The sequence below is a fragment of the Trachurus trachurus genome (genome assembly GCF_905171665.1).
Source record: "Trachurus trachurus genome assembly, chromosome: 23".
NCBI classification, from domain to species: domain Eukaryota; kingdom Metazoa; phylum Chordata; class Actinopteri; order Carangiformes; family Carangidae; genus Trachurus; species Trachurus trachurus.
Genome location: NC_139912.1, coordinates 22,061,091 through 22,205,269, shown reverse-complemented (window position 1 = coordinate 22,205,269; position 144,179 = coordinate 22,061,091). Strand labels below are relative to the sequence as shown.

The window sequence follows — 144,179 nt, the reverse complement described above, 5'->3', positions numbered from 1 at the left end:
TGGTATGCTCTAAAAATGGCTCAGAGTAATGACCTGTTATTCAGCATGATTTGCCAGCATTCAGCTCAAGCAGCCTACCTGTTCTGACTAAACACAATTAGTTTTATCTAAAAGTGGATGTGCAGAAATTGTAAAGGGTTAAACCGTCTTTTTTGTTCCCCTGGTGTCACGTTTCATGTGGTCCATGTGTGACTGAGAGATCTCTATTTATTTTTGGTATCACTTCCTCATTGCAGAGAGTTAGTTAGAGGTGGCGGTGACCTGTGAGCTATTGTAACCTGCTGCTGGGGCCATTTCACCTGAGTCATGCTGACACACAGAGTCAGGACAGCATGAGGGGTTGGGAACGGAAGAACAAAGACTGAGGAATGGAGCGAAAGTAAAAAAAAAAAACTGGCACATGAACACAAACATCAACATTATTAGTCAAATGGAAAGATACATTTGCAACGTGATAAGCTCTGTGTTATCCTTTCCCTTGACGTGATTGGCCTTTCCCGAACCGGCCTCCTCCGACTGGTCTGCATCTACAGGTTTTTTTTGTTTTTGTTTTGTTTTTTCTCCGTGACTCAGTACACTTCAAAAAGCACTGCCTCTTATGGCACGTTTCCATGGCAACCGCAAGGGGGAGGGGTGGGGTCAGTCGATGGTGAAGCACGCAGGAGCCATTTCCTAATAAACCCACTTTTATTGTCTCTCTGTTTTCTCCTGTGCCAAATGTAAACATGCCTCAACGGATGAGAGAAAAAGAAACAGGAGAGACGGAACACGACACTGAGCGCGTTCGGAGGGAGGGGGGGTTTATATTGGCTTTCTCTTTTACGGGTGTTGCATTCACTGTCACGTAGTTTATGAGAGTTCGCCCGTCCTTGACCCCTTTGTCCGCAGACAGTGTATACATGCAAAGAGACTGTATGTACGTGGCAAAAACAACTCTGTACGAGCTCATTGGGCTCTGCCAAGAACTAACCCTTTAAAACATTTAAGTCACAAGTTTATTTTTTTTTACACCAGCAGTGTCTGATTTTTTTGGCCACTTGGGGGCAGTGGAAACAAGTAGTTGTATAGCAAATGTGTATGGTGAACTTGCAGCTATGTGTTGCTTGTCCAAATCAAAGACAGATGGATCTTCTGTTTGAGTTTTTCATCTTCACTATTGCCAAGTGCCTGGCCCAGTAGAGGACCACTGGGGCGCTCTCTATGATAATGTGAGATCTTGAAGCTATATTAAGAAAATTAACAACATTAAATTGAATTCAGCCTCGAGAGAGACCGGCAGCCCGTCCAGGATAACCTCCAGCTAAAATGATTAATGGAAAATGATTGAATGTATTAACGTATGAATGAACGATTTGAACTAAATTAAGACATTCAGGTTACAGAATATTATTAAAAATTGTGTTTTTGGAGTGAAGTGTGTGTTTGCGTCCACCTGATTACTCCCGGTCCAATATTATAAAACAGATTGGTCTTTGATGAGGAATGGCTGAACCATGTTCAAAGCCCTTATAAAATACTCAAAAAAAATAACCATTGTGTACCAAGTAAATCATCAAGGTTTGTTTCTTTATTCTACTCAATTAGCTCAGGGGTAGGAGAGGGTGAGGGGGCAGCAACTGCAGGAGAAGTAGGAGAGCAGGCATCACTCTGCAGAGTAGGACTCCTAATTGTTGTATTTTCTTTATTGTACAATGAAAAAAACATGTGAAATTAAATTTTCAGATGTCTTACATGTTTTTGAAGCCAAAATTAAAACGGATAAATCACTGTTTTTCTTGAGAGACTCTCTTTCACAAAAATGCATTTTTCTCAGCTTTCTAGAAAAAAAGTTGTCTTTTTGGTGCAACCAGGCTCTATTCAACTTAAGCTCAATCAAGAATGGAACAAGGTACAATACATGTATTTTTCCCTACTTAAATAGAGAGTCACCTCTTTCCTTTGAGCTATTTGATATTTTCAGAGTCATAGTACAAAATATTCTCTGGGTCTTGAAATATTACTCAAAATGCCCTGAAACGCTGGCACATGGCACTGACCATTTTATAAAAGGGCTGGCACTCAATGAGTTAAGATCACACCGTCAAAAGACTCAAAGTGAAACCTTAACAGGCACCACATAGTCTACAACCAAGAGACCAGGAGGAGACACAGTAATAGTAAAAGTTTTCAATGAGACGTAATGACTAATCTTTTGACAAACTCGCCACGTGTGGGTGCAAGAGTTGATGCACAAGAGTTTGTTCACAGAGGATGAAATTCAAAATTCAGTCATTTATCAACTACAATAGCACTCGCATCATTTACATAATCAAATCTCCCCATGTCTGTTATATGTCAGCCAAACCAAATGCTCTCCAAAACAGTTCTGCAGAACATGAGGCTTGACTACATGATGACACGACGTCGCCATGTGAACACTAGTCACTGATTGGCCTCTGCTTTGAAATCCATGGAGAGGATTGTCCCCTGAAGGAGGCGGGAGCATGGACGCAATTTTCAAGGTGTCATGTTTAGTTTTAGTTTAGTTTAGTTTAAGTTTAAGTTTATGTCGGACATGTTCAAAGAAATAAAACATAATACAGAAATGGACAGACATAACAAATAAAAACTTTGCAAAGACAACATATGAACAAAAAAATAAAATAAAATAAAATAAATTGAAAATAAAGGTAATTTGATTTTTTTTTTTTCATATCCGAAAAGGAGTGAGAAGTAGTCAAACTTATTTACTCCCACCCCTTATTCATAAATTATCTATCAAGTTATCTCGTCATTATGGTCTATACAATAAATTACTTCATGAGTTATTTAACTGGATTTATTCTAATATATATTTATATACATATAGATGTATTCTAACATATGATACTAATCTTTATCTCTCTATATAGTCATATACATATAAAAACATACAAACACATTCATACATACAAAGACAAACTGAAAGTAACACGAACAGAGCAACAAATAAACTAAGTCATGTATTGAGTCTAACAAATAAATACAGAATAAAGAAGTTTAGATAGATAGAAAATAGCTGCTATTATGTAACTCCAGTACCATGCCATGACAAGGCTTGACACAATGAGGCCCTGGACATAGAAAGGCCACCATCCCCTACATTTTTGTGTCTCTTTGTGGTGGTTTTGCATCAACCACACAAACTCGACTTTTTACAATCTGAAATTTATAGCCCCTTCTTATTTGTAAAGAATTAAATAACGTCTTGAAAGGTCAGAACCTGCACCTGAAGCAGGTTCGGTCCACTCGTTTGTCGGGAAAACTATTTGAGCAATCCATTGATAAAACCAGCAACCAAATACATTTAGATGTGCAGTCATTACAAGAACAGACTGTCTTGTTTCAACACACAACTTCCTCATTCAGTGGAAGCACAGCTCAAAGGTTAATATATTCGGTACAGTATAGATTCATTGTGGAGGCTGCAAGAGATTCATAAAGTGGAGGGAAATATCAGGTGTGTCAAGGCAACAGTTCCTATGCATTAGTCCAAGAGGATGGCCTTATGTGACACAGCCTTTTCACTGTTTCTCACTTCATGAAATTACAAGCTGTGTGAAAAAAGCAACCTCTGTTTTTGACGTGTGCTTCAGGTCAAGTCACGGGGTTGTTGCTTTGCGGTTAATATCACATTCATAGTGTTTCTTTCGGTTTCAAGATGTAAGCCTACGTGGATAAAGGAATATTAATTTACTGTAACAGGAACACAAGACAATGTTCTTCTAAAACAATTCTCTGCTTATGAGTCATGAACAGAGCAGACTCGTGTGGCCGGGATGCCTTTCTTCACCAAAGCTGATTTGCAAATAATAGGTGCTGTGTTGTTGGTGCAGGGTGTTTCCCCACGCATCACATGTTGTCCTGGCCATTTCTCTCACCAGTCCATCCTACAACTTCCTGCCAAAGATAATGACAGTCACTTTGACGTTTGCAAGGCTGGGAGGTTTCCTATGAATTGCCCAATGGATTCCTTGGAAGATCTACACCACATAACCACGTTTGTGGGAGTTACTCACAGGCTGAGTCCGGAGGGAATGTCAGGAAATTCACTTGAAAATGTCTGTTGGAAATGCTGGGAATGTGACACATTGTTTTTGTATACAAGTTAGATTCCTTGTTAATTTAGTCAGGATTGGAAACATGTGATCACATTGACCCTTTTCATTGTATCTTCCAGGACAAACCTTTGATTGGGCACAGATCTCCTTTTGACATCCTGTTTTTATTCCTTTATCCTTTAAAAAAAAATCATTTTCAATTTGTTTTGTTTTGTAATAAGACCAGTATTCAACTGTGACATTTAAGTGGAACTGTTGAGATTAGTAAATGTGCTCACTGGGGTGAACTAAATCTAAATAATCTTAGGTAAAAGGTTTAACTTTGGTGAACCCTGTCCTGCAATTAACATTTAATCAGACAGTGCTGACATTTAATTGAATGGTGAAAAAAAACAAAAACACTTTTATACAACCTGCTGTCTGAACACAAAGATTTGTAGCCTATTGTTTCTGTGTCACCTTTTATACAATAAGGAACTTAGCTAACTAGACTAAATAGCACTATACAGTAGCTGTTGTGGCTACCAAGTACTACTAGCAGTCCACCAGCTAGCGAGCAAGTCAGCTTGCCAGACACAGTCGCTCTGCTTAAAAATAGCTTTAAAAAGCTATTGCTAGGTCACACATTGGAGATATCTTTTCATTTGATCTCTAACAGTGTCCGATGTTATCAAAGATATTTCAGCCTGATGTAGACAACTAGCATTAGCATACACTGAAAAAATGTAATTACTGTAGTTGACTTTACTTTTTTTTTTAAATGAGGAAACTGATTGCCTCAACATTTCCAAGTAAAGTAGATCATTCATTCTAAGTTGTTAAGCTGAAAATAACTGGGTTTAGACAACTTATGTCAGCCATTAAATTTAATTCAAATTCAAAGACTTTATTGTCATTGTGCAGCACACAACAAAATGTATTTGTGCAGCCTCTAAAAACAATACTCTAGAGTCTAAAATACGGTTTCTGTTAAGTTTCTATGGAGGATGGTTCTTCTTATTCTTCTCCTTCTTTTTTTTCTGTGGCAACCATAGAGCCATGGTGGCAACCAGCTTTAAAGGCGCATTACCGCCATCTTTCTCTGAGCATGGTTAATCCTCAAATAAAGGTTACTTTAGCCTGATGACCTCAATTACTTTCCTCACCAGAAAGTTGTATTAACTATATGTAAACTAGGAGGGTCAACAAATTAACCAGATATCAGTTAAGATCACTTTTTATTTTAAGTAAAGTTCAAAATGACATTTTACAGTGTAGGATTCTGGCAGGAGCCTGCAAAACTAGTGCAGCAAAGATGACGTCCACCTTCTGAGGCTTCGTTTGACACATCAGGACTGCTGAGGTTGCAGTTGGGGCTTGGTCTCATTGTGCATTTATGCAACATATGACACAGTTCACAGACCTAGCCCCAACCATATGACACAGTTCACTACACATGAAATCACATCCCTCAGGAACTCTGAGTAAATGCTGGGAAATTGGCAGATTAAATTGGTCAGATGTGGACCCATGTGTGACCAGCATAGAGCCCTCTGGGACTCCACACATGAATTCATTTATTGTGTGATTTTATACCAAACTCAACTTCCCAGAATTCCTCAGGTTTCACATCTATACCTGAACCCACAAGCTCAACAAATACTGGCCAATGTGGCCCAGAACCCACGATGTCAACAGGTCAACAAAACCCCTGTGCTTCTCTTTCTCAGCTGCTGCACCCAACTCTCTCTCAGCAACACGACGGCCTGTTTAAGATTAACCAACAGTGAACAAAGCTAATGTGATGCCAGTGACTTTGACACAAAGTCAGCCGGCTGATTTTACAAGCAACAGGAGCCACAAAGCAGAGTGAGTGCTGCGTTAGCGAACACTGTAAAGAGAGCAAAGCAGCTAGCAGTGACCTCCTCAGCTGCACAGTCAGACAATCCTGCAGCTCACTGAGCTTTACAAGGCACTGGAAAGGAGCTCTCCCCCTCTGCGGACCTGGTAATGTTAACTGGGCCTGGCATAGCAGACTGCAGCTGTTCAGCTTTTGCAGAGTTATATTGATTTAGGTGAACATTTTCAGCCAGTTTTATTACTAAGTAAGTGTATTGTAAGGTCATTGCATTGGATACCCAAAGGCCTAACTGCTAATTTGATGTCAGTGTGTTTCACACACATTAGACTGAAGGGACATTCACAAGCTCGTCCATTTAACTAACCAACTTCTTATATCCTGGTACCTTTATCCAACATGGACTGGCCCTTAAAGGGATAGTTCAACATTTTGGCACATTGGCCCAATGCCATAATCCCTACAGTCTTAGGAGTAGGTTCATTATTTGTCGGTGCAAGCTATTTTTAGAATGGCGGAGCAGAGCCGCGAGCTGCTCAGAGCTACGCTACGGAGGCTAATGGGATTTCTCAGTTTCCCTCATCAAACTCAACAAATACACAATCCAACAACTCCAAAACGCTCTGGTGGACAAGTTGTGACCTGCACATTCACCACGCTATGAGATAATAACAGAACGTAACAAGACAGAGTTGTTTTCGAGGTAAATACAGAGACTGCTTGCCGAAAAACTGCCCTCGATAGGAACGCGCATCAGCGGTTTTGCATGAATTTTCCTCAAAAACAACTCCGTCTTGTAACGTTCTGTTATTATCTCATAGCGTGGTGAATATGCAGGTCACAACTTGTCCACCAGAGCGTTGTGGAGTTGTTGGATTGTGTATTTGATGAGTTTGATGAGGGAAACCAAGAAATCCCATTTGCCTCTGTAGCGTAGCTCTGAGCAGCTCGCGGCTCTGCTCCACCGTTCTAAAAATAGCTTGCACCGACAATTAAAGGTAACAAACCTACTGCTATGACTAAAGGGATTATTCTTTGCAATTTTAACCATTTTATCTGTTGTTCTTATTTATTGTTTAAATGAATGGCACTGATCTCCAAGTGGTAGACGTGTGAAACACAATAGAATGTCGCATAAGAATGGCAAATAAATCTAATCTAAGCTAAATCCTGGTTTTATTGTTCAGATTCTCATATGAACCGTTGCATCAAGCTCCTCTGTTTCCATCAGGACATTGTGACATCGAAGCTTGTTGTTTCAAAATAAAATAAAAGCCTGTGGAGAAATGACTTACAGAACAGTATGTCTTTGTTTAACGATGTTTTGATTGGAACGTGTGCCTCTCTTTGCAGTCAGTCAGAAACTTGTTCGCAGAACATTTCTAACGGTCCAGCGAGCTTACATCCGCCTCACCGGACTGGTAATTACTGGTTAACCACACCAGCAGCTTGTTTGTTTCACTGCTGAAGAAGAAGAAGCGCCTCCACACGTTATGTGTCAATGATAAACATTCATTAATGACTCTAGGGGTCTTTCTCTCTTGCTTAATGTGTCATCAACCAGCTTTTAATGTTAATGCACCCGCTCAACATGTAAGCGCTCTGGTTTCTAATCGGAATGCAGTCTGGTGTCGCTTATACAGTTGACGTTTTTGCCCTCTATTTTATTCTGTAAAACAATGGCTTGTTAACTCGCTTGAAAAGACCAAATGCAGTGTAGCCGATGCATTCAGACCAGCTGGTGCAGCAGTCTGTCGGCCAATGGATTTCTACACTGTGGAAAAAGCAGTTAAATAGTCCTTGCATGAATTTTTACAACTGACTCAAACATTTAAAAAAACAAATGACACCAGTCAGACAGGGTATGACGTTGTCTAGTTCCACTGTCTCTTTATCATCGTCATCAAAGTGAAATAAAATCCAGTTTTATTTCATGAATGTTTACTGTCACCATGGAAACAAATGCTGGTTTAGTAGCTTAGCCATTAACAGCAAACAATAAAAATAAATATGAACAGCCATGCTATCAAATGCCTTCAGCAGGTCCATCACTTCCTGTTATACTGCTAATAAAACACACAGGCTAATATTTTTCAAAAGATAGTTTGGACTAATACTTTGAAAAGAAAAGTGATCTGCCTCAAAACAGAGTTCAAACTCTGAGACAAATTTTTAAGACAGATTTGAGAGGATTTGGAGAAAAATGTCAGTAGATATTTTTGCACCGTTTTTCATTTATTTGTACATTAAATAATGTATTCACAAATGTGTAAATACATTCTGTGTTAGATATTTTTTTGTAGCCTATTTGTGGAAGCTACAGTATTTCCTACACACAGATAGCCTAATGCTCATTGTCAACCTGTTCACACAGTTAATATTGAGTCGACTTCCTGTTGGCGTAAATGATCAGAGAAACTAAACCTACATTAGTCATAAAGCAATCAAGATATGACGCTTTGACGTGGACTGTTAGGGCGGTTATGATGCGGCTCTCAGCTTGTGGTGTGGTTCAGTTAAGATGCTGAACGCGCCCTCGGTGACCGTTGATGCAGCTAATGTGGCACCAACGTCATCTGCTGCTTCAGGCTGACACGCCATAAAGGAAAAAGCCTTGGTTTCGAAGGTCCCTGTTGCAGGATATTCTCAGGGATAACCTTTATTTCTCTTCTTTCAAATGTAGATTAATAAATTGTCTTTACATTAAGCTTCATTAAGATCTCATAGGTAGCCCATATTCTTTCAAAAGCAGACATTTAGTAAAGTGTTGTTTTTAGTGGATTGTGAGTGAACTTTGTGTGAGGCAGAAGTGTCAGCACAGAAATAATGAAGACATGCAATTTAGATATTGTATAACCATCTCTATAGTTTGTTCACAAGAAATCTTAGTGCTGCACACACTGGTCTGTATTCTGTGACTCAGGATCTTGATGTATGAGAAAGTAACTCTGATGATGTCATAAGTCAATTAAAGGTTGGGTTGGAGATCTTATTCTGGAGCATTTTTTTTTTTTACTAATCTGCTAGAAATCCTCTTAACAACCGATTGCAACTGAGTAAATAAAGGCTTTTTCACAAAAAAAAAAAAAAATCCCATGACCGGGGAACGAACAAGCCTCAAAAAACACCATCCAATCACGTACAATGTCACGTTGTATAGTCAATTGGATCGTGATGTGTCCATCAAGCTGCCGTCTCTCTCCCTCCTCTGGCGTGTGCGATCAGAGTCTTCACCGACATCCGTGGAAAAGCCACACTCCAGTCTGGTGGGTGGCATGATAGCTCTGGCAACGTACGTTAAGAGTTTTCACCCACGTCCACGGAAAGGTGAAGGCGTGAGTGGCTTCAGACAAAGTTTGAGGAAAGGGGCTGGGACTTTTGACTATATTCACCACAATGACAATGGCAGTGAAAGATTTCCCACCGGGTTTCACTTCCGTGCAGGGGAAAAATCCATTTATGTTAATATTGCATAAAAACATTGCAAAGAGTTAAAGGGATACTTCACCCAAAATCGATAATTCACCAATTTTCTACTCACTGTCATGCCAAGGAAGGGTTTGGGTTAGGAGGTTTGGAGTTCCATGGGGGTCCGGCTGGCAACGGATTTTCTTGTAATGGCAGCAGATAGAGTTCACTTTTGAATCATCCAAAACACACACTATGAAACATCCAGATACCTCCATACTGCTTGTCCGTACTGACCCAAGTGTCAATTTGCTGTGAGATGTTCTTCCGTGTCATCAAACATCCAAACGCCTCTCAGCAAATCTCGCACAAACATCAACAGTATCATGTAAGTAGCATGTAAATTGGTGAATTGTTGATTTTGGGTGAAGTATCCCTTTAATAAAACATTTGAGGCAGAAAGCTGTTAGAAAGAGATGGTACATCTGAATCCGAGATAAAGAAGCTGAGTATAATTTCTGTATTCACATGTATATCAAAGAAGAAGGTATGTGCAGCTTGTGTGTCTGTGGAACAGGTACTCAGTGGTGTCCTGAGTGGGTTAAGGTGATGACACAGCAGAATGGGCACCTAGCACCTGTAACAAGGGAAATCCGATCTTGCATTCATTTTATCAAGAACGTTTTGGGGCAGAGCTTTAGAGAGAGTGTGTGTCAATCCTTGATCCATCAATCCAAAAGTGATGGAGGATTCTCTCTCATTGATATTCCTCTGTATGTATTTCTGTGGTGCTGCACCCCCCTGCTGCTTGAGTGGCCTTTGCAATCTCCAATGTGTCTCTCCAGGGCCATTATTTTAATCTGGCTTCATCTCTGCTTCCTCTTAAAAGGTCTTTGATTTATCTTTTTTCATTAATGTAAACACCAGGTCTGGTTTGGTACCTGGTCCTCGACTGCACACAGCTGTGGGAATGGCCCCTGTCCAATTGGCATTTAAAGAGGAACGAAGCAGGATTTCTCCCGTGGCTTTGCTACATTTTTACCTTCATTAAAAAGCTCCGGAGTAATTGTGATAGTTAACTTGTGACTTGTTACAAGTGAGAATGGAGGCTCTCTGTCTTCACCTGCATCTCATGGCTGAAAACCAACCTTACAACACCAGTGTAGTACCTGGTCGCCGCCCCAGTGTCCCAGCTCTCGTCTCAGCACACCGCAACACAAACGTGTTATGTAGCCCCTAATCTTTTGTTCATGACGGTTAAGACTACACAAACACACGTCGTAACATCGTATATGTTATGTAACGTTTTCCACCGTTCCATTTATTGATTTTTCGCCGGCTTTGTTGTAAACAAATGCACATGGGTGAGAGGAGCGTAACCAAAACAGCGGTAAAGCGAGCGGACTTGCATAGTTCCCCTTTAAAGGGATAGTTCAACATTTTGGCAAATTGGCCCATTGCCATAATCGCTATAGTCTTAGCAGTAGGTTCGTTACCTTTAATTGTCGGTGTAAGCTATTTTTAGAACGGCGGAGCAGAGCCGCAGGCTGCTCAGAGCTATGCTATGGAGGCTAATGGGATTTCTTGGTTTCCCTCATCAAACTCATCAAATACACAATCCAACAACTCCAAAACGCTCTGGTGGACAAGTTGTGACCTGCACATTCACCACGCTATGAGATAATAACACAACGTTACCACACAGAGTTGTTTAAGAGGTAAATTCATGCAAAACCCCTGATGCGCGTTGCATTCAGGGACAGTTTTTCAGCAAGCAGACTCTGTATTTACCTCGAAAACAGCTCCGTTTCGCAACGTTCCATTATTATCTCATAGCGTGGTGATTTTGCAGGTCACAACTTGTCCACCAGAGCGTTTTGGAGTTTTGGGATTTTGTATTTGATGAGTTTGTTGGGGGAAACCAAGAAATTCCTTTAGCTTGCACCGACAAATAAAGTTATGTTTTTGTAGATGAAGATGTAATTCAAATTCATATCTTTGCGTTACATATTTGATGTAGTTTGTTATATTTGGCTAAACTATAGACAGGAAGCTCCTCCACAGCCGCTCTGAGGCTGCAGTATCTTTTCCCTGAGCTCAGCACTGAGAACAGGATGTAGTACAGGTCACTGGAGTCCGTAACTATCCTACTTTCCCCGGTTCTAAACCGCTGCGTGTAAATGTCCTGTGCTGTGCAGCTGAGTGCACCACCCCGGACAGCGCTTTGTGGTCCTGTTCCACGGCCTCTTGAACCCTGCTGGAGATGGGGACTGCAGCCCCCGGCCTCCCTGGAAGGAAGACTGTCAATCCACAAAAAACATTGAAATGTAGTTTCCCCTCTGGACTGAGTCGGGGTCCAGGGACAAGTGTGATGAGCAGATAGGGTTCCAAATAATGTACCTTTATTAACAACATTAAAGTTTCCAAAATGTCAGGTAAAGAGACCCCGAGAAGTTTGCTTTTGGTTATAAAAGAGTCTCATATTAATGTGGATGAATCTACGTTACCCACACTTGTTAAGGAGTCCATTTTCGATAAATATATTGTTTTGATATTATTGTTTAGTGGTCGACTCGCCCAGCATTTCCTAGTTTCAGTTTCCCGTACGCTGCCCGGTGGTGTTATTCCCATGACCCACCAGATTGTTTATAGTCAGAACTACGACGGTATCTGATCGTCTTCTAACCTCCGACTTTCACTCTTGATTAATGAAAACGTTTCTTGGCAAATGCTTTCGTTCTCGTCCGTCTTGCGCCGGTCCAAGAAATTCACCATGTGCGCGGAGGCTCATGGGAAATGTAGTGTGAAAACTCTTCGCTTTCCGAAACTCCTCGTTGTCCGTTTAAATAGTGAGTGGTTCATTATCTTTAAAATAAAATAACAATATTATTATTGGACTCTAAAACATGAATTTTAGGGAAATTCATTAAACTTGAAATGTCTGATTTCATTTTCAGACTTACAGACACATTTGAACTTATTGGGAGTTCACTCAACTCATGAAATTATTATTATTTTTAAATGAACCTATTAACAGCCTTCCCAGCTTGCATTGCTTGAGAACTAAACCTCCTTTGTTGTAGTTTGAAGAAAACAGTCATAAGTGAACTTGCTGTGTCTTACAAGGGGAGATTACGCTATGTCATGATCTTTTCTTTGCATAATAATGAAAACAGAACTGACCACATGCAAAAATGAGTAGCTCCTGAATTCAGTTCCTTTCCCCTGAGTAAAACAACGCTTCTTGTCTTTGTACTGATTCTGGTACTTCTCTTGCTTCTAAGATCATGTTGACTCAACTAGAGCTTCTACAGCAAGTTCATTGTGACACAGTCAAGTAAACTAAGAGGATTGAGTCCAACCAGACTAACATCAAGTTCATTTGAATAGAAAAGTATTTTCATTTTTAATCATTATCAAGTTACGTAACGTCTATCTCAACCATCTCAACCATCTGAGGCAGCCCAGACAACACAGCCTTACATGCGAGCATCTGTTGTAACTCTGCTGTTATGCAAAACTTGAAATGACCACATTCTTCCCTCTATGATACCCACAATAGGCCACTGCTGCTTTTTGTCTTTGTCTGATTTCCCGACAAAGCTGATGCTATTTTGTTAGCCGTTGCAAAGCCGGTGTCTGTGAGCTTCGTTAAATTGAAGTTCTCTAAATGGTCCCTGCAGACAACCACTTCATTAGAGGATGATGGTTTCACAAAAATAGCTATGAGAAGATGTCGGTCATGTATTGCAAAATCTGCAGAAAATCTCTATGTTGGGATTTGATGCTTCCTGTCCTGAGCAGGTTTTTGCAGCGTAGCGAAATAAAGATGTTTGATTTTGTATCTACAGCAGGTATTATCCATAATCCTTTCATAAACAAATGTGCACGTTGCATGAAGCGTAGCTGTGCTTGTTTTGGCTGACCAGCAGATTCCAGTATGCCTTACAGTGATGATGGACTCTGCAACCTCCAATCGTGTCCATGCAGGTCCACAGCATGGAAATTATAACCCAAATGTTTACTTGGCAACACAAGTCTTCATCACTGCCTAGATTCATTGAAACCTTCCTTTTTACATTACCCATATAACCATTTGCCCAAAACACTATAAAACCTTATTTTAGTTCCCCTCCATTGGTTTCCAGTGTCTTTTAGAACAGTTGTTAATGTGCTTTTACTTATACGAGCCTCCTAATGGTTTAAGATCGGCTTACATCGCAGATTCTGTGTTGTTGTTGTGATCCTCCATGAGCTCTTAGATTTTCTACAACCAAGGTTTTAAATACACATAGTCTTTTTCTCAGATAATAGGCATTACAGCTTATTGTGCTCTGGAGCAGCCTGCCAAGAGCTAGAGGAGATGTGGGCTCAACATTTTAAAACAGCAGCTAACCTACTTATTAAATCAGGCTTTTAATTAATCCTCTCATATTTTTTTGATTCTCATTTTCTTTCATTTTCATTTCCTTCATCATCTACTGTCTTTCTATAGATTCATTTCATTGTCCTTCTACCCTTATTAATTAAACAATCCTTATTGTGCTCCTATATTCTATACAGTATATTCTTATTATAAATGACATTGTTTTTCAGAAAAGTACTACAGTATGTTGATGCCATTAGAAATTATTAATGATAATAAATACAATAATCATGATCATGATTATGAAATGTTCCATTTTTTGACCATTTATAGCCATAAAAAAGTGACTGTTGCTAGAGCAACAGTGCAAACACACCACACACTCCACATTCATCTCGCTCATCGCCGGTCATCCGTCATGAGTTGTACATGTAGCGACAGGTGTGTCACAGCAGTGCCTCTGTTTTCTCTGTGACCTGCCTGTTTTACTGCTATGATGTTGGGTAACATGACATGATTGACAGGATGCTGAGGCTCCGCCCTGCCTGTCATTCATTGGTACTTCAGAATGAGATGTGCACCAATGAGATCTCCCACCACGTCTGATAACATTTGGTGTTTTCAGAGGATGCTCTCAGTAGTTACTCTGTGTAGAAAACCTTGTTTAAATATGGAGCTTTTCTCATCTGGAGTTCAGATGTTGTTTATGGGGTTGATTTCCTTCCAATCACAAACTCAGTTTCATTTTATAATTACTGTAATACGTATTTTGCTTATATTTGATGGAGTTTCATCCAGCACAGTGCAGGTAATTACATGCTCTCTCCTTCTGCTTTTCTATTCTCTACATCTGACTGTTTTTCTGTGAGTGTGTGTATGTGTATGTGTATGTGTATGTGTATGTGTATGTGTATGTGTATGTGTATGTGTATGTGTGTGCGTTCAAGTGAGGGTCAGGCCATCTTCTTGTGTTGTTGCTATATGATTCATCAAGTCACGCAGGTGAACGCAGCGCTTCAAAGGAATATGCGCGCACATACGCACGAACACACCCACATACATATACATAAGAACACTGCATTACTTAGAAATCTTTGTGTGTGTGTGTCTGTGGTCTGTGAGTGGGACTGCGAACTGTGAGTCATGTTCCTCTTTTCATTCATGATCGCACGAGGCAGAGCCAGTGATACTGTGAAGGCGACAGCAGCGAGGAGAGGAGACTAAAACAGAGGAGAAGAGGGAGAACATCACAGCCTCATGGAGTATTTATTCCCACTGCCTCTCTTGCCTGTCTGTGTTGCATGCTGGGTAAAAACAAACAAACCGTGAGTATACTCTTAGATCAAGCAGCTTGTTTTATCTTGTGGACTTTCAGGATGTTATTTAAAGATCAAAGTGTCATGTGTCTGCTGCCGGAGTGTGTCTCCTGTCCTGTCCATGTCAGGCACTGGTGATTGGTGAGGGAGGCAGAGCTTTGAGGTCAAAGTGCATTCAAATTTGGAGGATTCATCCTCGTAGATCAGTTTGCAGAAGCATATTTTTTATGGATTTTTACACCTGATCTCAGACTGGCTTTCAATTCCTCTCACTGCGCAATGTCGCAGCATCTTTTGCTTTTTAGTCTGCGTATCCTGCATTTCCGGAGCAATTGTTCTCATTAATGTACTTCTGTGTAACGCTATAAACTGCAACATGGAGGAAGTCGCTGTGTAAAGTGACGAACAGAAGTCAACATTAAGAAGATCTGCAGAGAAAGAAAGTTGCGTTGCATTGTTGTGTTCATGCACATGGTTAAATTACGTAATTATTGCAAGTGACAGAACGTCACTATTTCTGAACGTTTGCGGAGCTCGAGTGCCCCCTGTATGTAGCAAGATCTATTTCACGTCTGCCCATCCTGGGTGAGGGATCCCTCCTCTGTTGCTCACCCTGAGGTTTCTCCGATTTTTCCCTGTTAAAAGGGTTTTCCATGGAGTTTTTCCTCAGTCGATGTGAGGGTCTAAGGACAGAGGATGTTGTTGTGATGCCGTGTAAAGCCCTTTGAGACAAATAGTTTGTAAAAACGGGCTATACAAATAAAATTGCCTTGCCTTGCCTTGCCTTGCCCCTGTGCTGTAAGTTGGAATTACACTACAGTATGTGCAGTTCTGAAAGATAGATAGACTGAGAGAAAAACAAGAAGTTAAAAAAAGGGATTAAAGGGGTTAATGGGTTAAAAAAAAAAGATTACTCCTCATTAGACTATTTCACTTGTATCGAGAGTTTCATGATACTTGAGGGGGAAAAAAACGGTTATACAGCGAGTCATCTCACCACCTCTAAAGCTGCATACGGCGGGAAGAAAACCCCATCACACATAATACATTCACATCACCATAACAGGACATTGTCACCTCAAAAGCACTCTCAGTGTTGGTTGAGGCTCTTTCAGTTGTACCAAAAGTGAGAGTGAAAAAGTGCTTGATGGAGATATCCCCAGAAGTCTTCACACCAGGCCAATCACTGCATGACATGACTGTCGGATTGTTGGTTTCACTAACTTACCTAAATCTCCGGTCGCAGCCTTCCGTTCTGACACTGTGGACAAAGGGGTTTTCCGGTGTACACATCAAGCACTTTATGTGCAGCACACTGACACCTTAAGGCTGAAAAACCCTTGGTTTCTGAACAGAGGTGGTGGGAGAGCTCTAAGAAGCAGCAAACAGTGTCAAAAATAAAATTTGGAAAGTCCGTTTTAAAATCTCATTGCATCCCCTCTAGCAGTTTAACAGCGAACAGTGGGAGTAACATTTGTAAGCACTCAGACAGCCAACACTAATGAGTGGTCATCTGTCGTGGTATGATTCAACGTGTTGGTGTGTAGTTGGTTGTGCTGTGTGTCAGTGTGGTAACTGATCAACATGCTGAGGGTTTTCACCTCAGCTTAGACACACAACCATACTCTGATCAGCCTTAAAGGGATAGTTCAACATTTTTGGCAAATTGGCCCATTGCCATAATCCCTAATAGTTATAGCAGTAGGTTCGTTACCTGTAATTGTCGGTGCAAGCTTTCTTGGTTTCCCTCATCAAACTCATCAAATACACAATCCAACAACTCCAAAACGCTCTGGTGGACTGGTTGTGACCTGCACATTCACCACGCTATGAGATAATAATGGAACGTTACCAGACAGAGTTGTTTTCGAGGCAAATGCAGATGAGGTTTGATGAGGGAAACCAAGAAATCCTATGAGCCTCCGTAGCGTAGCTCTGAGTAGCTCGCGGCTCTGCTCCGCCATTCTAAAAATAATTTACACCGACAATTAAAGGTAACAAACGTACTGCTAAGACTATAGGGATTATGGCAATGGGCCAATTTGCCAAAAATGTTGAACTATCCCTTTAACCTACAGTATGACCACCTGGCTGATATTGTGTAGGTTTGCCGCCAACACAGCTGTCAAGGTGTGGACTCCCTCAGACCTGCTGTGGTATCTGGCACCAAGACGTCAGCAGCAGATCCGTGGAAGTCCCAGAATCAAACTTGTTTGTCTACAGATTCTCAACTGGATTGAGATCCGGGGAATCTTGAGACCAAGTAAACATCTTGATCTTGTTGTTGTGTTCCTCAAACCATTCCTGAACCATTTTTGCAGTAGTGCCAGCACACATTATCCTGGAAAACGAAACGAGTTTCCATGAGGGTGTGGTATATACGTGTCTTCTTATTTTCAGTTAGAGCTTTTTGCTTCTTTTAAACAGACAAAGCCATCAGTGGTGGTCTTATCAGCTGATAGTTTCCAGACGGCAAGGACATGGTCAACCTGTCCCATCTGTCAGATCGGTCGGATCCGACAGGTTGGCCACGTCTGGAAACATCAACTGATAAGACCACCACGTCACAGCTGACTTTTGAGGAAGACTGCGCATAGCAGTTGAAACATGTCATGGTAAATTTTTCTTTTTTTTCTTTTGTCTATTTAAAAGAAGCAAAAAAAAAAAACCTCCAGCTGATTTCCCATTAGAACATTCCCCAAAGCATCACGCTGCCTCTGCCGGCCTGCGTAATTCCCACAGTGCAATCTGGCGCCATCTCATCACCATGGGAGCAACACATAGTCCACATACAGCAATCTAAAAGATATTGTGATTCATCATCGGACCAGGCCATGTTCTTCTCAGGTCTGTGGTCCAGTTCTGTATGTTGTGACACCGTTGTATCAGAACCAGCTAAAACTTGATCAGTAATTTGTGCTACAGCATCTTTCCTGTGGGATCAACCAACATGGGCTATCCTTCACTTTCCGACACATGTCACTGAGTCTTATGTACCTTAGATCCTACCACTAGGTTGGTTCTCCTTCTTCCGGGTCAAGGAAGGAAGGATGAAGGGAAAGAAGGAAGGAAGGAAGGCCAAAGGGAAAATGGGAGGAAAGAAGGAAGGGGAAAAGGAAGGAAAGATAGAAGATGAGAGGGAACAGATTGGGTCAAAAAGGAAGTAAGGACGAAGGGAAAGAAGGACGGAAGGGAGGGAGGGAAAAAGGAAGGAAAGAAAGGTGGAGGGAGTGAACAGATTCTTTCAAGGAAGAAAGAAGGAAGAAGGGAAGGAAGGAAGGAAGAGGAAAAGGATTGTGGAAAGAAGGAAGGGAAAACAGGCAAACAGCACACCATGTGGAGATAGAGAGAAACAGGAGGATTAACACAGAGAGGGACTGTACTACTGTGTCAGTTGACCAAATATCAAACTGTGGCGTGACGGTTTAATGGAAACATCTCTATCTTTCTAAATCTTCTCTCTATTCTCAAATTACACATTTGGCCAAGAAATTCCCCCAACAGAGGGACTTTTATCTGCTAGATTCAAGTCTTAGTCATCGGGTTTTGATTTACGACAATCAGATTATTTAAAGGAAAACTCATCCTAAAAATAGTCGTATCGGTACTGGATGTCGCTTCTAGTGGGTTTAGTTTTTGAAATTTGTATTTTTCTATCTGTATACCTCACTTTAGATATGTGAGGGGAAGATTTGGAGCAGATTGTGGCAGTAGGATGGATGGAGCTGTGCAGGGATAAGCAGTGTCACAGGCAGAGGGACCTTTCAAACAAGGTGAATCAGCACCCTAACAAACCCTCTCATTAAAATTCATACGCCGATTACGACCAAATTTCACACAATCTTGTCTAATAAGATAAAACATCAAAGATGACACTTTATATCTAAAAAGTCAAAGGTCAGTGTCACTGCGACACCACAATGTGCCATAACTCCGGAACCCATTGGCTTTTTATCATTTATTCATTAGATTTTTTGCTTTTTTACCCTTTCATTCAAGTGAAAACATAATGCTGAATTCACTCCAGATGTTCCTCCTCTGGATAGATTTGCGTGCGGGGCTTTCCAATTGGTCAGTATTAGGTTGTTTTGGCAGATGACCAACCCATTGTCATCTATTGTCTCTGGAAAACCAGTAACAGATTTCCGGGACACACCCTTTTGACTCCTCTAAGGTATTTTCCTTCTATCCTCACCCTCAGCCCATCAGCGTTCTGTGTGCTTATTGTGTTAAGAATGTTTACAGCTAATATCCGTAACGCTCTATTTCCTGCAACTCGACTGGTTGGCAGAGGCGCACAAACCCCGAGGCGGCCATTCTTGCGTTTTATAAAAGAGGATGGCTGTGGAGTCATTTATTAATTTCCCTCTGCATGTCTAACAATGTGGAGGAGGGAGGGGGTGGTGAGGACTTGTGCACAGCTCCATATCTCTCTGCAACTAATATCATCCCGTGTTTGTTCGGCTCTGCTCACGTTTCTGAGGAATTCAATCAAATATATTGGCGTCATGCTGTCATTTCACCCGTCCTTATTAAAGCACTAATGTTCTTTCATGTTCTGTATATTTCATATCAACATTTAAAGGGATACTTCGCCCCAAAATCGATAATTCACCATCTACTCACCATCATGCCAAGGAAGGGTTTGGAGCTCCCAGTGGCTCTGTTGATGTTTGTGCACATGTGCGAGGTTTGCTGCGAGATGTTCGTTCGTCGTTGTAAACCATTGGATGTCAGATGTAAACATGGAAGAACATCTCGCAGCAAACCTCGCACATCTCGCCCAGCCAATGGGAACTACTGCTACAACAAGGCTAAAAACAGAAATCAAATTAAATTTTCCAAACAACTTTTTCATGTGGCGGCTTCATAGTGTGTGTTTTGGATGATTCAAACGTGAACTCTATCCGCCGCCATTATATGAAAATCGGTTGCCAGCTTGACCCCCCCTGGAACTCCAAAAGTAGTATCCCTTTAAGATACATAGATTTCAAACAGCTACTTGTGGAAAAAGTATTTTGACTCTAGGACTGAATGACTGTTTCCAATGCTCTTCACAAAAATTGAAGTATTTCTGAAGTCAACACCATGGATGTATTAGGTCAACACCTAGAGGCCATTAGAGGAACTGCATGTAAATTGATGGGGCTCCAACACTCAGTCAGTCACTCAGAAGAGAGAGCGTATAAGCTTTCTAATGTGTTCTGGGAAGTAAGGAAACTCATTAAGGAGAATGATGACGCAGGTTCAGAGGAATTGACGACATTAATAAAGCAAGTAATAAGAAATACAGAGACACACTCAACATCATGAATGGGCGAAGACAGAAAACAGATGAGCTTTAGGGAGGATTGTTTGGTTTGAATGTGTCCATGTGTGTGTGTGTATGTGTGTGTGTACTTGTAAATGCAAAATAGTAACGCTGCTCTTGGCATTTAGTTGCGATGGTTAAGGTTATGGAGAGGAGCTATAGGAGGCGCATTATGTCAAAGAGTGTCCTCGTAAAGATAGAAGCAGTATGTATGTGTGTGTGTGTGTGTGTGTGTGTGTGTGTGTGTGTGTGTGTGTGTGTGTGTGTGTGTGTGTGTGTGTGTATGTGTGTGTGTGTTTGCCTCTGTGTGTGCAGGGCAGTCAGATGTTCAGGCCGTTGCCAGGAGCGACATTCTTTTGCAGCAGAGCAGAGCTGCTGTCAGACGCCACTCAGGGACAAGATGTACGGCACTGTGGACGTAGCAAAGCCAGCACCTTGAGATTAATCCACACACACACACACACACACACTTTGCTGAGGTGGCTGGCAGAAAAGGAGCATTGTCATTGTGCTGCAGTTACATCATTAACAAAAGTGCACTGCCTTATTTGGCATTGGCGGTGATTGACGTTCCCCTCCAGCCAGTGGGATGCTGACTCTCCCTCCCCGCCCGCGGCCATGTTAAGACTGCAGCTGCTTATTAGTGCGTTAGAGTCACTGGAGATGTGACAGTTCCCACAGCCAGTGGGTTCACGTCTCTTTATCTCTCTCTCTGGTTCTGGTCTCTGTCTGTCAAACCCCGGCTGAATAAATGTCTCAGAGCCCAAGGGCAACAGCAACAACAGTGCCACTGTGTTGCCCTCTGCAGACCTGTGTACGCCCTGCTTCACTCTGCACCCGCCCCTCCCTCAGTGTGGAAAAACCACCAGAGAGTGGTGGGGAGAGATGGCTGATCACACTGACTTCAATCCCATTTATCATTAGAGACAGATGTATGTTAATTAGACGAAGGAAGAAGGCAAAACTGGCATTTTCTTGACTTTCATGTTTACTAGAATATTAAAGCAGAAGTAAGCGATCCGGTCGTTTTGGCTAACTTCCTATCAGCAGATGGAGTTAGCAGTCCCCGCCCTCGTCCCTACGTCACCACATTCAGGCGCATCCCTTGGCTGCACACACAGAGAGGACCGCCCCTTTATGCCGTTCTCTCTCCTCATTGGTTAAAGGTTGTAGGATACAAGGAAAGTTTTCTCCTCGGCTTACAGCAGAGTGACTGACAGACCCGTGTTAGAGACCAAAAACTCTATGTAAGTGATTGCCGTCGGAAGATAGAACTATTTAAGACTTAGTAATATTAACACAAACATTCCGCTTACTTCTGCTTTAAGGCAAGGCAAGGCAAGGCATCTTTATTCATATAGCGCATTTCATACCAAGGCAACTCAATGTGCTTTACATAAAGACAAAACATTAAAAAAAAGAAAAAGAAAAGAGAAGCATAAAACAGAATAAAAACAAACACTAAAAACAATCAGTTATTCATAATACCTGAATGCCAAGTTATCTTGTTTAAAATTGAGTTAGCAATTTCATTCTAATCATGACAAAGATCAATAAGCCTGGTTTGCATTTGACTCAATCAAGATCCAGAGTCCTAGATTGCCTGATTTCTAATGAACCAATAACATAAATAATAGAAATGTTTATTGTTTCTAGCTGTGTTTTCCTCTGGGTATGTAAGGTTTTTATCAGTCTTAAAGACATCGCTTGTTCACCAAATTGCCCCTGTTAGGTTCATTATGAGATGGGGTGATTTTGGAAACAGCTGGAATGTTTTCTGTTGTGGGAAATTATCTTCTTCTCTTCCTCTTTAATCATAGGGTTTTATGTTTTTGATTTTAGTAATGACATGCAAGCGAGCCTGACCACAGCACTGACTGCTTTTGAAATCAAAATGTCAAATTTTCGCTGCACACCAAAAAAAAGAAAAGAGTTTCTGACAAATACATATTTCTAATGCGGTAACAGCTGCACACATCAGTCACAGATGTGGTCATTTTGCTCCTGCGCGCACCACTCTCTGTCGTTTCCTGTTGAAAACCCATTTGATGGTAAATTGATAAACCATTTTTACTGTTAAAGTGCTGACTGTGTGATCACCTCATTCCGGTTTGATATTGCAAAAAAAAAAAATCAGTGTTTTTGAACAACATCAACGGATATGAAGCAACTGAAATTTAATCAGAACAATGAAAACTTTATAAAAAGTTGATTCATCTTGTCATCAGAGGACGATGAATTGGAAGCGATTTTCTGTCATTCTGATTGTCACTGTCGCACTGATTGGCTCGATGTTTTTCGTGAAGGATTCAAATTTCATCTTTCATTACTGTACTGTATGGTGCCAGGTTTCATGACTCTAGCTCATTCCAGCTCACGGTAAATTGAGCAGTGGTAAGCAGGGCCGTTGCTAGGAATTCTGGGGCCCCTGAAAGAATACTAAAGTGGGCCCCTGACTTTTCCACTTTTTTCTTAGACTATATTATCATTTTTTATTTAGCCTACTTTGTTTTGATGCTAATGCAGCATTACTATGAGTATTATGGAGGGTCTTATGCAGAATAATTCAGTCATACAAAGATTAGACTACTGGGGTTTTTTGTGGGCCCTACTGGTCGCTGGGCCCCTAGAATTATCATCACCTTTCTCCCCTATACGGCCCTGGTGGTACGACATCAGATACAGTACAGTAGTGATCAGTCGGCCATTGCAGATTTGGTGAGGTTCTGTTTTGCTTGTACATGATCAGTTGCTCATAATGCTTTGTAGGTCTGTTCCTAGATACAGACTGAGGCTTTGTACTTAGGCTTATCCTGATTGGAAAAATAGTATCAATATTTGTGAAGCCCTGTACCATTTCTGAAGATATTTTGGTCAATGGTGGCTGTTTTTTTTAGCTTCTTTTTTGTTTCATGAACAACATTTGTGTCTCTGTGTTGATATAGTCAAAATCCATTCATTTCTGCAGTTTTCACATTTCCAAAGTCCATTAAATCCATCATGATGGACTTATAAGATCCAAGAGGGCTTCTGAAGAGTATATTGAGCTTCACTCGTGAGTCATATTTCAAGTCATTTGCACTGTAGTGTGACGCTAATGGAGTGTCTAAAATTGCATTTTGGGTCTTAAACATGGTGCCAGTGTGTGGCTGATTGGGATCATGTTTCCTGCACATCATTTCTAGTTATTAGGTCAAGTTTCATGTCTGTAACTCCTTCCAGCTTGAGGCAACAGCAGCCGCAGCACAAGATGACATAGAGCAGCAACACTTTTGCATTTGACAGTTGGAAGAGGATCAATTGAGTTCCTTTAAAGCTGCGGACACCAGTGGGTGATAGATAACGTATCAGAGATTTTTGTATCATTTTGTTCGGACGTTGAGCTTCAGCCATCATTGGGTCAGCTTTTTCATTTGTCCAATAGTTTGTATGCAGCAAAAAATAAAAAAGACACGTCTCGGCATCAGAACCAACCAGTAATTATCTTCAGATCCATTTTCCGACACAGTCTGGTGACCTGACCTGATGGAATCGGCTGCTGGGTCACCTCAAGCTAAAACTTGGTGACGTGTGCAGATGACGCAGGCAGAGGCACTCTACACAATTTCAGTGAATTATGCCCATTTGTGTTTCCTCTCGCTCAGGCCAACAGACGCTCGATCCTCTCCAACAACATGAGTAATATTACACACAGCTGGCACTGCGTCAGCACCTTCATTAGTTATACAGTCCTTTTCAGAAGAGCAGCAGAATCTGATTTGGTTTTAAGATTTAAGGACTGGTGAGGCCTTTGTTCATCTGGGTAAAGAAAGATATTACGTTTTTCAAATACGTAGCAGGGGAATAGGAGATCAGAGTACTGAATGCATTATTTAAGAGTATTAAAACACCTACAATACCTGCTGGGCTGTGGTTATGCTGCTTCTAAACATGCTGGGCCCATCGGTGGGTTTTAAGGGGTTAACTGTACAGTTTGCTAAAAAAAAAAACACTCCACTCCAAGTATCCATGCTGCAGCTATGTGCATCTTTCAGTAAAGTCAAAGAGGAACCTCTTGAAGTAAAAAATAAATAAATAAAATAAGCAAACATGGAATACAAAAAACCTGCAGTTCCTCCAGTGGCCACTTGAGGCAGAGCAGCTTCAAAACGGCTCTACAGAAACCCATGGGTGATGCTGCAGCTTTATGCAGTCTATGATCAAAGCACATGTTACATTTAGCTTTCAGTGAGACTGTCTTATAGTTTCAACACTATTTTCAGACCTGGCCCCTTGCATAAAAATACAACATGAGGCTGAAAAGTTGTGTTTTAATGCGATCAAACAGATTCTCAGAAGACATAAATAGATTATAACCTGCTAACATGTTGGTCTGTGCCTCCAGGCCATAAAAGGTCCCCATCTACAACATACTGCTCTCTGACTAATGGTTTACCTCATCACATTTCCATTTTCACTACCCTAAGCACCTTGCATCAGTTCCTTTATGAGCAACATAAACAGCAGCAGGAAGGGGGTCAAAGGTCAGAGCTGATGATCACAGCGCTGTGCTCTGAGACGGCGTGCTGTGGGAGCAGAGATCTGGTGAGGGATGAATTATTCTGACAAAGCAGGTGTGTGTATGTGTTTTTGTGTGTAATTCATGGCTTCATATCTTTCCTGATGTGTGTTTATTTATGATGAATGGCGTTTATGTAACTCTATTTGTCCCGTGGGACCGGCTGGTCGCTGATCACAGAGGGCGAGCGGCATAAAGACACGCTGTCCATCTCACAGGAACTTCTTATGTAACCGTGCGGTCTCTCTCTGTCTCCACAGATGTCACTGGAAGTTAATGTATGCTGCAGACGCCTATGGGCTTCACATTTGCAAACAGGATGGAACGACACACAGGTCTGAACCTTTCTCTCTATGTATGTGTGTGTTTGTGTGTTTCATGAGGGAGCAAGTAATGATTTGTCAAGGAATTGTTTATGATCATATTTCCAATTTCCTTGTGATCATAAATCCAGATCACATACACAAAGTGTATTGTGTGTGCGTGTGCGTTTATCATGTGCACACTTGTGGTTAATACCTCTTTATGCTTTTGCCCTCTGGACCAAATTGTTTACCTGGCTGTGGAACGAGAGGAATGTCTGAGTGGGCGAATAGTGTGATCCTACCTGTTGTGAAAGACTCTCTGTGTGCGTGTGTGTGTGTGTTCCCCTGGCCCTTAAACAGTGCCACTCCTCTGTGTGAACTTTGCCTCCTAACCACACTGCGTGGCGTTTACAGCTCCATCTGGGTGTGTGTAGATGTGTGTTTTGACAGTGATGTGTACTGGCAGTCACACAAACAGGATGAGAGGACAAAAACAGAGGTTGAGAGAAAGATTGGGGGGGGGGGGGGGGGGGGGTAAATAGAGGAAGCGAGGCCACGGAAGCTGATTGTGCTTTATTTGATGTGTGGATTCTAGTGGTGCTTTCTTTTATCTGAACAGACAATGGACATGTAAGAGGGTCAGAAGTCATCGACAGCTCCTGGTAGATCATTTACTCTGCTACATCATGCTAACACGTTAGCATGTAGCATATTTTTTTAAATAAAACTAGAGAGATATTAAATAAAAGGCACAACCTTTTTTTATCATAATAAAATATTTGATAGGCTACATCTAACATTTTTTGCCAAAAACTTAAATGGGATTGTTCAACATTTTGGCAAATTTGCCTATTGCCATATTCCCTAATGGGGTAGGTACAATCTCGTGGACAAGTTGTGACCTGCACATTCACCACGCTATGAAACAATAACGTATAATTATGTAACATATGACACATGAAGCAAATACTCACGCTTTTGAAATCACTCCGCCCAGCAGCCGTGTCTAGAACATATAGTTCCGGTTGCATTTGCCTCGAAAACAACTCAGTCTCGTGTTACATTATTAATTCACAATGTGGTGAATGTGCAGGTCACAACTTCTCCACAATAGTGTTTTGGACTTGTTGGGTTGTGTTTTTGATGAGTTTTGTGGGACAGGGGACCTGTACCATTCACCTCCATTGTGTTCACTGAGCTGCTCACGTCTCTGCCCCGCTGATCTCAAAACAACATGCACAGATAATTAAAGGTAATGAACCTACTTCTATGACTATAGGGATTATGGCAATAGGCAAATTTGTCAAAATATTGAACTGTCCCTTTAAAATAATCCTATAGTGCTCATTCCGCTCTGTCCTGCTGTTATTACACACCTACACGCTAATCACACACAATCAACTGACGTCAACTAACCACATGGCTCCACTTTCCAGCTGTTATCACAGACACATCAGATCTATAACCACAGACGCTCGACTTTCTCACAACTTATGTGAACCAACTACAGATAGTCAACGGTCTGAGCCAGGGGCGTGTGTTGACTCAAGGTGGCAGAGCAAGAACGCAACTAGTATTTACCATGAAATGGGTTCATGTGTGATTTTCAGTTTCCAAATGCATCTGCAATAATGAGAATCGATCTTGAAACAGTGGTACAGTCGCCTCGCGGTTAGAAGATTCTGGATTTGAAGCCTTGGCCTCATGGGGCCTGGAGTTTGCATGTTCTCCCTGAGCCTCTGGGTTCTCTCTAGGGACTCCTAATGATATGACATGGAGAAGTGACATAGCCAATGGATGGATTTAGCTTTATGATTTTCCATATTTCCTCATTATCATTACTCAATCAAAATTATTTAGTTCTGCCCTGTTGAATTGGAGTTAGCCTAACTTGCCTATATTGTTTCAAAGTGAAGTTGACAGTGCTTTAAAGTTAATGTGATTTGTTGTAGATATAGGCGATACATTAGATAAAAACACCCAGATACACATTAATCTAATATTCACACATAAGAATGTGGTACTATTCAAAATAATTGTCCTAATTTAGGCCTTGATACAGCTTAGGAATGTGAGACACTTTAAGCAGCAATTTCAGCACCAGAAGCTTCCGGGTGGAAAATATTGGCCTAAAATGGTCAGATTACTTTGGGTTTGGTATATCCATGTTCAGGGAAACAAATGGTTCCAATTAGTCCAAATACATTGTATGTAACACACCTAGAGCACGAGTTGTGACAGAATAGTTTTTGAAGAATCTGCAGTAACTGCAATAGGGGTAAAAACATCAAATCAAATATGAGAATTAATATGTACAAATAATAAGTTGATACAAAGTAACAAAACTGCCTCATGTCCAATAATCTACCTACAACTAAGGCTGGACAACAGGATAACTTTAAAGTCATTTTTCTGAGTTCGGAACTCTGCGTAGTTACTGCCTTTTTGCTTTGTAGGGCAGTATAGCTAGGTAAACATTGCAGGATTATCCACTATGTGCATGTGCAAACATTAAAAAAAAAAGATGCTGATCTCCGCTCTGCTTTACAAGCCACAGCTTTTGTCAGTGAGCCATGGCCCTGCCCAAAAAAAATGACGGACAGCTGGTCAACTCGGATTACGCCCCACTGCGCACCACTAATAAGAACAAGCCTAAAAGTTATTAAAGGGATAGTTCACCCTAGAATGATATTTCGCTCATTATCTACTCACCCTCATGTTGACTAAGGGCTGGAAGAATTATCAGAGTCCACCGTCCCTTCTCTGAGTTACAGGGGGTCTCGGCGTAGCAGTGCATTTCAATGCAACGGTTGCAAAGGGACACCAGAGCTCTTCGTAAAAAAACACACACAAAAAAACATCCAAATACCTCCATGATGCTCGTATGTAATGTCCGTCTTGTGCTGAAGCCCCAAATTGCGTAATTGTCCCGAAAAAAATTAAATAAGTCTATATTTTAAGCTTGTTTGTAGCGGAAGCTTCTCGAAGCTCCTCTTCCTGGTCCGTCCAAATCTCGCGTGATTCGCAGTAACCGCACTGACGCCGGCGCAAATCACGCGAGATTTGGACCGACCAGGAAGAGGAGCTTCGAGAAGCTTCCGCTACAAACAAGCTTAAAATATAGACTTATTTAATTTTTTTCGGGACAATTAAGCAATTTGGGGCTTCAGCACAAGACGGACATTACATACGAGCATCATGGAGGTATTTGGATGTTTTTTTGTGTGTGTTTTTTTACGAAGAGCTCTGGTGTCCCTTTGCAACCGTTGCATTGAAATGCACTGCTACGCCGAGACCCCCTGTAACTCAGAGAAGGGACGGTGGACTCTGATAATTCTTCCAGCCCTTAGTCAACATGAGGGTGAGTAGATAATGAGCGAAATATCATTCTAGGGTGAACTATCCCTTTAAAGACATATGAACGGAACCAGGCACTCAAATGTCCCACTGTTGTAAACGTACCCGAACTAACCGCACAGCCCTGACTGTCCCATTGTTATGGCAGGCATGTGAACCAACCACTGACACTCCTGCCGTCCTGCTGTCATTACGAGCGTGTACCTATAAAGACACTCGACTGCCCGGAGCTCTGCTGCTGTTACAGAGACGTCTGAACCTCGGAGCAAAGCCACAGACATTTGAGTATTTTTTGCCAGTGAACTGACCACAGATGCTCAACGTTCTTGCTGGTTATTACGCACATGTCTACTCTGAATGCCCCCCGCCCCCCCTTCCCCACCTCCTGACTCATTCATGGACTTGCCTCTTGTGACGTTTACTCTATGAATAACCAGGGTTTACTGGAAATAGTGCTTACAGGCAGCTAGTGGATTAAATATTCAACAAACAATGATGTCTGATTAGTTTCCCATAAAAAAATGCTACCCTTATCTAAACACATGAAGGCAGCTCAGGTGGGAGCTTTAAAGACAGAGAAGCTTCCTGCGTTTAAGGGACCAAAAAAACAAAAACTTTCTGTTAGTGTTCTTGAACACCACATCTGACATGAGAAATGGAAACAGAAAACAAAACATTGTGAAAGGGCAGCAAGGGATTGTGGATAAATGAGTCGAGAATTAGGTGAAAGTTCATGATGAGCAGGGGGAAGGTAAACGTGTGTGTGTGTGTGTGTGTGAGTTGTGACGCATAATGAATAAGTTGTGTGGTGTGTCCGTGCATGTGGGTGTGTGGGTGTTCAGGCAAATTCCCCTTTCCCGCCATCGAAACCGAAGGGTACCTCTCTGAATTCCTGATCACTAACTCACTTCCGCAACCTGTTAAAAAAAACACACACACAAACCCACTCATAAGCACACAAACATACACTCCCACACACACACACACACACACACACACATACACATACACAGTGTGTGAGGTTAAACCACAGTCAGGCATTTAATGTTTTGTATTTGTTCTCGAGTTCTGTGGTTTGAGACAGAAGCAGTGAAGTTTGTGAAGTTGTAACACTTTAGAGTTTTCTCACAAACACACACACAACTACAGTACACAACTACTACTGAAAGCTTCCTTTCTTCCTAAAATGCACAGATAGAAACAGTAGATTAGATGGATGGGGGGGGGGGGGGGGGGGGGTGTTGAGTCAGAGCTGGTATGGTGACACTTCTAATGACATTGCAGTGAACACAATCACACAATCACACACTCACACACACTAGACTGTAAGGGCTGCATGGTGATTCACAGATTTCCCACATTGAAGGAAAGAGGACAGACTGAATGAGCCTTGATCTAGACTTCTTCCTCTCCTTCCCCTTCTCCTTCTCCTTCTTCTCCTTCTCCTCCTCTCCCTGAGTGGAAGACTGACACAGTAGGCAAATCCAACTTCTCTTCTCACTGTGGTGTGTGTTGTAAGTGTGAATGTGACTTATTGCTCTGTCTGTAATTTGATTTTTTTTTTTTTATAGCTTGTGGTATGTGTGGAATTCAAATTAGCCTTAATTTGCATCTATGTCAGCACTAACGCAACAGCAAGTGTATATGACACATAAACATGTTTTGCAAAGGCGCCTGTTGTTACGTAAGGCTTTAAAGGGATAGTTCACCCAAAATTGAAATTGCACTCATTATCTACTCACCCTCATGTGGACTAAGGGCTGGGAGAAGTTTCAGAGTCCTCCGTGGCTTCTCTGAGTTACAGGGGGTCTCGGCGTAGCAGTGCATGTCCATATAACGGTTGCAAATGGATACCAACTGTCTTCGTAACAAAAAGACACACCAAAAAACATCCAAATACCTCCATGCTGCTCGTATGTAATGTCCGTCTTGTATTGAAGCCCCGAAATGCGCCACAAACAAGCTTGAAAAATAGACTTATTTAATTTTTTTCGGGATAACTCTGAAACTTCTCCCAGCCCTTAGTCGACATGAGGGTGAGTAGATGAGAGTGTGAGAGTGAAATTTCAATTTTGGGTGAACTATCCCTTTAAGCTTCATACTTGTACTTGGATTCATCAGGAAGCTGTGACTATTGACGTTATGGAAAAAACCATTTCCGATTCTGGACCGGTCTAATTATTAACACCTTACTAAGAAGTTATTTACAACTGTGTGCTGGTTACTTCACGTCTATTAATCTTATAGGCTAATTCTATTAATCATATCTATTATCATCTGACTTGATGGATTAATATGTAACTGCAAATGAGCTATTAACTTTTTCTATTTGATTATTAGAATCATCTCATAAACTGTTATCAAAGCCAATAGAAAGACAAATAATATTAGCTGGAGAGGAAATGAATATGTACTAAATGTATGAATTTTGCTATAGAGGCACAATGGATGAAATAACAGATGGTGACCTGTTGAGTGGCAAACCGCTAATCTGGGAACATGCTACTGTAGTGGCGCTCTGTCGCACAATAGGATTGTGGTGGTGCTGTGGTTAGTTCAGATGTGTTTTTAGATATCCTGAATATTACAAAACACATGGCTTTTCCCAGATAATGTAACATTCTTACAGACCTGTGCTGCGGCCACTGGTCTGAATCATTTCCACTTTGCTTCTGAGAAGTCGTGTTTTTTGGTTTTCTGTCATTTGAATGGTGAACGGTTATAAATAACCTTAACCACCATCGCTATGGAGGAGGAAGCCACCAAAAGGCTCAAATCAGAGCAGCGGTGCAGAGTTTTGTGCTTCTTGAGCTTCTGTTTGCTGTTGAAATGTCTGCATCTACGCTCCCCAACTCACCGGTCTGCTCCTCTGTTCATTTGTTGATGGTGGCCAACCCCATGATGAGATCCTGGTTCTCCTCAAAACTCCACGATCGCTGCCTGCATGAGATCCGCGGTCTGCCATCCGATCGCTACTCTCCTCACTGATGCATTGGCCCACACATAGCAGTTCACTAGATAGTCTACTCCCCTCACAGCCGTGGCGTTCAGGGGGTGTGGCCTCACGGCGGCTGGTGCCTTGGCCCACACATAGAAGCGCTCACATTGGTCGTCAGGCTCCCAATCCACGCAGTTTTGGGGGGGTTAAAGCAGAAGTAAGCGATCCGGTCATTTTGGCTAATGCTGCGTTCCAGGCAGGCTTTTGAAACCGTAAATTACAGCTTCAAGTCACAACTTACGATTTTGTAGCGTTCCAGGCAACCCACTCGTGTTTCTCCGACCTGTTTTACCTGTGAAAGTCACTATAACGGCCACTCGTAACTTCTGACCCGTGAACTCGTACCAGATCGAACTGGTACGAGTTCACAGGTCGGAAAAACACGAGTTACGGGCTGCCTTGAACGCACCATAACAGTCCTCGTCCCTACGTCACCACATTCACGCGCATCCCTTGGCTGCACACACAGCCCTTCATGCCGTTCTCTCTCCTCATTGGATAAAAACTGTAGGATACGAGAAAGGTTTTCTCCTCGGCTCAGAGCAGAGCAGAGTGACTGACAGACCCGTGTTTCAGTCCAAACACTCTATGTAAGTGATTGCTGTCGGAAGATATAACTATTTAAGACTTATATTAACACAAATATATCGCTTACTTCTGCTTTAAGATAGTCGCTCATCACTCCCATATACTTAATATTCTCAATCTCAGGGAGTGATGAAGTCGGCGCCTTGACGCCAAACTCAAATGCGTAATAAAGCTGCTTTAAACATTTTTAATCGTGAGTTGTCTGACTGAAATGGATTTAGTTCATGCAGCTAACTTGAGCTGTGCTGAGTCACTCACAGGACATCATGCACACCATCCCAATTTAAGAAGGGTGACTTACGCATCGTCTCTCAGCTCTAGCCTATTTTCTGCCCCACCGCCACCTGTAGGCTCCGGGTTAAGATAGTCGCTCATCACTCATATACTGTACTTTAATGCAGTGTTTTTCAACCTTGGGGTCGGGACCCCACGTGGAGTCGCCTGGAATTCAAATGGGGTCGTCTGAAATGTCTAGTAATTGAAAAATTACTGATAAAAATATTCTTTTAACTAATAATTATTGATTAATGATTAAAAACACCATACACAATCTTAAACAACTGTATTCTATACTTAAACTTTCTCAAATAAAGTTTGCAGCATATAAAAATATCTGAGCCGACGCATGATTGACAGCTGCGATCACACGATCGGGGGGTCGCCAGAAATTTGTGATGTCAAAATGGGGTCACAAGCCAAAAAAGGTTGGGAACCACTGCCTTAATGAAATCCTATGAAGTCAGAGCCTTGACGTCAAACTCAAATACATAAAGAAGCTGCTATGAATATTTGTAATTGTGAGTTGTCTGACTGAACTGAATTCATGAGCATATGAGTTTTGTGCTTCTTGAGCTTCTGTTTGCAGAAGGTTTGGTGGTAACACAGTTTTACGTGGACAGTATATAACAGGATATATAAGGACGCCCTGTGACCGGTGTTTTTTCTTAACAGGAAACATCTATTAAAGCTCCCACTAGATATATTTCCATCATCTACTGACTGTTTTTACATGGTTTTTGCTTCATTGAGCAGTTTCCGCTCCAATAGAAAGGTTCAAATCAAGTGCATGGCGCAAGGTGCTTGGCTCACTGTCACTGCTATTAGGCAATCCATGTGAACGATCCCACTAATTGTGATTACACACTCTGTCTTTGTCTCCTGACATTTTCACATATTCTTCAAGTTCAAACTCATCTTCCGTCGCCTACCCTCTTTTATTCAAATATAAACATCCATGCATAGACACTGTTTCGTTGTTACCGTCTCTACACACACACACACACACACACACACACCCGCATACACACACACGTACAGTAGAGTTGACTCAGCACGTTAGCTACCCATGTCTTGCTGGTGTTCCTGGAACCTGACCAGTGTTTGTGAATGGCTGGGAGGGCTGGGGCGTGGCAGTGATGTACCTTTGTTCAACACTGCAACAACATCACATTCATAAACGCTTTATCTGTCCACATGCACACACTTGCACCAACACACACACATGCTGTTCACTTCGTCTTCTACTCAAGGGGGGAGTTGTGGGTTCTACAAGTGAAGACCACTTCCACGTTCAAAAAGCTGCAGTTCTCCGGCGGCCACTGGGGGCTGGGACCGGAAGTGAGCAACTCTCCATTGACCCCCATGTTAAAATAGCCGATTTTACAGCTTAAAAAAACATATTTACAGCCTGGTTCATTTATTTTTTTGGTTTCTACTGATAGTTTCCACCTCTGTGAACACTGTGGGAGGGGGGGGGGGGTTTGTACCACAACAGTTTTAGTGTTGTTTAGGCTTCAAATTCGTACATAAATGGGAGCGTGGTTACGTTGAGTGACAGGTTCGCAGACAGTTACTTAAAGTTCAGTGGGCGGGTTCTCAGCCGGCTGACCCCCGCATCTCTCCAAATATGGAAAGTAGACTCCCACTAAAATCCAAGATGGCGCAGTTCAAATGTCCGTAGTAGGATCAAAGATGTTCAATATACGGAAAGATACTCCATGAGAGGCTGGCTCCAATGATAGAAATGGTATACACTTCCTGTCTCTCTAAATGGGCGTGGCCAACCGTCACCCCACCTCGTCTGTGATCGTATGTGTGGATTTATAAAATTCGTAGGTAGATGAAAGTGAGATGTTTATATTTTCTTATGATAACATTAAATAATTACACTACTAACAGTCATATTTAGCATGACAAAAATAATTTATATCATTTTCACGGGAGTTCGCAGCCGTTTGTTTGACGTTGCCTAGGAGATCCGTGCCAAATCTCGTGAGAGTGTGTCGTAGAGACAGAGACAGGTCTGGAACAAAGTGGATTTTCTCCTGATGTGTCCATCTGAAGATTGCCATTTTGGTGTCAAACTGTTCAGAAGAGATGTGGCTTGTGAAAAATGAGTCCAAAATTTTTCAAAAGAATCGACCATAATCGGTGTTCATGTTAAATTGTCCCATTGGAGTCAATACACTCCAGGCTGCCTCTGGTCTCCCTAAAGGGGCGTGGCCGTGCAGAAGCCCACATGACATCATACAGGAAGCTGACTCGTCATGGAAGGTCTTGGTTTATAAACCGTCTTTGGTAGGATCACAAAACAGACTCCCTCAAACCAATGGGTGACGTCACAGGTGCTACATCCATTCTTTTTACAGTCTATGCTTCTACTACATCTTTGGTCAACAGGTTGTATAGTTAGTCTTGTCAGTGTACTGCTCACCTGTGTGCGCACATACACATGTACTGGTGTGTGTGTGTGTGTGTGTGTGTGTGTGTGTGTGTGTGTGTGTGTGTGTGTGTGTGTGTGTGTGTGTGTGTGTGTGTGTGTGTGTGTGTGTGTGTGTGTGTGTACGGAGATAGAGCCCTCATTCCGTCAAAACGTGATTCTCTGCTGGGGGTAAACTAGACTTCGGCCTCATTAGTGAGAAACCTGATCATCGCTCAGGTCACACGTGTCCTCTCCCTTTCTCTCTCTCTCTCTTCCACGTACACGCTTGTAAACCTCGCCACCCAAGTGTGTGTGTGTGTGTGTGTGTGTTAATGTCAGTGTGACTATGGACCACACACTCTAATTGGAGACACAGCTCCTGCTCTCCTGCTCTCACCTTCTCTGAGCAGCTGTATTTCTGTTTACTGCTGTGACCCAGATAACTCTGACAGATCACTGCAGTTGGTTAAAGGGACAGGTCACCCCCAAAAGCAGCTGAAACGCAGTTTTCCCCGGAGCGCCATGGAGTTTTGGTGCGATTCGCAAAGGGATGGAGATATCAGCTGATTCCCTCCCCTCAGTGCACTAACAGCTCAGTGGCATCTGTTTAGGATGGGCGTTTTTTTCTACTAAAAGCCTAACTAGGGACAGGAGTTGGAAACTAGCATTAGCTATAATCTCTGTATGCAGAACATCAGTCACATTGACTTGTTTGTAACGAGTGGAGGTGTTACTATAAACTGAATTAATAAAAAAAAAAAAAAAAGAAGAAATACCTGATCTGAGTCTATGATGAAGAAAACAAGCTGCTATTACCGCCTTGCGTCTCAATTGTCAACTCACCCATTAATACTATTATGTAAAGTGCTATTACCAAGATGTAGGTCCAGGAAGATCAATTAAAACCATTTCCATGAAATTCTGCTGAAGTATTATTGGATGAATGCTCCAGCCAAGACACTTGCCTGCGTTAGACTTCCTGGCACCGTGAGAAGTGAATTTCATTTTTGCTATTTCAAAAGTTCCATAGCTGACATTCGTCAATGGTTCATTTTATTTAAAGGTCCAGTTTGTAAAATAAAACATAGCAATCAGATTCCGTTATTTATCTATTAAATATTCTTCTATTGTTTATTTATGAACGTGAAACTCTAGAAACGTGCTCTCTGGTTGGCTGGATTTTCCATTTCCGTACAAACATGGCGTCGCAAGATGGCGACACTCTCTAAGCAAGACCCTTGCTATATAAAATAAGAATTATAAGGCTATGAAAACAGATTTTATTTTATAGCGATTATACAAATATATTAATTGGTAGTATATTCAGATTTTGCCAATAAACAAATATTACACACTGGACCATTAAATACAATGTAGGAAATCATGATGCTTTTAGGAGCTAGTACAGAAGCTAGCCAATGTGTTGGATGGATGGATGGATTGATACAGTACATGGATGGTGCAATAGTCTGAAGGGTAGTTCCTCACCACTGTAAACAAGTGTATAGTGCACTTGTCCTTTGACCTCAGTGTGGGAGGGGTCCATATGCAGAGGGAGGAGATGTTTCTTTATCACTGTGACTTTTAGTGACCTCCTTAGTGCGAAGAAGACGAGTGCGACTGCGAACAAACGACACCAGACAGGGAGTGCATGTGAACTGTGTCCGGTTTTTTTCACAATGCCCTGTGTGTCCAGAGAGAGGGAGGAGGAGGAGGAGGAGGAGGAGGAGGAGGAGGAGGACGGTGGCAGGGATGGGTAGTGGGGGGTGGGCAGCTTAGCAGGAAGTGCACCCACTTGGACATTTGGCTGTGGCATCGCCATGGTGACGAGGGGGAGCTCGGTCGCTGTACAGAGTCTTGCTCTCATTCTCCTGCATGCGGTTGACCATTCACTTCACATGTTGGTGGCACAATTTACTGTAGAGCCCGAAGAAGTGTTTATCTTGTGTTTTTCCTCGGTATCGTTTGATGGTGTGTGTGTGTGGTCTTGTTGTGTAGCTCAACACTAACCGCATCAGGGTTGTTGGTTCCAATGTCAAGTTGTGCGAAATTATTTTGTGTCCTTCTTCCAGCTGGATCCACACACATACAGTTACCTTTGGATACTAAAGTGTTTATGCACACTGGAATCAAGGAAATGCTGACAGAGAAACAGAGCGAGGGAGAGGGAAAGTGGAGCATGGACAAGAAAACACACACACACACACACACACACACACACACTCACATTCGCTCCCACACACACCCAGCGCAGTTACACCTACTTTCTGTACACACGTGCAACAGAGCAGATCCATCGTTCCTGCCCGTCTGTGGGTGTGTCCTCCTTCCTCTTTACTCACATTTTTTGGCTTGTTTGACAGAGACACACCCACTCTGTTTTGTAGGACTAGGGCACACACACACACACACACAGAGAGCGAGAGAGGAGTGTGTTACTCTGTCACCGTCACTGGAAGTACTATAGCTGCTCAGTTAGATGATGGTGTAAGATGTCACGAAGAAACAACGAGGGTGGAAATAACTGAATTGTTCGGATGGAAGGAGCTCTATGGGGAGAAAGGGAAGGTGTGTGTTCACATGTGTTTCTCATGAGGAAGGCAGGAGGAGGAAGAAGGCGAACACACACTCACCTACACACTCCACGGCACAGGAGATGGTGAGTGAAATACTGTCGGCTTCAGCAGCAACTCTTATTTTATGGGTTTATAAAGTGCAGATCTGATGCTGGGTTCTGGATTTTGGCTTGTAACAGCACAGCACAGGAGAGAGAGAGAGTGTGTGTTTGTGTGTGTGTTTTGGTCTAAGTATGATTATACTTTTCCTCAAACTGGGTGATTCAAACTTCTTTGGAAATCGGGAACAATGGATTAGTTTTTCTCACCACAAGTGCCTCCCAGCGCTTCTCCCATCAGACACCGGTGGAGACAGCTCGAGCCTCAGGGTCTGTGTGGATTACCTTACTGCCATGTATGAAAGACACATGGATACAGAAGCAAGGATGCTGCTTCTGTGTTCCTCCAAGGCTGAGAGGAGCCGCTATCCACTATCCAAGCTCCTCTTTGCCAACAGCAGGTTGTTTTAAAAAAAAAATTAAAGGATGAGCTGGGACTTGGTTTATTATCAGGACACCTACTCAGGATTACTGCTTGTTACTGAAACATGGCTAAATCCTGGGGGCCTCCGCTCCGGGGCAGCTATCGAGCAGCTGAACCCACCACGGCGACAGAAACCAGGATTCCGGTAAGAGCCATGGAGGTGGCCTGTGTATTTATGTAAACAAGAGCTGCTGCACAAACACTGTCATCATCAGGAAACATGTGCTCACCTGCTCTGGAGTCTGCGGCATCAGAGTGCAGCCCCTCAGCCCGTTGCAGGAATTCTTATTGTTATAACAGTGTTATTCTAACCAAGAGCTTCTGATACAACCCATCGCTGTTTTTATCTACGTTTTTATTCATTCCCAATCAATTGTTATTGTGTCGGTGTGTGTGTATAATGTTGAATGACATAGAAACATTTTAGAAGTCGCAAAGTCAATTTTGTAAAACAACACTATTTGAAGGTGGAATGGACTTAAAACAGTACAAACACTTTTATTTTAATGCAGCTGTACATCATGATGTGGTTTTGTGTAGATAATGTGTAATATAGTCAAAGAACAAATGAGATGAGTGTAAAACGTATTTAGTTTAGGCCACATACAGAAACCAGTTCAGGACCAGCCCTAATGACGAATGTTCCTGACTTAGTAACTGGCTGACTGGTAGAGCTGAGCGATCATAATTCCACCATTGGTCACCAAATACCACATGACTGATCTGGAGTTCCCCCGCATGGCTGTGACCCCTTTCAAAATGAAGTGGCATGAACTGTTTTTTTCTTCTGGAGGCGTTAACGGCTTGTAGTGTTGCAAAGTTAGTGTATTAGATGTACAGTATATATTTTCCTTAAAGGGATAGTTCAACACAAATTGGCCCATTGCCATAATCCCTATAGTTTTAGGAGTAGGTTCGTTACCTTTAATTGTCAGTGCAAGCTATTTTTTAGAACGGTGGAGCAGAGCCGCGAGCTGCTCAGAGCTACGCTACGGATGTCTTGGTTTCCCTCATCAAACTCAACAAATACACCATCCAAGAACTCCAAAACGCTCGCGTGCGTGAGATAATGAGATAATAATGGAATGTTATAAGACGGCGTTGTTTTCTAGGGAAATTCATGCAAAACCGCTGATGTTCCCGTTGGGGGCAGATTATTGGCAAGCAGTCTGCATTTGCCTGGAAAACAACTCTGTCTGGTAACGTTCTGTTATTATCTCATAGTGTGGTGAATGTGCAGGTCACAACTTGTCCACAAGAGCATTTTGGAGTTGTTGGATTGTGTATTTGATGAGGGAAACCAAGAAATCCCATTAGCCTCCATAGCGTAGCTCTGAGCAGCTCGCGGCTCTAAAAATAGCTTGCACCGACAATTAAAGGTAACAAACCTACTCCTAAAACTATAGGGATTGTGGCAATGGGCCAATTTGCTAAAATGTTGAACTATCCCTTAATAAAAAGCAACAAACTTAGTGACTTTTTTGACAAATCATAGCGACATGGCTAAAATCAGAGTTACCAATTCCCAATTTTATTTCAATCAACCTAATTATATTTACCTTTAGATATATCATTTACCTGTACAGTTATGTACCATTTGCTGTCTGCACAGATTTTCCACCTTTAGAAAGGTTCAAAGGTTCATTTTCACACCTTACAGGGTACTTTTCTGGCGTAGGCACCTTTGGATACAGAAATGATACCCCTGTTTCTCTGAGTGAATGTGCAATCACAATAAAGGCATTCTAGTCTATTCTATTCAGTACCTGCCTGGGTCTGTTTACCTGCCTGCGTGCTTTCCCACATGAACTCACGTCAGTGGAAGGTAAGAGGATCCCTGGGCTGCGATCCATCCTTCCAGTCAGAAACAATTACCCCACCGTGTCTCAATAATGCTCTGCTGTCGTCAGACAAACACTGTGTTGGCTGCACAGAGAGACAGGCTGTCAGACAGGCAGAGGGTATATTTGTGGATGTTGAGAGGTGATGGGAGTAATGATGAAATGCCAAATGCTTTGGGGGGAGTGAAACAAACAGCAATTGCACACTGTGTTTATGTGACCTGTAACAGACATAATGTCAGTCATATTTATACAACAGATAGCAATGCACCGTCCTAATGCTGCATGTACAGAGCTGTCAAACTGGGTGACACATGGCAGCCTTCAATTCACTTTGATTTGAGTAGTTCTATTGTAACCAAACTGATATTAGACAACCTTTAATACAGGTTATACAAGTGACACTTGTTTTACATGAACTAACATTTCAACATGTTACAATTTGACTTTTTCTTTTATTCAACGCTACTAACAAGTGATGGATAACACTTAAGACCTTGGAGGAAGCACTAAGTGCTCCATCTGTCCAATAAGACGGAGTGCTAGGAAAGGAGTGGAATACATTAAGTGTGAATAAGAGGTGTTGGAAAAGGAGATGCTCTTGGAAGATAGGAGTCTTTAAGAGACTCTAAAAGACAGAGAGGGATGTCAGTGTTTGGTAGCTCATTGTAGATGTAAATGGGCATCAATAATTGGATTTGGTGGAAAGCCAGTAGTTGATCAGAAATTGAATGACAAGTCCCGTTGGTTGATCAAATACCAGATGCTTGGCTGCATTCTAGACCATTTTTTTAAGGGTTTCACTGTGCACGCTGGGTGTCAGTTTTAGCTAAGGCCTGATTTTGCTTATGTTGTATCACAACCAGGAGACAGATGCAGTATGACCAGAAAAACTGGTAAACAAACAAATATGTCACACTGATTTCTTGCAAAATTGGTTGCAATAAGAGATGAAGAGTATGAATCTGTGTTTATATCGTGATATGGGACATATTGATTGGTTTGGATGAGAGAGAGAGGTTTAGTTGAGTGGTAGCACCCTTCATCCATGTCTCAGACAGACAAGCCGAGATCTGCACCGACACCTTGGGGTTATTTTGCAGGAAGGACAGATACAGTTGTGTATCATCGGCGTAGCGGTGATATGAGAAGCCATGTGAGTGGATAATCAAATACAAGGAGATGTTGTATACTGCAAAGGGAATGTTTCTTAAATGTCTTCTCAAATATTTGGGCCTGAGATGATCTGAACTAAAATGGACTGATCATCTAACCGACGGACAAGGATTTAGGATGAGCATCCACATTCTTCAAGTCTTCATGCCCTCTACTTCCTTGTACCTTGCAGGCGCTTTAATCTAAAGCATTGTCAAAGAATGAGCGATTAGATTACCCTTGATTGTATGGGGTTGATTTTGGGTTTGTATTTAGATCATCTTGGAACTTTTGCGTGGCTTATGTTATTATCAGATACAACATGGTGGGCATGCATGGACCTGAGTTGAAAGGATTATCTAGCACCCACCATGACCCTATCGCCACGAGTGTAGGATGACAAATGTGTCTTTATCTGTCCAAGGGATATACCCTGATCATAGTTCCTTTCATAGAACAAGTCACTTCCTGCATTTTTTTTTTTGCATCATTTCCCTCTACATTCTTATGTAGCCCATCGATAGATCTGTGGGGGGTTTTTTAGGTGGTGAGTGAAGTTCCTTCTTTATACCAAAACTTGCATCACATCTATTTAATTTTAGATCTCTTGCGACTATTTGAAGAGTTTTTGCTTGCACAAGAAAGTGTCAATTTTACTTTGAAATCTGTAGAATAACACCGCTGCTGAGAGTTTGTGAATTTGCTGTAAGAAGCAGAAACCCTTCCGACAGGCTCTGGAAAATATGAAATGTGTCTAAGCTACTTCCTCCTGGTTCTTAAGGCAATTTAAATCAAGCTGAATGCAATAATGCACCCTGACATATTCCAGCCTACAGAATATTCCCCACATGGCGGGGTAATTTACGTAAGAGCACCAGTGTCAGATGGAATTCTAGCCTATATAAATACTGTATGTCTACATATCTAGGCTACCGTTGCAATGCATTCTTCATTCATTACAATTTGATGCAAAGTTTAGCATCACAGCTCTCAAAGACGACACAATAAATCCATCAGTTTGGGACATTATCTCCAGACAACCGCTTAATCTCTCAGGTCTGGTGTCAAATGACCAGACTGACCAGTTATATTGTTCTTTTATTTACCAACCAGTGAGGGAATTTCCACTGGTAATTGATTGAGCTCATCGCTGAACCCTGACGCATTTGTCTAACTGCCCATCCCTAATTCCCCCCTATACCTGCTCAGCCTGCGACACGAGCCTGCCTTACGTCATTTCCTACTGGGCTGGGATGTTGCAGCAGCCACACCAAGCACTTTTTTGTTTGAGTTGGAAGTAGCAATGGAGACAGTGTATTTATGTGCTGTGGTGGGTGTTGACATGCTGTGAGAGAACCTCTGACTCTGCAGCTCTCAGCAGAATGCAAACACTCAAACAACTTAGGAGCAGGAGCCCGTGACCTCATCCTGGTGCCCGGTGTGTGTGTGTGTGTGTGTGTGTGTGTGTGTGTGTGTGTGTGTGTGTGTGTGTGTGTGTGTGTGTGTGTGTGTGTGTGTGTGGTCATAGTGGTGCTGGTTTTGATCAAAATGCCCTTAGATTCTTGATGAGGTCACAGGAGGGGCATCATCGGAAACTCGTTTATTGCAGTGTTAATACGAGCAACAACTGTTCCAGTGCCGCTGGTGCCCAGTTCCATGTTTGTTTACAGGCCAGTTTACCGAGGGGCTAGGAGCGCCCCCTGACATCAGATGGGTTTATGAGAGGAGTGGTGTGGGCAGAGCAGGAAATATGGGGTAGAGTTGTGCCAGCATCAGTTAGCAAGTTAGCTTTAGCATTCCAGTGGGTGATCATGATACAAAAGGTCAATATATGAATCAGAGGGCGCAGCCTCACTCTGTCTGTCTGGTCGGTGGGATATTATTGACTCATGGGTTGGGCGGGTTGAGCAAAATGAACAAGGTTGGATTTATTGGTAATTTGTAATAATTAGCCTACAGTAGGTCTCAGCCTGGAGATCCTAAGACTGATTCAGATGTGAAGATATACTGCAACCAGGCCACTAACAACAACAATTAATTACTCAGTACTTTGACATTTGAAAAACAAAAAAAAATTCCCTAACTTTTTTAACTTTACTGTAGAAAACTGAAATGTTGTGCTCTCTTTTCAGAGCAAACTGAAAAACCTTTACTGAGTGTGACAAGAAACAACAGGTTTGATGGGAAAAGTAGGCCGTGCTTAAATTCCTATGTTAATGACACCTCTTTCCACTGCTGGTCTTGCTTGTTTGGAGTAAATATTTTCTTATTACTAACTGTACATATGGTGGCTCTACTGTATATGTGGCCTTTGGCACAGTAGGCTATGTTCAAGTAATTATTTCTTTCTTTCTTTCTTTCTTTCTTTCTTTCTTTCTTTCTTTCTTTCTTTCTTTCAAACTCTTTTGTTTGTAGATGCCATAAATTAATCTGTCTTTGTAAATTGCTCCATTGAATGAATTGTGGCCATACTGACAGTAGGCCGTTCATTCTGTCCCTCAGCGCCTGTTACTCTGTCATCACAGCCATGTTGCCATTGTTGTCTCTGAACCCTGGCAGAGTGGTGGAGGTCATGACATGACATGACATGGCTTAATAAAACCACAGTTCCTGTTTCAGTGCAACAAGAGAAGCCCCTTTTGTTTTGCTCACACACCCTTCCTATCTTAAAGCAGTTGCAGAGCTGTCATGTCTGACAATGGCTGACTGACAGCCCCAGTGCATGACATTAGTGTGACACACTTCAGTGGGTGTGTGTGTGTGCTGCCGATTGTTAGCCAAAGGGCTCAGTAACGTACAGTAAGTTTGTTTCTAGCATTATCCCTACAGAGTTTTCCTAGATCAACAGTTGATAATTGTGTACAATTGGGATTAATCGACTGGTTATTGGTATAAATTTGTGTTTGTTTATGTGTTTACTGGCCTAAGCTACTATCCTGACCTTTTTTTGGTGTAGGGGGGGGGGGGGTTCCAAACCAACAATCAAGTGAACTCCACTCAGTGATTAGTCAGGTATGTGAAGGAGGCTTGAACTCCTCTTTCAGCTCTCTCTTTGTGTGTAAAAACTAAATGCAACAGGATAAAAGCCTGTTCAAAGCCCTGTTCATGTGACTCACTGCGGTCCAGCAACATTTTATCAAATGAGCCCCGGAGGTGCATCTCCATCTCATCACAACCTGTGTGTTACACTGCCGGCATGTTCACAGTCCAATCCCGAGTCATTCACGCTCTGTTTGAAGTTTGCTCGCAATATTTTTTTATGGTTGTTTTGCCAGACTGAGCATGTAAGGGGGAACCTGCCAATTGTCATTTGCTTACTGTTTTGCTGCATTGTAGTTTCTAGGCCACAGAAGAAAAAAGAAAAACTGCATTTGGGAGTTGTGACAAAGTTGGTGGTGAGATAATACAAAAGAGGTCAAATAATCTTTTCATACTGCATCATGTGTTAATAAAAGCAAGCTAATGGAGCTATAGAGAGGTCATTCATTTATTGGACCTTTTACTGTCTTTATGTTCAGTGCCAAAACTTGAACAAAACACAAGTACTTTCTGTGCAGAATGGGTTTTACACTAACTAATGTGCCCCTGTGCGACCTCAGTTGATGATTGATGGGTTTCTGCTCAAATTTGCTTTGTGTTTGCTCACTGATCCCATCTTTAATAAACTCATATTTTGACTTCCAGTGGGGCGATCACTCAACCATGTTTGTAATGTTTGCTTTGGCTTTATATCTTTGACAGTGAAGAGGAAATGCAGTGATGTATACTTCCTTCAGTGGAGTTTTAGTATCTTTCAGATTCCGCATGGTTGAGATTGTTTTTGACACGATGGATCTCTGGTGGTTTCGAAAACTCAGCGACTGCTTGTTGATGTTAATTATTAATGAAGATGTATAGAACGCGTTCCCACATGAGGCTGTTTTTCTCAAGCTGTGGAGGTCTCTGAGGCCTGACTAATATCTTTTCTTTCCATGGATATATAGCCTAGTATTGCGTCCTGGTGTGATGGGAATGACACATCATGACACAGACGAGCAGGACATCCTGTCGTTATAGATTTTTCTGAGAGGCTCCGCACATTGCTCGCCCATCGATTAGAAGGCAGACGCTGGTGTTCAAGGGAGACGTTTGGTTTTACTGAACAAACGTTGCTCAATTTAGATGGAAACTGCTGCTTTTGAGGAGAATGAGAGGAATAGAAAGGAGGTGATGCGCAGGCCTTATGTATTAATGCTGCAGGGCTCAGCAGTGCAGTGAGTGTTGCTTTAATAAATCAGGTTGCTTTTGTATCCTGGGTAGGGGGACGGTATAAAAGCCGGTGAGAGACAGATGCATCATTTGAGTGAAAGTGAAGGTGACAAGTTAGGAGACATGACTCTGGCTCATAGAGTGTGCAGGAAGAGACACGTTGCAAAATATTATCTGGCATCGAATCAATAGGAACTTTTTAAAACCACACTTGGGTCTGTTTGGTTTTTATGGACCCAAAGAGTGGTTAATACCTAAATCCTAGATCCCGTTTAAGTGACTGAACAAATAAAGTAATTATATAAAGCACTATGAGACACAAAAGCTAATATTAACCAAAGCAAACACAGGGATAGAGGTTTATAAAACGCTCTGCCTGTAAAGATGGTTTTTTTCGAAGACGCTTAGACCAATCCAAAGATTCAGCAAACCTGAAGATAATTCCAGAGAGTTGGTTAAACAGCAAAGGCTTATATGCTATTTATAAAGCTAATTGAGGAACAGTGGTTACCTTGGACCAAGTTTTAATTAATAGCCTAGCAGCTTGAAGCAACAGATTTAGAAGCAGCTTGGCTGAGGCGCATATTACTGGATGAGTTTGGTGAACCAGTGGTCAAAGTTCATCTGCTGGTCAAAGATGAAGAGCCTTAGCAGTGGTTTGAGCAAAATGCTCGGATATATTGACCAACTGCTGCAGCAATGTTATCAGAGGGAACTCAGTTTTATCAAGGAAGACATTTAGAGACATCCAGGCTTCAGTGGTGGCCAAAATAATCATGGAGGGAGGACAGTTGCGTCAGCTCATTGGGGTTTAGCCAAGAAAATGAAGTCTTTAACATAGGAATAACAGAGATGTTGTCCTCAAAACAGTGGAACAGGAGGAACCCGATACAAAGAGAAAAAGGGCTGGTCCAAGAACTGAACCCTGAGGGACTCCACTGTCAACTGTTCATGCGGACATTAAAACGTCTATAAGTCAATAACCACTTTAAGGCTATAAGAGTAATGGAAACTGCCAAGTAAAATGATGACTGCACGAAACGAAGCAGTCGAACTAAGCCCTTAGGTCAATTTAGGCCAGTAGTGTTTAAGGATTTAGGATAGAATTGATAACTTGGAGAATGGTCTAGAATTATGCAGTTAGGCCGGGTGTAAGAGTGACTGAATGCTGGCAGTGGTCAGGTAGTCACATTCTTCAGTTTAAGTGGTGTAGTTGACATTAATCAGGAATGACATGCTGTAGAAAGTTTGTGGGAACTGTATCAACAAGACGAAGTCTTCAGAACCATCTCCCAGGTGTCCAGCAGATTGTCGATGAAATCCTCTCTGAGAATCTCGGACTGTTGTTTTCCGAAGTCGTTGGCACTGTCGTGAAGAACGACTGTGGAGGCAGAGTTATGAGTTTTAATCAGCTGCAGAGAGGTCTTCTTTGAAAAAGACCCTTTATTCCATTCTTACTATTTTTTAGCCATTCCAATATGGTAAGATTTATCACTTAAATAGATAATAACTAAAGTAAATGAGTCCAATGTGCTAAGCTACAGAAGATGACATCCAACGGCCTGCAGGTCCTCCTTCATGAAAAGCTTTTGTTAAGATGTTTTTTTCTCTTTTGGCATAATATCCCTTAACCCTGTATGGATATGCAGTATAACTAATGGATGGGTTGGTAAAGGCAAGGCAAGGCAATTTTGATTGTATAGCCCATTTTTACAAACAGTTTGTCTCAAAGGGCTTTACATATCATCATTATCCTCTGCCCTTAGGCCCTCACATCGACTTGTCCCAAGACAACCCTTCTAACAGGGAAACATTTGGAGAAGGATCACCCGCAGGACGGGCAGACATGCAATAGATGTTGTTGAAGAATGCAGTTTAAACGCTGAATATGCAAAAACATGGAAATTCTGAACGAAGGCGGTGAAGGCAGCTTCTGGTGGGAGGGAGGCAGGGAGAGCAGGCAGGCTTAATGGGGGTAGTTAATGGCAGAGACAGGAAACAAGAAGGGCGGAGAGAGGAGAATGACGTAGAACAAGGGTTCCCTGGCCAGGAATCAAACCATGGACACTGCAGTTGTTTGATTGTCGTGTGAACCAACTGGTAACTGGATACTGATGTATGAAAAACCTGACTTGACTTAGTGTATCAAAACAAGTCTTCACATGGGAAATAAACACATTGAGAGAACTTAAACTTAAACCTGACCCAACTTGTTCACAACTGTTGGTTGAGTTTGAAAACAGCACCACTGAATGACATTTAAAGGGACAACGAGGAGTTTCTCCAGCGGCAGAACGAAAAATTCTGCGACAATAAAAAAGTCTCATATTAATGTGGATTAATCTACGTTACCCACACTTGTTAATGGGCCCATTTTCGATAAATATATTGTTTTGTCTCTATCGTTATTTTGTTATTATTAGTGGTGGTGGAAACGCTGGGCGAGCCGACCAGTGTTTCCTTACTTTCGGTTTCGCGGACGCTGCCCGGCGAATCACCGTTTATGGTCGGAACTACGACGGTATCTGATCGTCTTCGAACCTCTGACTTTAATTCTTGATGAATGAAAACATGAGTCTGTCTTGCGCTGGTCAAAGAATTTCACGGTGCGCGGAGGCTCATAAATGTAGTGTGAAAACACTTCGCTTTTACAAAACTCCTCGTTGTCCCTTTAATTTACCTCCTAACCAGCTTTTGTTGTTTTTTGGAGACAAATGATACATTCACAGATCAGACTTTTCCTCTCTTTCTTTCTCTCTCACTCTGTGTGAACTAGGAATCGAACACCAAATCAGCTGCCAACACATTTTCAAACAGAGCTCTTCATTTGCACGCAGACTGTTTACACAGTTGCCAGCAGACCTTGACGTGATTCGTTCACTTGCAGTCAGCCTGCCTACACTTTTCTCACAAAACGCCCACAGTGCCTGCAGCACAATCAGATATCAGGTGGTGAAATTTGGGGGATATTAGGCTTCAAAAGCAGGACATTTTTGTGTAGTCACTGAGGCAATGCGTCAGCAGACAGGAGGTTTCCCGGAACGACTCTCACTGTCAATTTTTGGGAAGCTGCTGTGGCACGAGGCCAAGAGGGAAGCAGAGGGGAAGTTAAAGATTTACAACTTGGCATGGCGGCGAGTGCTTTTACTGACTAACTCTCTCTCTCCTTCTGTGTGTGTGTGTGTGTGTGTGAGAGACAGAGAAAGAGAGTAAGGGAAAGTGTGTGGTTGGTTGTGTGCGCATGGGCATAAGCTGGAGGATGACTAAAGATCTTTGGTTTACTGTAAGTCTGTGATGTGTCAAGATTATGTCACGACCTGCCCCCATCCTGACTCTCTTACACAGAAACACACAGACACACACAGACAGAGACAAAAAAAGCATCATCTAAACACTGATGTCAGCCTCTATTCTGATCTGGCTTGTTGGCATGATGACATGGCACAGGGTGACCCTACATCACACCACCCCATCCATCCATCCATCCATCCATCCATCCATCCATCCATCCATCCATCCATCCATCCATCCATCCACAGACACACAATAGATAAGATGTGATAAAAACCATTCAACAAGTGATGTTAACAATTCTATGAGATAGATCACCAATGTAAAAACATTAACAACATTGTTTAACAACAAACAGGCTGAGAATCATGAAAAGGTTAAGACCAGATGAACCCCCCCCCACTTGGATAGATACACTTGGCAGGAGCAAAGATTACGTAATTACGTATGTAACTCAGAGAGATTGATGCATCAATCGTTCTTCAACATCTGGCCGCATTGGACGTCAGTGTCGAAGGTTTTATTGTTGCATTCGCACTTGGATCTTGTGATGTGAGAGTGCTGATTTGATCCACCCAGGACGGAACTAAACACAGATGGCATTACAGTTTGTTTGTTCAGAGTAATACTTTAGAAACTGTTGTTGGGATAGTGAACATTGTGACCTGGAGTTCATTGGATGCAGCTGTGTCATGTCCCAGGTCCCGTGTCATCATGTCTTTTTCAATCCCAATCACCGTTCGGACGTCACGGCTGGTTCACAGTCCTCCGGGTCATGACGGCTCTTAGACGTCAGATTTTCTAGGATATTTTTCTCTCATGCAGAAAGCATCTCCAGACCTGAGGGGGCAAAACATCCTCGGGGATCTAAAGCATGTCCAGTAGTCTTATAGTGGAATGAAACTGCCTTTTAAATGTAGGTTTAAATTGCTCATCCTGTGTTTGTTGTGTTATTTGAGCATAATAAATAATGTCATAGCAGCTCATATATTATCAGCGTGGAAATAGAAACTACTTTGTGTATCTTGTATGCAGCATGCCATGAATATATACATATACCTGTTGTGTCACACAGTGGGTACAAACATGGGCAGAGCAGATAGAGTGACAGCAAATTGCTCCACAGAGACACACTAACCTGTCATCTCATCACAATGTCATTTGGGATGACTTTGTTTACCATGACAACCGTGAATTCTAAGCTGCAGTCGATCTGAAACCTAAAAAACCCTAAACCTGAAATGTGAATTTGCCAAAATGAATCACAGTGTGAAAATGTATTATTGACAAAATAGACAGTAAACTGTAAAATCCACTTTTGTTCTGCTTTGGTGTATCTCTGTCAGCTGTGCCAGCTGTGTCGAGTGTGTGTGTGTGTGTGGCGCTGTGAGGCACAGCCGCTGACTTTAACTATCATCATGCTCCTTAGTGGAGATTGATGCTCTCTCCTGCCACCATCGGTCGTGCCTCCATTAACATAACTCTGCCCACTGCGGCTCGTAGCCAGCGCCACCACCCCTGGGCTTTCACTCAGCAGGGACCTCCGCCTGAACCACGCCACTGACGCACATTAACACACACTATCCCCAGGCTACACAGACTACTGCAGAACGAGCTGCTTTATGGTAATGTCACTGATGAGCTCACCAGCAGTGGCCTGTCTCACTGTCTGACATTTATCCATAGATCCCAACACGGGTTAGTCATAATCAACGGCCCTGCTGCAAAACACAAAGTGGGATTATAACCTGTGAACAAGACAAGCTGTGCAAGTCAGGCCCAGAGGTTGTCGTTGTTTGATATACAGTAGAAGGCTGTCAACCCAAAACATGTTACTTTACATTGTACTACTGGTCTGATTTCCCATTGTAAGACTTATAAATACACATTTATTTTTGACTTAGATTGGAATTATACATTGTTATTAGCTTGGAGGAGTTGTTTTTGAGGCAAATTCAGAGACTGCTTGCTGAAAAACTGCCCCGACAGTAATGCGCATCAGCGGTTTTGCATGAATTTACATCAAAGACAAGTAAATCTTGTAATGTTCCATTATTATCTCATAGCGTGGTGAATGTGCAGGTCACAACTTGTTCACCAGAGCATTTTGGAGTTGTTGGATTATGTATTTGATGAGTTTGATGAGGGAAAACAAGAAATCCCATGAGCCTCTGTAGCCGATGTCATATCTGGCCCTCTGCGTTGTGTTTCTCACGGCCTGCCCTAGGTGGGGTTCGATCCCACGTCCTCCCGCACCGGAGGCGACGATGCTAACCTCTTCGCCAAGAGGTTGACAACCACTTGGCGGGTTGGTTAGCACGTCTTTTATGGGTGGAGTGAGTGCACATCCGTTACACTCACCCCCGCTGAACTCACTCCACCCAGGGCATCCGGGTCACGGCACCACTGTAGCCGATGTCATATCTGGCCCTCTGCGTTGTGTTTCTCACGGCCTGCCCTAGGTGGGGTTCGATCCCACGACCTCCCGCACCGGAGGCGACGATGCTAACCTCTTCGCCAAGAGGTTGACAACCACTTGGCGGGTTGGTTAGCACGTCTTTTATGGGTGGAGTGAGTGCACATCCGTTACACCTCCGTAGTGTAGCTCTGAGCAGCTTGCGGCTCTGCTCTGCCGTTCTAAAAATAGCTTGCACTGACAATTAAAGGTAACAAACCTACTGCTAAGACTATAGGGATTATGGAAATGTGCCAATTTGCCAAAATGTTCAACTATCCCTTTAAGGTTAAACATAAAGAAGTGACAGGACTTATACTGCAAAAAAAAAGGTTGAATTTGGAAGAATGATGGAAATTCAAAATATCTTAACGCGCCCCTGTATCTTTTTTTTTTTTTTTTTTTTTTTTACAGCAGTATCGTAAAAAGATATTTTTTAGGTAGATTTTATAAATTTTACTTTGTCACTTGCGAGCAGTAAGAAGCTGCAACAAGGGAGGAAGGGAAAGAGGAAGAAAAACAAGCAGAAGAAAACATCAGAGATAAAGAGTCTCTAAAGGAGGAAAGAATCTGTGCGTGTGCTTCTACCTTGAAGTCAGTTTTGCAATTCTTTCCACTTGTTAAGCGCACAAAACCTGAGACCTGTTCTGCCAAGGTCACAGGTGACGTAAGGGAAATCTGAGGGTTAGGTAGTCACGATTATTTGTTTTTACTGGCGAGGAAGCCCCTCCCACCTCTTGACGAGGAGAGAGCGGTGATGAGCGTGAAATTCGTCATCAGTGAAAATATGTAAAGCAGTGTGGTGAACAGGATTCAGTTTGCGGATGTAATGTATACGGTACACCTCCGTAATCAAATACAGTCACCTTATACAGTCAAACAAATTGGATGGATGGATGGATGGATGGATGGATGGATGGATGGATGGATGGATGGATGGATGGATGGATGGATGGATGGATGGATGGATGGATGGATGGATGGATGGATGGATGGATGGATGGATGGATGGATAGATAGATAGATAGATAGATAGATAGATAGATAGATAGATAGATAGATAGATAGATAGATAGATAGATAGATAGATAGATAGATAGATAGATAGATAGAAAGAGAGAGAGATAGAAAACCAGATTTTATTTAAATATAGCAAAGTAAAAAGAAGCATAAAAATCTTGAAACTTAAATCCAGACCATGATAGATAGATAGATAGATAGATAGATAGATAGATAGATAGATAGATAGATAGATAGATAGATAGATAGATAGATAGATAGATAGATAGATAGATAGATAGATAGATTTTGTTATGATATATGATATGTTAGATATTAAATAAGGCGTAACAGAAAGTTGCCGTGGCTGTTTCAAAACATCCCATACTACCACAGTTGTGAGGTTAGATTTGCTTTTCAGTGAAACTCTCCTTGTTTGGACATAACAGAATATCATTTGTCATCAGCGGCTCACCTACACACATTCTCTCATCTGCAGATTGCTCGCTTTTATTTCGCTCTCATTTTCAGACAGCGGTGCCGCAGGATGACTAATAGTCGCTGCTAAGCGCTGCGAACATCCTGTGCATCTCCTCCACCTTTGCATCCATCCATCCGTTCACCCTCCCCATCCTTCAAGGTTAACTAACAGCGTGCACGAAAAACCTATAGCGTATAGGTTAAAACTGTGACTCAGAGGGGTGGGGGAGAAAAAAAACAACAACCTGACACCAAAAAATAGACTGGTTATGAAAGATGCGCGATGATGGCAGCAGCGGAGTAATGCACCACAAAAACAAAACGTTACATAAACTGGCAGTCGTCATCTTTTAACATCATTTTCTACCTCTCTTGCTTCCAGGCGGCGCAGAGGCAGCGTGGACAGACGGACGGACGGAGGATGACATCACCATCACCGTTGGAGCCAGGGCCTGCCATTCATGCCAGCGGTGTGTGTCTGTGTTTCTGTGTGTGTCTGTGTTTCTGTGTGTGTGTGTGTGTGTTGTGTGAGAGCCTCTGTTTCGACATGTCACTTCCTTGGGGAGAATAGAGCAGGAAGCCGGAGTGAGAGCCGACAACAAGCGCTCGCCTCACCCCCACAAGGAAGCCTTTCTCCCCCAAGAGAGAAAAAGGAGGGATGTGTGTGTGAGTGTATGTCCCCAACTAACTCCCTGCATTCACACTACAAAGGGCTGGTTTGCGTAAGCCTCTGCTGTTTCCATCTTCTCTTTGGTTTCTTTTAGCTCAGGTCTGACCATCACAGAACCTCCCAACACACTGCCATCACACACTCAAAATAAATTCAGTTTTATTCTTTATTGAGGATCCCCATTAGCCGACGCACAAACGACAGACTAGTCTTCTTGGGGTCCTCTTTAAAAGGACATTGTGTAACGTCTCCTTTTATCTATTCACGAAAATCAATTATTTGGTTCAAAAGTCTGTTTTTCATTAATCAGTGAAAAAAAAACCCATCAACAAAGTGAAGTGTTCCTTTCAGCTCTGAATGAGCCGTTCATATCATTCATATCTCCATGGAGCGGGTAAGCTCGGTGCTGCTGCCATGTGGTGTCTCCATGTTTTTACGTTCAGTGGCAGCGTGACGGTAGGAAACCACGGAAACTCAGCGGAGACAGGCGGCGTCTGTGAAAAGTCACCGCGGTAACGCAGTGAGGAGGAATGGAGCGTTACACTGATGCTGCATTCACCTGCAGTCGGGCAGACGGCCGTCGCTAACAAACCAGATGTCATTTTAGTCACAGAAGTCCAGAGAAAGCCGGTAAAACAATACCACATCGCCATGACAACATATTGTCACGTGTATTGTTTTGCCTCGTGCTGACGGACCACTTGTTTACATAGAGGCTTGTTTATGCCGTTACGTGCAGCGGCTGTCGTCCGTCTGCCGTCTGCCCAATTTCACGTGAATGCAGCATGAAAAATACGATTGAGTTGCTTGCAATATACAACCGCAATGCTAGATGGGAGGAATTCCTACACAATGTACCTTTAAAAAGTTCAAGATATAAATTAGAACAATACACAGATCCAGATAAAAGAAAATAAAAAGGATGGAAAAGAAGAAGAAGAAGAAGAAGAAAAAGAAAAAGAAAATTCCCAAAATAATTACATAACAATCTGCAGATATTGAGAAGTGTTTTCCATGGAAAAGACAGTAAGATGCACAAACTAAGTTGCCTACAAGTGTCATTATAATTAACAGAAATAAGCAACAACACATGTTCATGTTCATGTTTATCCATTGGCTCTACCACTTATCTGTGCAGCAGCCAATCCCAGGACAGGACAGGGCCAGGTCGCCAGCCAATCATGGGACCTACAATTTACAAACAGAAAACTCACATTGGCACCGATTAGAAGTTTAGAGTTCAAACCCGGAGCCTTCTTGTTGTGAGGCGATAGGGCTTTAACCACTGCACCAGCACGCCGCCGACCTTGTTTGTTCATTTTATCATTTATTTGCCTACGCCAACACAAATAGCTCAGTAACAGGTCAGCCACTCTCTGCTTGTTTTCCCTGGCGCAGGTCTTATTGCTAAGTAACACACAAACATCCCTCTGACCTGCACATCAGCTGCTACTTCGTAACCGCGTGTGACCTCAGGTGTTCACAGGGGCTTCTTTTCCTTTCGCTCATCCTGCTTTCACAACCAAACTGTCATTTCATTTCATTTCACCTGTGATCGGTAAAAAGGAGACAGGTTGTTTCATCACATGCTGTTCTCAGGTGAAAACCATTTGCGTCCACTCTGAGTAAGCAGAGACGTCTGTCCACAGAGAAACGCCTGAACAAAAGAAAAAAGCTGCTCCATCTCTTCTTCTTCCTCTTCTTTCTTTTGTTTGAGGTGGCACAGCGTCCTGGCACGCAGCCCCCTGACCCTCACTGGCCAGCTTACGTCATCCATTTGCAAAAAAGCTCTGTTTACTCTGTACACACCGGAGCACCAAGCTGGCTTCTTAAGATTTGTGGGAACTGTGTTTTTTTCTGGAAAAAGCTGGATGGGAGCTTTTTAAACCAAGAGAAAACCATGAGTCCTACAGTACATTTGTAAACAGTCTTTCTTTCTTTTTTTTTTACAGTATGACTAACATGGCAACACAATTAACATTCATTTCCTTTTGTCTGTTTAAAGGGATAGTTCACCCAAAATTCAAATTTCATTCAATCTCATTGTCTACTCACCCTCATGTCAACTAAGAGCTGTGAGAATTTTCAGAGTCCTCCGTGCCTTCTTTGAGTTACGGGGGGGGTCCGTGCAGCAGTATTTGTCCATATAATGGTTGTGAATGGATACCACTTTTCTTTGTCCAAAAAGACACACCAAAAAACATCCAAATACCTCCATACTGCTCGTCTGTAATGTCCATCTTGTATTGAAGCCCTGACATGAGAATGACTTGTTTGTAGCGGAAGCTCCCAGTGTCTCGGTTCACTGCTCTTCGTGTGTCAGTGCAAATCTTGCGTGATTTGCACTGACCGGCGGAACAATTTCTCATGTCGAGGTTTCAATACAAGAGAGACATTACAGACTAGCAGTATGGAGGTATTTGGATGTTTTTTGGTGTGTCTTTTTGGACAAAGAAAAGTGGTATCCATTCACAACCATGGACAAATACTGCTACACCGAGACCCCCCGTAACTCCAAGAAGGCACGGAGGACTCTGAAAATTCTCACAGCTCTTAGTTGACATGAGGGTGAGTAGATAATGAGTGAAATTTGAATTTTGGGTGAACTATCTCTTTAATTGTTTTTATCTTCTCGCATGTTGAACACAGATGTCTGATATGAACACTACTGCAGTTATTATTATTATTTTTAATCATCGATTTGGCTTCTTTTCACCATTTCCTCTAATCCAATACACAAGATGCTGCTGTAGCTCAAAAGACTGTTTTAATCAGGTTAACTGGGTTTGGTTGAATGACTGATTGCTTTTATTTTGAAGCTTAGAATCACGATTCATTAATTAATAAGGGAAAAAGGTAATAGCTTGTCTGTGCTGGTAAAATAGCAGGAATATTTGAGGTTGTGATAACCCAGAGTGAAGCTTTGTGATGTGATCCATTTATTAGGAACAAGCAGTGCAATACAGATGTGGGGGCTTTAGGTAAATTCAATAGCACAGGGAAATAAGCAGGCAGGTTGGAGCTGACAGAAGCTACAGTAACCACTCTTTATAACCACATCATGTTCTCCTCTCCTCCTGTCGTCACCAGCCTGTAGCTGTGGGCTTGAAGGCACCATGCTGGATTACATTACACGGCACAAACACTTGTCACGTCGCAGTCATCCGGCTGCTGTGTTGTGCCACTTATTCCCCGGCGAGCAGCGGCAGCAGGCTGCGTATGTGACAGCACCGCTGCCGCACAGCTGACCTTTGACCTCCCCAAAACTAGGGACAAGGGAGATGAGAACGTAAACAAGACAAGTCAGCCACATCACCATAGTACACTGCAAAAACTCATCATCTTTCCAAGAATATTTGTCTTATTTCTAGCCAAAATGTAATTTCTAGTCAAAACTAATCTCATTCTACTTAAAATAAGACTCATCACATTAAAAAGTAGCTTGTTTTTAGACACTTTTTTACTTCTTTCAAGCATATTTTCACTTGAAATAATCTGATATTGGGGCAAGTTTTTCTTTTTTATTACAAGCACAAAAAACCTGCTTTCACTGGCAGATTTTTCTACTTATTTCAAGTGAAAATTTGTTGGAAACAAGTGAAAATTATCTAAAAACAAGTTGATTGAATCTTATTTTTAATGGAAAGAGATAGGTTTTGACCATAAATGAGACATTTTGACAAGAAATAAGATAAATACTCTTGGAAAGATTTTGAGTTTTTGCAGTGTAACTGTTGAACAGAGTGGCAGAGTGGCTGCTAGATGTCACGTCGCCCTCTTGTGCCTGCAAACAGAATTACAGGACTCTGAATCATGTGCAATCGGATGATAAAATACTGTCTTGAATTTCATAATGAGGTCATTTCTGCTTCATTAATTCAGCTAAGAGACACCCCCCCCCCCCCTCCCCAGCAGGTGGGTGAGGGGCAGACCCCCCCACCACCACCACTCCTTCTACCTCAGTCACTGCGATTCATCTTGACTCCCATCATTCAGACACCTGTAACAACCGCTGTCACAATGCAGCACTTACTGTAGCCCCGTTGTCATGGCAATCCGGACGGTTATGTAAGTGCCGGGTGCCGGTTCCCACAAATGGTGAGAACAGAGGTCTTTGTGCTGTGACACGAGACACCACACACACACACACACACGCGCGCGCGTAGTCAGTGTTTCCTCCAGCTGGACGTGGTCGTCTGCTCGTCACACAGGAAGCAGAGGTGTGTGTCCAGCCAAACAACAACAACAACAACAACACAGCCTCTATGAGACGCTTCATCTAATGCTGAGCTTTTAAAATCTGATTTTTCATCAAGTGTGTGTGCGTGTTTGTGTGCACAATTCCACATCTGTGGAAACAGACAAAACATTTTCCTGATTCACCACAGGAGAATCTGACATTTTAATGTTTTTAATGCTTTCTCAATGAAACTTAATGTGACAGTTGGCATCATTTCACCGTTTTCTAAATGATTAATCCCCTGTTGTGAAAAGCAGTTGTCAAATCAGCTATAATGAGTGAGTTAAATCTCTAAACACAATCTTTTTTTCTCATTGTTTGAACAATGTTTCATCATTTTCCTCTATAATCACATACTAGATGGTGATATATATAGTTGATACAGTGGAAATCCTGGACTCTGCGAGGCCTCAGGCAATGAAGCTCATCAAAGAAAACAATTTAAAAGTATTCCCTGAACGCCTCACACGCAGGAAATGTGTAGACATCACATTATTAGGGGCCGTTCTTTGCTGCAGTGCACTGGGTAATGTATTTATGCCAGGTTTAAAAGTGTTGTGGTTGCAGAACGTGTTCATATGCAGGGTCATCATGGGGACCAGTGAGCCTCACCAGATGTTGGCTGGGATGCAGAGTGCTGTAATTTGTATGAATAATGAAAGGACGAACAATAGGGATCTGTCTAATCCTCCACATAGGTGTAAATAGTGTGTGTGGATGTTGAGCAAAAGCTGTGGTTATCAGGATGTATAATTAGATTAATAAAACGACTTAATTATCATTAAAGGGATAGTTCAACATTTTGGCAAATTGGCCCATTGCCATAATCCCTATGTTTTAGGAGTAGGTTCGTCACCTTTAATTGTCGGTGCAAGCTATTTTTAGAACGGCGGAGCAGAGCCGCAAGCTGCTCAGAGCTACGCTATGGAGGCTAATGGGATTTCTTGGTTTCCCTCATCAAACTCATCAAATACACAATCTAACAACTCTCGTGGACAAGTTGGGACCTGCACATTCACCATGCTATGAGATAATAACGGAATGTCACGAGGGAGTTGTTTTCGAGGCAAATTCAGAGACTGCTTGCCGAAAAACTGCGCATCAGCAGTTTTGCATGAATTTACATTTACCTTTAACAACTCCGTGCAGGTCACAACTTGTCCACAAGAGCATTTTGGAATTGTTGGATTGTGTATTTGATGAGTTTGATGAGGGAAACCAAGAAATTCAATGAGCTTCCGTGGCTCTGCTCCGCTGTTCTAGAAATAGCTTGCACCGACAATTAAATGTAAGGAACCTACTCCTAACACTATAGGGATTATGACAGTGGGCCAAGTCGCCAAATGTTGAACTATCCCTTTAAATCATTTGGCCTTACAATAGGACACAATGGCCAATTAACTGATGAAGTCTCAGAAAATATACTGTACCTTCAATTTGGAACTCTCTGGGGTGTTGAGTTAGATTTTAAATTACTCAATGAACAGATTGATCTATTTGATGATCCACAGGTGGATATTGGAGCGTTGAGCTCAGTGCGACGCTGCAGGAGCTCATGGGAAGTTAGATGAGCTCCTGTTGGACTAAAGGCTTGTGTACAGAACAGTCACGAATCCTGAGTGAACACACTCACAGGCACTTTACCGTCACTCTACCGTCATGTGATTGTTCTTCCCTCACATGACCAATGGCAGCGAACACCAGGCTGTAAACAAAGTAAGTACGTGTGATAATGTACAGTGGGACTGGAGCGACACCATGCTGACAACGTCTGGTATGAGTTTCTCCTCCTGATAGAGACACAACTGTCAGCAGACCTGCGGTGTCTGCGAAGTGTCAGTGTTTTTCTCTGCCGCCGGGGGCGACGGTTCACCACATCCATGTTGAAGACAGAGTCACACTTCAGATAAATGAAAAACACTGTCACTGTCTCCTCCCCTGACAGGAAGGAACACTCATCTACTGACAGACACATGGATCAACGCAAGAGGGATCTATCTATCTATCTATCTATCTATCTATCTATCTATCTATCTATCTATCTATCTATCTATCTATCTATCTATCTATCTATCTATCTATCTATCTATCGTTCTATCTATCGTTCTATCTATCTATCGTTCTATCTATCTATCTATGTATCTATCGTTCTATCTATCGTTCTATCTATCGTTCTATCTATCGTTCTATCTATCTATCGTTCTATCTATCTATCGTTCTATCTATCTATCGTTCTATCGTTCTATCTATCGTTCTATCTATCGTTCTATCTATCTATCGTTCTATCGTTCTATCTATCGTTCTATCTATCTATCGTTCTATCTATCTATCGTTCTATCTATCTATCTATCGTTCTATCTATCTATCGTTCTATCGTTCTATCTATCGTTCTATCTATCGTTCTATCTATCTATCTATCTATCTATCGTTCTATCGTTCTATCTATCGTTCTATCTATCTATCTATCTATCTATCTATCTATCTATCTATCGTTCTATCTATCGTTCTATCTATCTATCTATCTATCTATCTATCTATCTATCTATCTATCTATCTATCTATCTATCTATCTATCTATCTATCTATCTATCTATCTATCTATCTATCCATCCATCCATCCATCCATCCATCCATCCATCCACCCACCCACCCACCCATCCATCTATCCATCCATCCATCTATCACCCACCCATCCATCCACCCACCCATCCGTCTATCCATCCATCCATCCATCCATCCATCCATCCATCCATCTATCTATCCATCTATCCATCCATCCATCTGCCCATCCATCTATCCATCTATCCATCCATCTATCTATCGATCTATCTATATCTTCTTTTTATGCTTTTTTTCTTTGCTATATTTCCTTTTTTTCCTAGTCTATATACAGTATATACATATATGTCTCTATATACATATATACTTAATTTTTTTTTTACTACTGTTTTGTCATGAGTTATGAGCTTTGTGCCGTCAGATGAAGTTCACTCTCTCAAGGTTGAGTAAGAAGTCCATCATATTTCATCCTAACAAAGACAGACTGACACAACCCTCCTCCTGCTTGTGCTCACGTTCTTGCTTGTTAAATGTACAAGAACATTAAATAATACTGATAAAAAAAATTTTTTTTTAAATAATAATAATAGCCATAACACATAAGTGTCACTCCCTGCCGATGGCTCATCTCACCGCTGCAGCTGTGGTCCGACACCCCAAACATCTTCCCCCAGAAGCTGGTTTCACGTGGTGGTTTAGATGTGTGTTTCTGTTGTCTAGCACCATTTGAAATCAGTGTTCTTGGGGACAGGAGGACAGCTCCGGCAGTGAGTGAGCCTCACGAGGACGAGCTCAGGACAGCCCTCCCTCCCTCCCTCCCTCCATCCTTCCCTCTCCTCCTCACACCCCCTCCCTCACCTCTTTTTCTCCACCAACAGATAACTGATTTCTTCTGATGCTTAGAGCCTGCTGCGGCCGTCTAGCACCATTTGAAATCGGTTATAAAACCGTGGATCACTACATCTGTGAGTCTTTAACCAAACTACCAGAAGAAAGTAAACACTGTCTCCTGCTGGAAGAAGAGTTTGTGGGACACTCTGATGAGTCAAGGACAAACTACTTGATCTCAACTTTAATAAACCTTTTTATCCATATTCATTGTAAGGGTGAGTATTTGTGTCAATTATGTTGCTGCACTGACCTGATCTGCACCACTGGGGGATCATAGAAGTCCCAGATTATTTAGCAGTTCTTAAACATGAAAAAGAATGTCTTCTTCTTTGTAAAATACACTTCATACTGCAGCTCAGTGTCCTCATGACTTTATTTCTCTGAGACTGAACGTGAAGCAAAAGAGATCCCGTCCAGTTCACTTTGAAGGAAAACTACAGGTCATGATCTCTGACCTCGGACCTCTCTTATGTCACTAGTTATATTCCTGCCAGTACAGAGCTTTTTCATTCAAAACACATGTTAGATTTCTTTCTATAATGTATGATCTTGACGTTATCCTGTAAAGTGCTTATAGATTACATACAGTATGTTAAGATTTGGAATATACAAATAAAATTGAATTGTAATAACAGACCATGTCGTGTGTTATATTTTTATTCAGTGTTGTCATGTTCTCCAACTCATATGTGCATACATAACATACAGTATGTTTTGTGAGGATTAAAAAAAAACATTGGGGGATGACCCAAACAGAAATAAGTGAAACAATATTACCAACAGCAGAGGTACATGTACAGTCTATCATGACAAAAGATCATACATTCATTTTTTATTTTTAAGTTATAGCTAATAAAAAATAACTCATTTTCTGAACATTACCGTTTGTCTTCATAACGGTTGACAAAAATAAAATAAAAAAGAATAGAAATGTGTTCACACAACTAGTAAATTAGTAAAAACAACTAATTTACACCTAGAAAACTAATGTGCTAACTCCTCACTTGATGTGGGGACTTCGGACGTGTCTTTTTGAGACATAACTGAAAGAGCCCACCCTGCAGGTGTCACAGTAAATACATACAGTAATAACTGTCTTTAGGTCTTATACAGTACAAACACTGCAAAATAACTCTCACTTTTATTAAATGTCAGTTGTTCATTCAGGACAAAGGCTGATTTCAGAATCTTTCCACAATTAAATTAACAGGCCATGGGACAGGTCACGTTGCCATTTGGACCGATTCAGAATGTTGATAAAACTGATGTAACTTCTTCATCATTAAGTTCCAGAACTTCACATTCATGAAAACTCAGGAATTGGCAACAATATAAAAACATATATCAATGAATCTATGAAGTGAAGTTTGAAACATCTTATAATATTCATGGCAGACATTTTTGTTTGTGGGAGAAAAATACAAGTATGTTTTGGTCCCAGGTCAGATTTGTGTCCAATCTCTCCAAGGTCAAACCTACAGTAGCTTCTTTATGTGGAGACAGTGGTTAACAGAGTCAGTGTGTGTCCTCCAGCTGCTATATCAGCGGTGGATCAGTTTCTGCCTGCTGCTCACTCGTGTCCACAGGCTGCGAGCTGTCTGGGCGATGGTCACCCCGCGGGGAAGACGGAGACTCCTCAGAGGCTCCCTGATGCACGCCAGCACTCCTGGCTCGGCGGGCTGCCCCAGGTATTCGTGGGAAATGTGGTTTATCCTCCGGAGCTGTCTGCTGTAGTAGTTCCTCAGCTCGCACAGCTCCTCGGCAGCGGTGTCGGAGATGCCCGAGGTCTGGGATGGAGAGCCGGGCACGCTGTAGGCGAGGGCGACGCCTTCCGGACGCAGAGCGGCAACGTCCTCCGCCTCTACGTTAGCACGGGGTTTCCTCCTCGATCTCTGAGGGGTGGTGGATTTCCTCTTGGAGCAGGGTTTACCTGGACGTGATGGCGTTTTCTGATCATCACCAACATTGTTATCTATTATGTTAATTTCAACATCAACAACTACATGTTGAGTCCTAATGTCTTTGTCTTCCTCGCCGTGTCTGTGTGGGGCTTGTTTTGGTTCCTCTGTCTGGCCGACCGGCCTCAAGTCCTGTTTCCTGGACAGGTTCCTCTGTTCTTTAAATAGTTTCTGTTTGGGTTGTGGGGGGCAGCTGTTGTCCATGACAACGGGGTCAAAGGTTATCTCACCCTCCTTCTCACTGACGTCAACAGCTGATGATTCCTGTGAATGTGAAAACCAGTGTTAGTGAACAACAGTAGAAACAACAGTAGCATTTAAACATGAATCCACTGCAGGCAGCCATATTTATATTTTCTTTAAAGGTATGGTTCAACATTTTGGCAAATTGGCCCATTGCCATAGTCCCTATAGTCATAGCAGGTTTTTTACCTTTAACGGTGCAAGCTGTTTTTAGAACGGCGGAGCAGAGCCGTGAGCTGCTCAGAGCTACGCTAAGGAGGCTAATGGGATTTCTTGGTTTCCCAAAAAATCAAATACACAATCCAACAACTCCAAAACGCTCTGGTGGACAAGTTGTGACCTGCACATTCACCACGCTATGAGATAATAACTGAACGTTATGAGACAGAGTTGTTTTGGAGGTAAATGCAGATACTGGTTGCTAAAAAACTCTCCCCGACGGGAACGCGCATCAGTGGTTTTGCATGAATTTACCTCAAAAACAACTCTGTCTCGTAACGTTTCATTATTATCTCATAGCGTGGTGAATGTGCAGGTCACAACTTGTCCACCAGAGCGTTTTGGAGTTGTTGGATTGTGTATTTGATAAGTTTGATGAGGGAAACCAAGAAATTCCATTAGCCTCTGTAGTGTTGCTCTGAGCAGCTCGCGGCTCTGCTCCGCCGTTCTAAAAACAGCTTGCACCGACAATTAAAGGTAACGAACCTATACTCCTAAATCTATAGGGATTACAGCAATGGGCCAATTTGCAAAAATGTTTAACTATCCCTTTAAGTTTCTTTGAGGCAACATGGAGCCAGTCTGTGCAGTCAGTGAGAATAAACTGACCATGTGTAATGAAATGTTAGTGAAAGTTAGCAAAAGCATGCACCTGAGTCTGAACACTGGCACTAAGAAACATGAGGGATGGGCTTGGGCAATAATAAAGTCAGTCAAATAAACTACTGTTTTATTTGCCAACACAAAATACAGCAAAACTGTGAACCATGCAACAATCATGACACCACATTATTAGCCTTACTGTTGTTTCTGATATTTTCTGTTTGCTGTCTTGATTTTCCAGCTAGGTGGCAGCCCTATAGAGGCTATGCTACTATAATCACATTTAAATTTAGCTTGAACCAATGAGCAGTGAACATAAGCAGTTAAAAATGAATGTACAGGCAGTATAGTTAGTATTAGTTAGTATAGTTCCTAACCCATGCAACAACAATTGGAGGTTGTGTTGCCAATAATTTCTTCATCACCCATTATTAATGATTAGTCGATATCATGCTTATTATGATACAAGTTATAAAGCTTTTTGTTGATTACCAATTCATTAAAAGCAGACTCTGTTCAATCCTCTAACACCCAGATAGTCTGATCCAAATGTAAACAAAGGGAAGTGCAGGTCTGGACAGCGCCATGCCAAAAGAAGCAGCAGTGAACAGAACAAAAGAATGAAGGACTGTACTTTGTCAGCTTGTCCTCTCAGTGGGGTGGGATGGGGGGGGACTAGGGGCGTGTCTTGTTTTTCTTGGACGCAGGGGCGTCTCCAGCACTCTGATTTGATCTCTTTCCCTCTTTGGCTTTGCCCTGGTCACTCGCAGCTTTTACCTGCAGGTCATTGACAACAGGCTTTTACTTGAGAGGGTTCACAGTCACACCTATGTGGAGTGGACGAGGGGACGCTAAAGAGGACAACACTGGACACTTAAGACTGGACAAGGATGTACAGGACAGTATCTTCCACTCCGACACCATCCAGCCTGGGCTTTGAAGAACCATGTCTTATTTCTTTTGCTATTGCTACATGGCTAACGTTAGCATCAGCAGCTGTTACTTGTAGCTCCAGAACGAACGGTGGAGTTCATCATCTCTTTAGAGTTGCTGTCTCCAGCAGTGAGCAGCATCCCTTTCAGTTTGCTTCTATTTCAATCACTTCTTCATCAACTGAAGTTAGCATGCTATCCAGCTAGCTGCAGCCTGGTGGGCCAGTGTCATTACTTCAGTAACATCCAGGCTGCGGCTGACAGCTCTTTCTATGAGCTCTTGTCTTGTAAACACAGTGATGGCTCAAGTTCTCTGCAAGACTGGTTGCTGATGCTAACGTTGGCTACGTAGCATGAGCAAAACACTTTAATGCGGCTCATTTGAATTACATCATCATCTGAGTTTTTACTTAGAAAAGAATATATTACTTTCAAGTCTTTGCCAAATGAGTTTAAACAACACTGGTCAAACCAATCAGTGGCAGGAAACTCAACATTTCCCATGCTAGTGCTCCACAGCAACACATTATACTTGGACATACAGTATAATAATAGATAATAGGACTGGGTCACACTCTTGGTTCTGGCTGGTTGGTGTACTGTATGTGGTTAATGTAAAACACTGATGACATTGCTGAAGACTGCTGAGGGTTCCAACCAACTAGCTTCAATTGGGAAAAACCAAATTGTAAAGTCGCTAAATGTTGCTTGATGATGTCATATGTTAATTATGATATAGATACCACTTTCAAACCTTTATTGAGTAGTTTTTATTTATTCAGGTAGTCAAAGGTGATTTGCCTTCCTGAGGCTGATCTCAGTGTTACAGTCCTGCAACTGATTGGTTTGCCAGAGTTGAAGATTTATATTTACTCTGGCTAAGTAACTGATTATTGCCTTGGAACTGTGTTAATGTGTCTATATTTAAAACTATTTCACAATCACTTTTCACAAACACAGTCCCGGGACCTTCCAGGGTTCACAATGTCCCTGGCATGTGTCAGTGTTTGTGTTGTTACTGTCAATGCCAGAAGGGGGAGACAGTTCTGCACTGCACTAAATGAATGAATATATCAAAAGCGGCAGTGATACTACAGTGTATTCTCCTCTACACCGGTTGTATTTTTGCCTCACATTTAAAACTCATGGGGCCAAAATTGCAAAACAAAAAAAGAAAATGTGTATTTTAGATTAGAAGTGTAATCTACGTGAACTACGATGATTTAATCTACAATTAATCAAGTTAGAGTACTAATGATCATTATCAGCAGCTGTGTGGTGAAGGTTTTTGTTTTTACATTGTCAAGTCCAAACACAAAACTCTTGAATATCAGTGTACACAGAGTCAAACTGACATTTAACTTAGATTCAAGTGACTTACCTTTGTGGACTTTTAGAGACAATTAGAAAACATGTGAAAGGATTTTATATGACCGATTGACACATCAGGCACACATTGGAAGAAGAAGAAACTGATTAGACAGACTTCACAAAAACAGAGAGGAGAAACTGGAAGAAAAAAACACATCACTGAACAAAACACAGGAGAAATAGAGAAATAGTTTAGTAGAGCACTGAAGAGAAGAGCCCCACATCTACTGGAGTGAGAGGAAGTTATTATATATGAGCCAATATTGTGCACTCATCAAAAGCAGGATTCACTGCTGCCAGAACCATTACTGTGATTCTTACTCTAACCCAAACTTCTTTTTTTGTGAATGTTTACCCCCCAAAAACAGCATTTATTTTAAAACTCCAGTTTCAGTTTGGACCCATCTCAAGATATCACATCACTTTACGGAACTAATCACAGAGTGAACTCAACATTTCAGAAATCATATCTACATGTATGCATCAAGAAGGAAAAAATTGAAACATCACACTGACATTCTTCACAGCCTTTGCGATGATTTCCTATAATTTAGTTCAGATGCCTCTCATTTTCCTTTGAGATGTTTCTGCACCTTGACTGAAGGATGACTAATACTGAACATCCTGTCTGGTTTCCCCTAAACTTTCACTGGGGAGAGGCTTCGTCTGGCCACTCTGCAGTGCTGCAGTCGGGTTCTTACTCATCTCTCAAGATGATCTTACCAAGGCCACGTTCCTCTGATTTCTCTGTTTGGCCTGCAGCCAGAACTGGTTGTTCCAAACCTGTTATTTAAGAGTTGTGGAGGCCACTGTGCTCTTGGGAGCCTTGGATGCAGGAGTAGAGCATTTCTTCTGTATCTGTGCCTCAACCCAGTCCCGTCTCTGAATCCTGTATGCAGTTGAATGCTGAAGCCAATCAGCTGAATTCACCACAAGTGGGCTCTGATCAAGGTGTAGAAACATCTCAAAAATGATCATGATGAACTGGAAAAGAACTGAGCTACAATACTGTCATAGTAATTGTGATATTTCAGTTTCTCCTGTTTGATATCCTTGCAAAAAAAAAAAGTTAAAGGGATAGTAGCATTTTTTTAAAGTGGGGTTGTATGATCTACAAATAGCCCCTAAGTACTTTAATTGCAGTAGAAGACTCTCCGCACTCCTCCCGTTAGCAACGCCAGCCCATAGCCCTGCCCAGAGATTTACAACATACAGTGTTGTGAACAGACCCAAAGAAACGGCCTATTTTCGCGGCCTAAAAGAGGTTTTACCTGGAAAAAATACACAGTTCCATTGTTTGCTATAATATTTTTTTTTCCAGCCCTTCAAAGTGCAGGAAAAACGCAGTTTTTATTTGGACCTAACCAACTCATGTATCCCTCCGCCCAGGGTTAGCGCCCGCCAATCAGCAGTTGGTTAGGTCCAAATAAAAACTGCGTTTTTCCTGCTCTTTGAAGGGCTGGAAAAAATTATATTATAGTGAACAATGAAACTGTGTATTTTTTTTCAGGTAAAACCTCTTTTAGGCCGCGAAAATAGGCCGTTTCTTTGGGTCTGTTCACAACACTGTATGTTGTAAATCTCTGGGCAGGGCTATGGGCTGGCGTTGCTAACGGGGGGAGTGCAGAGAGTCTTCTACTGCAATTAAAGTACTTAGGGGCTATTCGTAGATCATACAACCCCACTTTAAAAAAAATGCTACTATCTCTTTAACATGTCAATATATTTTAAAAAAGATAATATTGGAGTGAGAGAATTTGGGGAATAAAATAATATTTCAATATTGTCTTTGTGTTTTTTACATATTATGCAGAGTGTGCTACAGATAGAGATTGACATGCAGGAACATCTTGAAGTGTTTAATGATGCATCACTGTGACACAGAACAGGTGTACTCACGTCAGGGAATGAAGACAGTGTTTTACTGATGGTCATGCTGAAGGTGTGAGTCTGGCTCTTCAGCAGAGGAGCCTTCCTGCCCAGCTTCATGTAGAAGTAGGTGGTGTACGGAGTGAAGCTGAAATCCTCTCTGAGGTCCACACACAGACAGGGGGGAGTCACACACTTGCGTCAGACTCAGAGCTGTTCAGAGTGTCTTACACTACATCAACCAGACCATATCTGAGCGCTTATCTTGTAATTTGGCTAATCCTCTGGTAATTAACAGTAATTATCTACTCCTGAGAAAATTAGCTTGTCGATTAATTCATCAGTGATTGCCAACTAACCATCCACCTCCTAGAAATTATTAAAGGGATACTACCACATTTTGGAAAATTTGCCTATTGCCATAATCCCTATAGTCATAGAAGTAGGTTCTTTACCTTTAATTATTGGTGCATGTTGTTTTGAGATCAGCAGGGCAGAGACGTGAGCTGCTCAGCTAATGCTATGGAGGTGAATGGTACAGGTCGCCTGTCCCTCAAAACACATGAAGCATATACTCTGAACTATTTGCGCTTTTGAAATCACTCCGCCCAGCAGCCATGTATGGAATGTAGTTATGCATTTGTTTCGAAAACAACTCGGTCTCATAATGTTACATTCTTATCTCACAGCGTGGTGAATGTGCAGGTCACAACTTGTCCACGAGAGCGTTTTGGAGTTGTTGGATTGTGTATTTGATGAGTTTGATTAGGGGCAAGGGACCTGTACCATTCACCTCCATTGTGTTCGCTGAGCAGCTCACGTCTCTGCCCCACTGATCTCAAAACAACATGCACCGATAATTAAAGGTAATGAACCTACTTATATGACTATAAAGATTATGGCAATATGCGAATTTGCCAAAATGTTAAACTATCCCTTTAAAAGCCAGAAAATAAGTAGGTTCTCAATAAAAATGTAGCTACTAATAATATTAAGTACCGTAATATACCAATAACACTGGCCTTAAAATCAATATATAGGTCAATCTGTTTGGAAAAAGGCACACAATGTCAAGCCAGAGTGTCCAAATAATATGATGACAATGTCTAAATCCTGACAAAATGAACAGAAACAACGGAGCATGACGTTACTTGAGGTATCCCTGCACCAGCATCTGCACGATCACGGCCTCGGCCTGCAGCCGGGACAGCGTGGTGACCTGCATCATCTTCCTGTGCTTGACGGGGCCTTTCCCCATCCACGCCTCCATCAGCTTCAGAGGGGTCAGCTTCTCATCCGAAGATGCTGCCAGCTCCAGGATCTCCACCACCTGCCTGGCATGCTGGGTAATGTTCACAGTAGTGCAGCCTGGAGGAGCGGAGATTAGATTTGTGGCTAAAGATTTGTCTTTTCAACAAGAAACAAAGATTTTTTTCAAGTCAGAAAACATATCCCGTACACACACCTTTTGCATCGCGGCAGTTATCACACATCTGGTTGCATCCTTCATCGTCCCACACCTCGTCAAAATGGGCAGCCATGAGAGAGCGCCTACACCTTCATGGGGCAAACATGAGATTCAACAGATATTCAAGTCATGCTGTGAAAGCACTCATCCATCATAGTATGAGTGTGTGTGAGTGTGTGTGTATTACTTGTCAGCATTCTGGCAGTAGTTAACCATCTGCAGCAGCTTCTGTTGACCCACGTTCTCCATGACCACCATGGTGCTGATCCTGAAGATATCAGAGTAGCCATAGTAGACGATGCAGTCTGCTGGACTGTCATTTCGCCCTGGAGAGACAAATTGTTAAAGGGATACGCCAACATTTTTTTTTTCGTGTCTCGCCTCCCCCCCGAGTCCATGACAAGCAGATAGACACCATCCTTTCGACTGTGCGTGCAGTAACGAGGGAGAGCCCGTATCGCCCGTAATTAGCTTAGCTCAAATGCTGCAAGTGTATAGGTAGTGTTAGCCTGCCTCCACCTAAAGTCATCAGAGAAACTCTTCAGCAACTTTAAACGGACCGATCTTCGTCTCAGTGCTGACAGAACTCTCCAGTAAGGCATCTTGAGCGGTCAAAACGGAGGGTTCAAGCAAAGACGGTTTATTTTGGTTCAAGCTAGCTACATCGAGGGTAGGTTAGCTTCCTATTTCAAAGTAAAAGCACAAATTCTATCGTCATGGTTTTCTGTATGTAAAGGGCAACGGGTGTTTTATTTTGTGAAAGTAACCAGAAGTGCGTTGGTCACAACGGCTAGCTTGAGTAGCGCCAAATTTGTCCAAACAAAATTGTAAACAGCTGATATTTAGACAAATTAACGACACACTGCTGATCTAAACGGATACTTTCTCACCTAAAAATGTTTGAAATGTCGATAAAGTGATATTACAGAGTTTAGAGCTAAAATGAAATCAGCTTCTGACTGCTGATTTCGGCTCGGGTAGGAGGCAGGCTAACGCTACCTATACACTTCCAGCGTTTGAGCTAAGCTAATTACAGGCGATACGGCTCTATCTCCCTTGTTACTGCACGCACAGTTGAAAGGATGGTGTCTATCTGCTGGTCATGGACTCTGGAGTGAGGCAAGACACGAAAAAAAAATTTGGCGTATCACTTTAAATGAGGGTATATTAGAAATAATACTCCTGTTGTGTCCTGATGGAAATAAAGAGCCGACTCTACCTGCACGTCCACTCTCTTGGTAGTAGTTCTCCATGGACTTGCTGATGGTGTGGTGGATGACAAACTTGACGTCAGGCTTGTCGATGCCCATGCCGAACGCCACAGTGGCGACGACCACCTGGAGGACACACGGTCACATAATGACATCTTCAAATATAACAACAATAGCAGTGTTTCCCCCTTTCCTCTTCCTTCCTTCTTTCAGTTTTTTTTATTTTGTAAGAATAAGAAGAATTTCATTGATCCCCAAAGGGAAATTAATCAGCTCATCTACCATTTGTTCCAAGTTACCTGATTCAGTTTTAGTTTTTACACTGAATGTTAATATAAATGGAAAGTGTAAAAATCACATCAGAAATCACATCATATCACACCCATTTACCAGAATTTTGTTGGAGTTCCACTGGCGGTGAACCTGGGTCTTGTCAGCAGGCTCCATGTTAGCGTGGTAAGCAGCAGCCAGGATGTTCCTCTTCTGGAGCTCAGAGGCCACAGACTCCGCATCCTTCTGAGAGAACACGTACACAATCCCTGCAACAAATAAAACACACACACACACACCAGGAAGTGAGCAGTGAATACATACAGTTCAAATGATCCATTTAGTCACACATCTAAAACTGCATTAGAGCTGCTTTTAATTTTATAGTTTGATACCGTACCTGACTGGTTCTTGTATTTTTTGTTGATCAGAGCAGCCATGTCACCCATTGATACATCGTTGTCCGAATCTTTCATACGAACCTGAGAGAAATCAGACTGTTAGTGCCACTGTTCTATTTTCTAGGGTTAGGGTGAAAGGAGTGAAAATAACTTGTTTCATGTGTTCACTTTGACAGTTGAGAGCAAAAATCCGATTTGCTTTTAATAGTGAACATTTTTTTACCCACTCACGAATACAACACGAGAGGGAAACAACTTATAAAGGGAAAAGAGACAGAAACTGAAATGTACAAGTCGTGGAATGAGGTTGAGAGTACAATAAAAGAGTCTGCATCACTGTGTATTTTTAAAAAGAGATTAAAACAAAAACTGCTGCTGAAATATGTTTAAATCAAGCTCGGTTTGCTGTTTTTCTGTTTCATGTACCTGTGCCTCATGAGTTGTTATTGTGTTATTATTGTGTTAAACCATGGAATTACTTTAGATGATTAGGTAGAAATAGGAATTGTTTTTCATAATATATTGTATTGTTGTTTTGATGTCTCTGGGCCCCCGTTCATAAGCAACAGATAGCTTCTGGGGTTACCCTTTTTACAAGATCATGTCTGCTGTATATTATGAAATAAAATTGTATTTTGGATTTTAAAATGATTTGTAAAATAAAAACGGACCTTGAACCTTGAACTGGAATACCCTGAAGCTGAAGGATATGATACAGCTTCAGAATCAATCTCAAGTTTGTGAAAACCCTAATAATGGCTCAACATGTGGCTCCAGCTGTCCTGTCATGTAAGCAGCTGCTAAACAGCACACATGGTTTTTAAAAGGTCAGACACGTGTTAGCAGGTGTGTGCAGAGCAGGTGGGAGGATGTTCAGAGAGGCATCTGTGTGTGTTTGTGAGTGTGTTTGTCCGTTACGCAGGTGGCTGAGGTGTGCGAGTGAGTGTATAGTTGCCATGGAGACCACCTCGTAGTAGAGATTGGTTCGGTTGAAGGACGAGGTGAGCGTGATTGGCTGAGACAGACACAGGATCTTCTCGCAGTCCTTGAGGACGCTGCTGGTTGCCGTGGCGGTGAGGCCGATGAGGGGCACTTTGGGGAACTGCCTCTTCAGGATGCCCAGCAGTTTGTAATCTACACAACAACAAACACACAAAATAATTAAAATCTCTTCTAGACCTTTCAATTTCATCTGAAGGAGAAAACCAAGACCATCTAAGGAGAGAGGACCCCCCCATTAAATTCAGATCCCGTCCCACCTGGTCTGAAGTCGTGTCCCCACTGGCTGCAGCAGTGCACCTCGTCCAGAGCGATGCGACTCAGCAGATTTGCATTGTGGGCTTTCTCCAGACGAGACATGAACATTTTGCTCTTGGCGATCTTCTCAGGAGTCACGTACACCAGCTTGAAAGGGCTGTTTGGATCGATCATTCCAGCCATCACTGTCTTGTTATGCTCCTAAAAAAAGTTTAAATAAGAAATAAAAATGTGAATAAAAATATAATGTATATACACATCTGGTTTAACATATTCAACTGGTTTTCCAGGCAGTAAGGTATCTGTATTCCTCCTGAATGCACCATGGCACTTGTTGGATGTTCTGAAAGGACAAAGACTTTTCCCATCTATCAGAGGCAAGCCCTCACGATAGGCATGGTGGCTGGCTGGTGGTTGGAAATCCCCAGCCATGTTTCAATAGGTGGCTCAATGAGATGTGTTCTGTTGCTAGAATGGAGCAGATTCGCTACAACACAAATAACTCTCAAATGCTCTTCCAGAGGATCTGGAGGATCTGGAAGCCATTTTTGGCAATGCTAGATGGGATCTCTTAATTAATTTCTCCATCTAGAAGTGTTGTTACTATGTTAAACCTATGTTTACACGTAGTTGGGACTATGTTGATGGACTGCCCCCCTATAATTTATTTTCCTTCTTTCTTTGTTTTTCTGTTTTATTTTGTTCCGTTTCGTTTTGTAACCATTAATTACTCTCTTAGCAGGTAAAGACACCCTTAGTTGTTGTCTTTTTTCTTTAAGGTTTTTGGAACTTTACATTTTGATTTTGATGTTATGGTCTCTAGTTGACTCATACCTGCTAAAATGGGCAATTTGTTTCTTGTTTGTTTGTTGGTTGGTTGGTTTGCTTGTTTGTTTTGTCTTTTTCTGTGTGTGATTTGTCTGTTTGTTAAAAAAGAGGAAAAAAATAGCTCACGAATAAAATATATAAAAAATGAAATAAAATAAAAAGTGAAAATTCATGTGAAAATATTTCACAGCTGGTCACAGTTTTGAAAAAGTAAATTTGATGAAAGATTGATTAAAAGAGACAACGTTAACAATGTGACTGTAGAGGACATGGAGATAGGCTACTGAAGGAGGAGGGCAGACACCAGTGGTTTTGGTTTCTGTTTAAATCTAATGGCTGATTGAATTAATTTTGAAATGATTCAATGATTTCTGGCAACATGTTTTTCCGTGGACCAGATGGTTTTGGGTTCTGGTATGGATCACTGTCGAGTCCTTCTGTTTTGATACATGTTTCACCCGGTTTCTCTGTGTCCACCGGTCCTTCACCACGTTGAGGGAGGTTTGTTTTGCCACTCAGTTTGAACTAAAGGGGCGTGTCCGGGGGCAACGTGATGTACCCTCTATACACACCCCTATAGCATATTCTAAATTAGAATATAGAATATTAGTCAAACAGCCACATACAGCATCTTTCCAGGAAATGTGTTCATTTTAAACTGCATTTTCCACAATCCTAGATCTTAACATATTTTTAAAGAAGTCATTTCTACCTACTGTTGTCACCGGCAATGTGTTTTTGTGGATTGTGAGGTTTGTGAGCAGTATGGTTAGTGTTAGAGTTAGGGAGGAGAACAAAAGTGAAAGTAAATGTTGAGCTGATGTCGTTACCTTGCTGCTGGAAGCGTTCAGCATGACTGCTGGCACATTCATCGACTTCAAGTACATGATCTGGTCCTCCATCAGGGACACCAGGGGAGTCACCACCAGAGTAAAGCCTGAGACACACACACGAGTCAGTGACACAGAACAAACTGAATTACCTCACAAACTGTGAAAGTGGTGTGTGTGAGTATGAGCAGCGTAAGGTCTGGGGGGGTTTAGCTCCGTCACTGCGTGTGTGTGTATATCAGTGTGTGTACCCTTGGAGCAGAGAGCTGGCAGCTGGTAGCAGAGACTTTTTCCTCCTCCTGTCGGCATAACCAGGAAGAGATCTTTGCCCGACAGGGTCAGATTGATGGCCCTCAGCTGCAGCCGTCTGAACTTGGAGAGGCGGAATGAGCTCTTCAGGCACTGATCCACTTCTTTAGACCACGGAAAGTCTGAAGAGACAAAGAATAATTAACACACAAAGCTATTCACTCTTTACAGTGTAATCATGTGTGCACTGTACCTGTTCCATCATAGCGTTTCAACTCCTTCTGGCTCATCGCAGGCTCAGGTTTAGACTTGGAGGAGGATGAGGATGATGAGGACTGTGCAGCGTCACAGGCCTCCCCCAGCGACTGCAGCAGCGCATTCTTACGGGAGGTGAGCTCAGCCTGCTTCTGCAGCAGCTCCGTGATCTCCAGCTCCACCAGCTCCAGCTCGGCCTCCACTGAGTCCAACTCAGCCTGCGCATCTGAGGACAAAAGACACACCAAAGATCAGCAGGTTCAACTTAAAGGGATAGTTCAACATTTTGGCCAATTGGCCCATTGCCGTAATCCCTATAGTTTTAGGAGTAGGTTCATTACCTTTAATTGTCGGTGCAAGCTATTTTTAGAACGGCAGAGCAGAGCCATGAGCTGCTCAGAGCTATGCTACGGAGGCTCATGGGATTTATTTTCCCTTTTCCCTCATCAAACTCATCAAATACACAATCCAACGACTCCAAAACACTCTCGTGGACAAGTTGTGACCTGAACATTCACCACGTTATGAGTTACAAGATGGAGTTGTTTTCAAATGCAGAGACTGCTTGCTGAAAAACTGTCCCAGGAACATGCATCAGTGGTTTTGCATGAATTCACCTCGAAAACAACTCTGTCTCTAACATTACATTATTATCTAGTGTGGTGAATGTGCAGGTCACAACTTGTCCACCAGAGCGTTTTGGAGTTGTTGGATTGTGTATTTGATGAGTTTGATGAGGGAAACCAAGAAATCCCATTAGCCTCCGTAGCGTAGCTCTGTGCAGCTCACGGCTCTGCTCCGCCGTTCTAAAAACAGCTTGCACAGACAATTAAAGGTAACAAACCTACTCCTAAAAGTATTGGGATTATGTCAATGGACCAATTTGCCAAAATGTTAAACTATCCCAGTTATCAGTTTGCTGTTGATATTATTCTTATTATTAAAAAAACAAACAAAACTGTTGTATTTGCCCAAATATCCATTATTTACATAAAGTTGTACATCAGGGAACAGTAGTGGATTTTGGCTGAGTACATTTGCAGCAGGTGGACTCATATGACTGATGTTGACAGTGTGAACATGGATGACACTAACAGGTCTCACACATGCACAGGTAAGTAATCCACTGAGACTCACAGCTCTGTGACTAATGATGACTTTCTCTCCACACCACCACCACACTATTTCCCTCTGGGGATACGGAAGAGCCATCCCAATTACGTCAAACCTCTCCAAGTATAAACAACGGCAGAATTACCACAGAGGGCCCTGTGACTGTTTATATCTAGCACTGCTGCAGCATTTGGTCTCATGTAAATAAAACCAGTGTAAAGCAGTTCAGTTGGGTTGAGGATCAGACTTACCATTATTATGAGCCATGCTTCTCCAGACTGGTTTCCTCTGAAAGGAGTTTGAATTCACACTCTCAGAGTTGTTGGTGTGATTCTCTATAAGAAGATAGAAAAAAACGTGTTCAACAAGTTCAGTTTTATCCACCACCCATGTACAAGTATTATGAAAATAAGGGCTGAACAGTTTATCAAAATAGTCAAGTGCAACAACCAAATCACAGGGGTTTTGATTGACTTTTGACAGAGGTAAAATGTGTCAACGTATCATTATGAAACACCGTGGTGTTAGGCATTCCTCTGTCTGCAAATTACAGGACATTCAGAAAATTCACCTTTCATTTTCAATTTCATAAAAATTAATCTTTATCATTTTTATGCATTTTTTTCAATAACATGTGGGTATTTTAACAATACCCACTAAATTCTTGACTCATATCACAATTAAAGTATCAGTCAAAATATAGACACTATATAAATTGTCTTTACTGCATCAGTCCACCCTTATGATAAGATAAGATTATGATCCTGACCTGTTATCACTATGATAAGACATCAAAGGCTTCTTACTTGACTCTACTTTTATCACTGGAGCTTTTGCTGTTACTTGTACCAATACCAAACTTCTACTTTTCAATCATATTTCCAAGATGTTAGAATGTTACAGAGGCCATGCATTGCAACAACCTAAAAGAAGTGAAATGATTGAAATTATTATTATTGAGAATGTTATTTTCAACCAGCACATCTTCACCTATAAACTAACAGTCTGTCAGATCAAATGTAGAAAAGAAAAGTCACCTAACCTCTATCAGGCAATGTAAAATGAGGTTCTGAACTGACATTAGATTCACTTTCTGTTTCAGTGAGCTACGCAGCCACATGGAGAGCATCAAATCCGAACACTATACATTTTATTAACTGCATCACTCTGCCCTTATGATAAAATATAGGATTATGATCTTGTTATCACTGTGATAAAACATCAAAGGCTTCTTACCTGACTCTACTTTTATCACTGAAGCTTTTGCTGTTACTTGTACTAATACCAAACTTTCACTTTTTAATCATATTTTACATACAATAAGTTGGAATGTTACAGAGGCCATGCATTGCAACAAGCTGAAAGAAGTGAAATGATTGAAATTATCATTATTATTGAGAGGGGTATTTTCAACCAGCACCTCTTCACCTACAAATGACCAGTCTGTCAGACCAAAAAGAAAAGGCAACTCACCTCTATCAGGCGATGTAAAATGAGGTTCTGAACTGACATTAGATTCACTTTCTGTTTCAGTGAGCTACGCAGCCACATGGAGAGCATCGTATCGAAACCTGACTGCAGGGCTGCACCCATCCCATGAAGCAGGGTCAATTACCGTTAGCTGTTAGCTAGTTTGTTTGACTTAGCCAGAGACTAACGTTAAGGACTTTTGACTTAACCAAACCGGATACAATAGCATTGTATTAAAACAGTCTCCCTCCCATGTCTCTTCCATTCTTCCTGGTCAACAAGGTTGTCTGTGGTCCACTGAAGAACCAGCCCTATTATCCTGTTGTCTGAATTAAAGTAAACTTCTGCGACAAAACTTTGAAAATAGCTCAATTTCAACTAACTCACCATTTAGCAGCTCAGTCAGTCCAGGCCGCTGTCTTGTTGTACGACTCCTTCACGGTTGCTATAACAGACCGCGCCGGCCAATATAAACACTCCTGATAAGAAGAGAAAAGTGTTCCTGCCCTGAGTGAGGCCTGGCAGGCTGCCTGTAAATCTAGCCTCTCACGCTAGCATTGACACACCTTTATCCCCCATGGTCCGCCAATGGACTGTGTAATTGGTTAAACTTCTACAATCATAATGTTTACTACAGGACCGCGGGACCTGGATCAGAGAAAAAAGATCCCGCTGTCTCGGCTCCTGGGCTGCGCAGCCTGACAGACTAAACTCAGGACTAATTATTGAAATAACATGATTTTGAGGCATTCAAGAAACATGTATGTTAGAAATTAGCAACACGTTTAGAAAGTAAAAGTTCCACTAATAGCTTTTTTTTTCTTTTTTTTTTTTAATTCACTCTTTTAGATATATAACACTACAGAACAGTAAATGTAGGAGGTCCATGCTCTTTTTTTTCCACAAATATGTACTAATTCATGACATGACTTCATGACTTTTTTAACAACTCACAAAAGGAGCAGGTGCATATTATGAGAACCCATGGGAAATAAAGAAAAAAAACACACACACACACACACACACACACACACACACAAACACACACACACACACACACACACACACACACACACACACACACACACACACACACACACACACACACACACATAGGCTATACGAACGAAATATACAAAGGCTAAAGCTTCTTTCGTAAATTGTATTTATTATCAATAATAATTAATTTCCATAAGATTGAAGGCTTTTATTATGTCCATGCTCAATTACAGATGGTACGAACATTAATTTTAACTGAACGTAACAGGAAGTTGGAGTTGTTGCAGTGAACGCAGCGCAGGTCTATCCCGGAAGACGACATCGCGAGAAGATGTGTTTCCGGAAGACGTGGCTGTTGCTGCAGTGGCAGCTGTCATCCAAATTATTTTAAGAGAGAAGCACTCGAATTAGCTTCTATAACATTTTGTCTACTTGTACTCCACCTTTCGCCGCCTATCCAGCGTCAAGATGATTTCGCTAACGGACTCCCAGAGTAAGAGCCGTGTTGTTCGGACACATCTGTCGGCTGCTGCTGCTGCTTCTCTGTCACACCGGCTCCACCTGAGCTGCAGCAGCTGGCTAACTAGCAAGTAGCAGTCAGTGCTAGGAAAAGTTAGCTTTCTTTTTTTTTCTGTCATGAAACAGCCAACAGCTAACTCTCACTAGATATTTGTGTTGTTTGGCCACTGGTGCCTGTACATTACTAAGTTGGCTGTAATGTTGTTATTCCAACACCTCAGAAGCTTTTACTAGCTTCAACTACAGTCTGACCAACGAAGTCCATGTGGACACTTATAAGAAAGGGTTATTTTCATTTCCTCTCAGGTTCTTTCTAGAAATGGTGATGTGTAACGTTATTTGTTAACTTTAATGGTTTCATGTTAATGAATGAAATATCTTGTAAACTTCTTGCCTTCTTAACACAGTGAGTGCCCTTTATCAAATATCTAATTACTGTAGATGGAACAGATTGCCTGAAATCAACCTGTGTGTGTCAACTTGTATTGGTTGACCTGGTTACATATTTATGAAGATCTGACTTTCTAGTTATTTTTCAGTGTGTTTCACAATTACACAGTCAGTCAAATCAGATACAGTGCACCATATGGTGGTCTCTCAGTCACATTTTAAGAAACCATACCCACTACTACCCAACAGTACTTTTGCAGTGAAGTGATTGAACCTTTCTGTGGTTTGTGTGTGTGTGTGTGTCCTGCAGAGATTGGAATGGGATTAACAGGCTTCGGCGTGTTTTTCCTCTTCTTTGGGATGATCCTGTTCTTTGACAAAGCACTCCTGGCTATTGGAAACGTGAGTGTTGCTGCTTTCGTTTGACTGATGTTATCTTGTGTGTGTGTGTGTGTGTGTGTGTGTAACTGGGTGCTGGCGCTGCAGCTCTGTCCAGGCTTTCAGGTCTTTTGTACAGTATCTGTAGAATGCAATGACATATTCAGCTGGTGAGCAGCCTGTCATATCTCACCTCTACAGCGCTGATAAAGTCACTCAAAATAAGAGCACAAGAAACATGTCTGACAACATTTTTTTTGAAAGTGTCTGCAATGAGACGGATCAGTAGCAGATTTAGTCAAATAGCATGTTCTCTCCTCGCCTCAACTAAGATAACCTTTATATCTCAGAACTTGTCAGGGAAGTTATTGAGCAGTCAGCACTAGGAGAGCACAACATTGGATGTTATATGAAAATCCTAAACTGCAGCAGGGTTATTCTTGCTTTGTGTAGTTCAGTGTAAACAAGTATGCAGTATAGCAGGATCTCTGTTTATTAAGGGTTCAAGTTTATTTTATTTATTTAACCTTTATTTTACCAGGCAAATTGCTTGAGATAAAAAAAATCTCTTTTACGAGCATGGCCTGGCCAAGAAAGCAGCAACAAGATAATATACACACAAAGAAGTGAGGACGAATATGAGAGAGAGAGAAAAGAGAGAGAGAGAGAGAGAGAGAGAAAAGATGAATGACGTCCAGAGTTCTACAGTCCGGGAGGGATAAAGTTAAATCTTATTTTCTGTGATTTTCTCTCCCTCATCCATTCTTAGCTCTTCTCCTTCCTGATTGTTTAAATGGCTGGCTTCACAACTGTAATTAATTATTAGCAGATGTTGAATGTTGATAATTAATTTAATTTAATTTATTGGTTTATTTGAGAGGGACACTGATCAACAGAAAAACTGCAAGTGAGCCAGAGTTAGCTAGCCAGGCTAGTTTTCATCTGTTGTCCCTGGCCAGATGTTACAGGCAACCTAAGAACCAAAAGAAACAATTAAGCAATGCATTAAAATACATATGAAATTACACATCAATTTACCTAAAAGCTCATACTAACAAATAGGACATGTACATAACAGAAGGCAGGCGACACATAGCAACGCTGGCATGCAGACATAACATGCAGACAGAAAAAGAAAAGTAGATTACATATAGTACAGATAATACATATATAGCTATGACATAAGCACAAACAGTAACAGACATTAAAAAGCAGAACATGCAATGGCGAACATAGGGAAACAGCACGAACAATAACAAGCATTGGAAAACAGGACATGTATACATAAGACAGTGACAGACATGACAAAGCATAATGTGGTTCATTAGTGGGTACATGATTGATTATTGATTAACCACTGCCTTAACTGCCTTTTATGCATATGCCAGGAGTGCAGCCAGCCAGCACACCTGACGTACTAGCACCAAGCAGTGCATATGGTGATGCGGGAAAAGGGATCTATCTAATACTGTACCACTCTTTGCTGTTGTTGTTGTTGTAGATCCTGTTTGTTGCTGGACTGGCCTTCGTCATCGGGCTGGAGAGGACCTTCCGTTTCTTCTTCCAGAAACACAAGATGAAGGCCACCAGCTTCTTCCTGGGAGGCGTGTTGGTGGTGTTGATTGGCTGGCCCATCATCGGAGTCGTACTGGAGATCTATGGCTTTTTTCTGTTGTTCAGGTGAGAGGAAACAAAAGACGCACAAGCTGAAGAACACAACAAACGGACTGTTAATCCACTTCCAGTAGTGAAATGTTGAGTTATATAGTTTTTTTTCATATTGCTTAACATATTTTCTCTTGAAAGAGGGATATGGGTGTGTTTTTGGCAAAATACTGTAGCTGTCAGGTGCTGATATGAACATTGGTGTCTTAAAATGTATTATTAAAAGGTTAGTTGCATACATGTACATATTGCAGCGTGTAACGCCTGGTTTATGTCACATCCAGGAACAAAAATTAGTGATTGTGAAGACTTGGCTGTCATTATTTGTCCATGTGAAAGGGATAGTTAAACATTTAGGCAAATTGGCCCATCGCCATAATCCCTATAGTTTTAGGAGTAGGTTTGTTACCTTTAGTTGTTGGTGCAAGCTATTTTTAGAACGGCGGAGCAGAGCCGCGAGCTGCTCAGAGCTACGCTATGGAGGCTAATGAAATTTCTTGGTTTCTCTCATCAAACTCATCAAATACACAATCCAACAACTCCAAAACGCTCTCGTGGACAAGTTGTGACCTGTACGCTATGAGATTATAACAGAACGTTACGAAACAGAGTTGTTTTCGAGGTAAATTCATGCAAAACCGCTGATGCACGCTCCCGTCGAATGTGCAGGTCACAACTTGTCCACCAGAGCGTTTTGGAGTTGTTGGATTGTGTATTTGATGAGTTTGATGAGGGAAACCAAGAAATTCCATTAGCCTCTCTAGCGTAGCTCTGAGCAGCTCGCGGCTCTGCTCCGCCGTTCTAAAAATAGCTTGCACCAACAATTAAAGGTAACAAACCTACTCCTAAAACTATAGGGATTACGGCAATGGGCCAATTTGCCAAAATGTTGAACTATCCCTTTAAATGACTGTTGTAGGGAGTTACAACAGCCCCTGACTCTATCTTTCACTATCCTTACATGCAGGGGTTTCTTCCCAGTCGTAGTAGGCTTCATCAGGAGAATACCTGTCCTGGGCTCCATCCTAAACCTGCCGTTCATCAGCGCAGTGAGTATGAGCTAACGCTGCAGCAACCGCTGCAGCTCTGCTATGTTTACACGCAGCATGGCTCATTTTCTTGTTCATTAATCACCGTGTTCAAACACCACAACACATTAACTCAAGTGCCCCCCCCACCCCCGATCAAACGGCAGCTCTGCCCCTGCACATCGCAGCTGCTCCATTGGGCTAATAAGAGACTGTCTGCACACATAGCTCCTGAGCAGGTGAACTGGGTCAGTAGAAAAGTGGTGGGATTCAACCATGAAGTCAGTTTTAGATTATGCAATAATGTCAAAGGTCATCTGCGCTTTATGAGATGTCCATTGGGGCCTGATATTGTTAAATCTAGACCCACTATTACATTAACAGACACACATTTAGGTTTGTGGCTAATGAACATGCTCCTACCATGCTGTTGTGTGGGAAGCTTTGTTTTGAGGTAAATGTTTCTCTGTCTGTGTGTTTTTTTTTCTTTTCTTTTTTTTTTCCTTTTTAAAGCCTTCGTAAGGCTCTGAGGACAATCAGCAGTCGTGGTCAGTCACTGCCGATTTTCCCTTGCATGCTAACATATCTAACACGCTGTTCAATATCCAGAAGACAACTGTGCCATGAATCATAGGGAAAGCAATCATTTTCGTTAAGGGAGCCATACCTTTAAATATTTTATCATAATCCATCTATTTGACTTCAAAGGCACACACCACAGATAATATGTTGATGTTTGAATTGATCAGTATTGAGACAGTTATACTTCTATTTCATAAAAAATCCAAAACATGTGATGCTTCTACTGCTAGTAGTTTCTGGAGTAGATTATGAACCTCTCTGACATAGATATAGTAACATATAGTAGTATTTCTTATCAACATAAAACAACATTTCTTTTCCTGGAAAGCAATTCTTTTTCACAAGTCTTAAAGGGATACGCCAAAAAATTTTTTACGTGTCTTGCCTAACTCTCGAGTCCATGACACCAGATAGACACCACTGTGCGTGCAGTAACAAAGGAGATAGAGCCGTATCGCCTGTAATTAGCTTAGCTCAAACACTGGAAGTGTATCGGTAGTGTTAGCCTGCCTCCACCTAAAGTCATCAGAGAAACTCTTCAGCAACTCTAAACGGAAACCGGCGGGCCGATCTTCATCTCAGAGCTGACAGAACTCTCCGGTAAGGCATCTTGAGCGGTCAAATGCCGGTAACGGGACGAGATCGGTCAAAACGGAGGGTTCAAGCAAAGACGCTTTATTTTGGTTCAAGCTAGCTACATCGAGGGTAGGTTAGCTTCCTATTTCAAAGTAAAAGCACAAATTCTATCGTCATGGTTTTCTGTATGTAAAGGGCAACGGGTGTTTTATTTTGTGAAAGTAACCGGAAGTGCGTTGGTCACAACGGCTAGCTTGAGTAGCGCCGAATTCATCCGAACAGCTGGTATTTAGACAAATGAACGACACACTGCTGATCTAAACGGCTACTTTCTCGCCTAAACATGTTTGAAATGTTGATAAAGTGATATATTTACAGAGTTTAGAGCTAAAATGAAATCAGCTTCTGACTGCGGATTTCGGCTCGGGTAGGAGGCAGGCTAACACTACCTATACACTTCCAGCGTTTGAGCTAAGCTAATTACGGGCGATACGGGCTCTATCTCCCTTGTTACTGCACGCACAGTCGAAAGGATGGTGTCTATCTGCTGGTCATGGACTCGGGAGTGAGGCAAGACACAAAAAAAAATGTTGGCGTATCCCTTTAAACAGGAAGTTGTAGTGTGCAGACACTCTGCCATCATAGAGTAGTGACAAAGATTTCATTTCAGGTAAATAGCAAAATCACTAATTGGAGGACCCTGGACCAGATAATGTTCTATCCAGACCCAGACAAAACCTCTATATTGATACTGAGAATCATTACATTTTGACAGAATGTTTCTGTTTTTAACTGGAGCAGCTTTTATGGCCTTCACAGCCATGGTCACTTGATGCTGCTCGGCCAATCGGCAGTTTTAAATTCATTTTCCATATGCTGTCGGTTATGAAAAGTGAAAACAGTAAGCAAACTGGCTGATAACTGTTTGAACATTTGTATTGGAATGATTCCATCGCAAGCTTTTTGGTCCATAAAAAACACGGTCCTCTGGGGAAGGAAAAAAAAATTAAGAAGAAAAAGAGTGCTTGTGGCTCAGGATTAATCTGAGCAATGCCATGCATCAATATCAGCATCATATCACAGATCTATACAGCTGTTCCAGTTGCCAAATATGCAAAATCAGGTATCAGTATCATTAACAAAAGAACTAGGATCATAACATCGTCAGTAGCAAACTAACTCACAGGAAGAAAACTAGCTACTGTAGCTTAGTTGCTAACCAGACAAAAATATGAAGCAGTTTACTCAAGAGGCTACAACCAATAACAACTGACACTGAATCACATCTCATTGTGAATTAGTTTATACTCTGCATCACACCACATGTAAAATGGGAAAAATTACCTCATCAAAAATTACTTTGACAAAATTCTTCTGTAATTGTGCACGATTACACCAGGAAACCTCTGGTTACTACGGTAATCTGTTTGTCTTGTTCACCTGTGGTGTGTCTCTTGAAGTCGTGCATGCTTTCCTTTAGAAGTGTTTGTGGATCCTGGCTATACACTGCAGCCCAGCCTGCAGTTTAAAGGGATAGTTCAACATTTTGGCAAATTGGCCCATTGCCATAACCGCTATAGTCATAGCAGTAGGTTCGATACCTTTATTTGTCGGTGCAAGCTATTTTTAGAATGGCGGAGCAGAGCGGCAGGCTGCTCAGAGCTACGCTACGGAGGCTAAAGGAATTTCTTGGATTCCCTCATCAAACTCATCAAATACACAATCCAACAACTCCAAAACGCTCTGGTGGACAAGTTGTGACCTGCACATTCACCACGCTGTGAGATAATAACAGAACATTACCAGACAGAGTTGTTTTCGAGGTAAATTCATGCAAAACCGCTGATGCGCGTTGGGTTCAGGGACAGTTTTTCAACAAGCAGTCTCTGTATTCACCTCAAAAACGGCTCTGTTTCGTAACGTTCCATTATTATCTGATTGCGTGGTGAATGTGCAGGTCACAACTTGTGTTTTTGGATTGTGTATTTGATGAGTTTGATGAGGGAAACCAAGAAATCCCATTAGCCTCCGTAGCGTAGCTCTGAGCAGCTCGTGGCTCTGCTCCACCGTTCTAAAAACAGCTTGCACCGACAATTACAAGGTAACGAACCTACTGCTATGACTATAGGGATTATGGCAATGGGCCAATTTGCCAACATGTTGAACTATCCCTTTTAATGACAAAAAAAAAACACACTCACACTTTACATCTCATTTAAAGTCCTCCAGGTCTGTGTCAGATCACGCTTCAGGCCTGAAAACCAACCGGACGACGGCTAACGCAGTCTCTCTCTTTTCTTTCAGTACGTGGACAAAGTGGGCGAGAGCAACACCATGGTATAACAGTGACTTTTTGTACAGCTCGCTGTTTGACTACAGCAGGTTTTATAAAGCAACACAATCTCTCATTGGGCTGATTCAAAGCAGCTAAGGTTATATGTTCAGATTCCTCCCTCCTCCTCCTCCTCCTCCTCCTCCGCCTGCAGCAGGCAAAGACTGCTCTCCGTCTTATCTGTAATTTAACTGGTCAGCGCGCTAATCAATCAAAGGTTCACGAGCGCTTCGCACCACCAGTCTGTTACCACAGGACGGAGTTACTAAGGTCACTACGATAAATATTTCAAATGCTATTGATCCCTTCGCCGTCGAGTGCATCTGGCATGATGGTGGAGGATGGAAGACTCCCTCGAAGCCTCATCGACTACGACCGTCTACGTGACTTTCTCGCTCTGCGGAGCAAACGGAGAAAACGACGCCCCTCCCCCCACCCCCCCACCCGGCCCTCCACGTGGATGAGAAGCGGACCGACGGCTCGCCATGTGGTCATGTTTCTGTGCCTGTGCTTTAAACTTTATTTGGACAAGAGCTCTTAGGTCCAGCGTTTTGTCTCCTTGCAGTTACTCTGTGATACTTTGTTTCTTGTCTGTTTCTTGCAGTTATTTGAATACCAAAATGTGGCTATTGTAAAAAAAAAAAAAAAAAAAAAAATCCCCACTGTTACATTTCTGTTAATGCTTGGCTACAGTAATGATGACTTCGGTATAAATTATTTTTTAAAAGATAAGTGCTTGACTTCCTGTACAGTGAGGTGCTATGGGATCATATGACTGTTTGTTAATGGTTTTCCCTCCACAAACAAGTTAATGTGTGTAATGTAGCCTGGTCACGCCGGAAAGCTAACGCCTAATTCATGTTGCAGTTTACCCTTTATATAGGCTACAGTCTATGGGTTTACCCAGTTGGCGCTACAAGCTAGGTCATGTCGCCTACTCTACTGACTACTCACAAAGCTGTAGCTGCTGACCTCACAGCTTTAACATGAAAACCAACCAAGAATTTGTTACTGCTAATCAGAAGAAAAAGCTCTCCAAGCTAGCTGGTTTGGTAGCTGCTACGAGTAACGGAGTTAGCTTAGCTGCTAACTAGAAAATACATTAGGATCTCATTAAAGGAGACTCCGCTATTTTTGAGAGGCCAAAGAAGTCAAAAGAGGTCAACTATAGAAAAGTAACTGGTTGAAGTAAAGAATTGGCATTTTAATTTAATATAACGTACATTTTTATTTTTTCCTTTTTTTCATAATTTCTAATCTGTCATTCTCTAAAATTAAAAAAAAACAATCAACGACAAGAATACGATATTGTGTTGGTCCAATGATAATTCTCTACCACTGTATTGTATATGGGTGAAACTAACTGGTGGTAAAGTGAGTCCAAAGTGTTTTTTTGAGATACAGGCCCCTTTTTCTAAAACATAGCTACAGGAAATCTTTGTTACCTATTGCAACAGTTAGCACTTTTACAGAGGATGTGATGTGATGTGTCTTTTGTCTGTAAAGTCATTGATCTGTGGCTCAGCTGAGCAGTGAGGATGGATTCAGACTGAGGGAACATGGCAGGAGACAAAGAGCTCAGTCCTTGCTCCCTGACCCTGCTGGACCACAGTGGTGTGTGGTGATCCAGTAAGAAAGTCGAGCTAATTAACAAAGTAGTTTAAAGTAATATATGTTGCCATGTGCTGATTTCCCTCCTGTCCTCTAAAGTTCTTTGACTCACTGGATCTCACAGTATTCAAGAAACATATTTGTCTTCTGCCTGTAAACACACCAGGTCCCTTTTGCAGAAGAGTTTACACTCCAGCAGAGCAGACTTATGTAAAAGTATATGACACAGTTAAAAGCTTCTAATAAGCACCTCTGATTTGGCCTGCCTAGGTTTCTGTACCTTCATAGGTCAGCAAACTGAAATATTTTCATTTCTTTCAGAGTTTAGTTGTAAATGCAGGTGTGACCTCTTTTTTCTGCCGTTCTTCAAAGCATATTATTGGCTTTTAGGCTCTTATCTTCCGAGCTGCCATTTGTTTTCGGCTCATTTTAGTACACTACTAGCAGAGATTTAAGATGTGCTCCATATTTCTCCTCTGTTGCAGGGAATATTTTGTCATTTTTACTGGCAAAGTAGCTTATTTATTGTTGTTAGGTCTGCTTAGTGAAGCACATTTTTTGATAGCAACCATTTTATGTTCATAGCAAGAAATGGAAATGGAAAAGTATTGAATGTCTGCCCACATTTGTAATTTTATTATCTCTGTAATTTTGTTTTTTTGATCAGATCATGTTGCCTTTAAAAACTAAATTTGCTTTGGTAAATGAAAGAGAAGGCCAAGAGAGGCATCCAATTGTTTTATATCTACTAAAACTTGGGTGTACTGTCTACACAAAAACAGTCCCAACTTTAAAAAAAAAAAAAAAAAAAACTCTTAACACACTAAATATTTAAGATCTAACAATTTGCCAAGTCACAACTTTTTGTGCCAGAAACCAAATCTTTTCTCTTCGAAGAGATAAAGGTTTTTAAAAAATAACAGGGAGACATGGATAAAGCATGGTTTCACTCTGCAAGCTGATTTTCATAGCATGCTAACCAAAACTTAATGTGATCAAAGTGAATGCTATTTGACTTCTGGGTTTTCTAAACTCAGGACCTTTTAAAGTAAAGTGAAATTCCACTTATAAATAAATGATGGTGGTGGTCTGAAACATGTAAAACACTGCTATCAGCCTTCAAAACTGATTTCAGTGAACTCTTAATCAGAATGTGCCACTTGAATAATCCCTGTGTGTTCATTTACTCATTCATCCAGTGCCCTTAAACTCTCCAATGAGCAGATTTACAGGTTTTAAATGTACAGATTCTCCTGTTTTCACTTGTTTTTTGTAGAGAAAACCCTACATTTGTTCAGCTGTCAGCCACCACAAACCTTAGAGCTGAATACATCCATTCCTCTCCTGTGGGTCGTTCTGTTCAGAGCGTCAGGAAAAGCTGAATTTACCTGTGAAATGATGTTTTGCTGTATAAGGCCATTTTGTAAATATACTATGAAAGTTAGCCTCGTGTCTGCCATCCATGTTGTTGCTCATTTTATTCTTGTCATCGACTCTTGACAACATCTGATATCTGAAACACCTTTCAATGGTCCAGATAGAGATACAGAATGGAAACATTCATAAAAGTGTCACATGGCATGGAGCTGGCTCATGCTTTTAACGACTTACCACAGTAACGACTAACCTGCTCCATAACAGGTTAGGATTAGACTGAACCCTGACAACTAACCAATCTATCAGGAATCCTGACATGGACAGAATAGTTTACAATAAAGAGGAAAATGACTACATCGCTACATATTTAGCAAATCCATTTCTTTTTTGTTGACGTAATTCTGGTTTTAGGACAAAGCTTCTAGCAAATGACCAAACTAAATAACCACATAATGATAAGTGAAGCTGCAGATTGATTATTTCACTCTCAGCAGGATACCTAGAGGATTTTATACCCTGACTCTGTCACAGTCAGAATAATATTTAATTATGAGACGTTGTGATGATCATTGTAAATAAAAACCTGAACCATCTGCTGTCATTTGTCAGAAAAATATATCCACAAACTGTTAAATGTTTCCCATGATTATAAATACAATGTTCCATTCAGACTGAGTTTAGCAGGTATGAGGTAGGCTGCATTTATCCTTATCAATTGAGGCACGGTAAAGCCAGATTACACACAGAAAGCTGAGAAGGAGTGATACAGTTAACCATACATCAGAAATGATGCTAAAATACACCGGACACATCCATGCTCCATGGAGAAGGGGCAAAAAAAACTTTACAAGTTGTTATTTATATTTGTGGTTGTATTAAAACTCACACAGAGCAATGAGGCATTCCCCATTGTGTTCTGGATCTACACTGTGGTCCAGATGTATCAGATGCATCCTCATCACATGTCCAGTTAACCACCACCTCAACAGACTCCTTATGAAGGAGCAGCAGCTCCAGCCCAGGTCCCTCTGGATGTCTGAACTTCTTTAGCTCTGCTGTTTCAGTCTCTGAAACCTTTGTATCTACACCATCAACTATACCATATCCATCTACATGGGGTAATACTGACAGTAAATATTAAGAATAATGACAGGAATAGGAATAGGAATAATTCCTGTAACTTGTTTCTAGTGCCTGTGGAGATGGGTGTGTGTGGGACTTTCCAGGTCTACTTAATGTCCTACAGTCTTACAGTCAGTAAATAATCTCCTTGTAGACTGTCTGACACTGACAGTAAAATCCAAGGAGCCCACAGTCTCATTATTTCTGCAGACTTTAGGGGTAATTCCGTTCATTGCCGGATCTGTTTCTCTAAATTCATAAATTCCAGCTCTCATCTATTGGTGTTCTGCTCCAGTGAGCACGGTGCAAACATATCAATATTCCCACACAGCGGGAAAATATCACTGCTCCTATCGACAGTGACATCACCCGGAGCCAGGCCACATTTTACATTAACGGCCCTGCAAGCACCAACGTGAGTAATTCAGGCGGCTGGAAGCTGCAGCTTATGGTTGGTTGTTTTAATTCAGAAATATTTACAGGCTACTACATCCCAACAATGAAAGGAGTGGAATTGATCGGTTTAGCTCCTTCATTCACTCTCCCAGCCGCCCCCGTTTCATCAAATTGGCGTGACCTATAGCTGCTGGCATCATGAAGGAGCGCAGAGCGCAGAGGGTTTCCCACCCCTGAGCCTATAAATACAGAGAGGAGAGCGTCCGCAGCCACTCTCCACCTGCTGCTGTCTCCTCTGCGCTGGACCCCGGGCTCCCAGGACCTCTGACAACATGAAAGTAAGTCCACTGACTTTTTGATTTGGCGAGTGTGTGGAGCGTTTTCCTCCATTCCCATCCACTTTCAGCATTTTCTAGAAGTTGTATACAGTCTGTTTTGCAGCCTTAAAAACGCTTTTAAAAGATTATTTCTCAAGGACAGCATAAAAAACTGGTTTTGATGGTTATTAATGTAGAATATAATTCATATATATTATAGAATATATATAAAAGTTTCAAACCAACTCCATGAATTTAAAGTTTGGTTCATTTCGTGTGCGTATTTCGTGCGTAATGCGTTAATTACGCACCAAAACGCACACATCAGATTGAGTCTTTCTCTGAGAGAGATGCTGCTGTGTTACTCTGCTGCTGTTGTGTAAATCAGCACATTAGTTCCCATCGACTTGTGTCTCCCACAGGGTTTGAGGACCATCACATTAACTTATCTACTCACCCTTTTACTCCTGGCCACATTTATCTCACAGTCGTGGGGTGCACCGAAGGTAAAAATGGTTCGTTTTGTTTATAAAACTACTGACTGTGATGTTTTGAGGCGACATGAGAAACGACGTGATGTGACTCATGGATCACATCACCAAAGTCCTTTCTTCTTTCTTCTTTGTTTGTTGAAGGGCTCGTTCCAACGGAGAAACTGGACCCCGCAGGCTATGCTGTACCTCAAGGGCACACGTATGTGTTCAGGCTTTACCTAGTGATTGCATGTATGCATGGGGACTTAAGGTACTCATAATTCAATAAACATAGAGAGAATAAATAATCACTTATTTAAAGTCATATTTTTTGTTCAAAAATTCAGAAATAAGAACAGATGGAACATAATTCAAATTGTGAAAAGAATAAAATGAGTTACTTTATAATGGTATATAGTATATTATCTATTTCTTCAAAAATTCCACACTGTTGCTGTACAGATAGAAATACTATGTTGTCTTTCCAGAGGGTCGCAGGTTCATCTCAGAGGACAGAAAAGAAGGAGACGTCTACGACACATTACACTTAGGTACAAAACAAAACAAGAACTAATAAGCCTATTATCTGATGGGGATAATTAAGAGGAACATTTCCACAACTTTTTTCCCAGAACAGTCTGAGAGCAATGGAATCAACTTTGGTCCATGAAGTGTACAGATGATGTGTGTTTGGTGTTTGTCTCCTGTCAGAGACCCGCAGTCAGAACACTGAGAAGCTGAGTGTGGACCAGGCAGCCACCGTCCTGCTCAACTTCCTGCAGCAGGCCAGAGAGGGAGGTGAGAGCAACATCTGGAACAGAAACTTATCCTATTTTTATACTCATTTCTGACAGACACTCCGTTTTTTTTGGTGTTGTTTGTTTTTGTGTGTGTGCGTGAATCAAATTGAAGCATTTCTTTCATCAAAAACAGGCAAAAGTGATATAAATGTTTGTTTCAGTGTAAGGGCTCAAGGTTTTAAATCTAGCACGAGGAGCAAAAACAAACTTCAAGTGACCTAAATGATCGTATCAAGATTGTTATTAACTCACAGCTTTTTTATATTGTGATTCTGGTGGACACCGATTAATTAAGCTGTGAAGCTTGCGGATAAAATCTCACCGCCCCCACAAGAAATCACACCTTTCTTGGAATTGGATAACTATTATTATGACTGATGGATAACTGCTGGATAGCTTTTACGGCAAAACCAGTGTCTGAAGAAAATGTTTCTGCCATTTTAAATCCTGCTCTCTGCTTGAGGGAACTTTTAGATCTGTTAGACTTTTAACAGATACAAGTAGCACAGGGAGATATTAAATTTGATGATCTCAATAAAACTCTGAAGGTCACATTGAAGAAGTGAAAGGAAAATGTTTGAATGTGACTTGTTGATGCTCCAGGACAAAGAGCTTGAGAAAGATCTCAGGGTCTTTAAACCACAAACTGATTCTTGATGTCATGTCCTTTGTCTCAAGATTCATTTTCTCTCTTTCTCTCTTTCTCCACCAGCGGATGAAAACCCAGATGAGGTGTATTTCCAGGAGTTGCCAGTGTGGAAGAGAGAATTCTTCTGATAGGCTGCCAGAAAACACCGTCTTTGATTTTGATTGTAAGGTGCTCAGTCCTCTGTGCGGGGTCAGAGCAGCTGTTTTGTAAATAAAGATTATGCATATGTAATGTTTGAAATGTTATGTTTTAATAAAAACAGGTTGAATTCATACTTGATCTGGGATTCTCTGATGTCATAGATTTCCTTAAATGTTGGATCAAAATCTTTCTACACACTAGTGTCAGACAAACAGACAAATCACTCAAATTACGCAAGGGTTTACACTGTGGACACTTCTGCCCAATCACACCAACATCTTTATATTGGCTGGAATGTCACATGACCATAAGGTTTTGGACATGTAGAATATCTTAACGAAGATTATGAATAGGCATTTTTGTAATTAATTTAACCTCAATAATTACCATAGAAAACTGCAAACAGGTACAACTTTCAGTATGCAAGAGAGCAGATTCTTGGGCTAAAAACAAGACTAGAAAATATTGTTCTCTTTGTCATCAACACAGAAGTATGAATCAAAATGTGATTTGTTATTGAATATGTGTGGGGTATATAAGAGGGATGTAAATCAGTACAAAAGCAATTAGTTTGCTCAAAGCATGGAGGATGATCTATCTATCCTCTTTGTTGTTAGACCAGGAGTAGACAAAGAGGATGAGTCAATAAATAAGACTCCAACTTTTTTGGAATTATAAAGTTTCTGGCAGATGAAATCCAACCACATATAAAATGGCTTTGAGGCTTTGCGGGATATTATAACCCACAAGCTGTTGATGGAGATCATTGTCTGTCTAGTTGATGACATGATACCTCATTATGGCTCATGCACATTTATGTGTACAGCCTCAAGTTCAGAATGAGATTTGAAGAAGACTTTGACATGTGAACTCAAAGAGAGTAAATATGCCATTTTATACATTTTGTAGAAACCCAGCAATGACACAGGGGCACAGGGTGAGAACTTGTAAATGCATTTTTTTTATTTAGCTGTATTACTAAAACCATTATTTAGGCAATTATAATCATTATATTGGATTACATTAGAACATAAGACTGTGTCATCTGCATAGATGTCAATGACAACATCTCTATTGTGTGTGACCTGACTGGAAAGGAACATGTAGACTGAAAACAAAAGTGGGCCAAGGATAAAGCCTTGGGGGACGCCACAATTAAACTGTGCCACAGAGGAACATGAACAGGCCTGTAGAATATTCCATCCAAGAAATGTTATTAATAATCCGGTGCATATTCTCATTTGCCCAGGTCATAGTATTTCAAAGGAGGTTAAATCGAAAGCAACTGGACTTAGTTATTTGTCTAGGAAGACGTTTCACCTCTCATCCAAGAGGCTTCATCAGTTCATGTACGCAACTGACCAGGCTGGGACTGGTCCAACTATCTGGTGTGGAGACTCACTATTTAACCTCTTGTGTGGGCGTTCACAAGGGTGATGATGTCACTGGTTCCCTTTTGTGCTCCAAGTGTCAACGACAGTCGTTGGAGTGACAGTCGTTGGTGGGAAGTTGGTTTCGACTTTGTTAGTGCCCTATTGTGTTCTAACGACAGTCGTTGGAGTCACTTGCCACTTGTGAACAGTGGTTGTTCTTTGAGGTTAGATTGTTGAATCTCCTGGGAAGGGATGAAAGGGCAGCATTGTAAATTGGAGATAGGTGGTGTCTGAGGCCACCTCCCCTGTTGAGGGATGGTTTCTCTAGTTTTACAAAAATAGCTTCTTTAACTCCTCTTTCAAACCATCTGTCCTCTCTGTCTAGGATTTGGACATTGCTGTCCTCAAAGGAGTGGGCTTTCTCCTTGAGATGTAAATGGACAGCAGAGTCCAGTCCACTCTGCTGTCCATTTACATCTCAAGGAGAAAGCCCACTCCTGTCTAGGATTTGGACATTGCTGTCCATTTACATCTCAAGGAGAAAGCCCACTCCTTTGAGGACAGCAATGTCCAAATCCTAGACAGAGAGGACAGATGGTTTGAAAGAGGAGTTAAAGAAGCTATTTTTGTAAAACTAGAGAAACCATCCCTCAACAGGGGAGGTGGCCTCAGACACCACCTATCTCCAATTTACAATGCTGCCCTTTCATCCCTTCCCAGGAGATTCAACAATCTAACCTCAAAGAACAACAACTGTTCACAAGTGGCAAGTGACTCCAACGACTGTCGTTAGAACACAATAGGGCACTAACGAAGTCGAAACCAACTTCCCACCAACGACTGTCACTCCAACGACTGTCGTTGACACTTGGAGCACAAAAGGGAACCAGTGACATCATCACCCTTGTGAACGCCCACACAAGAGGTTAAATAGTGAGTCTCCACACCAGATAGTTGGACCAGTCCCAGCCTGGTCAGCTGCGTACATGAACTGATGAAGCCTCTTGGATGAGAGGTGAAACGTCTTCCTAGACAAATAACTAAGTCCAGTTGCTTTCGATTTAACCTCCTTTGAAAAAGTTATTAATAATATTCATTTCCAAAATACTGTACATTGGAGAGTGTTCTCCTTCAGTAGTGTGAGATATTGATTTATTTTGTGATTTATGTTGCACACACCAATCAACTTGTGTACGATCTGTTGCTATTCAGTTTAGTTGCTATTCACTTTCCCTCGGGCGTGGTTCCCAGCACAAAGGGGGCCTTGATGTTCAGCCGGTCCCTCTCAGCCTCCTCATCTTCATCATATGGCTCATCGTCGTCGTCGTCCTCCGCATCACTGTGGTGGGGAGTGGAGTGGACGGAGGCTGAAGGAGATGGGGGCACTGAGTAGGGGCGTGGGTAACGGAAGCCTTCACTCTGTGGAGACAAAGTTATTGAAAATACATACAATACTCTTCTAAAGTAGTGTGTGGTGCGTTTATGTGCTGTTGAGAAGCTGTCTTCCTTCTTTCCTTCTTCATTCCACCCCTCCTTCCTTGCTTCCTTCATTTTTAATTAATTAAACGAATGGTTACGTATAGAGCCATGCAAGAATGGAACAAACTACCAGACAGTATTACACAAGAAAATAGTAAAATAATTTCTAAGAAGTTAGTCAAAGAACACCTGTTTGCTATAGAGAGTTAATATTTAACATCAGGGACGTGCACATGACTATAGAGGGGCAGGGGCTCAACATCAGAAAAGGGCAGTGTACAATTTTTTCAGGCCTTAATATCAAAATAAATAAATTAAAATAAATTACAGTTACTATTTAGTCGGTAAAGAAAGCCTGCACGCCTTCAGGACTGCAGTCAACATGCTGGACCAATTTCCCAACTTCCCGAAACAGAGTCATGACCTCTGAGGGGTCATGCCTATGTTCCCACAGCCCTATGTTCCCTCAGCCCTATGTTCCCTCATTTCTAACTTTTGTTGTCACTGAAAATTAGGCCCTATGTTCCCTCAGCCTTTGGTCCCACCATTGGTTGTGTTTAGGCAATGAAGAAAGGAGTTGGTTAAGTTTAGTAAAAAGACCAGGTAGAGGCTAGACAGGCCAGATAGGTAGAGTCCAGATAGGTAGAGAGAGTTCAGAGGGAACATAGGGCTGTGGGAACATAGGCACGCTGAACTGGTGGCTAAGGCTAATATGGTATTGGGTGCACATTAACATGGCTTGCAGAAAAGAAAAAAAAAGTAGGCTAAGCCTACAGGCTACACACACAAAACCAAGAAATGACTACTGTGACTGCTACTGTGCATATTTACCAACAGCAGCAATATTTACCACAGCAAAGTCACAAATACCAGTTACTCAATATCTGGAAACAAATTCAAATAGTCAGTGAAATCAAGCTGAGTGAGTGATTCCTCCTGTTGCTCCTGTTACTACATTCAGGTGATGTTAGACAGAGGAGGGGGCGGGGCTTAACTCTTAACAAGCAGTGAGCTAAACAAACACAAATGGGCGCTTTTCTTAAATATGACTCTTATTAGGCTCATTGAATAAGTGGACTGCGACTTGTCAGAACCGACAAGGAAGTTATGTTGGTGGATTTATAACTCACAAGATTCGACACAAGTCGCTCCACTGTCACGTCTCATATGTGCGGGTTATCGATGAGGCAGCAGCTTCTCTCTCTCTCTCTCTCTCTCTGGACGTGCATGTGAGGGAGCGCGCACCGCGGGGCAGCCCCCCCCCCCCGCCCCTCAGTGAGGGACAGAGCGGAGCAGCAGCGGACAACGCACACACACCAACGTAGTAGGCTACATACACAATACCGTGTGTGTTACAAGGAAAAGCGTACGGTAGATAACCGTGGCATTTTTACAGCGCGGTTGTTTACATCCTCATGCACAACAGGAATGCATTTATTGAAAAAAAAAAAAACCTAAAAAAGGGCACTTTTTAATACGAGGCAAAAAGGGCAGGGGCTCAAGCACCCTTTGGGCCCTATGTGTGCACGTGCCTGTTTAACATAGGACAGTAAGTACAAGCATGACACCTAAACAGAAACAGTTCTTGGAGATGTATATCAAAATGGGATACTGTCAAATCTGCTTTAATTTAGTCAAATCTGATGTTAGTTTCGATGGCACTGAATGTACTATCAATGGGCTATTGAAACTTATTGTGTGAACATGAAATATAATATATGTAGACATGTATTGACATTATGATATGACATTATGATATGTAAGTAAATTCTGCGTACCACTACTGACCTAGGAAGCTGTCTTGTATTGTCTGTGTACTGTTGTGTTGTGTGTCTGTTTGTTTGTTTTTTTGTTTTGTTTTTTACTTTATTTTTTGTGTTTTATGTTTTATTTGAACATGGATTATATTGTATGAGACATAAATTGCATTGATACATTGTAAAGATGTTGTATGGACCCCAGGAAGAATAGCTTTGGCATTACCATAGCTAATGGGGATCCGAATCAATCAATCAATCAATCAATCAATCAATCAATCAATCAATCAATCAATCAATCAATCAATCAATCAATCAATCAAAATCAAAAAAAAAATTAAATAGTGTTTGAGGTACAGTATGAGATACAGAAGAGGAAGATCTAAAGGAGGAAGGAGGTGTTCAGCCTCAGCACATTCAAAATGATGTCTTGTCATTCATCCAAATGTTACACTGTCAATTAAAGCCTGACAGCCAGTGTGGATATAATCCAACAATATGCACCGTGTGTCAGTCAGTACATGAGAGGGATTATCATCTACATGTATGTGGAATTACAGAGGAAGGTTGTGTTAGAGTTTGTCAAAGGGCATTTCACCAGGAACCAACAAAAGGTTGTTGTTTTTTTTGTTTGCAGCACCATTGTGTTTAACAATCCCAAAGAGTGTAGAGCCTTTTTTTCCCCAGTGAGGACTCTGTGCTACATAAAATGAATGATCAGTTGTTACAGCTTGTTCTATTTTACGGAGCTTCATAATTTACTGTGAAATTAGATTGAACAAGATAGGCAAATCACTCTCATGTCCATTTACAGTCACTGTTTTTGTGCAGCGTTGCTCACCTTCAGAGGGGCCATGGGGTCCGTCTTGAACTTCTCTGGGAAAGCTCTGCTAAGCGCAAGCAGGCGGGCGTGGATGTAGAACTGTCAGTCACAAGTAAGCAGAGATGTAGATCAACATTTAGACAAAGTTAAATATTGAAGGTTTTTCTCCTTTTTATTTCAGAATTTACAGCTGCTTCAGCTCTATTAAAGGGATAGAAGAATTTTTTTAAAGTGGGGTTGTATGATCTACAAATAGCCCCTAAGTACCTTAATTGCAGTAGAAGAATCTCTGCAGGAAAGGAAAGTGCAGGAAAAACACAGTTTTTATTTGGACCACCAACTGCTGATCGGTGGGCGCTAACCCTGGGCGGAGGGATACGTGAGTTGGTTAGATCCAAATAAAAACTGCATTTTTCCTGCACTTTGAAGGGCTGTCAAAAATTATATTATAGCGAACAATGGAACTGTGTATTTTTTTTCAGGTAAAACGTCTTTTAGGCCATTTTAGGCCGTTTCTTTGGGTCTGTTCACAACACTATATGTTGTAAATATCTGGGCAGGGCTATGGGCTGGTGTTGCTAACGGGAGGAGTGCAGAGAGTCTTCTACTGCAATTAATGTACTTAGGGGCTATTTGTAGATCATGCAACCCCACTTTTTTTTTTTTTTAAATGCTACTATCCCTTTAAATAATGCAGCATGGCAAATTTGTGTGATACTATCAAAATTGAAAACCAATTTTTATATTTAAGGAGTTAAAAGTAGATCTCATCAGCGTCATGCTGCATGGTTGACCCAAGATAAACGCTGCTGGTGATTGGCTGTATATATACACATATTTTTCATGTGTGAATTGTATGTGCAGATATTAACACAGACAAGTCTTTTGTTTCTGGGAGTGGTTCCCAACCTTTTTTGGCTTGTGTGCACTCACATGAATGCGGCCGTCAATCAAAATGCGCCAGCTCAGATATTTTTATATGCTGCATTTGTATTCGAGAAAGTAAAAGTGTAGAATACAGTTGTTTAATATTGTCTGTGGTGTTCTTAATGATAATTTTAAAAAGAATAATAATTAGTTAAAAATATATTTTTATCAGTAATTTTTTTAATCAATTCCTAGACATTTCAGGTGACCCCATTTGAATTTCAGGCGGCCCCACGTGGGGACCCGACCCCAAGGTTGAAAAACACTGTGTTACAGGGTCGCTCTTATCAAAACAGCCATTTATGAACAGACCCGTCCAAGGTATCTCCAGTCCAGCAGGTCAGACAGCCTCTCAGTGCGGTTGCGCTGGATGATTCGCTGGCGCCGTGACTGCTGGCAGAAACTGAACATGAACTGGGTCAGCTGGTTACAGGACTCCTCAGGGGACCGGAACCGCCGGTCCACAATGTAGATACCTGAGAGAGACAGAGAAAGACAGAGTGTGTGTGTCTGTCTGTGTGTCTGTGTGTCTGTGCATGTGTGTGTATGTGTGTGTCCATACCATAGGCAGCAGGGTCTGTGACATGCTCTTCCATGAAGCAGCCGAAGCCGGACAGGTTGGTGGTCACGCTGGGAATGCCCATAACAGAACATTCACCTGGAACAGACGTTAGAAAACTGAGCTGCAACACCGGTCAATCAAACTATTTTAATATTTAAAGGTCCAGTGTGTAAAATGAGGGGAAAACAGTGACATCTAGCAATTCTGATTCTATTATTGATCTATTAAATAATTATATTGTTTATTTATGAACGTGAAACTCTGGAAATGTGCTTTCTAGTTGGCTGGATTTCCATTCCGTACAAACATGGCGGCGCAAGATGGCGACAATATATATAAAAGAAAAATTACAAGCTATGAAAACCCAACGGATTTTATTTCATAGTGATTATACACTTATACAAATATATTCATTGGTAGTATATTCAGATTTTGCCAATAAACCTTGACAAATATTACACACTGGACCTTTAATCCGACATTAAATTCTAATTTTTAAAGGGATAGTTCACCCATAATTGAAATAGTACTCATTATCTACTCACCCTCATGTGGACTAAGGGCTGGGAGAAGTTTCAGAGTCCTCCGTGGCTTCTCTGAGTTACAGGGGGTCTCGGCGTAGCAGTGCATGTCCATATAACGGTTGCTAATGGATACCAACTGTCTTCGTAACAAAAAGACACACCAAAAAACATCCAAATACCTCCATGCTGCTCGTATGTCATGTCTGTCTTGTATTGAAGCCCCGAAATGCGAAATTGTCCCCAAAAAAATTAAATACGTCTATATTTCAAGCTTGTTTTGTAGCGGAAGCTTCTTAAAGCTCCTCTTCCCAGTTCGTCAAATTTGGACGAACCGGGAAGAGGATAGACCCTGGTTTGTCCAATTAAGAGAAGCTTCCGCTACAAACAAGCTTGAAAAATAGACTTATTTAATTTTTTTTGGGACAATTTCGCATTTTGGGGCTTCAATACAAGACAGACATTACATACGAGCAGCATGGAGGTATTTGGATGTTTTTTGGTGTGTCTTTTTGTTACGAAGACAGTTGGTATCCATTTGCTACCGTTATATGGACATGCACTGCTACGCCGAGACCCCCTGTAACTCAGAGAAGCCACGGAGGACTCTGAAACTTCTCCCAGCCCTTAGTCCACATGAGGGTGAGTAGATAATGAATTTCAATTTTGGGTGAACTATCCCTTTAAATCAGTTTTCAAGTCTGCACAGGGTGAAAGGCTACCTGGTGTGTATCCCCATGGTTCATAGTAGGAGGGGAACACTCCGAGGTTACAGCCGCGAACAAAGTCCTCATAGTCCATCGGCAGCAGGGGACTGGTGGAGGACAGGAACTCAGGGTGGAAGATAATCTGACAGCAGGACAGATGGAACAGAAAGATGAGATGGAGTACAAATGTTCATTAGTTCATTGACAATTATTTGCCATTCATCAAATCAGGTTGGGCGCAGCATGTAAAACCATATTCAAGGTTCACTAAGGATCATTCTTAAAGGGACAACGAGGAGTTTCTCCAGTGGCAGAACGAAAAATTCTGCGACAATAAAAAAGTATCATATTAATGTGGATGAATCTACGTTACCCACACTTGTTAATGGACCGATTTTCGATAAATATAATATGGTTTTGTCTCTATGGTTATTTTGTTATTATTAGTGGTGGTGGAAATGCTGTGCGAGCCGACCAGCGTTTCTTTACTTTCGGTTTCGCGGCGAGTCATGAGAATAACGCTGCCGAATCGCCGTTAATGGTCAGGACTACGACGGTATGTGATCGTCTTCGAACCTCTGACTTTAATTCTTGATGAATGAAAACATGAGTCTGTCTTGCACCGGTCAAAGAATTTCACGGTGCGCGCGGAGGCTCATAAATGTAGTGTGAAAACGCTTCGCTTTTCCAAAACTCCTCGTTGTCCCTTTAATGTTTTGGTGACCTCTTGACCTCCAGCTAAGGCCATCCCTCAAATAAATAAATGATTAAGTAACTTACTTTATAGCAACCCCAAAAAACAAAAACAAAAGTAAAGTAAAGTAAATTAACTATATTAAATCTTCATCCCAAGTTTTTGTTATTGAACAAACTGTCCAGGCTGTCTTACCTTGACTCTGTCGTTCCTGGAGTTGAAGAGGCCGATGCGTCTGACGTTGGACAGGATGGGATCTGTTGAGTCGTCCTCCATGTTGTGAGTGGTCACTGGAGGGAGGCTGTGTCTCTGCGGCGAGGACAGCAACGTATGGACAAACAGGGAAACATGCCAGAGGGAAGACAGAAACATGGAAAGGTCAAAGGTCACATTGCAAACTGATCATAGTGTCATTTTAAAGGGAGTCAGTTTATGTTTTTTTTTTCTTTTCTTCTTTCACCTTTACTTTAAAGGGATAGTTCACCCAAAATTGAGCTTCTCGAAGCTCCTCTTCCCGGTTCGTCAAATTTGGATGAACCAGGGTCTGTCCTCTTCCCAGTTCGTCCAAATTTGACGAACCGGGAAGAGGAGCTTCGAGAAGCTTCCGCTACAAACAAGCTTGAAAAATAGACTTATTTAATTTTTTTCGGGACAATTTTGCATTTCGGGGCTTCAAAACAAGACGGACATTAAATACGAGCAGCATGGAGATATTTGGATATTTTTTGTGTGTCTTTTTGTTACGAAGACAGTTGGTATCCATTTACAACCGTTATATGGACATGCACTGCTACGCCGAGACCCCCTGTAACTCAGAGAAGCCACGGAGGACTCTGAAACTTCTCCCAGCCCTTAGTCGACATGAGGGTGAGTAGATAATGAGTGAAATTTCAATTTTGGGTGAACTATCCCTTTAATCTTTGTATCTTATGGTCTAATACCCACACTGACATCAGTTTTACCTCAGGGACAGTAATGTAAATCAATTGATCAGTCAATAGAGTGTATTCCTATTGCATCAGGATAGAAGACTGATGATGTTGCAGTTTGTCTCTGCAGCACCGAGCACTAGAAGTCTGGCTGCGTTTCCACTGATCTAAATATCAAACTACACTACAATTTATGTCCAGCACATAAACACAAACACAAATGCCTAAAGCAGAGAAATGAAACGATAAGTGTTAGGGTAACACAATACGCGTTCAGGGTGTGATTCAGAGTAGTGCTCACAGTGCAGGTTAATGACATCTGATCACAACACTAAACAAAATACACCAGTTCTCTAAAGGATGCATAACATATCACACACAAACATATAACATAACAAACTGAGTCAGACATGCAGACCTCCTTCCTGAAATCTGACCACAATGACTGTTTGTAGTATAGACTCATCACCAAGTGGAAATTACACACTGAAAACAATATTGTCTATATCTGCCTTCTTGGCCTTGGAAAAGAGATTTTTTTTTCTCAAGCAATCTGCCTGGTAAAATAAAGGTAAAATAAATAAATATTATTCCATGTTTTGAAGATGGCACACATTTAAAGGGATAGTTCAACATTTTGGCAAATTGGCCCTATTTGGTCCCTATAGTCTTAGGAGTAGGTTTGTTACCTTTAATTGTCGGTGCAAGCTATTTTTAGAACAGCGGAGCAGGTCACAACTTGTCCACCAGAGCGTTTTGGAGTTGTTGGATTGTGTATCTGATGAGTTTGATGAGGGAAACCAAGAAATCCCATGAGCCTCCGTAGCGTAGCTCTGAGCAGCTCGCGGCTCTGCTCCGCTGTTCAAAAAATAGCTTGCACCGAAAATTAAAGGTAACGAACCTACTGCTAAAACTATAGGGATTATGGCAATAGGCCAATTTGCCAAAATGTTGAACTATCCCTTTAAGCGTAATTTTGAAAATTTGTAATTTGAAAAAAATGATCACAGACACTAAGTAAATAGGAATGAGAATAACATCTAAACATATCATTTTATGATCTGTAATCTGTCACAGTTGTCGTTTTTTTTAAATCAGACTTCACAGATCATTAACATGTTCATATGAGCTGTATAGGTAATCAAAAACAATTATTTTAACCATCGACAACAACAGCATGTGTGTGGAATGTAAAACTTTCACAGTGACGTCCCTGGACTTGTTTTTTTTCTCTCTTTTTTTTTTACATATACAACATAAAGCTGCAACACTGCAGATTAAACCTGGACATCATGACTATGGCCTGATGTGAAGACAAGATTCAGACTAGAAGTAGGAAAGAATCATGTGCTAATATCTTCATCTTCTAAAGTGTCAGTTCAGATGTGAAGATTCTTCATGTTGAGGTGAAACTCGGTGCAACATCCTTCTCAACTGGACATTAAAGTTTGCGCCATGAAACACGGCCGGGGTTGAAAAGCGGAATGGGTGAAAGGATGGTCACAACATGCAGCACTTCCTCCTATCACCAATCAGAAGGAGTGTCTCCAGTCCATCACTCCCCTTCACACGTGTAGTCAATACCACTTGCGCTCCATTTCAGACCAGTGAAATATTGACACTGGTGCAAATTCATTTAATTGAGAAAGACCTTTGTACAGGCGCTCTGCTTGTAGCATACATCACATAGCCGGTCTATTGACCCCGCGGTCTGGGGCAGGGGGAGGTAATTACACCACGCTTGGCTTGGCCACAGCTCTGATGTTCATTCATGCTTTTTGCTCCGTGGGATCCCCCTCACGTCCTCCTATAATTCACCCACAGCAGGGGCCATGACTCCCATTGATCCCTCCTGGGGGGAAATGCCTTGTCCATTCATGAAAACAGAGCTCAGGACATAAGAGCGCGCTGCTGGAGATTGATCATCCACCATGTTTTGCTGACTGGGTGACTGAGAGATTGAGGGATTGACTGAGTGGTGGAGTTCCCCCATTGGCTGCTGCTCTCTCAAAATGATTTAAACGGTTTCTATTACATCATCAATGGGGCTTTTACAGAGGTGTGGTTAAGTTAGCGCCTTGATCGTATGATTTACTGACTATCTATACCCCATTGAGACCTTTTTTTTATTTCATTTCAAATAATTGGCTTTCCCTCCACAGGTACACCTCTAATTATGGCAGCTGTTCTCACTTTATATCTGAATTATTATTTTATATGTAAATAAAATAAAAATAAAATACAAGAAATCACAGCACAGCCTTTGTCTTTAATTTCAGTGTTATGGGATGTTGAAAAAAAAAATCAATCAATTATAAAATCAGGATTTTAGTTGTACAGATCTTAGAACAAACCACCCAATGGCAGGTTGTGCTGTGTTTGAGTTAGTATTCCATATTTAATCTACAGAAAAGCATGAAGATGAGGCTGTATTATAATACTGCGTGAGAGCACAGAGTGGGGAAGAAGCAAACAGATAAATGGTTGGAGATTCTCTGTCATTTAGGCCTAATTATCCAAGAAAGTTGAAAGTTTGGGTAACACTTTATTTGATACCTATCTCTATAATGCATTATAACTATATTTATGAGTTATAATGCAGTTATAGCACTGTATAACTATAGTTATAAACACTCATAAATGATCAGAATGCTTTATAATAATAATCATAACACACTATAAAGCATTTTTATCTTGACTTATAAGGTCAGGTATTATAATACGTTATAATTGTTAGTAACTGGCTGACAATGCCCACATCGATAATGCATTATAAATATAGTTATACACATTTATAAGCCAATTATACCACATTATAACTATCATTATAAACACTCATAAATTACCATAAGACTTTATAACAATAAGCATAACACATTATAGAGCATTATAACTCTATTATAATATTTGACCTTATAAGGCATTATAAAGTGCTCTATGATGTGTTGTGCTATATTGTTATAAAGTCTTATGGTAATTTATGAGTGTTTATAATGATAGTTGTACACGTTTATGGTATTAGTATTAGTATGGTTATAATATATTATAGAGATAGGTTTCAAATAAAGTGTTACCCAGGTTTTTGTCAACTGGACTTGGTCATAGATACTTGAAGATGTTCAACCTCTGATCAAAGAGTCTTCTTCACTTCGGACTGATGGGTAGACCCTTTCTCAACTAGTTTTGAATATATTCCGATAATAACTGTAATGTTTCAAAATGTATTCTTATTATCAGATTATTGTAATCCTTTCATTTCTCAATGGTCATGTGTAACCCTCCTGGGTTTCTGGGCTTGCTGTTTGGGGTGGTGCGGCTCCCTGGCCGACCAGAGGGTGGCGCCTCCGCTGTGAGAAAAGCTCAGGTAAAGCCTGTGTTCGCCCTCTTTCCGGCGGAGGACATTGCCTGGGAGCGCCCGGCTTACCGACGGAGAGCTCCCGATTGGTTTTTGCCCAGATTGAGTCGATCGGGACATGGACAAACATGTCGTCTCCCAGATCGAGCATGGCGAGAAACCACCGCCCACTGTGAGAACTGAGCTCCCAGACCTACCTCTGCTGTTGAGAGAATTGAACAGGCTTGAACTGCGGAACGGCATCCTCTACAGAACACGCCAAGAAGAAGGCAACACACAGTACCAGCTAGTCTTACCTGAAGAACTTCGTGAGACGGTCTGAGAAGAAAGTCAAGACATGTCACAGGTGTGTGCGCAGGAAAACCTTACCTGAGAGGGCCGCACCTTTAGTGAATATCATGACAACACGACCGCTTGAACTGGTCTGCATGGACTTCTTGTCCATTGAGCCGGACAGAAGTAACACAAAGGACATTCTCGTGATCACAGATCACTTCACAAAATACGCAGTGGCTATCCCAACATCAAACCAAAAGGCTCGAACGGTTGCAAAGTGCTTATGGGACAATTTCATCGTCCACTATGGTATTCCAGAGAAACTGCACAGCGACCAAGGTCCTGATTTTGAGTCGCGGTTAATCAAAGAACTGTGTGAAGTTGCAGGCATAAAGAAAATTCGAACAACCCCGTACCACCCAAGGGGCAACCCGGTGGAACGCTTTAACCGCACTCTGTTAGACATGCTTGGCACTCTGGAAAACCAGGATAAGTCACACTGGAAGGACTTTGTGAAGCCTTTGGTCCACGCGTACAATTGTACCAGAAGTGAAGTGACTGGGTTCACACCATATGAGCTAATGTTCGGACGCCAGCCACGCCTGCCGGTCGACCTTGCATTCGGCTTACCTGTCAAGGAAGTGCAACAGACGTCACACTCCTAGTACGTAAAGCACCTCAAATCCCACCTCGAGGAGAGCTACAAAATCGCTACAAGGAGTGCTGCCAAGGTAGCTGAAAAGAACAAGACAAGGTTCGACAAGCGTGTGACTCCTTCTGCTCTGGACATTGGAGACAGAGTACTTGTCAGGAACGTACGCATTCGTGGAAAGCACAAGCTCGCTGATAAATGGGAGTCCACTGTCCATGTGGTAGTGAGGAAAGCTGGAGACCTCCCCGTCTATACAGTCAAACAAGAGACCGGAGAAGGCCCCTGGCGCACACTGCATCGAGACCTCTTGCCCCCATGTGGGTTCCTTCCTGTAATAACAGAAGAGTGTGCACAACCCAAACCACTCGAGCGCCGCCAGACACGCCAGAACACTCGCAGTGACACAAGAGAAGTTGATCAGTCCTCAGATGAGGATGATACCTTTCCTGTTACCTGGTCCCAAAAAGAATCAGTTCCAGAGGTAACCAGATGTATTGTCTCGCGAGATGTTCCAAGACACCTTGGCCCAAGCCATTCTAAAGAGAATCTGACTACAAACCTCGACAAGGTGACTGATGATGTTCCAGCTAGCGCAAATAGCCTACCTGATGTTACTCCAGTCAACCAAGTGACACTGAACCTGAACCTACCTGAGAATGAACCTGTGGAAAAGAACGACCTACCTGAGAATGAACCTGTGGGAATAAAAGACCTACCTGAAGGTGAACCTGTGGAAGAGAAAGACCTACCTGAAAAGGAACCTGTGGGAATGAAAGACCTACCTGAAAACGAACCTGTGGAAAAAACAAACTTACCTGGAACTGAACCTGTGGGAAGAGAGACAAACTTACCTGACAACGACGACTTTGTGAAAGACTTGTCGGATGAGGACTACCCTGAACAACTTCCAGTTCTCTCCGACATGCCAGAATGTGACGAGACAAATGTCCTTGAAAATGAAGGAGAAGAGGAGATTAAGGAGACGGAGGAACAAGCAGACACTGACAACGTGATGAGGAGGCCGGAGAGGAATCGTCAGCCACCTAGGCGGCTTGACTATGCCGAACTGGGAAACCCCTTAGTCACCGTGGTGAAGTCCCTCTTCCAAGGGCTGACTACTGTCTGGAACGACATCATAAGTGAGAGTGAAGCACCAGCTCATCCCCCCGTTCTGTCCCCTCAAGTGATAACCATCTGAACATGCCATGCACAGGGACGTGCATGAGTTTGGAGGGGAGAGTGTAACCCTCCTGGGTTTCTGGGCTTGCTGTTTGGGGTGGTGCGGTTCCCTGGCCGACCAGAGGGTGGCGCCTCCGCTGTGAGAAAAACTCAGGTAAAGCCTGTGTTCGCCCTCTTTCCGGCGGAGGACATTGCCTGGGAGCGCCCGGCTTACCGACGGAGAGCTCCCGATTGGTTTTTGCCCAGATTGAGTCGATCGGGACCTGAACATGGTGTTCAGTGGCGAGCCAGTCAAAGTGAAGGTTGGACTGTGGAGGAACCAGCAACGCGGTGTGGCCAGCCGCAGGATCCCTCTGCAGAACACAGCATCATCGATTCCCTCTTCATTCACAGACAGAATCATCGATTCCCTCTTCATTCACAGACAGATAAGATTGACACTCAAGAAAAATCTACCCGGGTAGTTTGAACACAGACATTACAAGAACACACACACTCATACACAAGAGACCTTTGCTTCTTTCCGTAAAGGAGCAGTGCGCATTGGACATTGAACTCTTTATTCTTTGAGGAACCTCCAAAGAGGACATTTTATTTCAAGTTTATTTATTTTGTTTTATTTATTTTGGGCCCATTTATTGTGCAGTTGTGCACACTAGGAAGCCGGCTTAGGTAGGCAGGGTCTGTAATCTCATGTTTATTATTTTGTGTACAATACATTTGAATTCAAACCCTCCAGTTGTGTGTGTGTGTGGTATCTCTGCTGACACAGGCTTTCAGGCTCTGCAGTCGTTCCTAGATCTTACTGATACTGGTTTAATTGTAAATTATCATCAATATACTTACCTGTGGTAACCGTTACACATGTCCATCTGGACACTGTTTACTTTATATTTAGATGTGTTGTGCAGTACAGGAGTTGATGGGAGGTGAGTTTGGAGAACAGCTAACCCATCAATGGAACTTCCTGCTGACTATGTTTGAGACTTAAACCAAATGAAATGTGGACAATACATTTTGTAGATGTTAAATGATAAAAAAATAATACTGTGCCATCACTTATGAGGAGAAAACACAACCAGGCTCCAGTACCTGAGTGGCGTAGATGGCTCGCTTCATTATGGTGAAGTCGTCTCGGTCCAGGATGGAGTTCATGTCAGGGATGTTCCCTCTGAGGACAGAGAGGACAATAAAACACTGAACAGAAACCTAGCACTGTCACAGGGGATGGTGGAGGAGGTGTATGTGATGTACACAGCAATCTCACGTCTCTCAACAAAAATCAATACAGTACCCATATACTTACTTTAGCAGAGCATCATAGAGCTTTTTTCCAAACTTCTCCTTCACAGTGTGAGCCGTGTCCCTGTGGGAGAAAAAGACAAACCCGCTTCAGAAATCCATAAACTTCAAACCAAAATAATGAAATCCCAGATGATTCACAAAAATAATATTAAAATGGGAAACTGAGGCAGCCATTCTGTGGAGATCCAACATCAGAATAAGCAGTAGTTGTTAATGCCATCCAAATTACACAATAGCCTAATGTTTTCTGACTTGATAGTCCAAAGATAAAATTTGACAGTGGCTTCAAAAACCATGCAAATGTGATCCAAAAGTGAAGTTAAGGCTTTGATTACTCATCAACATCACACCATTAGAAGACCCAAGTTGACAGGACAACAGAACATTTCTGAAGGTTTGTCAGCTGTACATTCACACTGCCAACCTCTTGTTGCACCACATCCAATCAAACAGCTAATTGATTGGTTGCAGCCAAAAACATTCACCATCACCACAGCAGCCTGGAGTCTAGACACGAGGCCGGTTGGATCCATGATTTCACGCTGTTGACTCTACCATCACCATCTCAATAGAAATCCAGATTTATCAGACCAGGTCATGTTTATCCCTTAAAGGGATAGTTCAACATTTTGGCAAATTAATGGGATTAGCCTCCGTAGTATAGCTCTGAGCAGCTCACGGCTCTGCTCCGCTGTTTTAAAAGTAGCTTGCACCGACAATTAAAGGTAATGAACCTACTCCTCAAACTATAGGGATTATGACAATGGGGCAATTTGCCAAAATGTTTGTGTCTATCCCTTTAAACTGTCCAGTGTTAATGGCAGGAAGAAGAACCTGACATGGTTTCTGCTGCTCATCCACCTCAAAGGTGGACGCATTGTTCATTCTGAGGTTTTCCTGCTCCTCACCATTTGCAAAGAGTGGTTATCTGAGTAACTGTGTCTTTTAGTCGGCTCCAACCAGTTCTCCTCTGACCTCTTACAATATACTCTATGTATACACTATTTATGTAGGTATTTGACTGAGTGTGACATACCAGAGCTGTTTGCGTATGGCCTGCCCCTTCAGTGATTCCACATTGAAGTTCTTGGTTTTGGCAGGCATAATGATGAAAACTACCACAGTCATGTCATTTTTGTGGACCTGAAAGGAGAGTGAGGAAGAGGATGGGGAAAACACAAATCACTGATTTAGACAGGAATGCATGCTTCAAGGGATAGTTCACCCAAAATTCAAATTTCACTCATTATCTACTCACCCTCATGTCGACTAAAGGCTGGGAGAAGTTTCAGAGTCCTCCATGCCTTCTCTGAGTTACAGCGGGGCTCTGTGCAGCACTGCATGTCCATATGATGGTAGCGAATGGAGCTCACTTTCCTTCGTCCAAAAAGACACACCAAAAAACATCCAAATACCTCCATAGTGCTCGTCTGTAATGTCCGTCTTGTATTGAAGCCCCGACATGAGAAATTGTTCCGAAAAAAATTAAATAAGTCTATGTTTTAAGCTTGTTTGTAGCGGAAGCTCCCAGTGTTGTTCTGCCGGAATCTCTCGCGATTTGTGGAGCCGTGAACTGGGTGTCAATGCAAATCGCGTGAGATTTGGACGGACCAGGAAGAGCAGTGCTGGGAGCTTCCCAGGGGGGCAGATCCGATGTCAGGATCGGGGGGGACACAAAAGTGATTTTTTTTTTTTTTGCCCATATGCAACTCATACCATGCCGCCATAAATCATAACTTTGTAGAGGCTCGCCAGCCATATCATTCAAAAAGTACTGCACAGGGAATCATTTATTGTGCTTACCTGTCTTGTAAATTTGTCCTAAACAGCCAACAGCGTGAATCACTGCTTACTTAACTCTTATATTACTAAATCATAATTTTAAGGGTCTCGGGCATGTAATATTTACTCACATTCTTATCTCCCTCCGACCCTCCCAGATCCCAAATTCTTCTCACCATCTTCCTTTTCTCCAAGTGTAAGGAACTTTATGCACGATTAATTGATATGGATGAATATCAAAATATGAATTCCTAAGATTGAGGGGGTCGTTTTTTTTTAAAGCCTGTTGATGTCATCAGCGTCTGAGTAAGAAACTACCCATTAATTTGCATCATAGTGGAGGAGACCAGAGATGGGATGTGGAGTCAGAAATATATTTGTCAAACGTTATTTGTTCCACCATTTCAATCATTTCTTTTCAGATGTGAATCTAAAATGTGAAGAATGTGAAGTCTGAAAATACATGTGTTCAATTTTGAATAATTTGGGCTATTTTTATTGGGGGGGGACAATTCGTGTTTTTCAGAAATTGGGGGGGACATGTCCTTTTTTTTTGGAACAATTTCTCATGTTGGGGCTTCAATACCAGAAGGACATAACAGACGAGCTGTGTGGAGGTATTTGGATGTTTTTTGGTGTGTCTTTTTGGACGAAGAAAAGTGAGCTCCGTTTGCTACCATCATATACATGCAGTGCTGCACGGAGCCCCGCTGTAACTCAGAGAAGCCACGGAGGACTCTGAAACTTCTCCCAGCCCTTAGTCGACATGAGGGTGAGTAGATAATGAGTGAAATTTGAATTTTGGGTGAACTATCCCTTTAAGTGTATATATGCAAGCAACAGTAGACTTGTATGTAAAACCTCACCCGCAGCAGGTAGTTGAGTCTGGAGAGTGATTCGAGGAAAATATCAGCTCCCTTGTTGGTGAACTCGTAGCGTCCAGCGATGAAGAAGAAAAGGGTTTTCTCCAGGTTGAAGTCCAGATGACTACAAGGAGATGGGGAATCACACTTTAATGAGGAGGAAATATTTCAGTCATCTAGCTATAGCTGCTTTGTTAATTGAAAAAAAAAAAATCTCACCCATAAAAGTGTCCTCTGACAAACTCCTGGATGCGGGCCTTGTTGGTGGAGTGCAGGTTCTGAAACTCGTGCATGGCTGAGAACTTCTTCACGTTCAGCCCATTGGGCGTCACCACATCTGTAATCATCAACACAGCAACAGCAGGGCTTTTTGATTGGATTGGATGATTTTATGTTTTATTATTTAGATGAATGGACCAGCAAGATGGCCGACCGAACTCTGCACAACAGTGAGAAGCTTCCCCACCTGCCTTCCTGTGCAGCACGTGATTGGCCTCCACTGCAGTGATCTGAGAGACGGTGGTGAACACATGAGCGCAGTTGACGGCAGCTCGCTCCAGACAGTAACGATGGTAGATCTGTCGCTCACCGGCCTCTTTGTCAATGTCAAACTGCAACACACACACACACACACAGTAGATTTTGCAGACTATATCTCACTGGAAGAGTCAGTATAGGGCAAGATTCATCAACCAGTATTGATTTCATGATTGATAAGGGGAGACACTACAGGTGAATAGGGTAAAAATTTTAAATAACAGATATCACCATGAAACTTCCCAAGTTTATCACTGACATTAAGACAAATATTTTTTGTATTACAAGTTTTGTCAAATTTTTTGTTTAAATATGTAAATGAGGCAATATCTGATGAAATATGCGCTAATTTGCATACATTTCCAGAACTGAAATCTGAAAAATGGATAAAGCCACTTTCAAAATTCTTGTTTTATTTTGTTGACATATGAGAGTCAGAAGATTTTACAGAGGGGATTTTGGATATCTCTTTTTATCACTCTGTAAATGAGAAAATACTGTCACCAGCCCTAAAAAATCCAATTTTGCCATGTTTTTAGGAATAAAATGTTGTATAAATCCAGCTTTGAATGATATATATATATATATATATATATATATATATATATATATATATATATATATATATATATATATATATATATATATATATATATGATATATATGATACATCATTGTTCAGGAGTGAGAGAGCTTTACAATGATACCTGACATGACATGAGTCAGACAACAAGCACATCACATGTCACAGCTGTTAACTTTTGGTGAATTTGGGAGAAATTTACAGACAAAAGGGACAAAATGAAGTAAAATAACCACCTTAATGTGGATTTTCTACCATTTTGTTTGACTTTTCTGAAAGAATACATGCTAAGGAAGGAAAATAGCCAAAAATCTCAAAATTGATCAGTGCATGAAAACTGTGTTTTTGCCTGTAGTGTCTCAGTGTTACGTCTCATCGCTGTGTTTAAAACATTATAGTTAAAGAACTATGTAGATTAATGTAAAATCCAGTCAATGTACCAAGCACCATCTACCATGCATATTAAGAGTTTCTTGGAAACCTAATTGCAGCTCACATTAGCTGTATTACAAACAGTGCAGCAGGTGGTAAATGGACTGCATTTATAGAGCACAGTCCATTATTAGAGCCTGTGGTTGTCGAGGCCACTCTGTGGGATCATCATTATGTACGTATATAGGTATAATTTCGGTTGAATTGAATAAGCTATAATAAGATATTGAATGAGCTATATCAAAAGGTGTAGAATACAACAACACAAAAAATCTGTTGTGTTGTTGTATGTGCTGGCAATACAGTGTGTCACAGTCAACAAAGCTGAAAATGCATATTGATATGATTCCATTGACGGAGCAGCTGAAGTTCATCTGGACTTCCTGCTCAGACTGAATGGATAATTGACAGACAAGGTGTTTGTCAATCGGTGAGTGGCCTTTAGGTCCACGCTGACCTTTAGGAGCTGAGCAGAGCCGAGCCAATCACAAACATCGCACTGACCCCTCCACACACCTCTAAATCACTAATGATGCCCTAAGTGGTTATAAAAGACCTGGACCTTAGAATGTGAAATTGCTGTATATGTGTGTGTGTGAGTGTGTGTGTAAATATCACGGCTGCATGTGTAACTAGAACGGCTGCTCAGGCCGAACAGCGTCTGTCAGCTCTGGATTATTATCTGGATCCGCATCAAACTGATCAAACTCAGGGATATGAACATCATAAATATATCTAATATTCTACATCAAGATTCAAATGGTAAATACTGAGAAATTAAAGTAAAGCAAAGTAATGGTAAAAAAAAAAAAAAAAGTGATCCTGGATCTCCTTTAACCAATTGTCCAAATTGGTGCAAATTGGTTTAACATGTTTTCTCTTATCCTTCTGATAAACAGTCTAACAAACAAATGAGGATACATGGGTGAGACCATTACCTTTTTGTCAGAGGTGATAATTAATTACAACAAACACACAACAGCAGGAAAAGCAAATCATATAACTAATTTCCCATCTAATTGTTTCACTCAAAAAAAAAATGGTTTAGTCTGCTCTCCAAAAAAACAAACAAATATTTGAATCAATTTCAATAAATAAAGTTAAAAAGCAAAACCAATCTGACCTGGTGGAGGAAGATTTTAAAAATAACAGAAGTTGAAATGTGTCCAGAGGTGTAAAACTGGCTGCCCTCCCTGACATCCTGGGCCACAGGTGTGGGAGGTCTATAATCCATCCATTACCTCAACTTCAAAATCATTTTATTTGTCGGTGAGATGTTTAGATCTTAGCTCCTAATCGCTCTCCATCTAAAGTTTGTCTTCATTCATAATAATCTTTAGAGATAGTAGCATTTTTTTTAAAGTGGGGTTGTATGATCTACAAATAGCCCCTAAGTACTTTAATTGCAGTAGAAGACTCTCTGCACTCCTCCCGTTAGCAACGCCAGCCCATTATAGCCCAACAGTCCAATTAAAAACTGCGTTTTTCCTGCACTTTGAAGAGCTGTACAAAATTATATTATAGCGAACAATGGAACTGTGTATTTTTTTCAGGTAAAACCTCTTTTAGGGCACGAAAACAGGCCGTTTCTTTGGGTCTGTTCACAACACTGTATGTTGTAAATCTCTGAGCAGGGCTATGGGCTGGCGTTGCTAACGGGAGGAGTGCAGAGAGTCTTCTACTGCAATTAAAGTACTTAGGGGCTATTTGTAGATCATACAACCCCACTTTAAAAAAAAATGCTACTATCCCTTTAAAACTAACATCATGGATGATTGTCAAAGTCACAAAGAACAAGTCAGTAGAGGAGACATGAGTTGATCTCTAATTCCAGACTCATGACAGGATCTGAATAATGTGCTGTGATAAAGTTGTGACGATGTATGACCACCTTCATCAACATCATCACTGAGTGACAGTCAGTCATCTGCTTTATATCTATATATATACACTGTTGCCCATACAGTTAATTATAATTTTGTGTCAGACACCAGTTATAGCAGATACACAATTTATCTATCAAGAATAAATCACATTGTCACAATCATTTCATTAGAAGAGGTAAAAATAAAATAAAATAAATATTCCAACTTTATGGGCAACAGTGTATTTTCTGCAGGTGTTTGACCTCTGCCTCTGACCTCTGCCTCGCTGCTCACCTTGTCCAGGTTGTTATAGAAGTCAGCATTCCCAGCACAGAGGTATCTACCCAGCAGGGTGGCGTGTGTTGTAAATACTGTCGCCAAGGGAATGTTGCGGGAGCGAGAGAGAATGAGCCCGGGCCCTGCTTGCCACTCGTGGAAATGAGCGACGACATTGGGCTTGTCCCCGAGGTTGTCTGTGAGCTGCAGAACAACAGATAACACAGAGCTGTTGTATTAGTTCCCATAGTAACAAAAGGCAACGAGGCTGACAGGGATGTAAAAGGGAGCATTGCGGCCGACCTCTTTGAAGAACCAGGCGATCAGGGAGCCCAGGATGAGCGAGTCGTTGGCCTCTCGGTCGTGGAAGGGCAGGCCGATGTTGCAGGTCTGCCACAGGTCCCCCTTCCACCGGTCCAGGTTCCAGGCGGCAGAGCCGATGTCGAACAGGATGACGTAGGGGCTGCCCTCGATCAGCCAGCGGCCGAAATGAACCTGCAGCATCAACATGAACAGAGTTTGCTCAAGTTCCACTGTGGAAACATGCTGTGATGTAAAGTGTCTGTGCAACATTTCTCTGGGCAGTAACAGTGAAGGAACTTTTCAGTACAGGATAAAAATCAATTCTATGACTTAAAAAGTCAAAGTTAAAAGGTAAAAGACCAAATACTACATTTTAAACACAAATTCATTCATTAAATAGTCCAAGCTTTTTTATACCTGCAGTTATGCATCAGATAAAACATTTTAAACACTATGCATCATTTGACACACAATGAGTCTGATATTATCTTATAATATATTGAATCTTCAAGAGGTCCTTCCTTATTGACATTAAGGTGATCATAGCTATTATGACCAATGGGCTCTATGCACAGCTCCACTACTTCCTGAACTTAAGCCAGCTCCTTTATTTCCTGTATTACATTGTTGGACAAACTGATTAATCCAGGTGTGTTTTACCATTGTGACTACTCGTCTCAGACACACCTGGATTAATCAGTTTGTCCAATAATGTAAGACAGGAAATAAAGGAGCAGCCTTAAATTCAGGAAGTAGTGGAGCTGTGCAAAGAGCCCATTGGCTTATGAAAAAATAGGATCATGAATGTAGTTATTTAGATTAGCGTTACATTTTAAGATATTAAATATACATATATTGATATACATAGAGACTATAATATAGAACCATACATCTCCCAGCCTTGTTTCATTAGGGTATATTGATATACATAGAGACTATAATATAGAACCATACATCTCCCAGCCTTGTTTCATTAGGGTATCTGGTGTATGACCACCATCTAGTGGTCAGATTGCACTGGTCTTTCACTGTAGTAAACGCATTGAGAGACTGCACAGTCTGAGATCAAGGCATCGGGTTGGTAGAATATAAATCTATGTAACAAGGCCAACAATGTACTGTATATATAAAAGTAATGGTGGTGGTATTGATGCTGTCAGCATACTGAGCATTCATCGTCATTCATGTGGCAGAGCCTTTTGTGAACAACAACCATTCCTATGATGAATGGAGCACATAATCATACACATACGGAGACACACACACACACACTCTCTCCCACCTGGCAGCCGTTGTGGATGAGAGCGTCCATGGCCTTCCTGATGCTGGGGTTGGGCGGTTCGCAGCCTTCAACCTGGGTCTTGAAGTTTTGTTCAAAGTACGGTCCCATCATGTAATAGTTCTCCCCCCATTCATCTGCTGTGATCTTAGCCTTGGTCTGGATCACTGTGTAGATTCCTCCCACTGTACGTACACACATGGTGAAAGGAAAAAACACTTGTATACTTCACACTTTTAACTTTCAATATGAAATGAAGGACATGGACCTTTATCTAAAACAATGGCCCACTTCAGCTTAGCAGCAAAGGTCAAGTCGCGTATTATTTATTGTGATTTTATGATTATGATTCTTTAATAAACTTGACTCTTGACCTCCTAAAGTCAAACAGGTCTGTGAGACATAGTTAACCTTTTTTTTTTTTAATCTTACTTTTAAATTCTTCATATACGACTCCTTTAAATGATGTGTACAAGACTCAACAAACACATTCAAATTCAAATGCAAACTTGATCTGTATTCAGTGTTAAAACACTAAATGTTTAATGGATCTCTATTATAATGTTGATGCTGCAGCTTCAGTATTTTTTGTGTGTTTTTTACAGCACGTGGAGATGTTTTCTCACTCTCTAACACTTGGCACTGTAGAGACAAATATTGATATGACAGACCGTCAACAATCGCTGAGCCCATAATGACGTCTGAACTGCATCAGAGAGCAGCGATTATGTAAGAGGTGAAGGCAAAGACAACAGCAGACTGACTAGTCGCCTCTGAACTGTTTGACAGCATCTGCACATGCTGTGTCGCCTCTGAACTGTTTGACAGCATCTGCACATGCTGTATTGGACACATAAGGTACTCGAACCATGTGGCATCTGTAACAATAACAACACTGCAAAGTAATGACGCAACTCTGTCTCATAAAGTCACTGACGGTGACGGGTCAACGATACAGCAGCAAACAGGATCTAGAGTTTTCCAAATACACAGTGTTTTCTGCTTAAAGAATAACAAAGCCTATGGTAAATAATTGGTAAATGCAGCTGGCTGGAAAAAAGAATTAACTATGAGAGATGAGATGTGTTTACCTCCAAATATCAATAATCCAATAGACTCCTATGACTTTGATGATTTTAAGAATTTAAAGAAAAGTGTCTCTTTTGCATATTTGCTTAGTAAAATTAAGTCTAGTTCCACATGCTTATAGATATACAGTATATGTATATATTATTTTTATTTCTCATATATTTTCATACTCATCATAATTCATATAATATTTTTCATGTAACCAAAATTTTGCGTGTTTGTACATGCATTCATAAATGTCGGCACCAAAAGAAACAAAGTAACTAAGCAGGTACCATATAATAAAATGTTGATGGGGGGGTCGTATAGGGTTGCACCAAACATTCATGAACAAACCAAGAGATATACTTAAAGGGATAGTAGCATTTTTTCAAAGTGGGGTTGTATGATCTACAAATAGCCCCTAAGTACTTTAATTGCAGTAGAAGACTCTCTGCACTCCTCCCGTTAGCAACGCCAGCCCATAGCCCTGCCCAGAGATTTACAACATACAATGTTGTGAACAGACCCAAAGAAACGGCCTATTTTCGTGGCCTAAAAGAGGTTTTACCTGAAAAAAAATACACAGTTCCATTGTTCGCTATAATATAATTTTTTCCAGCCCTTCAAAGTGCAGTTTCTTTCATTGGGTCTGTTCACAACAATGTATGTTGTAAATCTCTGGGCAGGGCTATGGGCTGGCGTTGCTAACGGGAGGAGTGCAGAGAGTCTTCTACTGCAGTTAAAGTACTTAGGGGCTATTTGTAGATCATACAACCCAACAAAAATGCTACTATCTCTTTAAAAAAATGTTTTGAATGCAGTGGTGTGCACAGGGGGAGGAGGGGGCCGTGGTCCAATTGTTGAAAAACATGTGCTAAAGTGCCCTCTTCAGGGGCGAGGACGTGCTGTATGTGCCCTTTTTTTTTCTTTTCGCCCCTGCCCTTCTAAAAGTCTGTGCACGCCCCTGTTTGAATGAAACTAGAGACGATCCTCTGACCCACAGCCGCTCTGACGTATTATCTAAATACGTGAGAACTCAGTACTCATGGGTTCAAATTCTTCAACCTTCACTTTAATCTCAGCTACACACGTGACTGTATTTTTGCACAGATGTGATACAATCTGTCCACACACACAGACAAGTCCTCAAAACTGTCTCTGTGGCAGTGGATCACGGATCAGTGTGTAACACACACACACACACACACACACACACACACACACACACACACACACACACACACACACACACACACACACACACACACACACACACACACACACACACACACACACACACGGTGAAAACAATACTAAAAGTCAATTGTTATATGAGGCCATCATGCACAACAAATATGTGACTCCATCACATGGCATTTGGCTCAACAGCAGTGGTTTAACATGATCGCACAACTCTATCACTCAGTTGGTTTTCAGACATTTATGTATAAAGGCCTGGCACTGCACTCACAGTCAAGCCAAAAATGCAATGATGGTTATAGTTTGAATTATACTATTAATTAAATGGTGACATGTAGTGCAAAACTGAAACATAGCACACACCATACTTTATAAAAACCAATAAAACTGAGCCATGTTGGACCACAGACTTTGTTTCAAGAGCAGCTGTCCTGTAGGAGAAAACAATGTCATTACTGAGTGACATGAAGAGATGAATGACATGTTTTATAAAGGGCATCTAGAGACTGAATATATGTACACAAACTACAAATAACAAAGAACTGCATCACTCATACTATTATATTAATAAAATCAACACGTATTTATGTTCAAAATAATCACAGTAGAAATCTTCAAATCTCCTTCTGTCTCAGACCTCTGTTGTCCAAACACAGGACAGAGTGTGATCACTGTCACTACAAGCATCAATGTGTCATCGTCAAATTCAGTTTCCCCATGTCTGCACCTTTGATCATATAGATGACATATATTAGCCTGGGATGAATGAAGCTGTCAGTAATATCTGCTCCACTTTCATCACTTATCTGCAGTTTAATGTTTAACTCTTCAGAGGGAGCAGACTGTGTCACAACTCTCTGCAGATTTCAATATTTGCTCTGCTCCGAGGGGCAAAGAGTCCCAGTTTTACACAAAATATCACCAAAATTAAAAAATGTAAAGTGTTTTACTCCAGTGCTTGCATCATGTATTACCTTTGCTTTTATTCTGCAGTACTTCCTGACAGAATCTGGTCATGATTTCACTTTATTGCAGCTCATTTTGTTTCAGATTGACGGCTACACTCAAACATTAGACTTCATGCGAAATAAATACTAGAAACGTAAAAACCCACAGTATTCAGTATTCGGACTGAGTCATTTTGCATCGGTTTGGAGCGCCTTCTGCAAACAAGTGAATTTGTGCATCAGTTGAAAGCTGCAATTAAAGCCTGGCTTCACTTGGTGAGACTCACCTTTGTTGGTGACCTCCCAGGCCACCTCGAAGAGCAGCAGGTCCTCCACAGGAAGCTCGTCCTCCTCCCAGGCCGGCAGCACCCCGCTCAGGGACGTCATGGACAAGGAACGGGAGAGCGGCATCGCGAAAAGCTGCGAGGATCTGAGAGGCGACGGCTGAAATCTGAGGCAGATGTGGAGAGGAGCAGAGTCCGTCAAACAGGCCTGCAGGTGATGGGCCTGGGCTCAGCAGGGACAGTCCTCCAGGACGAGATAAAAGGGACTGATGAGGGCAGAGTGTTTCGACACAGACTACTGAGCCTCACCCTCCACACACACACACACACACACACACACACACACACACACACACACACACACACACACACACACACACACACACACACAAGTTTGCACAGCTCTCCCTATTAGGGCATTGCACTTGACTTCCAATCACAGTGCAGCACCTAACCCAAACACAAACTCTAACCTCAGCATTGATATTTCGGTAACATTTTACTTGAATAGGTATTCATAAGATTGTCATAAAACTGTCATAACCATGACATAACAGCTGTCATAAACACCAATGAATACTTATGACAGCTGTCGTTAAGTGTCATTCGGTAAGTTATGTCACTTTTGATGCAAAGTTGACATTATTTGAGATGTTCTTGTTATGAGAACTTGACATCATTTTTTAAAGTTTGGCAATTAGGTCTGCTATGACAGTTTAAATTGTCTTTATGTCAAGTTGTCAGAACAAAAACATCTCAAACAATGTCAACTTTGCATTAAAAGTGACATAACTTACCGAATGACACTTAACGACAGCTGTCATTAGTATTCATTGATGTTTATGACAGCTGTTATGTCATGGCCATAACTGTGATATGTTAATCTTATGAATACCTATTCAAGTAAAGTGTTACCGCTATTTCTCCTCATTAGGACCAGGTCCATGAAGACTAACTGTCCTAAATCAGGTCTCTGCTTAGCAAAAAGGTAACAAAAATGCATACACACATACACCTAGGCTACACACATGTCAGGGTTAAAGGTCATGCGTGGTGAAATGAGCTCTTGCACAATCAGAAAGGGTCCGTGTACGTTTCGTTAGTTTGATTTTTCCTTTAAACCGAACTGTCAGAAAACGAAAGTCAGCTGGTAATTTGGTTTTCCGTTTCAAACCAAAAACCAAAAAACCAAAATTCAGGCTGGTTTTTTGTTTTTTTGTTTTTAAAACGAGGAAACCAAAATCAAATTACGGTAAAATTTTGATTGTCTTTTTGTTTTTGATCTTAAACAACACATTAACGCCGATGACAGACCGGAAGTGTCGGAACTTCAAAATAAAAGCCCAGTGAATTGCGTTATAGCCACAGACTGTAGATGAATGGCCTATAAAATCTTTTTTTCCTAAATGTTGTGTTTTGAGCACATGGATACATTTTCACAGCTGTGCTTATTTTTACACATGAGTTAAATAGCCTAGTTCATCTTCCTCATGTAGCTACTGCTCTCCTCGCTGCACTGGGTCTCTGTCTCCGCTGCTGTAGCGCTTCGCTTTGCTTCCATTCAGTCAGATCATTTTCACAACGTGTTCTGCGGCCCGTCTCCGGTCCCAACCGGGCTCCGGACAGGCTGTCCCTCTCTGAAGCAGAGGGTGAGGTGGTCAGCTTCACTCCCGCATTAACGCCGATGACAGCCTGGAAGTGTCTGAACTTCAAAATAAAAGCCCAGTGAATTGAGTTATAGCCACTGTACTGTAGCCTAAAATAGCGTATGAAATCTTTTTTTTTCTTTGTAAATGTTGTGTTTTGAGCATATGGATACATTTTCACAACTGTGTTTATTTTTTACACATTAGCGGCCAAGCTCATCATTAGTTCATCTTCCTCACGTGCCTAGGTCTGTCCTTGCGCACGCTGCAATTCGCTCCCAGGTCAGTCAGAGCATTTTCACATGAGGTCAGCTTCACTCCAGTCAGTCTTCACAGACAGTCCACTAACAGTTTCTGAACATTTCCTCCTCAGTTTGTCCCAGGCGGCGGCAGATAGTTTTTAATTTTTTTATTTTTTTTTTATGGCTTGAACGCCATTATATGAGATCCGTGAATACCGGCTGATTGTTTTGTTATTTGAGGAATATAGCTATATTACGATCTGCTGCAGTAACGTTCGCCACCTTATGGAATAATGCTGCATGGGGCTGGGTGATAGACCAGCTCTTCTCAGAGACTCAACCCGACCCTGAGATCTCCAACCCCGGGCATATTTGGCAGGTGGCAGCGGCCCCTTTATGGTTCTTTTCTACTCTTTTCAGTCACATGAGATCCAGTCCCAGACCTCGGCTACAGTCCGGGATTTCATCAGGCTCCCTTCCGGCACGGGGCACTATTGGCAGCTTAGATGAGGGGAATCGCCGTGCGTAATGGTCGCGCGTAATGACAGCTCCTCGCCGGTGAAACACAATAAACTGCGCTACTTCTTGCATGTTTGTCTCGTGACATGGTGGAGCCGTCACAGAAGTCCGCTGTGAAAATGATCTGAGTGGAAGCGAAGCGCTACAGCGTGCGCAACGGAGACAGAGACCCAGCGCAGCGAGGAGAACAGTAGCCTACATGAGGAAGATGAGTTAACGATCAGCTTCGCTATGTGTAAAAATAAGCACAGCTGTGAAAATGTATCCATGTGCTCAAAACACAACATTTACAAAGAAAAAAAAAGATTTTATAGGCCATTCATCTACAGTCTGTGGCTATAACGCAATTCACTGGGCTTTTATTTTGAAGTTCCGACACTTCCGGTCTGTCATCGGCGTTAATGTGTTGTTTAAGATCAAAAACAAAAAGACAATCAAAATTTTACCGTAATTTGATTTTGGTTTCCTCGTTTTTTCGTTTTAAAACCAAAAACCAAAAAACCAAAAAACCAGCCTGAATTGTGGTTTTTTGGATTTTGGTTTGAAACGGAAAACCAAATTACCAGCTGACTTTCGTTTTCTGACAGTTCGGTTTAAAGGAAAAATCAAACTAACGAAACGTACACGGACCAGAAAGACTCTCGATTCCACTTCCATTCACAGTTTTCCTGTTTTCTCACTTCGCTCCTCGTAACCAGCTGATTTCATACCATGACACCACAGCAGTGGTCTAAATCTCCCAACATTCTCACTCTTCTCACTTTTTGCAAAAGGCAATAAAGGTTCATTCACAACACAAAGGCTCTCCTCAATGAATGCGATTGTGAAATGTTGATGAATGAAAGAAAAGAGAAACACTGGAAATGAGGGTAAAGGAGAGGAGAGTAGATTAGAATGGCACACAGTATTCCATTCACAACCTGCAGAATAATAAATATCTGACACTCTGTGGTAGAGCTAGAAAAGATATACGGAGAGAGAAAGAGAGTAAGATGAGGGTGAAGCTGCAGTGACACGGTGCATTAACCTACACCTCAGAAAATACCATTATTTCTAGATATATATACTATATACAGTATGATGTATTTTTTTGGCTCTTATGCCTTTAATGGACAGGACAGTTGGAGAGAGACAGGAAATGGGGAGACAGAGAGAGGGTGAAAGACATGCAGCAAAGGGCCGCCAGGTGGAATCGAGGCGGGGCCGCTGTAGTGAGGACTAACAGCCTCTGTGGGGCGCCTGCTCACCCCACTGAGCTATACAACACCCTGATATGTCTAAGGTCTAATGGATCCCACACTGTTGTTCAACAGTGTCACTCCCAACATCAGCATCAGAGCTTCCTGTCAATCACACAAACACCACAACAGACAATTAAAGGCATAGTTCAAGTTCGCTACGGTTCGGAGGCTAATGGGATTTCTTGGTTTCCTTCATCAAATGGGTAGGTTCGTTACCTTTAATTGTCGGTGCAAGCTATTTTTAGTACGGCGGAGCAGAGCCGCAAGCTGCTCAGAGCTACGCTACGGAGGCTCATGGGATTTCATGGTTTCCCTCATCAAACTCACCAAATACACAATCCAACAACTCCAAAACGCTCTGGTGGACAAGTTGTGACCTGCACATTCACCACGCTATGAGATAATAACGGAACCTTACGAGACAGAGTTGTTTTCTAGGAAAAAATAATACAAAACCGCTAATGCGCGTTCTTGTTGGGGCAGCTTTTCGGCAAGCAGTCTCTGCATTTGCCTCAAAAACAACTCTGTCTGGTAACGTTGTGTTATAAGGGCCACGGGCCATCGCACCGGGCACTGGTCCCAACAGCTATGAAATAGCTGCAGGGACCAGTGCCCGGGTCAAACTAGGCATTCTAGGCATTTTTTCCTAGTTAGTGTGAATGCTGGAAGCATTCACACTATTGTTATTCTGTTCGGCCATTTTCTGCCTTTTTTCGGCATTTAACTAGTCCTTCATACTTTGTGCTATTTCAACAATTCAAATATCAAAACGTGCGGCCTTTTCGGGACAGGTGTGCTATGACTTTTCTCTTTCATACTATTTATACTTTTTAAAATATTTAACTTTTTCTGCAATTTTTTTCCCCATAGGAATGCATTGAAAACGTCTTCAAACTTTTAAAATCTTCTTACTTCTTTGAACCCCTAAAACTTCAGCCTACTTCCTCCCACAGACTCCATTTGTCTTTTTAATTGTAGACAAACTTTTAATCTATTCCCGTATGACTCATCTTATTGATATCTTCAACAGTTTGTTGTGATTGTTGGCTGTTTTAAAATCATTAAAATTTTTGACAAAATCCAACTTTATAATGGGTGTGTGTTGCGTCTAACGAGCAGGGCTTAGAGTGAGTGACATCATCGTTAGAGTGAGAGGGATCGAAAAAACATTCAGGATTTTTTCTGGATAAATTGCCACCACGGCCACAAATTAAACTCTAGACACATGATTTCCTCACTGTTTGTAGCCACACTTGTCGTGTTCAAAACAGCAGACAGACTTACAGAATTGTCTCAGTGAGCCTAATTGTGCAGCTAGACCCGCTCCAGTGGCTCATCGACTTCAATATAAAAGTAGGAGCTGATTTTTTTAGAAAAACAGAAATGCCCCCCTTTTCTACCTTGCGACCCTGAGAAAAGTTTTTGCCCTACAAACATGTAATGCACATCAATGTGCTCAGGAAGGTCTCCTTGCCCCAGTAGTCATGGCCACATTCTGATAAGAGGTACGGTTCTCTTTTTATGGGCTGTTTTCGGAAGCTGCACAGAGCTCTCTGCTCTGCTCTGTGTGCAGTTGGTCCAGCTGTACTGGCCAGCTCGTTATCATGTCTATAAATGGAACAGTGCAGGTGCAGCCTGGCTGCTCGTTAAGATGTTTTTAAACACAGCCCCACACAGACACATGATAAACCAGACTGACAGAGGATGTCCACGCACAAACACAGGCATCACACTCACACAGACAGACACACACAGACACTCACGCACAGTCACACATGCACGCATACACAAACAGACACTCACACACAGTCACACATACACAAACAGACAAACACACAACACTGTTCCACACAGTAAAATGTAAGCAGTTAGTTGAGTCGCCATGGTAACTTTTGAGGGCAGGCTGCCACGCAGGTGTAATCAATCAGATCATTAGGGAGAGAGGAGTTCTGTGGTGCTTAACAGTTTGACTTTCTGCACATGTACATGCAGACAGAGAGACCGTCAGACTCACACACCCAGACACACACACAGGTTTTCAGCTCACATTCATCAGCCTCTCAATGATTTTATACTTTTGATGTAAACATCTCCAACAATTTATATTTTTCTCATGAATTTAAGTTCAGACGTTTAGTCTTTCCAACTCTATTAATAGTAGTACAATTACAGGTGGAGCCAGGACATAGGATGCAGCTTTTAACATGTGTCCTATCTATCTATCTATCTATCTATCTATCTATCTATCTATCTATCTATCTATCTATCTATCTATCTATCTATCTATCTATCTATCCATCCATCCGTCCATCCATCTTCAAACCCTTTGTCTCTTTTTCTGACCTCAGGTTTGGCGCTGTGACACTGCTGTGTGACTGGCCGGCGATGAGTGCTCTGGGGCGGGGGCGGCCGGTCACAGCACCCGCTGCTCAGCACCCGCTCCGCTGCATGGTGAAAACAGCTGTGATAACGGGCTTTCAGATCCGCGTCTCCAAACCAGAAACGTTTGTAACAGCACCGGGAAAAGTCGCCACATTTGTCGTCGGTCGCTTTTGTCAAAAGAGGGTTTGGAAAGCCGCCAGATTCAGCGAGAAAGTTGCAACACTGTAGCCGACAGCGCTGCACGCTGTCCCCAGATAAGAACGATTACTCAAACAAAACCAAGGTCACACAGTTTATAAAAAACATTATGTTTTGATTTTAGTTTAAAACAGTTTTACATATCAGAGGACTACCATATTCACACACAGGGTACCTCAGAGTGTTTATTATCTTAATCTGTAAAAAAACGGTTTTGACGAGTTTACTCGTCAGTGGTCGTGAACGTTCGGCGGGCTGTGACGAGTTTACTCGTCAATGGTCGCGAAAGAGTTAAAGCAGAAGTAAGTGATATATTTGTGTTAATATAAGTCTTAAATTGTTATATCCTCCGACAGCAATCACTTACATAGAGTGTTTGGACCGAAACACGGGTCTGTCAGTCCCTCTGCTCTGCTCTGAGCCGAGGAGAAAACATTTATCGTATCCTACAGTTTTTATCCAATGAGGAGAGAGAACGGCATGCAGGGCTGTGTGTGCAGCCAAGGGACGCCGTGAATGTGGTGACGTAGGGACGAGGACTGTTATGGTGCGTTCAAGGAAACTCGTATTTTTCCGACCGTGAAGTCGTACCAGTTCGATCTGGTACGAGTTCACCGGTCGGAAGTTACGAGTGGCCGTTATAGTGACTTTCACCGGTAAAACAGGTCGGAAAAACACGAGTGGGTTGCCTGGAACGCTACAAAGTCGTAAGTTGTGACTTGAAGCTGTAATTTACAATTTCAAAAGCCTGCCTGGAACGCAGCATTAGCGAAAACGACCGGACCACTTACTTCTGCTTTAATTACAAGCCAATAATTAAAATGGAAATACATAGGACGCAACTCAACTGTGTCAATACAAAATATCTGATGGTGAGATTTATCATGTTTTTATTCTCTCTGGGTGTTTTTTTTCTTCAAGAAATATATTTAACAAATCCATACTGAACTTCCTGCTGCTCTGTGAGCACTTGGCACTGCCGTGAAGCGTTGATGTACATGCTGCAGCCATAATGTGAGGGGGAGGCAGGAGGCTTCAACTGCGATTTAGTAAATCGGATTTACTATATAATAATAATATTCGCTAGTCGCTAACTAGTGACTCGTATTCTGATTGATTACTCTGCAAAGTCTGTGCTCACTGGGCCACTGAGTGCTGGCTGTGAGTCGAGCTGAGACTGTGTCACATAGCCTACATGTAATGCAGTGAAATGTTAACAGCCGGCTCTGTATCCTAAGTTCTAGACAGTCTAGTGAGTTCTAGAGAGAGTAAGGCAATTGGCAAGGCAATTTTATTTTTATAGCCCGTTTATTACAAACAGTTTATCTCAAAGGGCTTTACATGGCATCCTAACAACATCCTCTGCCCTTAGACCCTCACATCGACTGAGGAAAAACTCCATAGAAAACCCCTTTAACGGGGAAAAAGCGGAGAAACCTCAGGGTGAGCAACAGAGGAGGGATCCCTCACCCAGGACGGGCAGTCGTGCAATAGATGTTGTTACAGACAAGACAAAAAAGTTTACAGTTTATGACACAGAATGTGGGAAACATGGAAATGTAGCAAGAGTCACACTGGTCCATGGGAAGGGGGGCCAGGAAGGGGGGGGGGGGGGGGGGGGGGCGATGTAAGCAGCGGCTGGTGCAGAGAGAGAAACTACAACGTACAACAGAAACTGACAGTTCAAAAATGTACCGAGAAGAGAGAGCTATGAGCTCACAGGGCCGCTGAGTGCTGGCGATGGGTTGAGATGAGACTGGACGGGATCGGCACAGGGGAACGGGGTGCCTGATGGGCCCGAACCTGCTGGAGGAAGACCAGTCCAACTGTAAGTGCAGTCGCCTCTGTTGTAGCCCCGGGTCCGAACAGAGAGTGACATGCACCACATCACTGCACGTGATCAACCCCCCACGGGATCGGTACAGGGGAACGGGGTGGAAGAGAGAGCTATGAGCTCACAGGGCCGCTGAGTGCTGGCGATGGGTTGAGATGAGACTGGACGGGATCGGCACAGGGGAACGGGGTGCCTGATGGGCCCGAACCTGCTGGAGGAAGACCAGTCCAGCTGTAAGTGCAGTCGCCTCTGTTGTAGCCCCGGGTCCGAACAGAGAGTGACATGCACCACATCACTGCACGTGATCAACCCCCCACGGGATCGGTACAGGGGAACGGGGTGGAAGAGAGAGCTATGAGCTCACAGGGCCGCTGAGTGCTGGCGATGGGTTGAGATGAGACTGGACGGGATCGGCACAGGGGAACGGGGTGCCTGATGGGCCCGAACCTGCTGGAGGAAGACCAGTCCAGCTGTAAGTGCAGTCGCCTCTGTTGTAGCCCCGGGTCCGAACAGAGAGTGACATGCACCACATCACTGCACGTGATCAACCCCCCACGGGATCGGTACAGGGGAACGGGGTGGAAGAGAGAGCTATGAGCTAAAAGGGCCGCTGAGTGCTGGCGATGGGTTGAGATGAGACTGGACGGGATCGGCACAGGGGAACGGGGTGCCTGATGGGCCCGAACCTGCTGGAGGAAGACCAGTCCAGCTGTAAGTGCAGTCGCCTCTGTTGTAGCCCCGGGTCCAAACAGAGAGTGACATGCACCACATCACTGCACGTGATCAACCCCCCACGGGATCGGTACAGGGGAACGGGGTGGAAGAGAGAGCTATGAGCTCACAGGGCCGCTGAGTGCTGGCGATGGGTTGAGATGAGACTGGACGGGATCGGCACAGGGGAACGGGGTGCCTGATGGGCCCGAACCTGCTGGAGGAAGACCAGTCCAGCTGTAAGTGCAGTCGCCTCTGTTGTAGCCCCGGGTCCAAACAGAGAGTGACATGCACCACATCACTGCACGTGATCAACCCCCCACGGGATCGGTACAGGGGAACGGGGTGGAAGAGAGAGCTATGAGCTCACAGGGCCGCTGAGTGCTGGCGATGGGTTGAGATGAGACTGGACGGGATCGGCACAGGGGAACGGGGTGCCTGATGGGCCCGAACCTGCTGGAGGAAGACCAGTCCAGCTGTAAGTGCAGTCGCCTCTGTTGTAGCCCCGGGTCCAAACAGAGAGTGACATGCACCACATCACTGCACGTGATCAACCCCCCACGGGATCGGTACAGGGGAACGGGGGTGCCTGACGGGCAACATCTCCATGTGGAAACTTCCACAACCAAACGCAACTTTTAAACCCTTTCGCCACTTTGACAGAGATCTCGTACTGCCCGAACCTGCTGGAGGAAGACCAGTCCAGCTGTAAGTGCAGTCGCCTCTGTTGTAGCCCCGGGTCCGAACAGAGAGTGACATGCACCACATCACTGCACGTGATCAACCCCCCACGGGATCAGTACAGGGGAACGGGGTGCCTGACGGGCAACATCTCCATGTGGAAACTTCCACAACCAAACGCAACTTTTAAACCCTTTCGCCACTTTGACAGAGATCTCGTACTGCCCGAACCTGCTGGAGGAAGACCAGTCCAGCTGTAAGTGCAGTCGCCTCTGTTGTAGCCCCGGGTCCGAACAGAGAGTGACATGCACCACATCACTGCACGTGATCAACCCCCCACGGGATTGGCACAGGGGAACGGGGTGCCTGACGGGCAACATCTCCATGTGGAAACTTCCACAACCAAACGCAACTTTTAAACCCTTTCGCCACTTTGACAGAGATCTCGTACTGCCCGAACCTGCTGGAGGAAGACCAGTCCAGCTGTAAGTGCAGTCGCCTCTGTTGTAGCCCCGGGTCCGAACAGAGAGTGACATGCACCACATCACTGCACGTGATCAACCCCCCACGGGATTGGCACAGGGGAACGGGGTGCCTGACGGGCAACATCTCCATGTGGAAACTTCCACAACCAAACGCAACTTTTAAACCCTTTCGCCACTTTGACAGAGATCTCGTACTGCCCGAACCTGCTGTAGGAAGACCAGTCCAGCTGTAAGTGCAGTCGCCTCTGTTGTAGCCCCGGGTCCGAACAGAGAGTGACATGCACCACATCACTGCACGTGATCACAACGGGGTGCCTGACGGGCAACATCTCCATGTGGAAACTTCCACAACCAAACGCAACTTTTAAACCCTTTCGCCACTTTGACAGAGATCTCGTACTGCCCGAACCTGCTGGAGGAAGACCAGTCCAGCTGTAAGTGCAGTCGCCTCTGTTGTAGCCCCGGGTCCGAACAGAGAGTGACATGCACCACATCACTGCACGTGATCAACCCCCCACGGGATTGGCACAGGGGAACGGGGTGCCTGACGGGCAACATCTCCACGTGGAAACTTCCACAACCAAACGCAACTTTTAAACCCTTTCGCCACTTTGACAGAGATCTCGTACTGCCCGAACCTGCTGGAGGAAGACCAGTCCAGCTGTAAGTGCAGTCGCCTCTGTTGTAGCCCCGGGTCCGAACAGAGAGTGACATGCACCACATCACTGCACATGATCACAACGGGGTGCCTGACGGGCAACATCTCCATGTGGAAACTTCCACAACCAAACGCAACTTTTAAACCCTTTCACCACTTTGACAGAGATCTCGTACTGCCCAAACCTGCTGGAGGAAGACCAGTCCAGCTGTAAGTGCAGTCGCCTCTGTTGTAGCCCCGGGTCCGAACAGAGAGTGACATGCACCACATCACTGCACGTGATCAACCCCCCACGGGATTGGCGGGAGGACTGGGTGGCACACTGGTCCATGGGAAGGGTGGCCAGGTTGTCTAACAGCAGAGGGGGGCGGCTGGTGCAGAGAGATGAAGCTCCAGTGGATCTGTGGAAACACAGAGTGCGAGACACCAAGGTGACCAAAATGAAAATATATTTAAACCAGAGCGAGAGAGAGAATAAATAAATAAATATTTGATTCACAAAATACAACCAATGTTCAATCTTATTTGTGAAAAGTAATTCAATAGGGAATGGGCGCTGTGACGTCACCCCAGGAACTCGCCGCTACTCATCACACACTAACTGTGAAACCTTTGCAGAAAGACACGCAGTTGCCCTCAAAATTAACAAATAAATGTTTCTCTGCATGCATGTGTGACATGAAGGAGTTAATATCAACATTTACAGGCAGGGGTAAGTGTACCTCTTAAGCCCACCAAGTCTGCTTTTCAGCCAATTTTAATATACCACCCCAATTTAAGTGAAAACATTTTAGTTTAAATGATAGTATAATGTCTCATTTGAAGTGTCAAGTTAATGTCATACCTAAAATGTCTAAACATTTTTTACATCAAGAAGTGTCACAAAAAACAGACAGTGTATAAACAGTCGCACTGCAGGATACGTTAATTTCCTCGAATCGGAAGCTCGAACTTCAGTGTCGTAGTTTTAAACGTAGTTTTGGTCAGTGATGTTGCCTGTTTTACTATCTCGGACAGAGCCAGCTGTTTTCGATGGTCTGCTGATTAGAACACAAATAATATGCTGCACAGTGCTCTGGCACCCTGTTACTTCTGCTGCTCAACTGAATCAAAGGCTGTTTTCGAAACCGCATAGCCTACTACCGTACTGCCTACTACATACTGCGTTATATGTACTGTATACTGCATACTGAATGTGGGATTCAGTATACTACTTCAGCAGACCGACGCCGTTATCATCGCAGTATGCAGTATACAAGTTTCCCAGAATGCATTTCACGGCAACCGGTAGCAGTAGCTGTAAAACAGGCTAAAAGCTGTTTTATTTCTCGCTCTAGCGCTGTAATTATGTAACTTTACAGGGTTCCTACACATTTTAAATTTCCAAATTCCATACTTTTTCCAGACCCTAATTTCCGGATTTCCACTACAAAAAACTCAAACTCTTACCAAGAATATTTGTCCTATTTCTAGTCAAAATGTCATTTCTAGTCAAAACAAATCTCATTATACTTTTTTTTTTTTTACTTTTTATATTTATACTCAATTTTCGCTTGAAATAAGTAGAAAATCTGATAGTGGAGCAAGTTTTTTCTTTCTATTACGAGCACAAAAATCTTGCTTTCACTGGCAGATTTTTCTACTTATTTCAAGTGAAAATTTGTTTGAAACAAGTGAAAATTATCTAAAAACAAGTTGATTTTTAGGTGACGAGTCTTATTTTAAGTGGAAAGAGATTAGTTTTGACTAGAAATGAGACATTTTGACAAGACAAATCAAATATTCTTGGAAAGATTTTGAGTTTTTGCAGTGTCTCAGTAATTTAAAAAAAAAAAATAATTTGTGACATTTGAGTAAATACCGTAGATGTGTTTCACATTAATAAAGCATGCAATTAATCATTTGTTTTCATTATTCTGAATTTGTATGCCATTATGAAACCAAATCATTTCCAGGATATTGTAGCTAGGTACAATAGCGCATAGGCTACAAAGTAATAATGTGAATAAGACCAAACCCAGATAAGTATTACGATAAATATATTTCCATACATTAGTTTCCGTTTTCCATACTTTTTAAAACCTGGAAATGTATGAAATCAAATTCCATATTATTCCATACTTTCCATACTTGCGTAGGAACCCTGACTTTATTAAGTTTTAATATTTTTTCATGCGAGAAAGTAACTGTTAAGACCCCAAATATACGGCCAGTTTATGGAGGTTATTTTCTATCATAAATCAAGAGCATATTATGTTGATTTGAGAGCATTACTTTTTGATTTGACGTTCAGAAAACTCTGCTCTCATATTCAAATTTACTCTGCTCGCGCTCAAACTATGTGCTCGATGTTTAAACCTGTGCTCTCGGATTCAAAGTTGCCCTGCTCGTGCTCAAACTTTGCTTTCGCATTCAAGTTTGCCCTGCTCGTGCTCAAACTGTGTGCTCGCACTTGGTCACAGTTGCCTGCGCAGAGTGTTTCCTCTTGCGCGGAGGAAAGTCCTGCTCTCGGATCTCTGCTCTGCTCACGGATTTTCTGTCAACTGTCAACCAATAGAAGACCGGCTACTGTTGACCAATCAGATCATCCCTACTTCTATGCTTCTTTGTGGGTGCGTTCACTGTAATTCAAGGAGCGTCACATACGGGCGGGCACTCTTTCTACCGGGTTTATCTATTTCCGCCCCACAGGCTGTTAAATGTGGCGGCTCCCTTTATGTTTTGACAACTTTTGGAATAAAATATCAGTTAATTAATACACGAGCGCCCATGCTTTTCATTACAATAGGTAGCTATATAAACATAAACTAGCAGTAGTAGCGGATGGGTGCCTTATGTATGTTTTTTTTTTTTTATCCACGTTCATCGGTATATATGTTGTATGTATGTATAAATGCCAAGAGTCACTTGTAAGTGCTGTGATGGTACAGTGGTTAAGGCAGATGACAGTAGCTCTTTTTGTTGATCATGGGACTGCTGGTTCGAATCCCGGCCCTGCCGGCACCCTCATGTTATGCTATTTGATTTTTATGATTTTTTTTTTTCATTGAAACGCTTAACAAGAGATGGTGGGTTACCATGCGTGATTAAAAACATGATGAAATGAAAATTAAAAAAATATGCCATGATGATAATAATTTTGGTGCGTGACACCCGGGGGTCAAAGCCAGGGGGCGCACTACTTTGGATCAGTGCTTTCCCAAGAAGAAAGAGACTGAGTGAGCGGGGAGACAGTCACCATGGCCGGGATTCGAACCAGCGGTCCCATGATCAACAAAAAGAGCTACTGTCATCTGCCTTAACCACTGTACCATCACAGCACTTACAAGTGACTCTTGGCATTTAGACTATAAAACATATATACCGATGAACGTGGATAAAAAAAAAAAAACATACATAAGGCACCCATCCGCTACTACTGCTAGTTTATATAGCTACCTATTGTAATGAAAAGCACGGGCGCTCGTGTATTAATTAACTGATATTTTATTCCAAAAGTTGTCAAAACATAAAGGGAGCCGCCACATTTAACAGCCTGTGGGGCGGAAATAGATAAACCCGGTAGAAAGAGTGCCCGCCCGTATGTGACGCTCCTTGAATTACAGTGAACGCACCCACAAAGAAGCATAGAAGTAGGGATGATCTGATTGGTCAACAGTAGCCGGTCTTCTATTGGTTGACAGTTGACAGAAAATCCGTGAGCAGAGCAGAGATCCGAGAGCAGGACTTTCCTCCGCGCAAGAGGAAACACTCTGCGCAGGCAGCTGTGACCAAGTGCGAGCACACAGTTTGAGCACGAGCAGGGCAAACTTGAATGCGAAAGCAAAGTTTGAGAACGAGCAGGGCAACTTTGAATCCGAGAGCACAGGTTTAAACATCGAGCACATAGTTTGAGCGCGAGCAGAGTAAATTTGAATATGAGAGCAGAGTTTTCTGAACGTCAAATCAAAAAGTAATGCTCTCAAATCAACATAATATGCTCTTGATTTATGATAGAAAATAACCCCCATACCAGTTTATCCAAATGACGGCTGTTTAAAAGTTTGCTCCGATGTTTTTCGGAGAAGTGAAGCTCCGCAGCGACCGGGACATCACAGAGGCAGCAGCCCGGCTCCTGACGTGCTCGGCCGGCCAGCACTACGACGTCATTCCGGAGGAGAAAACCATTGCTAATTAACTTACCCGCAGGTTTTTAAAGGTTTACCACCGGCTGGTTAAATTATTTTTAGGAGAAAAATGTTGATCTCATTGATGAAATCTCAATTGTGGCAGTAGCATTAGTTTGTTTGAATGTTAAAGTGAAGCTTCTTGTGTGTGAGCAGCGCTGCCTCGGGGCTCTGGAGCCTAACGTTACGTACAGAAATCACCACATTTACAAAAAATAAATAAATATTTTACAATGAACCGATCAGTCTGCATTAAGTTTTATTTTATTAAAAATAAACATACATAATAAACAATAAGTTACTTTAACTGATCATGGACCCTTTGTATTTTTGGACGTGTCACAATTGAGATTTAAATTAGTAAGTCTATTTCTTTTTTAAAGACAGATGCAACACATATTTTACTGTAGCCTTTAGATAATGTACACAGTTATAAAAACACAACACACGTAGGCTAACTAGTGATCAAATAATATTGCTCTGGAACAACCAGCTTGCACACATTTTACTTTAGCCTACTGTCCACAGTTACCTATAAAAACAGAGCACGCTGTGTAACTTCAACTTCAGTGATCAAATCATTGCTCTGGAACAACCAGATTCTTATGGAGGAAGACCAGCTGGTCCTCATGTTGTGACGTGTTAGCAGCGCTAAAGCCAGAATTAAAACAGCTTTTAGCAGCTTTACTGCTATGGTTGTAGCGATGCTAATTTCTGTTCGCCCGTCTATGGTGTTTTACATTATACGACGTTAGCATTAAGCTAGCGGACTTTATGCTTCAAAAGCAAGCTCACTGCTGTCTGTCCCATAGAAAAACATGACAGCGGCAGCCTGGAACATGAACCACGTGACCACGCTGGCGGCGACATCAAAGGCTGTCTCCAATCAATTGTATCAATATTTGTCTCGCTCCGGCACCGTTAGCACCTCGTTAGCACCTTGTCAGCACCTACACACTTGCTCGCTGGCTCAGTTACACAGCCTCTTGTTATGACAGACAGACCGCTCCACCTTGTGGTTAAATCCTGTATGACATCCAGTAACAGGAGGACTCGCCTTTGTATTACAATTTGAAAAATATAAATAATCGATTTTTGGAAAATTAATAATCGATTCATAATCAGTCATTTAATAATCGCGATTAATTGATTATCGATTTTTTTCACCACCCCTACGGTTCATTGTAAAACACTTATTGATGTGAATGTGGTGAATTCTGTATACGTAGCCCCGAAGTAGCGCTTTCGTTCAGCAGCACACACCTGAAGCTTCACTTTTCAACCAACCAACCAATGTGGCTGCCAAATTAACAAGCCGGCAGTAAACCTCTAAAACTCCGCGGGTAAATGTAACAGCTTTGCTCCAGGATGAGGAGCCGCTCCCGGTCGCCGGTGGCTCTGCACTTTTCCGAAAACCTTAGAGTAAATGTTCAACCTGACCACATACAGTACACACGGTGCTAAAGCATAGACTGTAAAAAGAATGGACGTAGCGTCCGTGACGTCACCCATTGGTTTTGGGGAGTCGTTTTTGTGACTCAAATAGAGTTGTCACGATACCAAAATGAGTAACCACGGTACTATACCAGACAAAGTATCACGGTTCTGGGTAATATCACGATACTGCAACCGTTTTTTTTTATTATTATTTTTATGAACTGCAATGTATTTGTACAAGTTATAAATACTTATTAATTACTTATAATGTTGTTTGATGCATGATAAACATAATACTGGTGAAGTAGGAATTAGACTGAAACAAATAGGAATAAGCAATAAAAAACAAATAAATGAAGTTAGAATTTATATGGTTGAAAATAAATAACCATTCAGTCTCTTGCACATTAATCAACTTAGGATAAAAACAAATCCACCGTCTTTTAAAAAAAATCTATTTGACAATAATGCTTCTTCTCCAACATAATAAACCATAGAGGACAAGATACAATGAACAGGAACTGATTCCCTGTGAAAACTATATTTTTATGCATTTTCTAGGTGCTTTATACTTGGACATCCTTTAACTCTTTATTCCTCAGCCTGTACACGGAGCATATAGCCTGATATTAGCCAATGAGAAAATAAACAGAGCTAAATTAATTAAGTGCCACTGACGACGACGCCGCGGCAGACCCGCCGCTCGGGCCCGGTGCTTCTGCCGTGGTGAGTGTGTTGTCTCGTGTTTGTGACTGTAAAGCCGTGCGTGCGTCTGGGCGAGACAGAACTTTAGCTCGTTGTTTGTTTTGAAGCGAATTTCTATGGAAGCGGAGCTGTCTCAGCTGTCTTCATGGAGTCCGGTCTTGCCGGCACACGAACAGCCAATCAGATAACAGACGGGCGGACCCAGCGTGCGGAAACAGCCTATCATATCCCCGGACATCACCAGTAACAGGCAAACAGCCAATCATTCAGCAGCTGTGTAGTTAGGTTGCAGTGGGTGCATGTGGGTTTTGTTTACATGCAGGGAGAAGCCGGGAGGAGAGGAGGGGCGGCCGCTACGTAGCGGAAACTGGCACCGTAGTAGTAATCCACGGTAGTACCGTCGTGTAGAATTTCTAGTATAGTAGGAACCGTTACGTTTTGGCACCGCGGGGTACCGTGGCTACCGTGGGTATCGTGCAACTCTAGACTCAAATATGGCGGCCTGAACAGCGCCATGTTGGATTGGCCGGCCGAGAACCCGCCCACTGGCCTCGAAGCAGCTGTCCACGGAGCTGCTCGGACCTGTCACTCAATGTTTCCGCGCCCTAATTGGCCAGAGTTTTAACCTTATAACAGTAAAACGGTAGAGTTAAAAAAAAAAAATTCACCCCCCTCAGAGTGTGTGCGGAGATAGAAACTATCGATTGAGACGAAAAAACGTTCTGACACCAGGCTTTTAACATATTTACTGAGGATGTAAAGTCGGCGATTTTAACATGGGGGTCTATGGGGAATGCTCCCTTCTGACACCAGCCCCCATAGGAATCCGAGGGGATTGCAGTTTTTTGAACGCGGAAGTGAGCTTCACTTCTCAGACCGACAACTGCCCCCTTGTGCTAAAGCCGTGTTGTTGTTGCCACCAGGTCGGTTTGTCTGTCGTAAATCTACTTGTGCGCATGCGCTGGTGCAACAACATGATTGGCCTAGTTCAGCTCTGGCAACGCAGGTGATTGGCTCCTGGTGAAAAGTGGAGGGACATGCGCCATCTTTGGCGCCGCAGCTTTCCCCATTAAAAACGGGCAGAGTGGTCTGTCTCCTCATATAGAGAGCCTAAGCGGAAGCAGGAAGTAACGGTCACCATGGGACCTCAACTCTGAAAAACTCGCCATTCAAATGAACGGGACTGAAAATTTTATTTCGTGATCCGATTGAATTGCGCCATGAGAAAAAAATATGTCCTCTACCTGTTTAAAACATCACGTTTCATCCCGAGAAATCAGCAGTTTGTTGTAAAGCTATTGTAGAATAAAATTCAGAAGAATCTGTAACCAGAAAGACTACAAGTCGCGTAGGTGACGTCACACACCAAATGCTGCCCTTTCCCGTGTCAGTTGGTGACGTATTTTCTGTGGGACACAGATCTGTAGTCCGTAGAGCGGTCTTTACACAAAATACATTCTTCTGTTGCCGTTTTATGATAAACGGCTGATTTCTCGGCATGAAACGTAATGTTTTAAACAGGTAGAGGACATATTTTTTTCTCATGGCACAATTCAATCGGATCACGAAATAAAATTTTCAGTCTCATTCATTTGAGTGGTGAGTTTTTCAGAGTTGAGGTCCCATGGCGCCGTTACTTCCTGCTTCCGCTTAGGCTCTGACTGAGGGTGCGTTCCGATTGACCTGAAGTTCCCTGCGCAGTGGACTGCACAGGGTGTTCCGCCATAGACCAGAGCGGCATCTGAGAATGACTGATGCATTCTGGGTAATTTAGGGGCAGCGCCCGGCATCCCTCCATTGAAAAGTTCAGCCTAACTGGCTTGATAAACTAACTAACAAAAAAGTTGGCTATTAACAGGCTATTTACAGACAACACTTAGCCAAAACCTCCCGGTGATTCCACCAAATACGTGTAGATGTCTGGGTCAGACATTTCTGGCCACTTTGTGGGGTCATTGATCACTGTGGGAGGCTAAATGAGCATACCGGTAGATTCATTCATTGTAATTTTTCAAGATAGCGTGAACGGTGGGTTTCAAAGAGGGTGTCAAAATAATTATGAGACATAGTGCTACAAAAGAAACAAAAAATAAAACATTCAGATTGATTGTTAGTTAGTCTACGCTCCATCAAAACACAAAAAGCCACTGAGTGCAATGTAAAAATGCCGGTAGCTGCCCCTAAATTACCCAGAATGCATCGGTCATTCTCATTTGCATAAAAAAGCTGCTCTGGTCTATGTTCAGTGTGGTTCCAAACCGCAGGGAGCAGTTTGAAGGGTACTGTGAACTGTGCAGGGAAGGAGTGAACAACGGTTCCTCACTTCGCCCAGTTCACCGGATGTTGACAACCGATATTACCCATCAGCCATTGCGGTCCGTTTACGTGCGTTACGTAAATTGGCAGGGCTAATCGTTACCTGTCTAACTTTAATAGCTCAGTGGCTCAATAAACGGTCCATGAAAAAATATTTTTTCCGGCGAATATCTTAGTTACAACATGATTGAGCTAACGAGAGTAGTTTCATGTCGTGTCCGACAACGGGAGGGTTTTAACAGCTGACGTCCTGTTAGCTTAGCTACCGCCGTTAGCTTAGCGACAGCCGTTAGCTTTCCTGTCAGCTGAGCCACTGATGCTTTCTACACACCCTGATACCCCCAAACTGAATAAATACCACACATTGTAACACAAAACTGCTTTGCTTGTGCACACAGAAATAGTAATGTTTCTTCAATCATTTCAGATCTGTCTAAACGGTGATAGTGGCGTGAAACATTTTGAAACTTAAAAACTTTATTTTTAAACTCGACCGGAAACAGCTGTGACGTTGCAGGGTGTTCCCATTGGTGTTATATCGGTTAAATGAAGTTTCCTACGGCAGATTCCCTGTGCAGGGAGTAGGGAGTAGGGAGCTCTGTCCAAGTAAACTGTGGATCGGAACGCAGCTTGAATGACCGGTCCAAGATGGCGGCCGCATTTCCCGCGCCCTGTCCAAGTAAACTGTGGATCGGAACGCAGCTTGAATGACCGGTCCAAGATGGCGGCCGCATTTCCCGCGCCCCAGCGTTCGATGCGGCGTCTACTCTTTCTGTGTCTACTGTGTTAACAGCAATCTCCGTGTGTCAGTGCTCACTCAGAATATAAAACAAGCGCCCCTAGAAGACACAGGAGACGCACACAGTCAGACTTGCAGGCTCCAGGGTGAAACTGCCTTCAGCCGTCGACTTCACTATGCACTGACTATGGGCTGCACAAGCGCCAGCGTCCCAGGCTGCGCAGCCCGGAAGTCGACGGCTGAAGACAGTTTCACCCTGGAGCGACTTGCAGTGTGCCTGCGCCGTGCTCTACTAACTGTGAATAACGTAGTGTAGGGTGTAGGCTATTTGAAAGAGGAAAGTCTCCCGGTAGTTGAACCGCTTTTCTACAGCATAATATGACCGAAATAAACAAAAGCATGTCAAGACTGTTGCGTCGACAACCAGAAAAGCTCCTAACAAAAAAAGAGGTTGCACTCTCATTATCTCTCACTACAGACAGTTAAGTTACCGTAGCTAACATTACCTCTTCTGCAGCCTTGCTATGCTAGCACAACGTTTCCTTCCGGAGAGCGGCAGAGCACATAAAAAAAACACAGACATGCATACCCAAGTATGTTAAAGCAGATATCAGCTTCACGGCCGTTTCGGCTAATGCTGCGTTCAAGGCAGGCTTTTGAAACCGTAAGTTACAGCTTCAAGTCACAACTACGACTTGGTAGCGTTCCAGGTAACCCGTAGCTCGTGTTTTTACCATCCTGTTGTCTGTGAAAGTTCCCTATAACGGCCACTCGTAACTTCCGACCCGTGAACTCGTACCAGATCGAACTGGTATGACTTCACAGGAAGGAAAAACACAAAGTACGAGTTTCTTTGAACGCACCATGAGTTAGCAGCCCCCGCCCTTGTCAGGCATCAATTGGTCCTCGTGCTACGTCACCACATTCACGCGCATCCCTTGGCTGCACACACAGCCCTTCATGCCGTTCTCTCTCCTCATTGGATAACACTTGTATCCCACAAGGAAAATTTTCTCCTCGGGTTACAGCAGAGCAGAGTGACGGAGAGACTCGTGTTTAGGCTGAAATACTTCATGTAAGTGATTGCTGACGGAAAATAGGACTATTTAGGACTTATATTAACAAAAACATTCCACTGATATCTGCTTTAACAATATACTAATATTAACATTCAAAACTTACAGCAAGTTCGGTGATGCTAGTCCTCCGCTTCCTCCGTGCTGTGTTTGCTGTTGCTGCTGACTGCTCGCCTTGGTTCACCTCTGGTTCACCTTCTTCTTATGTTGTTTTCCAAAGAGCGGTAAGCAATCAGTGTATTATGCGCATTAGCGCCACCTTCAGCTTCGGAGGGTGAACTACCCTGGCTGGAATAATGATTCTGCAAATTGTTCGGGTTAGGATTGTTTTTATGTGAGTATGAATCTAAAAGCTGTGAGTGTAAAGTCTTGTGAATACAACTCTAATTTCTACGACTACGAAGTCTTCACTGTGAACACGAATTCAAGTTTGTGGGTACGAGTAGAAAAAGTGTTGAAATGACGTCACAGCAGGTCACAGGCAGGTCACAGGGGAAAGTAATCGAACCCCGAGTGATGCGCCGAAGTCGAGGATGGCTGACAACAGCAGTGCACCGATGGACACCGCGGGTAACTCAGGGGAAGCAGCATCACAGGTAAAGTCAATAACACATCCAACATTTATTTATTTTTATTTAGTTATTTATTTCATGAAATTGTACTGTTTTAAATCATATACAGTTTATGGACGTGAAGACTGCTACTGCTTTAGCTTACAAGCTAACGACATGCCGGTGGCGGTGATGCTCAGTTAGTGCTTGCATTAGCTACTAGCATTAGAAGTTGGCTTAAGTTAGCTAATTAGCGCTGATGAAAACAAAAACAAAACTAATTTGAGATATAATGTTGACCAACATTATAGGCGTTACGGTGCGTGTTTGTGTCGCGGTGCTGCAGAGACGTCTGAGGCTCCATTCTCCACGTAATTAGTCGTTTAAGTTATTTAACCAGCACTATTACTCTGAAGCTGTTTAATCAAGGTAAAAAAAAGAACCATAAGGAAAATATCCTGCATAGTTCCTCTGTAGCCTCTTTGATCAGAGCTGCGCCCCCAGTAGCGGGCGCACCGCTGCTGGGGGCCCTATAAAGCCCTATAAGAGTTATTATTATTTGCCTGCAGTCATTTGCTTGAGATTAGGCGCACAAGTGTGGTTTGCATGGGTCCAGAGTCAGACCAGGGATCTATTATAATACATCCATGGTCCAGACTGGCTTTTTGTTTGTTGTGGATGCTGACCCAAGCTCAGACTTTAAGAAGAAGTTAGTTTACTTTGAAGGCATTCTGTAAAATCGTGGAAAGTACCCATGTCTGTAACATTTACTATCTTTTTTCTCACTCAGGGCCAATTAAGGGACATCATCAACACAGCACAAAATCTGGTGTTGATGTTAAGTAACAATGTAACAGCGAATGTCAGGCCAGTCAGTCAGAGAACTTCAGGAGAAGCTGCTGTTGGACAGGGAGTGCAGTCAGTTCCAACAGCGAGGCAGCCTCAGCAGGCAGTGCAACAACTTACAAGATCTCAGAACAATGGACTGTCAGTGAAACAAGAAATGGCGCGGTAGGGTACATGCCATGGGTCATTTATTGCACTCCCAGTTTAGGCACATTTGGCCAAAATGGGTCCCTGATTCTGATTCAATCAGAGGGCAGTGAAACAGCTGGAGATTTTTTAATTGTATAATTTATTTTCTGGAGCTTCAGACCATCACCATATTAACTATTGCATAAAACAAATTAAACAAATCTACATACTGTAAGCTAACATAATCACTTAGTCTTCTAAGTTAGTTTGCTTTTTGTTGTTGATGGAATATAAAAGAGAGAATAATACTATGCCATCTTTTTAGGTCTTTTCCAGGATTCTTTCAAAAAGAGGCAAGAGGCAAAAGGCGTTTTGCACCATATAGGATGAAAGAATCTGGGAAGAGCTTTTTGGTGAACTTTTTTCTTCTTGAAAAACAATATGAAAAAACACCAAAAGGAGAAGAGGAACTGCCACTCATGCTGGCTTGCCTTGGAAAACGTTCACTATCCATATCTGAAAATGTGACACATTCAGAGGTACACTGCCATTGCCTTGTGTCAAGTCATGTCTCAAGAGAAAAACACCCATCTTAGAATTAATCTTGACACATGATTTAATTAATATTTGCATGATGAAATACACAGTAGTTCATAAATACGACTCATTGCATTAATGCTTTAACTATTGTTTTGTCTCTTCAGTTTTCAGATTTGCTTTTGAGTGCATACCCAAGACTGGCAAATATCTGCGGTGGCTGGATGCTGCACAAGTCCACAGGTATGTGGCGTATACACTGGATTAATGTTGTTTCAAAATAGTTACTCTATATTCAGGTTTGCTTAGTATCCAAAACTTTTCAAATTTAGGTGGGGGTGGGCGGCGGAGCTTGGTTGTCATCCCTCCAGATCTACATGGTTACACTGGCCAGCAGCTGAAAGCAGTGAGCGGGAATGGGAAATACACATTGTACATCTCTCCTCTACAAGAAGAACTTGATACA

General features: G+C 42.1%; 5 protein-coding genes across 5 annotated transcripts in view; 3 read left to right on the top strand and 2 right to left on the bottom strand.

Annotated features, from left to right (window-relative positions):
- Positions 1-62,845: 62,845 nt before the first annotated feature.
- recql (RecQ helicase-like) lies at positions 62,846-77,792 on the bottom strand. Its single transcript, XM_083999961.1, has 16 exons — positions 77,686-77,792; positions 76,080-76,163; positions 74,714-74,941; positions 74,463-74,642; positions 74,212-74,318; positions 72,556-72,754; positions 72,264-72,430; positions 71,296-71,377; positions 71,016-71,164; positions 70,634-70,751; positions 69,602-69,740; positions 69,412-69,503; positions 69,098-69,314; positions 67,977-68,106; positions 64,409-64,551; positions 62,846-62,973 (listed from the first exon to the last, which is right to left on the bottom strand). The coding sequence occupies exons 2-15, from the start codon at positions 76,093-76,095 to the stop codon at positions 64,450-64,452; spliced, it is 1,926 nt and encodes a 641-aa protein (XP_083856087.1). The 5' UTR covers positions 76,096-76,163; positions 77,686-77,792; the 3' UTR covers positions 62,846-62,973; positions 64,409-64,449.
- Positions 77,793-78,623: 831 nt separating this feature from the next.
- golt1ba (golgi transport 1Ba) lies at positions 78,624-89,255 on the top strand. Its single transcript, XM_083999246.1, has 5 exons — positions 78,624-78,790; positions 79,517-79,608; positions 81,086-81,264; positions 82,217-82,298; positions 85,740-89,255. Exons 1-5 carry the CDS (start codon positions 78,766-78,768, stop codon positions 85,776-85,778), a joined length of 417 nt encoding a protein of 138 aa, XP_083855372.1. The 5' UTR covers positions 78,624-78,765; the 3' UTR covers positions 85,779-89,255.
- A 1,350-nt stretch (positions 89,256-90,605) lies between these two features.
- Positions 90,606-92,640, top strand: spx (spexin hormone; the record flags this gene model as incomplete). Its single annotated transcript, XM_083999447.1, has 6 exons — positions 90,606-90,611; positions 91,013-91,096; positions 91,226-91,283; positions 91,552-91,614; positions 91,775-91,861; positions 92,576-92,640. The coding sequence occupies 6 exons, from the start codon at positions 90,606-90,608 to the stop codon at positions 92,638-92,640; spliced, it is 363 nt and encodes a 120-aa protein (XP_083855573.1).
- A 2,521-nt stretch (positions 92,641-95,161) lies between these two features.
- Positions 95,162-120,903, bottom strand: gys2 (glycogen synthase 2). Its single transcript, XM_083999960.1, has 16 exons — positions 120,618-120,903; positions 117,116-117,297; positions 115,834-116,025; positions 115,549-115,734; positions 112,304-112,448; positions 112,057-112,174; positions 111,841-111,961; positions 110,229-110,335; positions 109,194-109,253; positions 108,980-109,058; positions 101,692-101,805; positions 100,818-100,944; positions 99,575-99,670; positions 99,325-99,488; positions 98,104-98,184; positions 95,162-95,445 (listed from the first exon to the last, which is right to left on the bottom strand). Exons 1-16 carry the CDS (start codon positions 120,739-120,741, stop codon positions 95,251-95,253), a joined length of 2,091 nt encoding a protein of 696 aa, XP_083856086.1. The 5' UTR covers positions 120,742-120,903; the 3' UTR covers positions 95,162-95,250.
- A 21,280-nt stretch (positions 120,904-142,183) lies between these two features.
- The window catches only part of LOC311006596 (G2/M phase-specific E3 ubiquitin-protein ligase-like), a gene marked incomplete at both ends in the record, with an annotated part of 6,431 nt that continues 4,435 nt past the window's right edge, over positions 142,184-144,179 (top strand). Inside the window, 3 exons of the mRNA XM_083999446.1 lie at positions 142,184-142,246; positions 143,881-143,956; positions 144,046-144,179. The exon at positions 144,046-144,179 is cut by the window's right edge and continues 150 nt beyond it. Coding sequence (XP_083855572.1) covers positions 142,184-142,246; positions 143,881-143,956; positions 144,046-144,179 — 273 coding nt within the window. The remainder of the gene's footprint in view (positions 142,247-143,880; positions 143,957-144,045) is intronic.

Coding starts and splice junctions, on each gene's coding strand:
- gys2 (XM_083999960.1), bottom strand. CDS start 120,741: ATGCCGCTCTCCCGTTCCTTGTCCATGACGTCCCTGAGCGGGGTGCTG. Junction 111,962..112,056: donor GTCAGAGGACACTTTTATGG/GTGAGATTTTTT, acceptor ATCTCCTTGTAG/TCATCTGGACTTCAACCTGG. Junction 98,185..99,324: donor ACTGGAGATACCTTGGACGG/GTCTGTTCATAA, acceptor TGTGACTGACAG/TTCTACATCCACGCCCGCCT.
- recql (XM_083999961.1), bottom strand. Junction 71,165..71,295: donor AAAATACAAGAACCAGTCAG/GTACGGTATCAA, acceptor TATTTGTTGCAG/GGATTGTGTACGTGTTCTCT. Junction 68,107..69,097: donor CTGGTGCAGGGATACCTCAA/GTAACGTCATGC, acceptor TGTGGACCTCAG/AGAGGATTTCAGCTTCACTC.
- golt1ba (XM_083999246.1), top strand. CDS start 78,766: ATGATTTCGCTAACGGACTCCCAGA. Junction 79,609..81,085: donor CACTCCTGGCTATTGGAAAC/GTGAGTGTTGCT, acceptor TTGTTGTTGTAG/ATCCTGTTTGTTGCTGGACT. Junction 81,265..82,216: donor GGCTTTTTTCTGTTGTTCAG/GTGAGAGGAAAC, acceptor CCTTACATGCAG/GGGTTTCTTCCCAGTCGTAG.